We start from the raw sequence: 144,179 nt of genomic DNA on the forward strand, positions 1-144,179 counted from the left end.
AAGTATCCACTTCTCAGCCTGATCTTTACTCAGCATCACAGAGAACAGAAAAGTTGATATTATAATAACACAGTAAAAGATGGATTTGATGCTAAGAAAAGCAGTGAAGAATGGAAAATGTCCTGTAGATAGGCCAAAGGGCCGGCTGATGCTGTGTTGTCCAAACAACCGGTTGAACACAATTCTCATTTTTCATCATTTGTTTTGCCATAAAATATCTTCAGTGTAAACCTAGAAAAGAAAAAACCCAAACCTCTCAGTCACCACTCCTCTCTTGAGAGAGTCTCTTGCTCACCGTCTCTCTACTCATTTGTAAATATTTAGCATTCTAGTTCCTGGAAGAAGATTAGTCCTTGTCTTTCATAAACCTTCATGAGTTTCATGACAACCCCATGCGGTATGTGTTCTGAGTCAAAACATCACACCATATTTGGATGGAAGTGACCGGCTTGCTGCTTGTTTTAGTTTCAGATCTCCTAGTTTGCACCAAGGACATAAGGCCCATTCAGTTCCTGGATCCTCAAGAAGTGGACTCAGGCCTCTGTCCATTTATCTGTAGAGCTTCAGGGTGGAACAGAAGAGTGTGTGCATTACACAGAACCACAAGTGAGCCCCATATTTGCTGATTTTAAGTGAAAAGGGCATTTTGCACCTCAGAATACTTACAGAAAAATAATAGTTGGCCAAGTTGTAGGTTAAAACAATCCACTCATAAGACTGTTTCTCACTTTTTTAAAGATGATATGTTAATAAGTGTCTCATCACTGGTGTTCTTATTTTAAGAAAATGACACCACCATAATCAGCTAAGTTTTCTCTTTCATGTTAACTGTGGAATAATGTTAGCCAGACAAATGAAAACTCCATTTCTATGGGCAACAGTTTTAATCCTTCTAAACACTGAGATCAATGACTAGGTCTCCCATATAGTATTTGGAGTTATTACCCCAAGGAGATGATTTCTTACCTAACATCTTGTGTCTGAGTCACTCTCTTTGAGGAAATTTTACTTTGAACAGGATAGTTGTGACGCAAAATTCACTCACTGTGGTAAGTACCTCATAAGCTCCGATTCTGTCCTTCCTGCCGTGGTAGAACCTAAAGGTGAACAAGAAACTCAGAGTCCAGTAAGGAAGATTCACAAAATATGAATTCTAAGACACAAGTGATAAAGTCTGTCTTCAAAAGGGTGAGAGAAGGAAAAAAAAAAAAACCCTTGAGACAGGGGATAACAAGTGAGCAGGGTTTTACAGACAAGAAGGTGAGCATACAAAGGCTAAGGAGAGGAGAAGGCAAGAGGCTCAGGAAACAGGGTGCAGAGTGGGGAAAGCGTGAAGTGGGGTGGGGGCAGAGGGAGTCTGGGGAGGGCCTCATGGGCCGCCTTACTGAGTTTGTGCTTCTACAGGCCAGTGGCTCAAAGGCACTGTGCTGGGGCCAGTTTTATTCTGTGACAGAGTTTTCATTAGTCTGCAGTAGAATTGTGGAAAGTTATGTTATAATCACATATTAAATATATGTATATGCACATGTACATAATGCACATATAAGTTATATACATATATATACACATTTACTATGAACTGACATTTTCACATTTCATTATATTCAAATAAAAGGACTCATTTTATTCTGACACTATGTCATTCCTATATTCTTTTCTTTTTAAAGATTTATTTACTTATGCCACAAGAACTGGGGTGTAAGCCAGAGGTGCAGGAGGTGAGAGGATTCACCAGGGACAGAGACAGAGTATGGAGCAGAACAGGCAGATCTACTGAGATACACTGCTGAGGGGAGCAGAGGGTGAGACAGGAGAGGTCTGCTGTGCCATGTGGGTTGCTCCCTGGCTTCCTGGAGATGGAACTCATGCTACAGTGGCTGGGATAGCTTTATAGTGCTATCTTTAATCCCTGTGCCACCAGGGAGGCCCCATTCCTATGTTCTGGTATTAAAATGACCTGTCCACTTCTCCAAAGAAGACATACAGAAGGCCAGCTGCCACATGAAAAAATGTTTATTATCACTTATCATCAGGAAAATGCAAATCAAAACCAAAAATGAGATAGCACTTCATACCTATGAGAATGGCCCAGTTCCAAAAGTCCAAAAACAAGTTCTGGTGAAGATGTGGAGAAGAAGGAAAGTTGTGCACTGTGGTGGGAATGCAGACTGGTCCATTCCCTATGGAAACAGTATGGGGTTGTCTCAAAAGATTAAAAATGGATCTGCCGTACAACCCAGCAATTCCACTCCTAGGTATCTGCCCAAAAACACTAATTTGAGAGGAAACTTGTACTTCTATGTTTATTGCAGCATTATTTACAATAGCCAAGCTATGGAAACAATCTAAGTGCCCCAAAAGCATATGAGTGGGTCAGGAAGATGTGATTCACAAAGGAATACTACTCACTGATTGAAAAAGATAAACTCATGCCATTTGTGGTATGGTGGAGATAGAAATTACGATGCTAAACAAAATAAGACAGAAGGAGAAAGATAAATACTAGATTGTATCATTTATATGTGGACTATAGAGAAACTAAACAAAAGATCAGAGAAAGACAAACTGTTAAGTCAACACTTGAAAGATAACCATAGAACTAAGACATCCAGATGCGGGGTGGGAGAGGGAAAGATGAGAACAGGGTGGGGAGACAGCACAACGGACTGTGGTGGAGGACAGGCGGTTCATGGATGGTGGGAGAGCTATGGTAACTACACCTGAAGGGGGAGATCCTATCCTGTCAAAACACTAGCAAGGATGTGAAAGAATGGTACTTCCAAAAAATATTTTTAAATAAATAAATAAGATGGCCTATTGTAGGGTAAGGAAAAAGTATCAGGCTTTTCTGCCCTCCCGCCATCAGGATAGATGAGGGAACCCTGCGGTCCTGAATGCATGCCTGATCGCGGGCACCTGAAGTGGGTACACCTGGGCTGAGAGACTGAGTTTATAAGGGCGGCGTCATGGGGACACCAGCAGAAGCTGAGAGAAGAAGAAGAGAAACACCAGAGAGAGCCCAGATAGAGTGAGGATTTGCTGGGGGCTGGGAGTACTGCCAGCCTCCCGGCCCCCCAGCACCCCTGCCTGCCATGTGCCTGGTAAATCCCAATGAAAACCTGCAAAAAAGCCACTGAGGACTCTGACTCCTCCTTTACCTGGTCTGCTGGATCATAGAAAACCTGCTCTGTGGTCTTCCTGCCTCTACACCTATCATTCATCAAATGATGGTGACAATAAAAAGTTGGCAATTCTACATTGAGCCCTGTAGGGTAAGGTAAAAGGTATCAGGCTTTTCTGCCTTCCCACCATTAGGATAGATGACGGAACCCTGTGGTCCTGAATGCATGCCTAATGGCGGGCACCTGGAGTAGGGTGTGGGCATAGGTAGATGGGATTCACCTGGGCTGAGGCTGGGCTTTTAAGGGTGGCGTCACGGGGACGCCAGCAGAAGCCAAAAGAGAAGCAGAGAAAGAAGCAGCAGAAGCCAAGAGAGAAGCAAGAGAAGCAGAAGCCGAGAGAAGGCCGGAGAGCCCAGAGTGAAGACCTGAAGGCTGCAGGCCTCCCAGCCCCGAGGCACCCCCGCCTGCCATGTACCTGGTAATCCCAATAAAAACCTGCAAAACCACTGAGGACTGTGACTCCTCCTTTACCCGGTCTGCTGGATCATAGAAAACCTGCTCCGTGCTCCTTCCTGACCATACAACCCCTTCAAGTTTTGCTCAAAAATTCATAGTTGCAAGGATTCCACAATTCTGGGAGTCACTGAAAAGAAGAACTAGAGGATCAGATGGTCCTTTCTGAAAGCTCAGGCTAGCATTGGAATGCAGGGTGGGTGGGGGCTGGCAGGATGGAGACAACTTAGGCTCAAGAACAGAGTTCATGAGGGCCCTGACTCTTAAGGTCCATTTCTGAGTATATTTCAGCACAAAAAGTACAGTTTGCAACAATGTAACAACTGCAGGTGCCCCATCAGGCAGGGCAATCCTAATAGTGGGAGGGCAGAAAAGCCTGAAAACTATTTACCCTGCAACACCAACACACCAATGAAATACACTAGCCACACACATATCACACAAACACACCAATCACACACATACCACACACACAATAACCACATATGACACCATACAATCACACACCGACAAACTTATTTCACCTACTATTCCCCTGTCTCACTCTGGCTCTAGCCACTGGCCACCCCACTGACCAGGAATGTTCCTGCCTCAGGGCCTTTGCATTGACTGTTCCTTTTATGTTCCTCTGTGTAGCTTCATCACTCATTTCTTGACTTCCTTTTAGTCATTGTCAAACCTTTTCCGGGCAGGTTTTCCCTGACCACATTTCCCTCCCACATTACATTCCCAACATCCCCACTCTTTTCTAGTTTCTGATAACACTTAACCCATCTTATACTTATATAATTAACTTATTATATTTGTTTTCTGTCTCCCTCAATGAGAATGTAAGTTCCATTACAGGACTGTTCTCCTACTTCATACAGTGCTATGTCCGGAGTGCCTAAAAACAGGGAAAGCAAACAGTGGTCCCTGGGCCAAGCTCAGCCCAGCAAGCCAAAGAACAATTTTTACCTTTCAAAATATAACCCAAAAACCCTACCATGATTAGCCTTTTGGAGAGAAAAGTTGCTTCAAGAATTGTGAACGCTGCCTCCTGGATAACAGAGCCTGAAACATTTACGATATGACCCTTTTCAAAATTTCTGCCTAAAACAATGCCCACCACACAGTAGCTGCAGAGCAAAGGACAAATGAGTGAACTGACCAATGACTATCCCTTTACTTTCAATTGAAAGAACTCAAAAAGGAATTTATGTGCTCCGGAGGAATTTGGTTTTCAGAGTTATGACTCCACTAGAGATAATGCAGAGTTTTTTTGTTTGTTTTTTTTTTTAAAGAGTAGGTAGAAGAGGAAAGAGAAGGTATAAGGGACAAAATAAAAGGAAGACTAAAAAGAGCATCTTGTAAAGGGAAATATGTAGAAGGGGAAGGGAAAGGAAAGTGAGAACAGAGTTTGGGACTGAGGCATCATAAATGTGTGACGTAGATATTAATGTCCCTCCCAGAGACCAGAAGAGCGACCTGAGCCAAAGAAGGTATCTACTCTGTTGGGTCTAAAGACATTCATTGACCAACTTACATGTGCAAGGCCCTTGACTAGGCTCAGTGAGGAGAATTCAGATATGATCATACAAATACCAGACGATTGGAGCTTATGGACTTCAGCAGTGGGTGTCAAACTTCAGAATCCTCTGGAGAGTCTGTAAAAACACAGATGTGGTGTCTACTCACAGAGTTTCTGATTTAAATTTGAATTCAAAATTCAAATGGGGGGGCCTCCCTAGTGCCCTAGAAGTTAAGTCTCAGTGCTATCACCACTACAGCCTGAGTTCAATCCCAGCCAGGGAGCTAACCCACACATGGCACAGCAGACCTCTCCTGTCTTAACCACTGCTCCCCTCAGCAGTGTATTTCAGCAAATTCACCTATTCTGCTCCCCACTCTGTCCCTGGTGAGTCTTCTCACCCATGCACCTCTGGCCTACACTCCAGTTCTTTCATGCAAACAAAACAAAACAAGAACATGAACAAAATTCAATATGAATTTTAACAAGTTCCCAAATGCTGCTGCTGCTTGTACCACATTTTGAGAACTGCTATGCTAGTGTCTCCTCATCAGAGAAGTCTTCCTCGGTGTTTTTATCCAAGTAGCATGCCCCCCTCTCCTTACTCGCAGCTCCCTGCTTTCTACTCCATTCTTTTTTTTAAAGATTGATTGATTGATTGATTGATTGATTTATACAAGAATTGGGGTACAGGCCAGATGCGTGGGAGGGTGAGAGGATTCACCAGAGACAGAGTGGGGAACAGAACAGGCAGACTGATGAAATACACTGCTGAGGGGAGCAACGGGTGAGACAGGAGAGGTCTGCCCAGCCTTGTGGGACCCTGGCCAGCAGGCCAGGATGGAACCTGTGCTGCAGAGGCTGCCAGCTGCTTTACAGCGTGGCACTCAACCACCTGTGCCACCAGGGGAGGCCCTCTACTCCATTCTTATCCACAGCTCTGCTCACCACTGGAAATTTTAGGTATTTGTTTATTATTTCTCCCCACCCCCACCTTTAGGAATGTCATGACAACAGGGGACTTTGCTTTGATCTGTACTATTTCCCCAGAAACACACACAGTAGTTAGTAGATAAGTGTCAATGAGGCAGGCGCACAAACATGGAAGACAGTACAATACAAAGCACAGTAATCGTGCTATGAGTGAGAGGCAGACATAGGTAGGAATTTGTATTCATCCAGGGAATTAGGAAAGGCTCACTGGGATTCAGAGCATTTGATCTAGACCTAAAAGAATGAAGAAGATAGCAATAGAAGCTGAGAGAAGGCTGGGCAAACCGTCCAGACGTCGGCATCATCAGGAGATGTGTACTGGGACACGATGAGTAAATGGGTCCAGTAGAAGAATTATGTAATTGACAGGGCTTCCATGTGGGATTTGTCTAGAGGTTACCTTCCAAGGACTTCACAAATTTGTGGAGTTTCAAAGGAATCCATTTCTAGATCCTCAAATTCCATTGTATTCCTTCTTTAAAGCAATGTGTCTCTCTCTTATAGAGTCTTCGGTTATTTCAATAACAAGTAATTTATAAATGGGAAAAATAATACAACTGTCACATTTTTATTTTAATACATTGCTGCCATTAGCCTTCCTATTGAGTTTCCTGGTCCTGCTCACAGGACTGAGTGTTCCTTTGATGACAGATCCGAAAGCATTAATGGGTAGTGACATCAACTAGTGGGTTGCAATCAGCTTTAAATAAATGGATTTGGATAGAATAGAAAAGAAAATTACAGCATGTACTGCATTTGTGTTTCTTTCATCACCACCATTCCTCTGTCCCCTTGTCCCTTTTCCTGTCCCCTCCTGTTAACCTCAGAGCCCTTGCAGTGTTTATTGATGACCACTGTTTTTTTTTAAAAGATTTATTTATGCATACAAGAGCTGGGGTACAGGCCAGAGGTGGGGGGGGCGGTGAGAGGATTCGCCAGAGACAGAGTAGGGAGCAGAACAGGGAGACTGACTGAAATACACTGCTGAGGGGAGCAGCGGGCGAGACAGGAGAGGTCTGCTGCCCCATACGGGTGGCTCCCTGGCTGGCCGGGGATCGAACTCATGCTGCAGAGGCTACAGATAGCTTCACAGTGCTGTGCTTAACCCCTTGCGCCACCAGGCAGGCCCTCCACTGGTTTTTAAAAAATGTTTTATGTAATCAAATTGTCTTCTGTGTGAATGTCCAGTATTTGTTTTTATTGTTCTGACTTACTTTGCTACATGTAATTCTCTCAGACATTCTCCATTTATGTCACATTCTTAGAGCAGATAAAAATGATTTATAACAGACTCACTCTAGTACATATATTATATATACTACATACACTATATATTATACATTACATATATTACATATGTAAAATACATATAATCTCTATATCACATAGTTGTATATGTAAATAGAATGCTGCTGTTTTCCTATCTTTTTATCTAGGTGTATGTTCTTAGTCATCGTGTACACACAGACTTGAAGGGAAAAATGTTGCCAGGGAGTCCTCCGCAATTTCAGGTGTTACACTGTGTCTTAGCTAGGACTGCCATAAAAAGTACTACTCTCGTAGCTTAACTGACATTTTCACAACACTAGAGGCTGCAAGCCCAATATTAAGCCGTCACTGGGTTGGTTTCCCATGAGGTCTCTGACCTTGGCTTAAAGATGGCCGCTATCTTGCTGCACGTGGTCTTTCATCCCTAACACCCTGCGGTGTATGTGCACATTTACTCTTCTGGTCTGGACACAAGCCATATTAAATAAGAGCCCATCCTAATGGCCGCATTTTAACTTATTTACTTCAATGCACAAGTTTTAGGGGAGGCTCAGTTCAGCCCATCCACACTAGCTTTTCTTGTCTAGCAATCATTTCAAAATTACCCTCTTCTCACTTCACAGTGAAAGGCATTCTTTTCGTCCATGCCAAAAAACCTTTGAGGAGTGAACACCTTCCAGGCTCCAAAAAAAAAAAAAAAAAAAAAAAAGGAATGCTACAAAACACTGGTGTTGAGAAAGCCTGTAACTTTAGTTACAGGAACAGATTCATTTGCACACTACATGGCTCCCAATTTTCTGATTGTAGAGAGCCTGCTCCAGTTGTCACTTCACCTTTATTTTCCATTACCTTCCATCATCAAAAATCATTTATTCAGGCCTCCCTGGTGGTGCACAGGATTAAGCACAGCACTGTGAAGCTATCTGCAGTGCGGGTTCGATCCCCAGCCAGCCAGGGAGGTACACACATGGCACAGTGGACCTCTCCTGTCTTGCTCGCTGCTCCCCTAAGCAGTGTATTTCAGTCAGTCTGTCTGTTTGTTCCCCACTCTGTCTCTGGTGAATTCTCTCACCTCCCTGCACCTCTAGTCTGTACCCCAGTTCTTGTATGCATAAACAAATAAATCTTTTTTAAAAATCATTTATCCGACCTTCCACACACCCTTCAGGCTGACTTAAGTTTAAGAATTACTTTTTCTGTCAAATTTGCTCTTGAGTTTCCTATTAATCTGATTTAATCTGTAGTCAGACATTTAAAAGGGGATGAACAGGGCTTCCCTGGTGGTGCAAGGGGTTAAGATGCAACCTATGAAGCTATCCACAGCTACTGCAAAACGAGTTCGATCCCTGGCCAGGGAGATACCCACATGGCACAGCAGACCTTTCCTGACTCGCCCGCTGCTCCCCTCAGCAGTGTATTTTAGTCAGTCTGCCTGTTCTGTTCCCCACTCTGTCTCTGGTGAATCCTCTCACCCTCTGCACCCCACCCCACACACACACACCCCTCTGGCCTCTCCCCCAGTCCTTGTATGCATAAATAAATAAATCTTAAAAAAAATAAAAAGGGGATGAACAGAAATATGTTGATTTCACACTCTCCCATTTCCTTCTATAAAAGATTTGGGGAGATTTATAATTAAAATTACAATAAATGAGAATGAGGATAGTATTGATAGGAGCAGAAGATAAAGATGGGGAGATGATAAAGGAAAATAAACAAATCATAAGTTTCTGCATAGTTATTAAAGGGGAACTTTATATTATGTTCTAATAGGCCCATGAGTAGACAAAACAAAAGAGGAAATCAGTCAGTTAAATTTTTAAGAAAAAATTAGGGAGAGTGAAGCTTTTTCTGCCACTTGGATTTGATGATAATCTAAGACCCTGGATAATATAGTAAGCAGCTGTCTATAGATGATGGAGTATTTCCTGGAGCTGTTTCAGAATCCCCTTCTGTGAGCCAGGAATAACTTTACATTGAGTCAAGGCATGACATAGTATGAAAAAATGCATGGAGTCAAATAACCGGGTGAAGGTGTGTAACTTCTGATATTCCAGAATACTCTGGAGTTAGCAGAAGGTTGAGAAGACCATGTGTTTCCACTACACATTCTTTACAGGTCAACATATGGATTAAGGGTAGCAATCTGGAACATTTGGGGTGTTTTTGCCTACAAGTAACTGAAACTCCTATTCATCACCAGAGAGTAGGAATGGCTGATTCAGTGGCCACAATGTGTTTAGCTATGAGGACCTAGACCTTCAGCGAATCGCCTTACACCCACTTCACTGCCTCCAACAAATAGTGGAAATCAACCAGGGGTGATCTTTCCAAATAGTTATATTAGTTATAGTGCTGTTCAGCATAAAAATCATCTAATACAGAATTAGTCACTCTATCCAAATGTTTCTATTAATATAGGGTATAGGTTAAGAGGTCTAAACTGCCCAGAATGTGGTCATTTCTTCAGCGTTGGTGGTGATTTTGTCTGTGTCCAACCTCTCCCGACTCCCCTTCCACTCTCAACAACAGTATGAAAATGTTCACTTCCTTTGACCCAGTAACCCCTGCTTTGAGGGAAAGATTTGAGGAAACAATCCCTAGAGAGAGAACAATATTTGCTGCAGATGTTTTTTTTTTAATAGTAGATCTCCAAGTAGAAATTGCTAAATGCTAACAGTAGGGAATGGCCAAATTAATTATGCTTTAATCAATGCAATGTATGAAAAATAATAATTAGGAAAGCTGTGTCACAACATGTAAACTATTACATTATTATGCAAATTGAGAAAACGTGAATACAAAATGGTGCTTCTGTACTCCCAATACTTGCATAGAACATTTGCATAATAAAATTGATTGGACTACAAAAAAGAAAACCACTTGTATCTAGGTCATAGTCATATGTTGCCTTAAACATTTTTAACAAGCATTTGAATATCAGTACTCCACTGGTGGAAAGAGCATTGTGTTTGGAGTCCAAAGATCACGCTTTAGCCTTAGCTATGCCATTCATTAGCCTTGGAGACCTATGGCAATCATTTAAACACTTTCAGCCCCTGTGAAGGGGAGACCCTGGGGCATACCTTATAGGGCTGGGGTAATGACATCTTGAGCAGATACTTTGTAAATAACACAGGTAATGAATGAACTTGGCAGTGAATGAACTGGCAGTGAATGAACTTGCCCCCTAAGCCTCATGAGCAGGCAGGGAGGGTTGTCAGACCTCAACCCAGATATGCCTGTGAAAGGGTGGGAGGAGGCAGGGGGAAGACTCTCAGGCTGCAATGTGACTCTTGGCCGGGCCTATGGGGACTCTGGCAGTCACCCTATGGAGGAGCCAATTCCTGCAGAAGTAGGCTTCAACAGCACGCCCCTGGGCTTGGAAAGTGGGGACCACCCCCACTTTGGTGGTGGCTTCAGAAGGCCACCAGCTGGCCTTTCACTCAGCTATGCTTTCTGAGTCAGAGCTAAGTGGCATTTTCGTGGCTGCCAGTTTCTTCCTTTTCTCCTACTGATTCCACCTCTAATGTATTGACAACTTTTCTATTACCTCAGACACTCCATTTTTATGTAATTATCTACTAATTGCAGGCAAACCATCTTGCCAGGAAAATTTTTGCAGAGCACTGCTCAGCCTTGGCACCACTCAACACTCTCAGTGTCTCCAACCTCTAAGCTGGAGTGACAGGCATTTTCCCAGATTTCTTCCAGCCCCCTCTGTTCCTAACCTCACCTTTCTGTGTCCAGACTAATGACTATGACCTAGCAGCAATGTGACTGTTCATGTGATTATAAGTTAACCTGTACAAAACAAAGTTATTTCTGCTTATTTTTTTTTAAAGATTTATTTATTTATGCATACAAGAGCTGGGGTGCAGGCCAGAGGTGTGGAGAGGTAAGAAGATTCACCACACACAGAGTGGGGAGCAGAACAGGCAGATATTCTGAGATACACTGCTGAAGGGAGCAGCGGGCGAGACAGGAGAGGTCTGCCGTGCCATGTGGGTAGCTCCGTGCCCGGGGATTGAACTCGTGCTGCAGTGGCTGCTGATAGCTTCATTGTGCTGAGATTTAAACCCTTGCGCCACCATGGAGGCCCATAGTGCTGCTTATATAGAAAGAAATTAGACCTGGACCCTGATTTTTATGTTCATGGGATGTGAGCTTTGTAACCTAGTGGCATTTCAGGAAATGTGACTTAATGAGAAGAGGCTTGACAGGATCCCCCTTGGAGTTTTCTGCAACCCAGCAACATTTTATCTGGAAAGGCAGATAAACCATTCCCACCATCCCAAGTAGGTTTCCATGAGGCAGGTAGGTGATTTGAGAAATCATGCTCCAGAATATTCTTCAGCCAGTCATTCTGTTAGGGGGAAAAGGATGTCCTAAAGCTAATTCCATACAGGCTTTGTGGACTCTACCCCCACCCCAGGCCAAAGCCAAAGACACTGGGAACGCCAAATCCCATCACCACCAAAGAGAAGGTGGCTGGGACCTGAGGGTGGGGTTAAGCAGCCAGGTTAATATAAAGGCAGACACGTGGGTTTTGGGGGGTCCCCCATTTTGACTCTCTGCCAGCTCTCAGCGTCCAGCCAGCTCGAAGAGTGCTTTTTGGGTTTTCAGGTCGGCGGATCGGGTAGGACACATTAAAGACTTTATTTCCCTATTTTCTCCCTAAGTTGTACATTTTCCTTATTTCCTTTTCCCTTGTAAATAAACCTTTTATTAACCTTTTGTGTGTGCCTGTAGTGGAGTATTAATAAGTCCCTTGTAAGCGCGTGGGTGAGGACCCACAGCCACACAACCCCTTCAATATCGGGACTGCTGGGTAACAATTCCCTTTAGAATTCTCCTTGGTGCTTATTCCAGTTGTCCCTAAGTTGCATGCGATCTCTGCGTCAAAGTCCTCACTTTGGACAGAACTCCCACTTTCCCTGGGAACATTTAGCATCCTTCTGATTATGTCCCTAATGTACCTCTCCCACCTTAGGTTCACTTGTGGCTTCCAATGACCCCTTTGTTCTAGTGAGTTCCCTGGATCACTAATTGCTGTCAGAAGGTAATTTTTGCTTTTCATTTTTTTAAAGATTTATTTATTTATGATTACAAGAGCTGGGATACAAGGCAGAGGTCTGGGAGGTGAGAGGATTCACCAGAGACAGAGTGGGGAATAGAATAGGCCAAAGTACACTACTGAGGGGAGCAGTGGGCGAGACAGGAGAGGTCTGCTGTGCCATGTGGGTTGCTCCCTGGAGGGCCAGGGATCGAACTCGTGCTGCAGAGTCTTTGGATTGCTTTATAGTGCTGTGCTTAACCCCTTGTGCCACTAGGGAGGCCCAATTTTTGCTTTTTTAAATTTTTTTATTATTTTTATTTTTTAAATTAATATTTTATTTTATATACTTCTTATATCATTTTTCATTTTTGCACAATGTATGCATTTTCATTTTGGTTATATTCCCCATACAATTGCACCCCCCCTTTTTTGACTCTACTCCTTCCTCTCCCCAGCCCTCCCCCGCCCTGTAGTGTGTCTCTAGTTTATAGTTTCTTGTTGATTTTGATTTTTACTTTGTATTAATTAGTCTTTTTCCTGGTCCCTTATTTAGGTTTTCTAAATTCCTGCTATGAGTGAGAATGAGACCATCCAATATTTTTCTTTTTCTTTCTGACTTATTTCACGGAGCATGATCCCTTCTAGCTCCATCCATGTTGCTGCAAACTGCATGTGTTTATCTTTTTTGATTGCTGAATAATATTCCATTGTGTATATGTACCACATCTTGATCCAGTCATCTATTTTTTGGGCATTTGGGTTGTTTGCATAGCTTAGTTATTGTAAATAGTGCTGCTGTAAACATAGGGATGCAGGTGCCCTTTGGAATTAATGTTTCTGTGTCATTTGGGTAAATACCTAGGAGTGGAGTTTCTGGATCATATGGAAGCTCTATCTTTAGTAGGTTAAGAAATCTCCACACAGCTCTCCATAGTGGTTGGACCAGTATGCACTCCCACCAGCAATGCAAGAGAGTTCCTTTTTCTCCACAACCTCGCCAATATTTGTTGTTGCTAGTTTTTTTAATATGTGCCATTCTCAGTATTGTAAGATCACACTCCCAGACTTGAAACTATACTACAAAGCCATAATTATCAAAACTGCATGGTATTGGAACAAGAGCAGACACACGGACCAATGGAACTGAAAAGAAAATCCAGAAATAAACCCACAGATTTATGGTCAACTAATCTTTGCCAAAGGAGCAAAGAATATGCACTGGAGCAAAGAAAGTTTGTTCAATAAATGGTGATGGGAAAACTGGGTCACTACATGCAGAAGAATGAAGCTTGACTACTACCTTACACCATGCACAAAAACCAACTCAAAATGGATTAAAGTACTAGGCATAAGACCTGAAACCATAAAATACATAGAAGGAAATAGAGGCGAAACACTACATGACATGCATCTCAAAGACATCTGTATAGACACAAAGCAGTGATAGTGAAGGCAAAGATAAACAGCTGGGACTACATCAAATTAAAGAGCTTCTGCACAGCAAAAGTGACAATAACTAAAACAAAGAGAAACCCCACTGACTGGGAAAAAATTTTTGCACACAACTAATGATAAAGGACTGATCACAAAAATCTTCAAAGAGCTGATAAGACTCAACAAAAACAAAGAAAATAATCCAGTCAAAAAATGGGCAGAAGAGCTAAAAAGAAACTTCTCCAAAGAGGAAATGCAAATGGCCAACAGGCATATGAAAAATGTTCAACATTACTTGTAATCAGGGAAATGCAAATCAAAACTACAATGAAATACCATTTTATACCAGTGAGAATTTTTGCTTTTTAAATGGATGACTGTGTGTAGTTTCCAGCAGACAGGAAGCTTTGGGCTAGAGTCCCTTCCTGAGAGATGTGGAACAGGCATGATAATTAGAGAAGAATCTGGAAGGAAAAGTCCCAGGCCTTCTGTGGGAAACCACGTTAGCCCAAAGAGGACAAATCAGTCAGGTTCCCTTCAGTCCCACAGTGGCCTAAATTCATCACTCTCAAAAATGACATTAGCAGGGGGCCTCCCTGGTGGTGCAAGGGGTTAAGCACAGCACTGTGAAGCTATCTGCAACCTCTGCAGCACGAGTTCAATCCCCAGCCAGCCAGAGAGCTACCCACATGGTGCAGCAGACCTCTCTTGACTCGCCCACTGCTCCCTTCAGCAGTGTATTTCAGTCAATCTGCCTGTTCTGTTCCCCACTCTGTCTCTGGTGAATCATCTCACCCCTCACACCTCTGGCCTATACCCCAGCTCTTATATGCATAAAAAAATAAATCTTAAAAAAAAATAAAAGAATGACATTAGCAGATGACATTTTTCCTAACTTGAATGATACCAGACAGAAACGAGTAAGTGAAGCTGATGAAATCTGGATACCACTTTTGGTGTTACCAAAATGTGATAGGTCCCTCTTTGCAATACACACATTTCTGAAAGTCACCCCAGAAATAAAAATCAGAGGGCTTATGAGGACAATGGTTGAGGAGCAAAAACAGCCTAAAACTTCATCAATGGCATATAAAAAAGAGCAACGCAGGAACCAATAAAAATAGTAGCCCAGCTGAATACATGAAATGGTTGAGAAATGAGAAATACTACAACAACTATGGTACTTTACTTTGAATAAATCCTGAAGCTCTTTAATGGAAATGTGTCCCTATCTCCTTGCCCATCACCTCCCCGAGGGGAAGAAAACAAAAAAGAGGTAAGGTGAGAAAAATGTAAGGTAAAGGAAGAAAGAGAACAGAGGAAAAATGCCACATGGGCTCCGTGAAGATTAGAGAGGAGAGCAGAGGCCAAGCTGGCCTTCACAAAGATGGCTGCTGGTGAGTTAGTATGAAGGGATAGAAGGAGAATTATCTGTACTGGGACGGAAAACTGTAACCCCAGACGGGGTAGGTGGCTCATTATCCGGTCAGTGCTGGGCATGTGCCAGCTTTGTGCATTCCTGCACAGCTCAGTTCAACTAGGTGCAATTTTCTGTTCATTTGGTGTTTCTTGAAGACAAATTTTGCGTCAGCAAATGCAAAAAGGCATTATGCTGAGATTATTCATTAATTTAGGAACACATTTATATTTGGTAAACAAACATTAGGGCATTATTGTACTTACACACAATGAGAAAACAATAGACTTTTGCTCCTTTATTTTGACCCTTCCAACAATAACTTCTTATTTCGTCTCACACTGGAATCAATTCCCTTTTTGGCTCTTGCTACTCATTTTGTACTATCTTCACTGCTTTCCATAGTCAATCATGAATATACTTATTTTGGTATTTTGGTTGGTTCTTTCTGGCTTTGAAATTGCCTATTGAATGATTTTCAGGTGCTTATTAACTGTCAAAAGCCCCTCTAGGGTGAAGGGGTTCACCCCTCAGTTACCCAGCTCCATTTACCTGGGACCCTTTGCCATTTTTGAACAAAGGGCTCCTGTTCTTACCAAGGAACTTACATCTGAGGTCTCCAGAGCCCAAATGCAGTCCTTTCTAAACCCCTGCCTGAAACGCCCCTTCATCCTGCACACCTATGTTTGCTCCTTCACTTCTTCAGGCCTTTTCTGCAAAGGTATGTCCTTGAAGAGGACTTCTCCAATCTTTCTAAATAAAATTGCACTTTTTATACCCACCCACATCACTGTAAACTTGTATCCTATTTTTTTTCCTAATTGTTTTCTAATGTCTTCCAATGTTGACTAATGAATGAATGATCTCTACAGGTTATTAAGCATGAGCATGTGAAAATTCATTGTTGGAATAAGAAAGTTAAGCACATAACTTAAAGTTAAGAGCATATGATAGGGCCTCCTGGAGGCACAAGGAGTTAAGCACTGCACTATAAAGCAATCCACAGCCTCTGCAGCATGAGTTCCATCCCCGGCTGGCCAGGGAGCTACCCACATGGTGCAGCAGACCCCACTCTGTTTCTGGTGAATCCTCTCACCCCCTGCATATCTGGCCTGTGCCCTAGCTCTTGTATGCATAAATAAATAAATCTTTTTTTTTAAAAAGAGCATATGATAAGCCATAAATAAAAGTTTTTTACATTAACCTAATATCTTCCTATAAAATTATCTTGGGATGAGCATTACTTGGAACATAACACAAGCAATGTGTTATGTACTTTTATCACCATGAATGATAGAGTACTTAGTCTCACAAATAACTTTGGAGAGAAAATATAGAAAAAAAATATTATGAAAAGTCTGAAAATCAGTGATTGGAAGTGAAATTAAATATATTCATATGCTTTACAAACACTAAAAGCGTGAAAGATAATGACTTGGTTAGTTCATAATAAATATAAATAAATAATTTTACTTTAAAAAAAAAACAAGGGGAGAAGTCTGGTGAACACCACTTTAATCATTCATCAAAATTAACATCACAAGTAATGGGACAAAAACGACATCACAGGCCTCATGATATAATGCACATCAGTTCTCCAGTGCTCCTGCCAGATTGCACAACCTAATCTAATCCTGAGCAAGCTACAAAAGTATCTACCTGTTTGTTTTTAAACAAATGTCAATAACTAACGTGAGGGACAAAGAAAAGCTGAGGAACTATTTCAGATCAAAGAAGACTGAAGGGACAGAACAATTAGATGCACTGTATGATTTACATTACTTCCTAGATCATAACATATTTACTAGAAACAATTAGACAAAAATTTGAAGACAGATTATATATTTAAATATTAGGACCGTGTCAGTGTTAATGTCCTGACTATGAATGTGGTGCTTTGTTCTTAGGACACCTGTGCTCTAGTGTTGTTATGCAAATAGTAATAATAATATAACAGAGAGATTGAAAGAAATAAAGCACATGGCAAAATGTTAACAACTGGTGGACTTGGATGCATTCTTTTTTTTTTTTAAGATTTATTTCATTTATGCATACAAGTACTGGGGTCTAGGACAGAGGTGCCGGGCCAGCGGGATGGGAGTGAGAGGATTCACCAGAGACAGAGTGGGGAGCAGAACAGGCTGATCTACTGAAATACACTGTTGAGGGGAGCAGTGGGTGAGGCAGGAGAGGTCTGCTGTGCCACTTGGGCTAGCTCCCTGGCAGGGGGATCTAACTCCTGATGCAATAGCTGATGATAGCTTAATAACACTGAGACTTTAACTCTGCACCACCAGGGAGGCCCCCTTGGATGCAGTCTTTATCAACTTTCTCAAGGTTTGAAATCTTTCAAAATAAAGAACTTTTAAAAATGACCACCAATAATTAAAAACTCAAATAACGCAATTTAAAATGGGCAAAGAACTTGAATAGACATTTCTCCAAAGAGATGCAATTGGTCAGTAAACGTATGAGAAAATTCTCAAATCCCTAATCATTAAGGAAATAATTAAGGAAATGCAAATCAAAACCACAAAGAGATACCACTTCACACCCATTAGGATGTCTACTATTAAAACAAAACAAAACAGAAAATAACAAGTATTGGCAAGGAAATGGAGAAACTGGAAACTTTGTGGATTGTCCAGGGATATAAAATGGTGCTGCCACTATGGACAGCAGTATGGAGGTTCCTCAAAAAAAAATTTTTTTAGGGCCTCCCCAGTGGCGCAGCGGTTGAGCGCTGGGTTGCGAAGCTGCCCGCAGCCACTGCAGCGCCAGCTCGATCCCCGGCCGCCGGGTGAGGGTCCCACATGGCGCGCAGACCTCTCCTGCAGCCCGCTGCTCCCCTCAGCAGTGTACTTCATCAGTCTGCCTGCTCTGCTCTCTGCTCTGACTCTGGTGAATTCTCTCACCCTCCCGTGCTGCTTACTGTACCCAGTGCTTGTATAAATAAATAAATAAATATTTAAAAAAAATTTTTTTTTTAACTGAGTTACCCTATGATCCAGTAATTTGACTTTTAGGCATAGAATCCAAGAAATTGAAAGCAGACACTCCGACAGATCCCAAATGTCTCTTGAAGGATGACTGGACAAACAAAATGTGGTATACACACATAACGTTATTCAGCATTGCGAAGGAAGGAATGCTACAACATGAATCTTCAGGACATTATGCTAAGTGAGATAAGCCAATCCCCCAAAAGACAAATGTTTTATACACAGTACCTCAATGAGTCAAATTCATAGAAATAAAAGTAGAACACCTGGTTGCCAGGGCCTGAGAGGAAGGGGGAATGGGGAGTTATTGTTGAATGACTCTCAGTTTTGAAGATGAAAAGAGTTCTGGAGATGGATAGTGATGATGAGTTCACAACAATATGGACATACTAAATACCACTTAACTGTAAACATAAATGTAGGTAAGATGGCAAACATGCAACTTATATACATGTTTCCACAATTTTTTAAAATTTAAATAATGACCAAAGGAAGCAAAAACATTTAGCACGCATCACAATAAAAATTGATCTGGCAACAATCATTAAAGGAGTTACAATTAGAGAATAAAAGTTTAATGAGGAGGGCCTCCCCGGTGGTGCAGCAGTTGAGCGCTGGGTTGCGAAGCTGCCCGCAGGCTCTGCAGCGCCGGTTCGATCCCCGGCTGCTCCCCAGCCACACCAGAGGAGGGTCCCACATGGCGCGCAGACCTCTCCTGCCGCCCGCTGCTCCCCTCAGCAGTGTACCTTAGTCCTTCTGCCTGCTCTGCTCCCCGCTCTGGCTCTGGTGAATGCTCTCACCCTCCCGTGCTTCTGACTGTACCCAGTGCTTGTATAAATAAATAAATAAATAAATCTTTAAAAAAAAAAAAGTTTAATGAAGAACAGGATATTTCCATTTTCAGATTAACTACCCACAACATACATATTAATTATAAAGAACAATACATACTGGGCCTCCCTGGTGGCTCAGGAATTAAATTTCAGCACTATGAAACTATCAGCAGCCACTGAGGCATGAGTTCGATCCCTGGCCAGGGAGCTGACCCACATGGCACAGCAGACCTCTCCTGTCTCGCCAGCTGCTCCCCTCAGCAGCATATTTCAGTCAATCCTCCTGTTCTGCTCCCCACTCTGTCTCTGGTGAATCCTCTCACCCTCACCCCCATCTCTGGCCCACATTCCAGCTCTTGTATGCATAAAATAAATCTTTAAAAAAAAAGAGAGAGAGAAAGAATAATACAGTAACTTTACAGTGGAGAAATCTAGGTGCTGTGACTATCCCTGGTGACCAAAGTGAACACCACCATCAGCAGGGCCAAAGGACATCATATGCCTGAGAGAGACACGACATCATTTTCATGGTATTCCCACCAAAATTTATGCAAAAATCTGTTCTAATAAAGAAAATGTCAGATAACCCCAAATTGAGATAATTTATGAAATAACTGATCTGTACTCTTAAAAATATTAAGGTCATGAAAGATAAAGAATGATTGAGGAACATTTTCACATTAAAAAAGCTAAAAGGACATGACAACTGAAAGCCATTTATAATCTGGGATATTCTTTTGCTGTTACAGGACATTGTTTTGACATTTGGTGAACTCTAAGTAAGATCTGCAAGTTGTGTTAGAGTATTGCATCAACACTAATTTCCTAATTTTGGCAATAATATTGTGACTGTGTAAGAGAATGTTTCTATGTTTAGAAACATACACTAATGTTTGCAGAGGCAAAGTTTGTAACTTACCCTAAAAGGGTCTAGATAAAAATATGTGTACATGTGTGCATGCACGTGTGCAGAGAAGAGCGTGTGTGTGTGTGTGTGTGTGCGTGTAAAGAGAGAAAGCAAAACAGAGACATGGAGAGAGAGAAAAAGTATATGTCAAGATAAAATACTATCACAACACAACAAAAGGCAAGTGGACGCAGTCAGCTAATGCTGGAGGTCTGATAATAATGAACCCGCAAAGCATCTGGCAGAAAAGAGGACTTAGAAGGATTAAACTTTATCCTGACATTTTGGCACACTTCCAAACCAAACACTTTTTATCCAAATATCATTTGAAAATATAATAAATGGAGCACCAAATTCTGTTTGAGTGCCATTCTTTGTTCAGGGATGGTCATTTAATTTATGCTACTTATAGAAGAATTGAGCTTAAGTTGTTTAAAATAGCAATCACGTTATTCACACACTAGAGGAATTCCATTGAATTGAAATACTAACACATTGAGGTCTCAGTGGCATATACTAAACAAAGGGGAGAGTCAGATTAGAATGCCTGCCCCCTTCAGTAAACTAGCCAATAGAGTGATTTTCCCACTCAACTACCTGGATTTTATCTGAATCAACCAAAAGTGTGTTAAGCCAAAAGTGTGTTAAGCCAAAAGAGATGTTACTTTCACTTGTTATAAAAACAGCCTGTTTCCTAAATTTTTCTTCCTGCCTCATCTGGGTGACAACAGTCAATGAAAGAGTAGAAGTCTCAAAAGTACAAGGAGCAACTAAAAAAAAAACAACACACCAAACTGGGGTGTAATGTAATTGTGGGTGTATATGTTCCTGCAAATATCAAAAGTACTATTGACTTCTCAGACTGTTAACTTTTATTAATGTGTCTGAAGTATTGGTGTAGGCTCTGTGAACTTTGGGGAAAAAAATAGAACATATGAAGAGCCCCCCAAAGAGCGTATCTCTGGAGAAAAACCCATGTATCGAATCGAGGGATATACCTACTTATTACATACACTTTGAAAATGACCAGATCACAATATAAAGTTAAGAATTCTGTGATGAGGATGGTGATTGCACACTCGATGTATCTTGAAAGTATAAATTCTCAAGGAGTGACTGGCACATGGCCCACATTGTCCTCATAGGAGGCACAGTATAGATATCACGTCCCCTAAGCACGCACGGAGCAAATGTGCAGGGAGGGTAGAGCTATAAATAGGAAGGGACAGATAGTTTACAGTATATACTAGACTTTCTCAACCAAGACCATTGTGATGAAATCAGGGAACAGAAGCATTTGTAAATAGAGGATAAATATTCTGTATAAATAACAGCAAATATATCTTATCGTTAGAATTTGAGAAAGAACCCTCTCCTACAGAAAGACAAGAGGGTATAGAAGAAAAAAATAATAGCTTTGATTTCTGATACACTGGGATTCAAACCCTTGCTCCCTTGCAAACTATGAAAATGGCCATATTAGCTAACCTGTGCAAACCTCACTTCCCCAAACTTACTATAAACAACTAGCTGTGCAAAGATTACTAGTATAAAATTTGATGCTCTATTAAACATCTAACAGGAGCAGGCATTCCATAATCTGTGTCTATCACTGCCTTATGTGTATCTGTTAAACAGCCACCAAGTAACTGTTATGTCTGTTTCTCCAATGGATGCAAAAGGGATGATGTCTTCATGGTCTTGTACTTCATATTCCTAACACAGTGTCTGACTGATGGTAGGACCTTAGTAAATATAGTCATAAGAATCACAAAAATCAGAGATATAATGTTGGCTTAATGTAATAAGCACTAACTGTGTACCCAGCTGTCAGCTAGGAACATTTCATGTATCACTTTATTTAATCTACCAATCCTTTGATGGTAGGCATGAATATACGCACATGAGGGGAGACTGAGATTTAGAAATCTGTCCAAGTATATGGGCTGGTAAATGGAGTGAAGCCCAGACCTCAGATAGACTGGATCCAGGCGTTGCTCTGAACCAGCAGTGGAGAGCTGTTCTTGCTCCTGCAGTAGCCAAGGAAAATTCCATGAACCAATAGGAGTTCAAAAGCTGTCTGAGTACCAAAAAGGAAGAGAATGCATGAGAGGGGTGACAGCATTCCAGGCACAAGCAAGAGCTTCAGAGACCTCTAATGTGACAAAAGGTGGGACAGGGTTTGAAGGAGGAGAGCCTGAGGTGCAGGTAGGAAAGGCTAGGATTGCACAGGCTGGGAGTTTGGGGACTGACGTGTGCTGGTGAGCACAGAAGACTAAGAAGAGCCTCTGTACTGAGTTCCGGGCTGCGGGGATGGTCAGGACCAGAGCCCAGAAGCCCAGGGAAGGATGGTGTGAGTTGAAGCCACCTATCACCCCAGGTAGAGTCAGGAATGCTTCTGGGGTGCATTAGGGTCTAGGAGCATTTCAACTCAGGAAAAATCAAGAGATTTGGCAACAGACTGCAAGCAGTATAAGGCAGTCTAACAACAAGAGGAAAAATGTAGCAAAACAAAGACTGCTTAACAGTGGTCAAAGAGTGCGGTGCCTGGAGCTGGATAACTGGGTCTTGTGCAGGCTTCTGGTGGTGTGACCTTTAACAAAGTGATTTAAATCTCCTGGGTCTCTATGCCTCTCTTCTCTAAAATGGGGATGATCTTTGTCTCCTAAGATAAATATGATTGCAAAACAGACTAGTCCCTGTAGAAACTTGATAAATGTGATCTCCGAAGGCTAATGAATTTAAAGGAAAGATGAGATGTCGTAAGTAGAGAAAACCCTTTGGAAGTTGTTTCCTTGGCTTTTTCTTCAAACCTACTCATGCTCCTAAGTACTAGACAGAACTGGCTGTGTACTAGAATTATTCCAAGCTCGGTGTTTGGGCCTTAATTGTAGCTGGCAACAGGCAATGGGGATGCCCTGTTGACTCCTCTGACACCAAACATAAATCCAGTTCCCACTCCCCCAGCTCCTCTTCCCTGGCTTCATAAGACAGCACTGATTTTCCAATCTTGCAGGCACCCGATTTTAACATCCTTTCTCTCTGATAGCAAGTTCATATTCCTTCTACCACTGCAACATCTCTTCATCTCATTTTTCACCTTTTCTTTTCTTTCCCCTATTTTCTTCCCTTTTCAACAGGTCTCTGATGAATTCCCCATCTTTACTTTCAAATTAATGATCAACCGATTATTTAGAGTGCAACTTAAATCGCTTATCTCCCTTTGTTAAGCACTCTCAATAGTGTTTCTCTGTTGGTGAGAGTTCAAATTCTTAGGTTTAGTATTAAAATTTTTGCCTGGAACAGCCCTTTTCCACACGCCCAGCTGGGGAATGGTACCTTGAATCCACGCACAACTAACACCCCCAGCCTCCATTTTACAGCTTCCCTTTCCAGCTACCTGATGAAATTGCATCCTTTCCAGAACACCTGGTTTGATCCCTCGCTCTATCCCACACGAAGCTGTCCTTGGCAATTATGCCAGCATCCCTGTCCTTAAGTGGAAACCCCACTTAACACTGCATTTCGTTCCACACTCCTGACTTTGTCTTGGAGGGTGAGACCCTGTTTCAGGGCAAAGTTCCACATGAACACATCACTCAAAGTGGGAAGAGTAGAAGGTTGAGTTAATTGCCATGCTCCAGGCCCGGTGCCTTCCTGCTAAAGTCCCAACACCTACCCCCTCTTCCTCCCAGAGTCTGACCCTGCAAGCCTGCCCACCGGATGGGAGGCAGCACTGGGGTGGCTGTGTTCCCGAATCCAGAGCATTTCCGCGTCCTCTCCACGAATTAGCCCAGACCAGAGGACAATGGTGCAGAGCCTGGCGCTGCGCTCCCAACTCCCGGAGGGGCGTTCAGGGGAAACCGAGTTGGTTTCAGGAATCGCTGCCACCAGCGCCCACTGCCCTGAGGGAACTAGGGCGATGCTTCACGACCGCCTGGGGGATTCCTCGTCGCCCCTCGCCCTCCCCCTCTTGGTCATTGGACAGCCTCAGCGGCGCGCCCTGTGGACGGGGCGGGGCGCTCCGCATCTCCCCTCGGCTCTCCACCCCTATTTCCCGGGGTTAGAACGTCGGGAGGCGGGAGAGGTGGAGGGGCTGCCGAGGGGCGTCCGGTTACATCTCCGCCTTCCTCAGTTTCGGGCGGCCGAGCCGCGGGGTTTGCGGGACAGCAGCTGGGGACCATGTTGACCGCAATCCGCCGGAGCGGGGCAGCGTGGACGCGGGCTCTGCTGTTGCAGATGCTGCTGGCGGGGCCCGGGAGCTGTTTAAGCCGCCAGGGGCTCTTTCCCTTCGGCCCCGAAGTAGGGGACGTGGAGCTGGAGGCCGGGGACGACCAGGTCTCCCCTGCCCTAGAGCTGAGCGGGGCGCTCCAATTATTCGGCAAATCCGACATCTACTCGATCTACGTGAGTCCACCCGGGGAAGGAGGTGGGGACAGGCGGCGGGAGGGGATTAGGGGAGGGTGTGCGGGGCTGCGCGGGCGTCGGAAGGAAGGCCCGGGCGGGCCGGGGGCGCCGGAGGAGCCGGACGGACGTGGGCGTCGTGGGCGGGGACCCGGACCCGCTGGCCGCGGGTGCGCGGAGTGTCGCGCTGGGTCTGCAAGCCCGAGGGGCTCCGCGCTGGGTCTGCAAGCCCAAGTGCCCACCGCCAGGTCACTGTCGCCTGAGAAGCACTCGGGTCTGGGGAGTCCGCCCCGTCTGCGCGGTCGCGCGCGCGCGCGCCCTGCAGGACGCTGGGACCTGGGACCGCGGGCCACGGAGACCCGGAGACCGCGGGCAGAGGTTCCTCCCGGCCGCCACGGGCAACATCGCGCGTGGAGGTCGGTTCGCGTCCCGCCTTTGTCCCGTCCCGCCACTTTGGCTATGAGACCCGGCCCAGAGGGAGCCAGGCGGGTGCGCGCAACCTCTGCAGGCATGACCAGAGCCGGCGTGCAGTCGGCGTGCGGGTCCTGGGAATCCTGTGGGTGCCGGGGCTGGAAAAAGGCGGCCCATCCGCACGCTCCCCCGGGGGAATTTATCCGACAGACCCTGCATTCGTGTGTGTGGACTCCAGCTGTTTCCAGCAGTCGTTCTATCTCTGACTGAGCGCCTTTCAGTCCAGAGTTCAGGACCGGGGAAGCAAAGTGTCCCGGTGATCCAATTTCCTGTATCCGAACACTGTCACCAGTGGGGGGTGAAGGGGAGGGAGTGCGGCGAATGGGGAACGAGGCCAGGTGACCTTTAGCTCTCTGGAGCCTTCTCAGAACCAGGCTGACCGAAGGACGCTGTCAACTGGAAGTCCTTTCGTGCGCCGCCTTCCCGGCCCCGCACCATGTGGATTTCATATAAAGCTGTGCGCATTCCAGAAGTGGGGGCAGCTACACAAACAGCGGCTGGAGTCTGTCCTCGCGGTGAAATGGCTGAGCTAAGTAGTCTGGCTGGGGCAGACTGGCCTCGGACGACACCCACGTGGAGATTGTCTGCTCTGCCTAAAAAGAATGGGTCCTTAAAGTTTTGACCCACGGCGAGCCAGGCCCTTGTTGGTACACACACACACACACACACACACACACACACACACACACACACACCGCGCGCCTCTTGGACAGTCTGGTGAAGACTGAATTCTCCCCTTTTATTTAAGGTATATTTTTAAGGATTTATTTATTTATTCATACAAGAACTGGGGTACAGGCCAGAGGTGTGTGTGGGGGGCGGTGTGAGAAGACTTACCAGAGACAGAGTGGGGAGCAGAACAGGTAGACTGAGAGGAGCAGCTGGCGAGACTGGAGAGGTCTGCTGTGCCATGTAGGTAGCACCCTGGCCGGGATCGAACTCATGCTGCAGTGGCTGCGGACAGCTTCATAGGCTGCGTTCTAGCCCCTTGCGCCACCAGGGAGTCCCCTAAGGTGTTTTGTTTTTTTTTTTTTAATCGAAGTAACTTTGCATTGTAATGTTTTATTAGTTTCTGGTTGGGTGTGCCTCACTGTACATCAGCATGTGTCTGTACTACCTTAAGTTCAGTCAAAATTCAGTTCTATCTTTCACCACAGAATTGACCTCCTTCCCTCTGGTAACCACTAATTTGTCTAAAAGACCTTTTCTTAAAAGTATTTTAAAATATTTTTAAATGTATTAATTAAAATCCACAGGATTGGCAAGGAAGTAAATTATGCTGAAAGGCAGATAAAAATATTAAAGCAGAAATCTATGGAGTAATAAATGTGTTTATTTTTAACCACATTAACTAGCAAAGCACAGCAGTGGAGCCTATGGTAGGACAGCTAGTTACTGAAATTTCAAAATCATGAGGATTGTAAACAGTATTTGGAGATATCTGCAGTGATTACAGTGTGATATGAGGATATCTGTGAGTTCTACTAGTGGCAAATTTACTAGTACTTCTGTACTCTTGACTATATAAAAATGGAAGGAAATGCTAAATATCAATTAGGAATGACTGGAAATAAAAATGGATTTCTTTTTTCCAATTCTATTCATGAACTCCTATAGATTGATCATTGGACCTTGCGTTAAGAACCTCTGTTGAGTCTGGGGTCTCCTTCCTTCCCTCCTTTACTTATGGCATTGGACCAAATACAAAATATTCTAAAGACCTAGAAAATCTAGACCTAAAAATTATTCCTGACAAATGATACTTTATGTTCTATTTGGGTTTAATCTTCATTTCAAAGAGAAAGAATTCCAGAATTCCTCCTTGGATCTTAAATTTCTGCTATATGTTGGGTTCTCAGGAAGCCTTCTGAGATGGAAATTAGGAGGCAGGGTATTTCATTAAAGTGCACACTTCAGATCCACACCTATAGAGGGGAGATATAAGAAGAAGGGTTGAACAGAGGGAGAAGCTGAGCTGCAGGGCAGTCCCAACAAAGTTCTCAGCTGAGAGCTCTGAAGGTGGGGTGGCATTTCAGATTGGCCTCTGTGCCATGTGATTGGTCTTTGAGTAAGGGCTGCCCTGGAAGGAGGTGTGACTTTTGGTGAGGAAGTTTTTTCAGTGGAGGCAATCCTCAAAGAGAACTGACTGCTGAGCTTAACCAGCAAGGGCTGCATTCCTAGGAGCTGAAGGGGGAACCTGTCCACTACCTTAGGTGTATAAAAGCTCTTTTTTAAAAAGATTGATTTATTCATTTATGCATACAAGAACTGGGAGTGTAAATGCTCTTTTGAGGAGTGTATATGCTCACAGGACCCTGAGTGAGAATGTAAATTGTCAGGGAGTGTGAGCATGAACCAATTGTTTCTGTAATGTTCTGGGCACTAGACTAGGAAAATAAAAGGAAGAGCCACCAATTATAAAAACAAGTATTGGATGAGTATGTGTACATATGACAGGGACTTGATAGTTTTATTTTATCCTCAAAAAACTCTCTCCTTTTTTCAGATGAAGAAATAATAAGAACACAAAGTCATACCACCAGTTAAATGCTCAAGCTAGGATTCCAACACAAATTTGTGCCCGACTTACAATATTTTCAAGCATTAAGCCTAAAACATGGTAGTGGGTGAGAGTAGTGAGGGAAGACTTTACAGCGAGACACATCCAATTTTGGCAGGTTTAGGGTAAATGGAGAAGCCATTCTAGGTGGGAGATACTGTAAAGGCAAATGCATGAGGATGAGAAGAAGCTTGGCATGGGCTGGGATAAAAGCAATTCTTTTGGAATAGGAGGTTTCTGTCAGATAAGCAGTGGGGTGAGGAGACAGAATGCATCAGTTAGCTTTTGCCATGTAACAATCACAGAAACAGTGATATATAACAATAAATATTTATTGTGCATGTGTCTGAGTAATGAGTAGGCAGTGGGCCAATATAGAAATCTACTCAGTCATCTCACTGAGCAATCAGTCATTTCACATGAACTCTATTACCTTGTCCAGTAAGCCAAACTCCTTGGGTCGAAGTTCTTCAAAACCGTAACAAGGTTATACAAAACAACAAAAACCTTTTTTTTTTCTTTTGGCTGGAATTTTATCATCTCAGTTTCTTTATTGATGGTAACCTCATGCAGATCAGAGACTCTTATTGACCATGTAGACCAATAGAATAATGTCTAGAACAGAATTTTATTGCATATTAAATTTAAATTGCATATTAAATATTAAATTATGTCATGATATATAAAAATGGAGGAATGAATTAGTTGTTATTAAATTAAGTTCAGTTTATTTTGGAAATAAAAATCCTTCATGCTATAAAAGTGATAAAAGGATACACTTAGTAGCACAAAGAGTGTACACCTCTATCCTGACCTTCTCCCTGCCTCGAACCTTCTCCCTGCCTCCGCCCAGTTAGTCTCTCTAATTACCTCTCTTCTTTCCTTGCCTGCTTTCACTGCCACTTGCTTTTCCTTATTAGTGGACCTTATGAATATTTTCACACCCTCCCTTCATTATTTGTTCACACAAATACTTACCAAATACTTGGTAAGCATGCCAGGCACTATTTTAAGCACTCAGAATACACATTAAAAAAAAAAAATGCTGGGCCCTCCCTGGTGGCACAGGGGTTAAATACAGCACTATCAAGCTGTCCCCAGCCACAGCAGCATGAGTTCTAGCCCCATCCCTGGCTGACTAGGGAGCTACCCACATGGTGCTGCAGACCTCTCCTGTCTTACCTGCTGCTCCCCTCAGCAATGTATTTCAGCAGATCTACCTGTTCTGTTCCCCACTCTGACTCTGGTGAATCCTCTCACCCACACCACCCCCTATCCCACACCTCTGGCTTACACCCCAGTTCTTATATGCATAAATAAATAAATCTTAAAAAAATATTGTCCTCAGTGAGTTTATATTCTAAAGGGAGTGAGAACAAGAAACTATACATCAAGCATAATAAGTAAGTAAATTATATATTAGTAGATGATATACTATAAACATCAAGGATGTGGTGGCACAGTTGAATATACGAGTCTGGAATTTAGAAGAAAAGCCTGAACTTTGGCTGTAAGTTTGGGAATTATTGGCACATCGATGAGAAGAGAGAACTAAATGAAATCAACCAAGGGAATATGGAGATGCAAGGGAGGCTCCAACTGGTCAAGGAAAAGAGGAAAAGCCAGCAATGGAGACTAGAAGGGGGTGGCCAGTGAGGTTAAAGGAAAATCAAGTGAGAGTAGAATCATGGAGCCAAGTAAAGAAAGTATATCCAGGAAGAAAGAGTGAATCACACATTAAAGGCTGCTGATGGGCCAAAAAGATGAGGACTCTAGCAAGATGGTGGCAGAATGAAGATGCTTGGCTCGCCTCTTCCAAACACACATGGCAAAACTGATATAAAATAAAGTAAAAAAAAAAAAAACCCGTAAGAGGGTTTGACTACTCCCTTAGGGAAAAATTGACTACCACCCTACACAATAGGAACATCAACCCTATGGAAAGGGGTAGGAAAATCTTTAAGTGAACTCTATTGAGAGTGATAACAGGACAGTACAACTCACCAGAGGGAACAGTGACTGTGGTGCAGAGCCTCCTACAGCTATTGGGAACATACCAATATTGGGCTCCTAAGACCTGCTCCTACACTGGATAAGGGGGTGCATGAGCAGGCACCTAGGATGGAAGGTGCATTGCTGGAGAACTACAGAGGTGGGGGTACAAAGTGAATACTACTGGCTTGAGTCTGAGGCTCATAACAGAACAGCTAGCCTGAATTGGGTCAGGGCACCTGAACTTCACTGTAGAAGAGGCTACTGCTGAATCTCAGGTGGAGCTATTCAGAACACCTGCCAGCACACACCCCAGGCTGAGAGATCCAAGACACCTGTTATCCTCCACCTCCCACAAAGAAATGTTTTGCAAGAGTAAGTTCAGATGTCCTCAGTCTACTTGAGGTGATCCTTTGATGCCTGTTGCCCCAGTCCTTTTTTATACCTACTACCCCATGCTGGTACCCCTCCCCCAACTATTCCAGCAGGTGAAAAACAACAATTGAAAGTCTGTCCCTACTAAAACCCATACAAAATCAGAAATGAGGAGACAAAGGAACACAGTGCAAATGTCAGAACAAAAACAAATTTTCAAAAACCATGAAAGAGCCCTGAACACTGCAGAGCATGACAGAGGGAAATTCTGGCAATAATCCTGGCAATGCTGATGGAACTTTAAAAAAAAAAAAAATCAGGATGTAAAACAATAACATAATAAAGATAATGAAGGCATGAGGCAGCTAAGTTCAGAAATAGTGGAGTTATGAACCACAGTGTCTGACTTCAAAAATACAATTGAGGGCCTCAATAGCAGACAGACAGAAGCAATAGAGAGAATTAATGAGCTCAAAAACACAATGTTGAAGAACACAATAGAACAAGGTCAAGAAAATGAAAACGGTATAGGAGCTCTTTAGGACAACTTAAAGAGTAAGAATATCCATATCTTGGAGATCCCAAAAAGAGAAAGGCATACAAAACCTATTTAAAGGAACAATCACTGAAAACCATTCTGCTCTGAGAAATGATCCAGAAGTTGTGATCTAAGAAACCCAAAGAGCTCCAAACAAAAATCATACCAGATAGACAGACACCATGACACACAGACATAATAAGGCTATGGAGAACTAGTAACAAGGAGAGAATGTTAAAAATATCTAGAGAAAGAAAAGGGTAATCTTTGAGGGAACACCAATCAGATTGTCAGCAGATTTTTTTAGCAGAAACACTGCAAACATGAAGGGACTGAAAAGAGATATTTAAAATACTTAAAAAGACTTTCAATTCAAAACCCTTTACTTCGCATACTTAACAATCAAAATAGAAGAAGCTAAGGAGCTTCACTGAAAAGCAAAAACTAAAAGAATTATCAACACCAAGCCACATGAGAGATATCCTAAAGGGCTTATTATAAAGCAACAGAACAGTGACTATCAAGGCAACAGACACCTAAATTACTTAATACAAAGAAGGAGAAGTAGTGATGTGGCCCACTAAAGCCAGTCAGAGACCAGACAGTCCACCAGTAACATATACTAATATATACTAATCTCAGTAGAACATCATATACTAATAACATACTGATCTCAGTAGAACCTGAAGCAAAAAATAATGCAAGTAACACATAAAACAGTGGAAATGGAACTTAAACAAATCATAATAGGAAATCCTCAAAAAAAAAGACAAGATAAGCCAAGACAGCAAAATGTCAACAAGTATATATATCGAAATAATTACCTTAAACATAAGTGGCCTGAATTCATCAGTGAAAAGATATAGAGTGGTTGAGTGGATTTCAGAACAAAATCCAACCTTTTGCTGTTTACAGGTTAACTCACCTTACCAATAAAGACAAGCATGGACTTAGAGTTAAATGTTGGATGACAGTTATACAACAACAAAAATCAGAAACAGGGCCTCTCTGGTGGCGCAGCAGTTGAGCGCTGGGTTGCGAAGCTGCCCGCAGCCTCTGTAGCGCCGGTTCGATCCCCTGCTGCTCCCCAGCCACTGGAGGAGGGTCCTGCATGGCACGCAGACCTCTCCTGCCGCCCGCTGCTCCCCTCAGCAGTGTACTTCGGTCCTTCTGCCTGCTCTGCTCCCTGCTCTGGCTCTGGTGAATTCTCTCACCCTCCCACGCTTCTGACTGTACCCAGTGCTTGTATAAAAAAAAAAAAAAAAAAAAAATCAGAAACAGCTATGCTTATCTCTAGGTAATAAGAGATAAAGAAGTGCATTATATTATGATTAAGGGTGTAATACAAGGAGAAATAACACTTAAATATATATGCACCAAATGATGGAGCCCTGAGATATACAGGGCAGTAACAGAACCAACGAGAGATATTGATAACAACAATAATAATAATACTAGGGGACCTTAATACCCTACTTACAATAATGGGCAGATCAACAAGACAAGGAATAAATAAGGAAAGAACCACTTTTAAGCAAAGAGCTACACCAAATAGATAAATAGATCTAACATACTCCTGTAGAAAACCCTTCATCCAAAAGCTGCTGCATACAATTTCTCAATGGTACATGGAATATTTTCAAGATTAGAACATCTCTTGAGACACACATCAATTGTCAATAAAACCACAAAGTTTGAAATTATATCTAGTACCTTCTCTGACCACAACCCTGTAAAACTAGAAAAAAGAAAAAACAAGCAAAAAAGGTAAAACTATGAATACCTGGAGACTAAACAATATGCTGCTTAGTAGCAATTGGAAAAAGAGGAAAGCAAAGCAGAAATTAAGAAATACCTTGAGACAAATGAAAATGATAATACAAATCACCAGGTGGAAATGATAATACAAATAGTAAGGAGAACAACAATTGTAACACAGACGCATTAAAAAAAAAATAATAATAATACAGCAAAGGTCACTCAGTTGGTAACACTCACCACTCACATAAAACTTAAACTAGATTGCTTGTGAGAAAAGAGTTGGTTCTTAATTCCTAAGGGACAGGTCTCTTTAACATTTGGTCTCAGGTAAATTTCTTAAATTTTTTTTTCAATTATAAGTGTTTGTTAAATACACACAGAAAATATTATCACAGATACCTAGAGACACTTCACCTATATGTAAGAGTTGTTAGCATTTGCCATATTTGTTTCATCAGTTTCCCTCTGCTGATGTGTTTAAAGTAAATTACAGTTTTTATATTATTCATTAAATATCTTAGTATGAATCTTAAAAAAAAAGAGCATTTCCCTACATAACCAGCATACTATTCTTACATATAATAAAGTCAGTAATGATTTTCTATTACCAATTTATGTACAGTACAGTTCAGATTTGTCTAATGTAAAAATGACATTTAAAAATTACCAAAGCTGCCCTTTCTAGCTAGATGTATGCAGACTGGGATCCAAAGAACAACCAGTTACTACATTTGGCAGTTCTCTTAAGTCTGTTTTAATCCTGAACAAAACCCTCCCATTTTTGACTCATCAATTTAAGAACCACTGTCTATTATCCTGTAGAATGCTCCACTGTCTGCCTTGCACTATTTCTTCATGATGCAGATTGACTGGTTATTCTATTTTTGTATTTCCTGAAAAGTGGTCATCTTGAAAATATTCAAATTAAATTTTTTTTCTATTCAAAGCATGGAATTTTATGTTTAATTTGGGAATAGTTAATACAGGCAAATGGATTTTAAAAAAAAAGAAAAAAAAACCTTGTAAAAACCGGTTTCCTTCCTATCGTGGCCTCCAGCCCAGTAATTCCCTCCTCAGAACAATCACTGTTCATAAATTTCTTATCTCCTTGCAGAGATTCTCAAATATACAAACAAATGTAACTATACATCCCTCTTGATTTTTTAATCAAGCTTAATTAAAACAGCTTAATTGAGATATAATTTAATGGGGTTCTGATGAGATGTTGGGTTTCAACAAGTGGGGTCCTTGGGTTACCTCTGAGAAAAGTTTCATCAGTGCTCCCGTTTCAGTTTGCCAAGGAGAAGAAGGCATTTGCACAGACAGAGGCAGATGAAGGTTATATTCAGAAGGGCAGGTTTATTAAAAAAGAGATAAGAAAACACCTTATAGACACAGGTGGGCTGAGATCTGGGTTTGAAAGGGACAGATTTGTTGAAAGGGCTGCCTACATAGACACAGGCAGGCAGTCTTGGGGACCAGAGCTGCATTTTGCTAGGGCAGAAGTTGTTCTAATACAGTGTTTCTTTGCAGGGGAGAGGTTCATTTCCATTGTGGAAATTTATCTATTGTTGTATCAATCACTTCTAGGGTCTGATTGGGTTAAGCTGTCAGGACTGGAGATTGTCTAATGGCCTTCAATCTCTATGTCCCACCTCTGGTTCACACCTAAGAATTTTTCTGTAGCAGTCATTTGTAATGACTGACAATTCCCATATCCCCACTTTTGGGCTGCTCTGAGGATTTTTCATTTCTGTAGCTGGTTTTTACAAGTATATTCATCATTTCTATCCCCATCTCCAGTTTCTGGTCTTGTGCTGCCTCCATCCCAAATTTTCTACTCTAAGCCGCCATCATAATTCACATACCATAAAATTACTTGTTTGATTCAGAGAGTTTTGCAACCATTACCATTATCTAACTCTAGATTATTTTGATTGTTCCTAAACCACATACTCTTTAGCAGTCAATTCCCATTGTCCCTTCCTGCCCCCAATCCCTGGCAATCACTAATCACTAAAACAGGATTTGCCTGTTCTGGACATTTCACATAAATGGAATCATACAATATATGACCTTTTGTACTGGCCTCTTTCACTTGGCATAATGTTTTCAATATTCATCCATGTTTTAGCGTGCTTCATTCTTTCACAGCTGAATGTTTCGTTGTTGGATTTGTCTATTCATAAGTTAACAGACGTTCAGGTTGTTTCTCCTTTTGGACTATTGCGAACAAAGCTGCTAGGCATGCTTGCTTGCAAGTGTTTGTGTGGACATCTGCTTTCTTTTGACTCTCTTGGGTATTATACCTAGGAGTAGAATTGCTGGGACATATGGCAACTCTTTTTTAAGATTTTGAGAAACAATCAAACTGTTTTCCAAAGTGACCACACCATTTTATGTTCCTACCTACAATGTATACAGACTCCAGTTTCTCTACATCCTTGTCAACACTTCTGAATATCTGACTTTTTGATTCTAGCCATCCTGGTGGATGTGAAATGGTATCTCATTTTGTTCTTGAAGTGCATTTTCCTGATGGCTAATGATGTGAACATCTTTTCTTGTGCTTAATGGCCATTTGTATATCTTTGGAGAAATGTCTACTCAGATCCTTTGCTCTTTTTTTTTTTAATGATTATTTGCGTTGTTATTGTTGACAAATTAAACATTATTTAACAATGATACTTCATAAATAAAGTCAAACATGTCGTATTATATACCATCAGGACACAAGTGCTGTCTGGTTATTGCTCTGCTACTGCAGTATTAAGACAATGACAGCTGCATCATGTCTGTCAAGCTATGTTTTTCCCCTTATGAGAAATTAGCAAGCTGTGAGGTGATAATTTGCCTTTATGTTTCTGTCCCCTTGTCCACCAACCTTCCACCAAATGATTTTAGCATCTAGTAATGATCTTTGCTTGAACTGATGATTAAATTAAGGGTTGCCAAATAATAATTTTCTTTTGTTGTTTGCTTATTTTTATCATTCTTTCTGCATTTTAACTGGCATAATTCTGAAAAGAAGAGCTTTCCCTCATCAAGTAGGGCTTTGGAGTTACAATGACATATGTTTCATTCTGGAAAGGTGGATGAATGCTTAATGCTTTCCCTATAATTCCATATTAAAGATTGGTGTTCAAATTAAGGAACTGGCATAATTAAAATTAAGGGAATGCTGGTGATCCACGCGGCACAGGTAAACTGTTAATATCTCCATCCAAGGTGTTATTAAGGATGAGCATGCATCTCCCTAGAGACTGAGATTTAGTTTTCTCTCTTCCCTGATCTTTATCTTCTCTTCTGGAATGCGGAAGGACATAAGAAGTTAAAATTTAAAGACCCCCTCCCAACCATCTCTAATTGTTGTAAATTAATCCCAGGTAGAAATTTCCTGCAGAAGCAATGGGTAACTGATCCAGTCTCCTTAGACATTAACTAGATTAAGTTGAAGACAGTGACTCGCCACTTAATTATTATCCCTATGTTGTCCTTTGTTTTTATCTGCTTACCTTTTGTTTCTATTTCTAGTTTAAGCTGGAGCCATTTCTCAGGTTCTGTGGGGGTCAATGGAAAAAATTAGCAATTCAAACTCAAAAGTTGTATTACCACAGTTCTAACTAGGATTGTAGGCGAGGCATAAATTGAAACTCATTTTTCTTTCAAATGGAGAATGAAGATCACATAAATGCCTTCTTTACTAGGCTTAATGAGATAACTGGAGTAAAAAAAAAAGTGCTGTAAACTGTAAAATACCACGCAAATGTGTCAGACCCCATGTGCTTTCTGGGCTGGAGGCGGAAAGTCAGTCTCCACCTTGTTTTTGTGATGGATCAGGCAATTTCCTGAATTTCCATCAGTTTTCTTTTCCTCACTCCCTTAGCTTTTTTCTGGCTGTCCGATCTTTATCCATAAAGCCATTCCATGAAGATTTACAACTTTTTTGTCTTTGCTATTAATTTTTCCACACTAGGTAGCCAGATAAAACACAAACAGTAAGGCGGATTATGACTCTGGCAGATAGGGTTGCAAATCTTGGTTGTATCATTTGTGCACTGTGTGACCTTAAGCTAAATCCAATCTCATGTCATTTCCTCATCTCTTTCCTATATGTGAAAAAGAGAGATGTTTATATTAAAATTTTAAAGATTTATTTTCTAATTTATACAATAGATGAGGTACAGGCCAGAGGCATGGTAGGGTGAGAGGACTCACCAGAGACAGCGGGGAGAACAGGCAGACGGATCAAAAGCACTGCTGAGGGGAGCAGCAGGCGAGGAGAGGTCTGCTGTGCCATGTGGGTATCTCTGTGGCTGGCTGGGAATTGAATCCGCGGTGCAGAGGCTTCAGACAGCTTCACAGTGCTGTGCTCAACCCGCTGCGCCATTGTGGAGGCATATTAAATTTTTTTTAAATGCAAAGAGATTTAGTAATGGTTCTCAGATTTAGCAGTCAGTAAATGTCTGCTGTCTTTCCATTCTTTGCCCGAAATTATTTTACTGTAAGTTCCTATTTCCCCACCCTTGGAGGTTGCTTTTGCAACTCCAGGCGATTTTTTTGTCTTCTCAGTACGGCTTTTTGCATTTCTAAAATGACCCCATTTGTTTTTCATTTGTGCCTACCTCAAGTATTTTCTAACCACATCTGTTTTAGAGAAGCCCTCCATACCCCCCAACACACACACACACACACACACGCACACACACAGCTGCAGGCTGCTCTCTGCCCTGGGGACTGCTACTAGAGTCCCTTAAGTCTAAAAAGATGGCTGTTGTTTGACTTCTTCAGTGTGCATTTGAATATAAGGACTCTAACGTGTCATTTTAATTTATTGAATATCTGCCTTTAGATTTGCTCCATTGATTCAAGCTGTCTGTAAGTTTACTTTAAAGATGAACTAGAGACAGAGGAAGTGCTTTTAAAAATGGGAAACATCCCCCTTAGAGATGGTAGCTCTGTCCCTCCTCTTCTTCATGTCAGCAGGGTTGAAACAATTGCACATAAGTGGCTCCAGCTGTTAGTCATGTGGTGCCTGGCATTTTCACCCCGGGGTGTTTTGTGATATAATTGACATGCTTGGTTCTTCAAACAAAAGGCCATGTTCCTGGGAGCGGGGGCAGTGGACAGACACATTCTATAAAGGGGCGTGAAGTTGTACTTGTAACACATTGAGTCGAATTTAACTTTGTTAAAGGAACTCCTTTATGCCTGTGTGAATTGTAAGCAAGATTTCAGGGCAGAATTTACATGGGTCAATGCACAAATAGCCACTACCTTTCAACCCTTTTGACATGAAGAAGAGGAGGGACAGAGCAACCATCTCTAAGAGGGGATGTTTCCCATTTTTAAAAGCACTTCCTCTGTCTCTAGTTCATCTTTAAAGTAAACTTACCACTTAAAGAAGTGGTATATTTTTTATTCTACCAGGAACCTCAGCTGGGTAATATTTGGTTAGTTTGAGTTACCTTCAGACAACACTGTAATATTATTATGTTTTTTCAGCTCTGGCCATAATTGAGACAGGCTTTCTCAGGAATACATTTAATCTACAAAGGTTTTACTGTGTGATCTAGAGCAAGGCATGCAAGGGGCTAATTGCAAAGAGGTGCAGACATACAGAAGTGAGTGGTAACCCTGTTTGGGAGTTCAGGAAGACTTCATGGGGAGAAACGAGCCTTGCCACCGACACGAGCTGAGTAAGGGTCATTGAAGCAGAATGGACGTTAGGTGCAAAAGCATGCGTAGGTGAGACATGTTGTGAATTTAGAGAAGTGTAAGCAATTTAAAAGTTTTTTCCAGTGCCTGTATTTCTGCTGCATCCTTCTACTCACAAATATTCATATCAAAGCTAAAATCTCATTCCATCATCCATATTTTTACTGTGCCATATGGGTCAGCTCTCAGGCCCGGGATCGAAATCGTGCTACACACAGCTTCATAGTGCAGAAACTTAACCCCTTGTGCCACCAGAGAGGCCCCCATTACCAGTATTTTTTTTTAGAGATTTATTTATTTATTTATACAAGCACTGGATACAGTCAGCAGCACGGGAGGGTGAGAGAATTCACCAGAGCCAGGGTGGGGAGCAGAACAGGCAGACCGAAGAAATACACTGCTGAGGGGAGCAGCGGGCGGCAGTAGAGGTCTGTGCACCATGTGGGACCCTCACCAGGGACCGGGGGCCAGGGATCGAACCGGCGCTGCAGAGGCTGCAGTCAGCTTCACAGCCCAGTGCTCAACCGCTGTGCTGCTGGGGAGGCCCCCCCATCACCCATATTTTTAAACTAGCACAAAGATGCTGAACAGAAAGCAGTATTAGAGACTGCCTTGCAACCCTTACGTTTAACAATTGTTTCTTCTGGGCTCAGAGGACCGAAAAGAGTGCCTCTGGACTCTGTAGCTTTTGATTGACTTTAATAACTAATTCATTCACCAGCACCTTCTGTTCATTAACACAGTCTAGCGTACCCAGTGCAGCCAACTCTGCTAAAAATCACTACTAAGGGAGTGGCAGATATTTCAAGGAAGGGTGGGTTAGTCTGGGGAAGGGTGGAATTCAGACAATGAATGCATGTCCTCCTTACAAAAAGAGTATTAGTGTTGGTGTAAGTATAAAAGCCATTCACCCTTCTCTAAACTTTAACTTAATCATGTTCATTATCTCTTTAAATTTTTTTATTATGGAAAATACCAAACATATACAAAAATAAAATTTTTGTATAGTGCACACCCGTGACTCACCCAACTTTAACAATTACCAATTTATAGCTTGTCTTCTTTCTAGCCCCACCTATTCTTAATATCCACCCTCCACCCTCACTCAACTAGATTGGTTTAAAGCAAAACTCAAACATTTTACTCCATTGTAAATATTTCAGACTATATCTCTCAAAAGTGATTTTTTTAAATTAAAAAACCCTGCAAAATCATTATCACGTCCGAAAAAATTAATTATGATTCATCCAATATCCAAAATCCAAGTAAGTCCTCACTTAACATTGTGGATAGGTTCTTGGAACTACAATTGAAACAGGTTTAAGCAAATAACATGTAATGAAAACAGGTCCTCTAATAATGTCCTTTTTGCTTGAATCTGATTTTTTTTTTTTTTTGGTCAACATTATAACTAAATGATATTGAGTGAAACTATGTTATTCGAGAAACTGCAGTAGCTTCATAAAACATTTTATTTTGCTTTTCAGTTGATTGGTTTACATCAGGATCCAAAGACCACACATTGCATCTGGAAATAGGTTTCTTAGCACTTTTTAAATCTAAAGGTTCCCCTCACTTCTTTATTTCTCGAAATGTATTTATTAAAGAAACTGGGTAATTGTCCTTCAGAGTGTCCCTTATTCTGAAGTTTGCTGATCATGTTCCCGTGGTATCATTTCACATGTTCTTCAGTCCCCTGTATTTCCTGTGAGATGATAGTTAAAGATGGAGCCTTGCTGGGGTTCACATTATCAACTCATACTCTGTTTTACCCATCAGTATTGCTTTTCAGTGGGAGGAGCCACAGTAACACAATGTTATCATCTTTCATATTGTTACAGGGCAACCCCAATATAAAAAGGGTTGCCTGACTGTGGGTCCTCACCTGCACGTTTAAAGGGGACTTATTAATGCTAAACTGCAGACACACACAAAGGGTTGATAAAAGGTTTATTTACAAGGGAAGGGGAAATGAATAACTCAGGGAAAAAAAGAGGGAGATAAGTTCGTAAATGCATCCTACCCTTACAGCTGACCTGGAATCCCAATGACCCGCCGAACTGGCAAAAAGCCAAGCATGCTGTGTGGCCAAGAGAGCGGCCCCTGGCCACATGACCAGTTAAATACTCAGAGAGCCTAGTTGCTTAACTCCGCCCTCAGGTCCTCACAACCTTCCCTTTGGGGATCATGGGATTTGTAGTTCCCAGTGTCTTGATGGAGTGGGGATGGAGTCCACAAAGCCTATATGGATTTTGCTCAGGACATCCTTTCCCCATAACAATATGGCTCACCAAAGGAATTCTCAACCCTCCAGATGCTCTTTCTAAAACAATTTGGCTATGCAGGCCTTATTGGTATGAATCCCCCATCCTGCATTTCCTGGAGAAAGTCAGGAAGGTGGGAACTAACAGGAGCTGGACAGCAGATAAGCCCCGCAGCTACAGCAGTGACCAAGACATGTGTGGTCCTTCCCCACGTACTGGGGAGAGCAGCCAGAGCCAGCAGATGAGGTCATTACAAACTGTGGCTCATGCCTAGAAGGAAACCAATGGGAGGTGGAATTATAAATGGGTGGACAGAGAGTGAGGGAAGGGAGGAAGGGTAAGTAGGAGGAGCCTAGGCTGGATGGTTGGAGAAGGAGCTCTTGACCATGCTAATTCAACTGAGACCTGGAGGAGGAGAAAGAACAGTTATGTGAATGCATGAGGCAAGGAAGAGGGATGCTGGTGGTAGTGGGGATGGAGGAAATGCCATAGATGTTGGCGACAGAGCACATGGGACATGGGGTCAAAGAGAGAAAGGAGGCAAGGCAAACTACCAAGTTTTAGCAACAGGGTGAAGGCTGGTTATGGAGACAGCCCTGGGGAGCTGGCTGGGCAGCTGTGTGGGTCCTTCTAGAGTCCCCAGTCTAGTCCCTTTGGTCTTTTCTCCTATCTTCCCATGTGCCATCTAGTCCCTTCCCCTTGTGCTTCCTGCCTTTCTATTAAATTACTCGATGGCACTTTAAAATGATGGAGAAAGAATAAGACCAGTAGAAGCATCACTTAAATTAAAACTGGCACCCAAATGCAAGAAAATATTGTTCATCAAATTTTCCATTCACTGGTCTGTATCTGAAAAAAGAAGGCTTACAGGGGAGCTATTTAAAGCTAAGATGTTTCATATGAAACTTCTGTATATTCTGTTTATGACATTTATCTTTAATGTCATCATTCTTCATGATCACAGACAGTTGAGATGAATGTGTAGTAAAACTAAGAAAATAATTTCCAGTACTGATCATAATGAAGTTTACCCAGTCTTTATCCAAAGCATATGCAGTGGTTCGTGATACTTGTCTAAAACCTCAATTCCTAAAGCATTCCTTGTAAAAAATAGAACATTCCTTTGCCCAGATTTTAAATAATAAAGGAGACTGGGAGTGTTTTCAAAACTCATTGGACTGATTTAAATTTCACTGGAAAACAGCTTTTTAAAACGAAGTTGTCTGTATGTGGCCTCCGTGTGGATCACATCCCACAGCAGCTGGTAACTGCCAACTTCTGGTGGCTTGAGAAAGTGAGCTGTTTCCCACGCTCCCACACATAAACCCGAAGTTGGGCTGTTTGTGCTGGGAGATGTTTGAGGGTGAAACACCAGCTGAGCCAAGCTCTTTCCCTGCCTCGCTTCTCTGCGACCTCTTAGTGTATTCCAAAAGATCATTGCTGGTGCCAGGTGATAACTGAAAATATGTCACCTGAACAGTTAACAGCCCATGAGGTCTGGTAACGCTTTTATGGGAGGGTTTTGCTAGGACCTCATTTAACTCCCCAAACTCCTTCCTTTCTCTTCCCAAGCCCCATAGACTACACCACATCAGACCTTTTCACCAGGTTCTTGGCATGCCATGGGGCATCAGGCTTAAGTGCCTCTCCTTTTTCCCACCCCTGCATCCTGCCCCCCTCTACTAATGAGGTCTGAAATGACTGAAGGAGGAGGAGGTAGGAAATAAATGACCTAGAAAACCCAGGGCCCTTCTAATCAACTCCTGAACAATTGACAGTCTCTTTATTGCTTCTGGTGCTTTTTAAATCTGCAGCCTCTTAAAATACAAACTTTTGTAAAATGTCTCCCATTTGATTAGGGAATTTCTTTTTAATTCATGGATTCCTGAAGTAAAAAGAGCTCTACAGTGGTGTTCTATGTCGTCAGTGGATTTTGCACTAACAGGAAAGTGAGAGGGAGCCCCGGCCCCATCTTAGCATGGCTTTGTGGGAGGCCCAGAGCCCCACCTCGTGGATCTTGTCCCTTCTCCTTTCCCCAAGGGTTTTGGCTGGACGAGAATAGTAATATGTTTTTATAGGCAGTTATGACTGATTTCACAAAGGTTGTGCACACACAACCTTGGAGTTGTGTTTCTTGGGTTCAGATCTTAGGGCTACCACTTACTGGTTATCTTCCCCATCAGAAAAGTGTGGCTAATGAGTAGGACCTAGTTTTCTGGGGTTCTTTTGAGTATTAGCTGTTAATAAGATGCCTGTAACATGGCCAGCATCCAGTAAATGTTGGCTGTATTCTAACATAGCAAATTATTCAAAGTAACTAATAATACCATAGTGTCTAGCTCAAATTTACTTCTCAACACTTACTGGATCATCATCTATTTATGTCAGTCCTTCCCTATAGCCTGCTGGATTGTGACTTCCTTGAAGGCAGAGACTGTACTACCCATTTAGGGGCGGGGGGTGCACAGTTCTTAGTACAGCTCTGGTATAAAGAGTTCTTTGAGTCAATAAACAGAGACTTTCATAATGACTTGTGATTGAATGGTGATTTGCAAGGTACAAAGCACACATATATGAGAAGTCTCAGACTGAAGTTTAAGACCTTTGTCCAAGATCTGGTAAGTGGTAGATGCCAGAGTCAGGACCTGTGTTTCTTGCCTTCCACTGGACCTTCCTTTGTAGGAAAGAATACTGAGTCTTAAAGTTCAGGATTATGATGTACTGTAGGTACTGGGATGGTTGTTCTGTGAGTGGGACTCCATCCTCCCCAAAGAAGTTGCTTTATACTCATGTAACTACACTTGGTTTTGCACAGGTCACCACAAATGGCATCATTGCCATGAGTGAACCCCCAGCTGAAGAAGCCCATCCTGGACTCTTCCCACCAACCTTTGGAATGGTGGCTCCTTTCCTGGCTGACTTGGACACAACAGATGGCATCGGGAAGGTTTATTATCGAGAAGACTCATCCCCCTCCGTCACTCAATTAGCAGCCAAATATGTGCAGAAAGGGTTCCCAGAAGTCTCTTTCCATCCCACAAGTGTGGTGGTTGTCACTTGGGAATCTGTGTCTCCCTACCAAGGCCCCAGCAAGGACCCTGCCCTGGAAGGCAAGGTAAGCGCTCACCAGGGACAGGTGCACATGGCCTGACAGGTTGGTTGGCTGTGCACTCTCTTGTCGGTTATGCTCTACCCTGACGTCCATTGTGCCTACGTTACTAATAAAGACAGGACAGCCAAAGCAACATCTAGTAGGCTGGTTAGTGTAGGTTTGAAACTTCTAAGACCACTTAAATCTGTTTCAATAATGATTCGATGCAAAGAAAGCCTTTTCCTGAATGGCTACCTGGCAAACAGTATTGCACCCCCTCACTGCTCTTACTTTGGGTTGGTATCATGGGGGTTAGTTTCTAGCTAAAGAGGCAAGTTCCTAACGTGAAGAGACAGGTGAAAATAACCATGTAGTCATGAGGGATGTGAAGAAATGAAGACAAGGCCCACATTCTCATTGGGAAGATGAGCCATTTGCACCATGTGAGGGACTGAGGACCCAAAAATAATCAAAACCCAGATGTGGATGTCCCTGTGGCCTCAGTGGTCAGGAGAGACTGTAAGGCTGTGGAGAGCTTGGACTTCCTCTTGAAGGAAGGGGAATATTTGAGAAGATCAAGAAACCAGTTCTAAATCTGAGGTGACTCTTTTAGACATGGTTCAATTTCTCCTTGGAAAAATAATTTCACTCCACCATTATTTAATTTAGATAGAGTTAGGGGGAAGAGAGAAACTTTGAAAGGTTCAAAAGCACTTGGTTGGAATGCAGAATGTTCTAAACTGGTCATTCTCAAAGTGTGCACCACAGAACACTAGTCCTACAGGAGAGTCCTGGAGGAAAGATAGGCCATCCCTGGTCAAATTAGTTTGGGAAATGCTAAAGCCATATTTCCCTTTTGGTGACTCACTCTGGAAAGTCCTATGTTAAAGAAATCTTCTTAATTTTGTTTAACTGACGTCTCTAAACCTCTTAGCCATATCCTTCTTATGCATTATAGCCCACAGAACACACTTTGGAAATGTGTGCTGTGGGCCCACATGGCACATTTCGCTTTGCCACCTGTCTGGGTGCTGTACTTGAAAACTGCTTGAAACCTTCCATTTTTCAAGCACGTGTCGTTTTCACTGAAGTGATAATTGCCCAACCCTTGCATAGGACCCTGGTCTGGCTCTTGAGCCTGATCTCCCTGCCCCCTTTCTTCTCTGCACAGCCCTTCCAGCAGCTGTATCAAGTTATTTGCAATTCCCTGAGCATGCATTATTTTCTTCCTCGCAGTATCGTGCGCTTGCTGACCTCTGCTTGCGATGTCCTCTCTCTAACCCTCTCTACTTGTTCACTGGGATTCGGGTACCCTCCTCCAACCCTCCTTCCCCTTGTCCGGCCACCCTCCTATTGCTCCACAACTCTGTTATATAGAATCCATCCCCAGTTTTGCCATGTTTTGTTCATATATCAGTTTAACATTCTAGACCATAAATTATCAATGCAGGTACCATGTATTTTTAGTCTTCCTATCTACAGTACTCAGCCAGGCATGCAGGAAAGGTGCTGACATTTAAGAATTACCTGCTCTGTGCCCAGCCCTTCATGTCATCTCATGTAGTTTTCTGAACATTTCTTTGAAGTAGGTGCTAGTTTTATCTCCCGGTACAGATACAGAGACATAAGGAGCTTAAACAACATACCCAGTTTCGCACAACCAGTGAGGAGTAAGGCAGGCATCTGAATCCAGAGCTGTTTTCTCCCAAAACTCATGTTTTTTTTCTACTGTATGGTGCTTGGACTCAATGAATATTGGGTTGTCAGAAAAGTCATTTTTCATGTTTTCTATGCAAAAGTGCATCATGACTTTTCCAATAACCCAGTATATGCTCAAAGATGAATGTGGTTGAATATGTTTAATGGCCATGGAAACAAATTCTCAGGGTGAGGGTTTGCTAAATTGCTTGAGGTTTAGACTCCTGTCTGGAGGTACCATCTTTAATTTTTGGTTAGTCTTAGGGTCACGGTTATGCAGAAGGTATTCATTCATTAATAGGAGAATTTCATGTTAAGGTAGCCTCAGAGATTTTTAAGTGGAACTATCCTGGAAGAGTTGTCCTTGCTGTAAATGTACTTCTTTTAGAATCAGGTGAGAATATTGCGATCTCAGTACTTTTATTGTAATCTAGTGAAGAACACATTTTAAGATCCATAAATGTTTTCCTGAGTAACTGAATCTTCACTCACATTTACAGAGAAACACATTCCAGGCGGTTCTGGCCTCCTTTGATTCCAGGTCCTACGCCATTTTCCTCTATCCCGAAGATGGTCTGCAGTTCTCTACAACCTTCTCAAAGAAAGACAAGGAGCAAGTGCCTGCTATGGTTGCCTTCAGCCAGGGTTTAGTGGGACTCCTTTGGAAGAGCAACGGAGCTTTTTATATATTTGCTGATGACAGAGAATCAGTCGGAAATTTGGCCAAGTATGCTGTCTTTGTTCTTCAGTAGATTCTCCCTCAATAAGATTATCATTTTATTATTTTATTAAGGATAATGTAACAGGCATTATAGAACATTACCTAAAAATGCTCCCATGGATTTAATTGTGTATATAGTTTTTTTATTATGCAATGCTTTTTCTCTGAAGAACTCAAGGGAATATGCTCATAGAATGAACAGGTATTTTGTATTTTCTATATCACTCTCATCTGAAACAGCTTCTGCCATCTCCTCTTTAAGTATATAATTAGAAATAAAGGTTATTCAAACATATCTTTTGGAATGAACCCAAGGCTAAGAAAATCCTTGCCTTTCCTTCCCCACATGGACCTGGAGGGAAATTCTTACCAAAAAAACCATGCTCTCTTGGGCTATTTTGTAGAATTTTGCAAGAAGGGGGCAGGAGGGAACCAAGGCTGGTTTTTCTAAAATTAAATTCTTTTCTCTCCCATTACTCTTTAAAAAAATCGAAACAGAACTTCCCTCTCCCAATTTCATATTGTCAAATCGAGCATCAAAGATCTGTACCCTTTATTTCATCATACGCTGGTGAAAGTTTATGCGGATGGGCAAACCCTCTCTCATAGCCTATGCCTAATTACTGTGGTGTGAATAATCCTACCATGGCCAGTTCATGTCCTTTCACTCACAGGGAGAAGAAAAGATAAACCAGCGTACAGTATTCTCACGATACACATGCAGTAGACTTCAATAACTTTAACATAGGTACTGGTAAAATAATTTGGAAATGATAGGTTTTGAGCATTAATATAATTTATTAATTGTATATTTATATATTGTGTATTAACTGTATATTAATATAATTTATTAATTGTATATAGATAATGGTAAAGTAATTTGGATATAAGTTTTGAGAATTAATATAATTTATAATTGCATATTTATCCAATTTAATTTTTTGTGACTCACAATATTCCTAAAATCTGACAACCAGTAAACTCCTGTGTACTACCGCCTTTCCTTGAACCCTGGACACACGGATTGAAAAACATTCTGTTCCTACAGGACTTTCTTGATTCCTCATTTGCAATCCCACCCCTATTCCATCCCACCCAGTGTTCTCCACTGAGTCATCTATATCCCTTCTTTCATTGTGTAATCTGGTTTTATAAGTTTATAATTTTACATAATTTTGACAAACACTTCCGGTCAATGATAAGTAAGAATAGTAAAAATGGTGGAGCAAGAAGTAGAGATGAGGATTATTCTATTATATTTCATGACTATAAAATGCCTTTAGAATCTGAATCTCATTTGTTTTCCACTATATCCTTTGAGCACAAAAAGGTAAGCTGAGACCTGTCTAAGATTCTATAGCTAATGGAGAGATGGAATTTCTAATAAGCCACATCTGTGCTGTTTTCACTCACATTTCTGACACCAAATATGTGAGGTTTTAATGCGATGTCCTACAATTCAGTTCTTTTCTGACACTGAGTACTCAGATTAACTCAGTCTCCAGCTTCCTCTCCTCTCCTAGGAGGTAGGGGTTGAGCCTAAAAATTCCAACTAATCAAGCATGCCTTGATCTTTCTAGTGACCAGCCCCTATCCTGAGGCTCCTTCGGGCCTCCAGCCAATAGTCAACTCATTAGCATCAAAAAGACACTGTTATCACTCCAGAGATTATAAGGATTTTAGGATCTATGTGCCAGGAACAGAAGATAGAGATGAAATACAGTTCACCCTTCAATGATGGGTCATGGGTTCAACCAACAACTAACATCAGTTGGTTAACTCCACAGATGTAGAACTGAGGATATGGAGGGGTCAAGCATCCTTGGATTTTGGTATCCACAGGGGATCTGAAAACAGTTCCCTAAGGATGGTTTCAAATGATGACTCTAGTTAAGCTCTGAGGGAGTTAAACGTTCACCTAATGTTTCTTCCTATAACTTATCATGCATGCAAAAAGAGAAATGATGGAGAGAGAGAATAACAGAGAAAAATGAAGGACTCCATTCAACTATTTGCTCAAATAGTAGGGTGTATCATCAGTGATGAGTATAAATCAAATTTCAAGGCCTATGTCCCTGGAGTTCACCTCTCAAATGACTGAGGGCAAGCCTTGGCCCTGGGCAGTCTCTGCTCTGTGATGCCCAGACCTGACCATATCTGCTCTCCCACTCTCCAGCCCCAGCTGTGGGCAGAAGCAGATGATGGATTTCAGTTCCACACAGATCCTCAGGGCTCCTTTTGCTTGGTTAGTGGGGCTGTTTGTGGATTTGTTATAGGGCAGCCCTGATACAAAACGGGGTGCCTGACTGTGGGTCCTCACCCGCGCGCTTAAAAGGACTTATTAATGCTCTACTGCAGGCACACGCGAAAGGTTAATAAAAGGTTTATTTACAAGGAAGGGCAAATGAGGAAATGTACAGCTCAGGGAGAAAAATGGGAGACAAAGTTTTAAATGTGTCCTACCCGAGCTGCAGATCTGGAATCCCAAATGGCACTCTGAGAGCTGGCCGCGAGCCAGGAGCCGTGAAGCCAGGAGGCGAGCGACAGAGCGAGAGAGCCCAAGGCCCACATGTTTGGTTTTTATACCAGACCTGGCTGCTTAACTCCACCCTCAGGTCCCAGCCACCTTCCCTTTGGTGGTGACGGGATTTGTCTTTCCCAATGTCCTGATGGCTTTGGTCTGGAGTGGGGGTGGGGTCCACAAAGCCTATGGGGTTAGCACAGGACATCCTTTCCCCCTAACAGATTGATGGCCTGTTTCAAGAAACCTGTCCTTCCCCCTAGGAGCAGCAACTTTGGGCAGCAGGGCGTCTGGGTGTTTGAGATTGGGAGTCCCACCGCAGACAGTGTCGTGGTGCCCTCATATGTGAGCCTTGGACTGGATTACCGTGAAGAGTATGATGATGAAGATTATGACACGGCGACACGCCTGGGCCTGGAAGATGAGGCCACCACATCCTTCCCCTTTGAGGTTCGACAACGGGGAGACACTGACACATACAAGGCACCCAGTGTCCTCGCCCCACGCCGCCTGGATATCGAGGACCCCCCTGGACTTCCCACAGAGAGAACCAGGTCTTTCCAGTTGCCGGCGGAGAGGTTTTCCCAGCAGCACCCACAGGTCATAGATGTGGATGAAGTTGAGGAAACGGGAGTTGGTAAGGCTGTTTCTGTAGCTGTTGGCATGTTCTTGGACTCTTGGGTTTCCACACAGGAGTATTGTGGCAGGTTATTGGTTATGTGCATTGTGGCGTGATTTGTAAGGTTAGCCTGAGGGGAGTCGGAACACAGCCTCAGCACGTTGGCGGATAGGCCCAGTGCTTCAGATTCTCCACCTGGTCTTTTGGGGTTAGGGCAGAGATCGTGGAGATGGTTGAACTGTCTTCTTTCAAGTTTCCTATTTTTCTTTTGTCTGTTGTAAAGAGAAAAGTGCTTTAGAATTATTTTGAAAGTCAGATTTTCTTATTTGTGAGTGCTGAGATCAGAGGTCTATTCACCCACCTGAAAAAACATTTTAGAAGTTCTTTAGCTCTTTACGCAACTTATCTTGAACATTTGTTTCCTCCTGAGTTTGGAATGAGAATGGTTGATTATTTTTCCTCCCAGGTCCTACCAGTTTCAGAGTTAGTTTGTAAAAGTAAAAAATAAGTAGGTCGCTCCCCTTTAAAGATAGTTTTTAAAGATAGTTGTTTAGAAGTGCTGTATCTTTGATCAACCATATTATGTCAGATTTTCATTGCAATTTAAAGAAAACACCAATTTGAACCCTGCTGTGCTTTGATTTGTCTTACAAAACAGATTCAAACTAAACTGTTTATTATTTTTTGCTCCTCATAATTGATATAAAATTCACTAGGATTTCTATAAACAGGTTGATCCAAGTCTTTAAAGGATGTTTTCTATGACTCCTGCTTCTACTATGAAGTTATCAATTATGTGCATTGTGTGGTGTTTTGTAAGGTTAAGGTGGGGGGGATGGGCACAGCCTCAGGGCATTGGGGGAGGGGCACAGCCTCAGGATGATCTTTTGGGATTATGGCTGATCATGGAGATGGCTGAACTGTTCTTTTTCAAATTTCCTATTTTTCTTTTGTCTGTTTTATTAAAGAGAAAAATCCACTCCATTCCACATTATTTACTCACTTCTGTGTCTTCCTACTTGTTCTGATTTGTCTCATAGCAATACTTATAAATGTTTGTTCTTGTGAGGTATCCTAAGCATGGACAAGATCTGGTCACCAGGGGTAGTGTGTTAAGTACTTCTGATGCACAGCGATGAGAGGTTACCCTTTGGTGGCATGATGAGGACATGGGCTCATGTCTTGGGGTTTTGCTTGCACACACTGCATCCTGGATTTCCTGGGGGGTGCTGATGTCTGTAAGCATTTGGCATTCTGCTCTGATAGCTGGGTTTCAGAGTGTAGGCTGTGTTTACTTGCAGAGGTTGAGTTTTGAGGCATATCCTGTTTTCACCCCATCTAGGTATCTCATTTGTGAAGCTATCACTTTGAAATCAGACCATATCTAGCCCCTCCAGCCACCTTGAACTAATGGTGGTTTATTCTTTGGTACTGGCAAAAGCTTACAATTGAACCCCAGAGGTGTCTAAAACAGATACTTTTCTGTCATTCCATCCCAGTTACTTTGTTTTTATTAGCAAGATCATTTTTTCTGTAACCAGCAGTGCGTTGAGCTATTTGAATAGTCACCCACAGATACACAGACTGTAACACACCAACAGCTGGAACTTAAATAGTCAGTTACAATCACTTCTGTTTAACCCAGGATCCAAACACTATTGTAATGTACACTGGAAATGCCCTTCGGAGTATTGTAAGACCAATCAAGTCTACCAGGGGTTAAACTTTACTTTTATCTTCACTCATAACAGTTAATTACAAGTTGGGTCGTTATCCTCTCTGAAAGTTCTTTTTCTCTTCTGCTTTTGAACTTCACTCCAAATTAAATTTGCTCTGGATTATTAAGTTTAATGGACTAGTTAACGATTTTAATAAAATGAAACAAGGAGGTAGAAATTTAAAATAGGAGGAAATTCTTTTTGCTTTTTGGGTCATAGGCTTTTCAGCCAGGAATGACTGAGGAATTATTTCTAATCAGCTTTTGAGTAAAATTAGAGTTTCTGAGTTATCTCTTGGGGAGAAGAATAGGCAAAAAAAGCTTTAAGATAATATAAATTCATTAAAATGGCAAATTATATACATATATGTACATATACATATATATGCATATATATAAATCAAATAAAAATCTAGTAAAAGAACATTTTAAGGTCCTCCAAATGTGAAACTTATTCTGCTATGTACATTGGATGGACACCATATTAAGATTGATTTGGGATGGCAGTAACCTAATACTGATTCTGTGAATCTCCATACACTGAATTATAGCATTTTAAAGTAATTCACTCTTGTGATTTCTCAAACTCCGTTTAGATCCATTTGCCTTGATGGTTTGAGTAGTGGAGCCACCATATTAATTAAGTAGTTTCAAGCAATGAGGCCTATCCCCGAATTGCCCTAGCAGATGTGGATTCCTACAAGGTTTGAGGACACGGTGTGATAAAGCTTTGGGGCGCACAGCCCTGTGAGCGCTCACTGATGTGTGTATTTCTCTGAACAGTTTTCAGCTACAACACGGATTCCCGCCAGACTTGTGCCAACAACAGACACCAGTGCTCCGTGCATGCAGAGTGCAGGGATTTCACCTCAGGCTTCTGTTGCAGCTGTGTTACTGGCTATACGGGGAATGGCCGACAATGTGTTGCGGAAGGTATGTGGCTTTCCTGTGTCCTGTTCATGGGGGGAGAAGGCGGAGGAGTAGTGTGTTGTTGTTGTTGTTTTTAAGATTTATTTATTTATGCATACAAGAGCAGGGGCATAGGCCAGAGATGCGGGGTGTGAAAGGATTCACCAGAGACTGAATGGGGAACAGAACAGGCAAACTAACCAAAATACACTGCTGAGGGGAGCAGCGGGCGAGACAGGAGAGGTCTGCCTTGCCATGTGGGTTGCTCCCTGGCGGGCCTGGGATCGAACTCATGCAGTAGAGGCTTCGATTGCTTCATAGTGCGGTGTTCAACCCCTTGTGCCACTAGGGAGGCCTGAGTAGTGTGTCTTTTGAAATGTGGCCTTTACTCAGAGTTTTAAAAGTGGAGAGTGTTTTCAGTAGAACAATGATGTTTAATTTCTCATTCCCCACTCTTTCTCTTAACTTCTTTCATGGGTGTTGCTAGGGAATACCTATTTTTCTAATGAGGTGATGTCTCTTTCTTTCCTATGCTAATTTCTCCATCTTTGATATGACTGCCATAGGGAACCCATCTTCACAACTACCCCTGGCACAGAACTGATGCAACCTGGACCAGGATTTGTTAGTGCCGCCCATTTTCCTCAGTTTCTTTCAAACCTCTTTTTTGGTATTGCTCACAGTCAGACTGTCCTAATGGTTGCTCAAACCCAGTAGGGCCACAGAACTGGTGTTGGTCAAAACTTACAGTGGGTAGGGTCTATTCCAATCTCCTTTCCCCGTTGGTTTCCCTTTCCTTGCGCCTGTGAATCCCCAGCATGGTGATGGTGGAGTCCCAAGGGTACACCATGGTTCATTCTAGAGCACCCAATCCACTATGGGGTTAACTCCCAGATGGATTCAGCTGTGGAAGGACAAAGGTTCTGATCTCAGGCCTCCAAACACCAGTGTCATGTTATCAGATGATCAGAAATCTTCCTGCACAGGTCTCAGGCATCTGGATAACAATTTTCTCAGAGAATAAGGCGCTCAGAGCCTGAGATGTTACAGTGTGATATACATAGAAAGGGGAAGTTCCAGGTTCCCTGCCCCACCTAAGGAAGGGTGGTGCTGAGCAGGGAAGAGAGGCTAGAAAGAGTGGGCAGAAGGTATGAAGGAGATCAAGAATACCTGGAGGAGGTGAATGGAGCAGAGACATGTTAAGAAGCTGTGCTTGCTTCTTGGCCTAGGACTTGTACCAGGCACTTGGGGAACAAGGAATACTTGAAAAAGACATGGATGAGAGATCCATGGGGAGGCCGACAATGGCAGTCTTTATCTTGACTTGGGTTTTAATTTCGCTCTTTTCCTTCCAGACTTGCCAGACCCCTTCTGCCCCTTTCCTATGTGTTCCCCCCAGGAGGTGCCTTAGACTTGAGGCAAGCTTTTGGGCCTCAGTGGTCTGGCTTTTGGCCAACCCATTTTGGCTGGGCATTTAGCCATGAGGGGATGGGTAATTTTAGGTGTTTAATTGGAAACTATTTTAATTATATTCTTTCACTTTTCTCATACACTAATTGTATTCAAGTTCCTTTCCATTGAAGGTCTTATGCACTGGAGTATGTTTTGTCTTAATGCAGCAGATGGCAGGACCCATTTAGAGCATGCGGGTTTAGGGACCCTGGGGTGCCCCTCATTCTGCACTGTAATAAGATCATAAACTAGAATTAAACAAAAACAGCAAAACATACTGAACATTTGTCCCTTCAGATGCCAAGTCGCCTCTTTTGTCATAGGTTGTTTACTTCAATTGCTCTGCAAAATTTGACTAAAGAAAACTCAGAGTAATGTTTTGTTTTTCAGATTTGCCATAACTATAGTTAAATATTTCATTTTAATTTGCTAAAAAGTTTCCTTATGGGTCACAATTCGATAAAGTAAGTGTTGTTCACACTATCTTAAGCAATGAAAGAAAAAAAATTTTGTATTCTTTTCATGTTATTTTGGGGGAATGTTTTTAACTTCTAAAATGTGTTTTATATTTCCTTCTTAATCCTACAAATCCAGGGGTGGTGTGCTTTTTGCTTCCTTGTTTTAGGTTTGGCCTTTTTACTTCTCCCACCCTGGGAAAAGCTTCCAAAAGCTACAATGAGAGCTTATTCTTCAAGGGCAAGCTCATTAGCTCTCCGCATGCCAGATAGAGCTGGAAAGCTGAGCGGTTTGTGTTTGGCTGCTAGCTCAGATAAGACAAACTATTCAGCTATGTATTTTGACTTTACATACATGCCTGATAATAGTTTTGAGCTTTAAATATTTGTTGGATTATTGCAGATTTGAAATATTTTTCTAGCTCAACATGGGGGGGCGGGGGACATTTGTTTGGTTTACTTCATTTGGCTATCCTGTTTGTTTCTGTAATTGTCCTTAGGATGCATTTTTGGGGTATGAGTCTTCTAATTTGACAGCATTCCCCAGCGTAATGACACAATTTTTGTGCAGAAATACTCTGTGTCAAGTATGCTTTGACTTGTCAGTGACCCTGTTTAACAGCTTGAACTTACTGAGCACAGGTCTTTAGAACAGAGGTGATGGTGCCAGGTTAAAGTTAGGGTTATTCAACAAAGTTTTCTGTGAACTGATCATGTACAGAAACTTTGGTGGGGGCCAAATGAGGGATCTGGTTAAGGAAGTTCTGTCCCTAATAATTTATAATGCAGAAAGAGAATTAAAAGATGTGCAATCAGTAACTGCTAGAATTTAATTCTACCTCAAACTTGAATAGTCCAAGGTGACCTTTCTTTTACCTCTTCCTTTCTTTTTATTTTTAAAATAAACATTTTCAATTTAACAGTCCTTTAAAGTATGCTATTTGGTGTTTTTTAGTATATTCACTAAGTTGTGCATTGTTCCATCTATCTAATTTTAGAACATTTTCCTCTCTCCAGAAAGAAACCCTGTATCCATTAGCAGTTACTCCTTTCTCCTCAAGTGCTCCAGCCTGATAATAACTAATCTACTTTCTTCCAGTATTGGGTTTTCTTATTCTGGACATTGCATATAAATGGAATCATACAATATGTGATCTTATGTGTTTGGCTTCACTTTCTTAGCATAATGTTTTAAAGGTTCATCCATGTTTTAACCTGTATCAGTACTTCCTTCCTTTTTTCTGGCTGAATATCATTCCACAGCATGGATATACCACATTTTGTTTTACCATTCATCGATTGATGGACATTTGGGTGGTTTCCCATTTTGGCTATCATGGTTAATGCTGTAAGAACATTTGTGTACATGTTTTTGTGACAGCATGTTTTCTATCCTCTTTGGTATATACTTAAGAGTTGGAATTGTTAGGTCATATGATAACCTTTAGTTTTCTTATTTGAGTACAAGAAAAACTTAATTTCTTTATATCTTAACTTGCATATTATAAATATATGCAAATTATAAATATTATAGAAATATATAGTACAGAAAATGAAAGGTCACTGTTACTCTGAGTTAACCATCATTAACTGTTAGTAGGTTTGCATATGTCTTTTCAGATATTTCCCCCTAGGTATTTGCTAATACTTATTATTAGTGTATTTTTTTTAACAAAACAAAAGTGGTATCCTAATATACTATTTGGTATAAAAGTAGTATTCTAATAGGCTCTTTGGCAATTTATGAAGAAAGTTTTTAAATTTGACATAGTAGGTTTCATATCTTCCCAGTTGTGTAAACGAAACAATAAATAAACACCTCAGTTTGGTTCTACATCAGAGGGGGTGTGTGTGTGGTCTGTAATGTCCATTGTGCCCAAATCTGTTCCTGTGTGGGCTGGATATAGTACCAGGATTCCAGGGCTCAGACTGGCAATCATAACCCTGAGTAATAGAGATGTATCGATATTTATAGATCCAGAGATATTTATTAAGATGTACTGTAGATTGGACAACAAATGATCCAGGTAACTGGGACCATCCAATTTATCTCTGCTATCCCAATGAAATTATTAATTTTGTCCCTTTACTCTCAGAAGTAATCAATTATATCACTACCTGGTTCCAGATCACCTGTGATACTGTTCTTTTCCTGAGGTTATTTTATTTGCCCCAGAAGTTCCTTCACCCCATAGTGACCCCCAGTGGAATCGCCTCCATGTCATCCACCATCAGTCAGCCTGGAAGAAAGGCAGGAGTTGGGATTTCTAAAGTTCACTGTCTTCCAGGAAAAAACAACTACTTTTGCTTATCCCAATATCCCAGCACTGTTCTGACTGTGCTTTATAGGAACAGGGGTCCTACCACACATATTACTCTTTTTTGAATGATTGGCTTCTTTGTTTCTCGCTCAGGTACTCCTCAGAGAGTTAATGGCAAGGTGAAAGGAAGGATCTTTGTGGGGAACAGCCAGGTCCCCATTTTCTTTGAGAACACTGACCTGCATTCTTATGTGGTGATGAACCATGGGCGCTCCTACACAGCCATCAGCACCATTCCCGAGACCGTGGGGTATTCTCTGCTTCCTCTGGCCCCTGTTGGAGGCATCATTGGGTGGATGTTTGCAGTGGAACAGGACGGATTCAAGAATGGGTTCAGCATCACAGGTAATTTATATCCAATATTAACATTAAGGAAGCAGTGAGTCAAATCCTGGTCCCTACTACTGCCAGCACAATCTCAGAGACAGAGCCAACCCTGGTTTATGGCTTGAAATCAGCTTCTCTCCTTTGTGCATGACTCAGTTGGGCCACATGGATGTCCCAGCTCTATCCTCAGTGTCACTAACCACATTTCTACCAACCAAATGAAAGCATCTTCAGACTTTGTGACATGGAACCTAGGGTATGTATATGGCGGCTTCCCTGAAAGCAAAGTGACAGACTGACCTTGTTTTTCAGGGGGCGAGTTCACTCGCCAGGCCGAGGTGACTTTCGTGGGGCACCCAGACAAGCTGGTCATTAAGCAGCGGTTCAGCGGCATCGACGAGCACGGACATCTGACCATCGACACTGAGCTGGAAGGCCGTGTGCCACAGATAGCCTTTGGCTCCTCCGTGCACATCGAGCCCTACACCGAGCTCTACCACTACTCCCCCGGGGGTGAGCTGCAAGCCCACGTCTGGGCTCAGTGGGGCACTGGCCACAAGCTTCTGATTCACCCACCTCTGCAACAGCCCTGAGTTGGTGCAGACTCCTGGGGCCGACAGGGAAATACATGGGGCATTGCCTTACTAAAATCACCTTTCCCCCTAATGTGGACATAATTCACGAACATGGTAGAGAATGTAGTGCAAAAAAGGAAAATAAGCATGACATCATTGTAAAACCAGGATATTATTAAATTTAAATGTATTTCCTTTAACCTTTCCTTATATATTTCCCAATATATATATAAATCCCAACATATTATATAACCTCAAAATAAAGTAATACAATTTTATTATAAGTCCTGGGGAAACAATGTACAGCACGGATAGCACTTTTTTATCTTAAGTAATTTCAAATTTACAAAAAAGTTGAAAACAGCACAATTTTTTATGCCACTTACCCAGCTTCAGTTGTTAACATTTTGCCACATAATACTTAGTGTTTTTCCAAACAACAAGAACATTCTCTTAGATGACTACAGTATAGTGATCAAAATCAGGAAATTTAACATTGAAGCAATATATAATGTACAGCCAGGCATATCATTTTTATTTAAATAAAATTGCAATCCTAACACAGTATTATAGCTTCACTTTCCCATGGTTCCAAATCATGAATATTTTATAGTTTCATTGGTTTGGCTTTGGAAATACTTGAAATGCATTCTATTGTATGGCTAGTTAATTTAAGCCAGTCTATTTTCTAAAGCCAATTTTCCCTTCTCATATGAGTTGAAATGACTGTATTCATCATAAATCTTGACCAAATTTGTTACTCTCTTCTGAGACTCAATTCCTAGAAATAAAAAGGTAAAGTTGAACAATAGCAAGTTTTTAAAAGATGCTGATGAAATTGCCACCCAGAAAGCTTGTACCAATTACCAAGGCCATGTGGCACAACTGGGCTCTCTTGGGGGTGCCAAGAGAGGATGAATAGGAGGTAGAACCAGCAACAGGTCCAGGTCTGCAACCAGATGGTGTTCCTGGCAGCCCAGCACGTGGGAGCTGGACAGGAGGCAGTTTACACTAATCTTTTATTTATCCTCTGGCTTTTATTATGAACTACAGCAGAGCACACAAATATAAAGAGTCTTTTATCCTTTTTTTAAAATAGGAAGTTGAGAGTTTTATTGTGAGGGTGAAAGCAGGCTTTCTTATGAGTACAAAAGACTGTCTCTCTGTTGAGGTCTGCTCCATTCTGTAGTAACTTTTCAGAAATTGGCTACTGAAACTTCTTTAATGTCTTCTGTTTTACTGTCACAGACTGTTCGATTTCGGGTTTTCCATAGCAGTATTTATTGACTCCTAAGTGAGCTCACCTCTGTGAAGCAGTTGGCACTTGAGTTACTTGATCAATGCTCGGCAAGTGATAGTTTTTCTTAACTAGAGTGCTAGCCTAGTCCATTGCAAAAACTCTGCAGATATCTCATCCTCGCCCCTACTCACGTTATAAAAAAGAAACTGAGGCTGAAGACGTGAGTATCCCGCCTGTGGTCACACCTGTAGGAGTGACAGTGGGAGGGGTGAATTCAGGTGGCTCTCCTTCCTGGCCTGTGTTCTTTACACCATACCTTAATCTCTGGTTGGCTCAGGAATTTATAAAGACTTGATGAGAAAAAAACAGCAAATGCTACTAATGCAAAGAATGCCGGTGGTGTGGAAATCTTAGGCAGCAGAATGAGACCCAACACAGAAATAAATGGTCTTTTTTTATCTGTTTCAGCTTTTCTCACCTCCAGTGGTATTATGGACAGGGGTTACTGTTGATAGTTTTAAAGCCTTTGATTGGACTTTGCATCCTTAAGATCTCTCCTCTGCCTCCCAGTGATCACATCCTCCTCCACCCGGGAGTACACGGTCACAGAGCCCGAGAGAGGCGGTGCCTCCTCTTCAAATGTCCACACTTACCAGTGGCGCCAGACGATCAACTTCCAGGAGTGCCCCCATGATGACTCCCAGCCCACCCTGTCCCGCACCCAGCAGCTTACCGTGGACAGCGTGTTTGTCCTATACAACCAGGAGGAGAGGATCTTGCGCTACGCTCTGAGTAACTCCATCGGTCCTGTGAGGGGTAAGAGACGCAGCTCAGATTGGGCATCTGAATATGTGCCCGCATGCCTGCTCTGTGCTCTTGGACATACTGTACCTCTCTATACTCAGTATGAAGAAAATTATGCTAAAGTATCTCCTGAAACAAGCAAACAAAAATCTTGTTGTCCATTGAGACAACCTATTAAGGTAACCCACCTTAAAGAACTGACCTCCCAAAAAGCACAGCTAGCTTCAGCAAAGCATTTAAACCCTCTAATACTCAGCCAACACGCACTCAGGGCCCATGGAAATCTAAATAATATGATGAAGTTCAGGCATGGAGCCTGCAACCAATCGTGCCCTATGACCATGCACCACGCATGCTGACAGCTGGTCTGTCCATGCTCTGGCTGCAGCGAAGGAGCTGGCATTCTGGGAGCTAATGAGACAGCTCAGTGTCAGATTTCACCAGGTCTAAATCTTTAAATGCAGGAGCTCTGAGTATTTGGGTTCCATGTATGACGGTATTTCTCTTTTTCGGTTGTTTTTAGATCTCCCTCCATCCTCAGGCCTCTTCTCCAGCTAATCAAGTTTGCCCTTGCCTAGCTCCCTTAAAGTAGCAGTTGTCCTTTAACAACTGCCGCTGCAGGCATCAAGGGGAGGCACTTTGTTTCTTAGAAGACCAGATAGTAAACATCTTAAGGTCTGCCAGTTATAGTCTTTGTTTTTAAACTTCAGTCCTAGGCCTCCATGGTGGCACAAGGGGTTAAGCACAGTGCTGTGAAGCTGTTCGCAGCCTCTGCAGCACAAGTTCGATCCCCGGCCTGCCGGGGAGCTACCCACATGGCGCAGCAGACCTCTCCTGTCTCACCTGCTGTTCCCCTTAGGCAGTGTATTTCAGTCGATCTGCCTGTTCTGTTCCCCACTCTGCCTCTGGTGAATTCCCATACCTCTGCCCTGTACCCCAGTTCTTGTATACATAAATAAATAAATTTAAAAAAAGTAAATAAACGTCAGTCCTGCCATTGAGCACCAAAGCAGTCACAGACCATGTGCAAGGGAGTAGGGGTGGCTGCTTGTCAGTAAAACTATCTTTATAAAATAGGTGTGGTTAGGAGAGATGCCGTTTACTGATCCTGCCCCAGGTGACACAGGAGTCAGCTGGCTTGTCCTCTTGGTAATCGGCCCCGTTTTCTTTTTTGTGGAAGGAGGAAATGTATAAGAGTTAGAACACTCACTTGGTTTCACTGTCTCTGCTCACAGATGGCTCCCCTGATGCCCTTCAGAATCCTTGCTACATTGGCACCCATGGGTGTGACACCAATGCCGCCTGTCGCCCGGGCTCTGGGACACAGTTCACCTGCGAGTGCTCCATTGGCTTCCGAGGAGATGGGAGGACCTGCTACGGTACATCTTTCAGTTCTGATCTTTGGGAGTCTGGGGGGAGCAGGCTAGCTAGAAGGAAGTGTCTGTAAATCAAGAGCTGGGTGAGGCAGCTCTGTAGAAGCAGAGACATAAATACTGATGGACACACCACCCCAGTTACTTAGCCCACACTCGTGTTCCCAGGGTAGTGTTAGGGGTTCTGCCCCTTTCTTTCATCTGATTAGAAGCACTGATCATGCAGTAGAGCAGAATTTAGAAGGCCACACTCTACCTAAAGAACACACAGGTTGAGGACCTCCCCTGATGGCGCAGTGGTTGAGCGCTGGGCTGCAAAGCTGCCCGTGGCCTCTGCAGCTCTGGTCCGATCCCCAGCCACCGACAAGGGTCCCACATGGTGCACAGACCTCTCATGGCGTGCCCGCTGCTCCCCTCAGCAGTGTACTTCGTCAGTCTGCCTGTTCTGCTCCCCACTCTGGCTCTGGTGAATTCTCTCACCCAGTGCTTGTATAAATAAATAAATAAATCTTAAAAAAAAAAAAAAGAAAATGAAAAAAAAAAAAAAGAACACATGGGTTGAAAGGGAAACAAAAGTCAGCGCCATTTTTAACACTAAGAATTTAACGATAAACATAATGTTGCCTAGACACTGTCTTATTAGGTGCTATCCATTTCAACACCATTTCACTCAGTTCAACAGTTCTTAATGTGATAGAGTCTTTCATTTAAGTGTACAATTCAGCTGCATTAAGTCCACTCCCACTGTTGTACCATCATCTCCAGACCCCTTTTCATCTTGCAAGACTGAAACCCTACTCCTACTAAACAACAGCTCCCCATTATACTTCCTCCCATCCCTGGCAATCTCCATTGCACTTTCTATGTATAAATCTGACTCCTCTGGATCCCTCATATATGTGGAATCATACAGCATTTGTTCCCCTAGTTACACTTAGCATAATGTCCTCAAGTTTCATCCATGATCCAACATGAGTTTTCGAATTTCCTTCCCTTTTAGTGCTAATTGTATTCCATTGTATGCAGAGATGGCATCTTTTTATCCACTTACCCATCACTGGGTCCTTTGGTTGCTTCAATTCTTTGACTATTGTAAAGAATGCTGCTGTGAACATGGTGTGAAAATATTTGTTTGTGTTCCTGCTTTCAGCACTTTTGGGTATATCTACCCAGAAGTGGAATTACTGGATCATAAGATAATTCTGTTTGATTGTTTTTTGGGGGGGGGAAACTTCATACCATTTTCCACAGCAGCTACACCATTTTACATTCCCACCTATGGTGTGCAAGGGCTGTATTTTCTCCATATACTTATCAGGACTTATTTTCTGTTTTTTTGTGGGGTTTTTTTTGGGGGGTGGGGGGTGGTGATCATCCTGATGGGTGGGAGATTTATTGTTTTTATAAATGAGAAAACTGAGAATCATTACATTATCAGTGACAGATATTAGTGCTTGAGTCTGACTCAAGTATGTTTATTAACTTGCCTTCTCATTGCACTCATTTATTATTTATAGTTTCATTCCAAAAACTTTCATATAGACTTGATATTGATGTTTTTGTTACTAAGTTTCAATCCCCTACCAGGGGCAGTTAGTTGACTCCCGACTCAATGCAGAAACCATACATCAGAGGCCACTCATGCAAGAACATCGAGTGCTTCAACCAGTGCTCCTAAATCTGCAGCAGAGAGCCCACTGGTGAGCATAGGGAACACTAGAAGGTTTCTGTAGTAACGTGAGTGGTGTACATACACATATGTTTGACCAGAAAGATAAGCAGGCCCCTTAATTGACTGGGATATAAGAATCTGGTGAGTTTGACAGCTGTGGAATTTTGGAATGCTATCTTAGCACTGAAATCCAATGCCTTCAATTAATGATTGATTTAGTGTGCTGATTTAACTTGAAGGGTAACAGATCCTGCTGTCATGGTATTGTCCTTGCTCCAGAGTGAAACTTTATCTAGGGTATTCATTGGAAGGTCTGAAATAATGGAGAGCAAAGACTTGCAGAGAAGAGATTGTCCAATTGTTTAGCTAACTTGCTGGTAACTTTGGACATGTGGTAGAATTCAATCTGAGATTCACTTTCTTTGTAACGTACCATTGGGGAGGGGACATAGTTCTACTCACCTCTGATCATAAGAGTTCCCCAATATTTCCCCAAACAGCCCAGCAGTCTTGAATGACTGAATTGGTTCAGGCAGATTTGAAACAACATGTGTGTGTATGAGCAAAAGGCCTCCCAGGGCCACGCAGATGGTGATGGGTACCAGGCAGGGGTGGGAGCCCCTTATTTCTCTAGTGGAAGTATAGACCTCGTTAGTCTTTAAGTAGTCCTACTTCAATCCATAAGTCAACTGAATTTTAATGAAGCATGGAGATACCCAAACCTATTGCTTCTGATCTATAACCTTTGGCTAGTTCCATCCTTGGTGCCTGAGCTCTTCGTGGTGGGAGAGCTTACATCACTTCACAAGGCACAGCTGGCCATGCTTTCTGTAATCTGATGCTATTGTAGAAAACTCATAGCAGGAATTTAGAAAACCTAAATAAGGGACCAGGAAAAAGACTAATTATAATAAAGAAAAATTCAAAATCAACAAGCAACTATAAACCAGAGACACACTATGGGTAGGGGGGGCGGTGAGGAAAGGAGGGATTAGGGTCAAAATAAGGGGGGTGGAAATTGTATGGGAAGAATAACCAAAATGAAAATGCATACACTGTACAAAAATGAAAAATGATGTAAGAATTATATAAAATAAAATATACTAAAAAAAAAAAGAAAGAAAACCTCCACACATGATAGGTGATCATGTGTGGACTTGCTTTAGTTCTGTGGTTAATCCTTGTTTTGGCAAATTAGCACCATGGAATGGGGTATATTCCTAGTCAGACTATGTATTTTTCTGAATCACTAGCATGTGCCTCAAAATATTTATGCATAGAGATGCTAGGCAGTAGATACAAAATTGCATTCGGCAGATCACTTCATGTATTATTTTGACCTAGAATGTGCAGTAGAAGAGAGTGAAGGATGGGTCTTTGTAATTCAGAATATGTAAGCTATACATCCTCATTACTATAATGAGAGATGACATCTAAAACAAGGCTTGTGGGATACACACAACAGTTTAACACCGCAGGATAATTTGGAGATTTCCACTTGAATCACAGAACTCAGGTGCCTGGCAGAATGGCTTCCATGTATTTCTCAATTAAGAGTCTGTAAATACAGTTTTGGCTAATCTCTCATTGAATAATTTTGAGAACACACGAGATATTTAACAAATCAATCAAAAGACTTTCCTCAATGAAGCTGGCCCTTACAAAAGGGCCAAATTGGAGAAGTTCATGTTGAAACAAGGTAGTAAGTAGCCAGTCTGAAAAAAGTGAAAAAGGAAGCAGTAGGGCCTCCCTGGTGGCACAAGGGGTTAAGATGTAACCTATGAAGCTATCTGCAGCCTCCTCTGCAGCATAAGTTCAAACCCCGGCCAGAGAGCTCCCACATGGCACAGCAGACCTCTCCTGTCTCTCCCGCTGCTCCCCTCAGCAGTGTGTTTCAGTCGATCTGCCTGTTCTGTTCCCCACTCTGTCTCTGGTCAATCCTCTCACCACCCACACCTCTGGCCTTTACCCCAGTTCTTAGATGCATAAATAAATACATCTTTGAAAAAAAAAAAAAAACGAAGTAGTAAATGACAATAATCCAGGAGTTTCTTATTGGGTTAGAGAATGATTTATGTGAAAGGCAATCTCTCCCTAGAGCAGGGGTCGACCAGATATTGAATAATAGGAATGGAAATCATTAAGGATCTATTGTGCTATTTTATGAGCGACAATTATCACCAATTCTTTCTTTACACTAAAGAAAGGATTAAAATCCTAGCCGCAGTTTACATAAGGGAGGATTAAAATTTGACATTAGGAAGAATTTCCTAATGGAGAAATTGTTAGGGTCTTGCTCTACAGGAAGGTGTGGTCCAGCTTCCATAGTACATGTAGACCTGCATGGAGGTACAGGTTGTGCTCAGTCAGGGACCATTCCCTCCCTCACCCCACAGGCCCCAGATCCTATTTACCAGTGGTCCTCCAGGTAGGGCATGACGATCAGGCACTCTCCAAATCACCTAAGAAATTGTTTTAAAACCCAGTGCTTCCCTTTCCATAAACCTTTCCGGGTGACTGGGTGGGAGGACTGGAGTTTGGAAAATATCCCTGGTGATTCTCTTCTTCCCCTTTGATTGGAAGCTGTTGCTCTGTGCTGTTGCGCTTTGGCAGTTGTGTCTCAGCCTGGGAGCCCTGCAGTCTGTACAGTGTGTCCAGACATCTGTGCTGGGAGTGTCCTCTGAGGGTTGTACAGAGACAGTGGAAGCCAGAATAATCTCTTTCTCCCATGTGGTGGGAGCCACAGCTGGAGGATGGAGCTGTGAGGTCCACGCTTGCTCAATACCCCTCCCTTCGGCCCACTTCTAGCTCCAGGTCACAGAAGGAGCTGCTTTGGGAGTGATTTATTCTGTAACTTCCCAGCTGTGCTCACTCAGTCCCCTTGTTGGAGGGCTTCACAGCAGCATACATTGCAGTATAATTTTTAAAAATCTGACTGCCATTTGTTTAGAGGTTTTGTCTTGATATAAGTCAAACTAGGGGGTTGATGTAGCAAAATTATTTCCTGGATAATGTCCAATTAGCATTTGTCTCAAGAACGAAGAGACACCAGTATAGACATCTCGGGTAGACATGTGACATTTTAGTCTCTCAGGTGTGAAAGAGCTTGAGGGGTGTGGGTGTTGAGGGAGAAGGAAGGGGAATTGTATAGTCTTTCTTAGCCATTACTGAAGTTTTTCTCACATACTTCTCAGAGTTGTAGAAATGTACAGTTGTAGAACTGTATATTCTCTGAGCAAGAGGTTTGTATAGGTAGGGACTTTGTGATTGTATTCATTTCAGTCATTAGCGGACAGGTGTATCGAGGCTAATGACTGGTCACTCAGTTTCTCGTAAGGGTCAACCAGCCTTACTGTAACAGTAGCTAGAGACTGGCTCCTGATGCCCAGTGGCCACCTGAGTGCCATGTTCCTAGAACCGGCTAAATCTATTCCCGTGGCTGGTATTGAAAGGTGAATCCTTAGAAAATATAATAATAGCTGCCTTTCTTGAGCATGCTAGGTGTTGCCTGTGTTCATTTTCTGTTTTCTTAGAAGAACCCCTCAAAATGAGTGTTATGCTTACTTACCAATGAAAAACCGAGGCCAAGTGGTTAGATAACTTGCCCCAAAATCACAGAAGCTGGTGAGTAGAGGAGATGGGATTTGAAGCTAGCTACGTTCACTTCCAAAGCATCTGCTTTTTGCTCCACACATCCCATGTGATGGCTGTAGTATTCTCACATGAAAAGACACCTCCCACTGTGAGTTCATTTACAGTCTTAGGAGTTCATGGCTTTGCTTTTATTTCATTAAACTTCAGTTAAGGGCCTCCCCAGTGGCACAGCAGGTTGAACACAGTGCTGTGAAGCTGTCCACATGCAGCCTCTGAATCGCCGGTTCATTTCCCGCTGGCCAGGGAGCACCCACATGGTGCGGCAGACCTCTCCTGTTTTGCCCGCTGCTCCCCTCAGCAGTGCTTTCGGTCTGTCCACCTGTTCTGCTCCCCGCTCTTTCTCTGGTGAATCCTCTCACCCTCCTGCACCTCTGACCTGTACCCCAGCTCTTGTATAAATAAATAAATAAATATTTTAAAAATAAATAAACTTCAGTTGACATTCAAAACTTTAAATATTTGAACTCAAACTGTAATTGGAGAAAGGTACTATTTTTGAACAGGTATTGAAATATGCTCTGCAGGTTTAGGAATCTTTAGGGACACTTGTCTACACTTCTTTCTAGTATGAATTTGCCAATGTGATGTTAGTGCACCTCACTTAGCAACTAAGTCCAGGGGAGGCGAGGGATGCACCCAGTCACTTAAGAGAAATAAACTTTTTTTTTTTTTTTTTTTTTGCTTTGGGATCAAGTTATGTGTGGAAAAAAGAAGCCAACTTAATGGCATTTTTATAATATAGAAACATTTGTTTCAAAATTGATCTACTCACAGACAAAAATGCTCTATTTTTCTTATTTTATCACTTAATATGTTTTATTAAGTGATGTTTGGAGAGGTTTAAAAAGAGTGCTTTTTTTAAACTGTGTTGTAGATATTGATGAATGTTCAGAACAACCTTCAGTGTGTGGGAGCCACGCCATCTGCAATAACCACCCAGGAACATTCCGCTGCGAGTGTGTGGAGGGCTATCAGTTTTCAGAGGAGGGAACATGTGTGGGTAAGTTTTGACAGTCATTTTTCAGAAGTTATTCACATAGTGTATGTTAGCACCTGCATAACAGATACTGCCCCAGGTAATTACACTGGCTGTGATGGAAGGTGCCTGGTTTTGGAGTTGGACAGATCATTTACCAAGATGAATCAGACTTCGTTCCTTCCCACCAACTACCTGGAGAGTCATGGGTACCAGGAATAAGCAAATCTATTCCCTACACTAATAATGCCATCACCTCGGGGCCTCCCCAGTGGCGCAGCGGGTTGAGCACAGCACTGTGAAGCTGTCTGCAGCCTCTGCAGCACAGGTTCGATTCCCAGCCGGCCAGGGAGATTCCCACATGGCGGGACAGACCTCTCCTGTCTCGCCCGCTGCTCCCCTTAGCAGTGCTTTTGGCCTCACTGCCTGTTCTGCTCCCCACTCTGTCTCTGGTGAATCTTCTCACGTTCCCGCGCCTCTGGCCTGTACCCCAGCTGTTGTATAAATAAAAAATAAATCTTTAAAAAAATAATAATAATAATGCCATCACCTCACCAGTTACCTTTTATATTATATCCCCTTCTTATCAAACTCCCTTTAATTCCTTTCAGTGTTCTTTTAGAAACTATTAAAACAATGAGACGTGTTTCTTCTTATAATTAGTAGCCTTGGGATTCTCGTGCATGGATCACATTATAGGCACCTGTGTCATTATCTGCCTTCGGTTGAATTCTTCCTGATTTACATGTAAAATTTCGTTGTGCACCATTCCGTTCATGGATTTCAATTTTACGAGTCATACGTGGTTGCATAACTTCTTAGCTTTATCAAAGTAAGTGAAATGAGGGTCTTCATTGGGCCAACTATACTTGTGGTGGTGGTGGTGGTGATGGTGATGATGGCCCAACCCCAAACAGGCAGATTGTTGAAATTATTCCACTTTTTCCTATTGCTGCACTTGGACCTGTTGGTGCCAAGAGTTTTAATTTCAAAAATTCTTGGAGATTTCCAGGTCTGGAGGGCAACTTGCCAAATGGGTCAGCTGAACCCAACATGTCTTCCTAATTGAAAATAGATTCTTCTTTGCATCAATGAACCATGGCCTTGCTTCTTTCTTTCTGTTTACTAACCCTAACATGCTTTCAGTTTATTTTATCTTGAATCTCAGATGAGGCTGCCGGAATCCCAGGGTGAGTGGTGTCTTGAGGGCGGGAGGGAACAGGCAGTTCTCATATTTTGAGCATGACCCAAACATCTGTGAATTTAGAGAAGCCAGTTCCTTTTGCAGAGTTGAAATTTCAGCTCTGTTAAAGTTACTTCTAGCTTTGTTTTTTCAATAGAGAATAACAATTTCTGTGCAGTTGGCCTGACTTCCTTCTCTGCTTTTTGAGGTGAAGGAAATGCAAATGTTTATTTTTAATGGCAGCACCATTTGCATTTCAGCTCAAATTTGGATGGTGGAACCTTTACTCAGTGGGACAGATTTGTGTGATGGATACAACCATTCCTGGTATCCCACTTCCTGGAAGGGCAGGTGGTATGCGAGACAGGTGGTGTGCAAATGTCTACACCTAGATATTTGATTTTCAAGAAGACACTTAACCTCATTGAACCTCAGTTCCTTATGTGTAAAATGAAGGGATTAGATGGATCATGGATTAACTGTGTCCCGTGGGGCCCTTGGAGATAACACAGCTGCTGCTAAGGAGTTTACAAAGGTGCATGTGTAGACTTTGTCCCCTGCCTCTAACCTCTAGTCTTTCATTTTCTACATATCAAATTTTGTGAAGAATTTTGTTTGAATAGTGAATCCAACTGCTCAGAAACCAGTGTGAAGATCATTAAGAATCAGCTTCCTGATTCATCCTTTTAATCGACTCCTTTGAGACTCACTGTGTGGGATGATGGCTTGCTGGGTAAAACCAAGTCTGCCTAAGCCCATTTAAATGACTAACTTGGGGCCTCCCTGGTGATGCAAGGGGTTAAGCGTCAGCACTATGAAGCAGTCTGCAGCCACTGCAGCATGAGTTCGATCCCCAGCCAGGGAGCAACCCATATGGGACAGCAGACTTCTCCTGCCTTACCTACTGCTCTCCTCAGCAGTGTATTTCAGTCAGTCTGCCTATTCTGCCCCCCACTCTCTCTGGTGAATCCTCTCACCCCCACACCTTTGGCCTGCACCCCAGCTCTTGTATTCATAAATAAATAAATATTAAAAATAAATAAATAAATAACCAACTCTGGAAAATTTAGTGGTCAGTTTCACCTCTCTCAGAATTCCCTATTAAAGCAGTACCCTGATTTTGAAGCCTGGTTTGGGAAGGTTTCTCTGAGTCAGAGCTAGGAAGGATAAGAAAAGAATCTTGACAGGTGAGGAGACCAACTCTGTGTTCTGCCCACCATGAGGCTGGGACCCACATGGCACATGGAGGCTGGCCAGAGGCAGTTGTCTTCTCACAAGGATTGGATTCATTATAGGAAAGGCTGCTTTATGGACTTCCATAAATGGGATTTTCTGGAAATTGGTGAATTCTCTTTTCCAAGCTTTCAGGTAATCGGAATGTGTAAAGTATATTTATAAGGAAGAAGATGGGCCTTATCTTTCCCTAAATCACCTTTCTGTAAAGACATTCCCTCCATCATAGGGTGGACATGCCCTATGATACTGGCCAGGTGTGGGAAGCTTGGGGAAGTTGGAGGTCCCATTGATTACTCACACTGTCACCTTTTTTGGCATGCCCTTGGCAGACTGGAATAAGGCCAGTTTTAGGCAAAAGGCTAAGTGTCCTATTTTCCTTCCCTTGCCTGCCATATTGTTAGAAAAAAATTATTTTAAAGCATTTGTTGTTGTTATCTTAGTCTCAGAACGTAAAGAAACTTGAGGCCGTGTGAAACCACACTCCTTGGAGCTCTTCACACTCTACCCTTCTTCTTTGCTCAGTTTCTCCTTCCCTCACATTTCTCCCTACCCACCACCCCCATTGCATCATTTCCGGCCCCAGCCAGCCTACAAGTGAATCTCAGGGCCCGCCTCCCTGATCTGCTCATTTCAGGTGAGGGCATAGTCCTTTTCCAAGGTTCTCTTCAGGAATGAAGGAACTGGAAAAGGGAAACCCCAACTTAGAATTTAATTGTAAAATTATTTTTGAATTCCCATCAGAGCCCAAAATGTTCTCTTCCATTCCATCCTGAGGGATAGGGTCAGAGCTGTCAGGAAATTGTCACTCTGCAAGGCTAGGAGCCTTTAATGAAAATGAAATCAGTTACCCAGTATCTCCTTGCGGTGTTAGGATCCCTCCAGGCTGCTAGGGCAGCAACTTCTCTTTTGTAAGGATGGGTCAGTGGCTGTCCTGGTTTTAAATGACTCTTCTTGGAATGAGCACAATCGGTAAGACACTTAGAAATTCTATTTGTACAAGAATTGGAGAAAATCTATGCAGGCTATGGTGAGCAGAGTGGCCACTGTGAACTGTAGGAAATATTTGCCTTTTAGTTGACGTGAAACATGTGCTGAACAATGCTTTGTTTAGTTTAGAAATAAAAAAGAGTAAGCTGCCTGGAGTTGTAAAGCTGACTTTTAAAACCTCTATAAAAAGAAAGTTTCTTTAGCATGAAAAATGGCCTTACATACAGGGAAAGCTGGCTTTGGGGACCCTGATGTGGAGAGTGGCCTGAGACACTAGGGTGAAACTGAAATTGCAGCCAGGCTGGGTGACCAGCTGTGGAGTCAGTCTATTTAGAACAGTCAGAGGCAGAATCCAGGTGGGAAGAAACAGGAGGATAGCCAGGGGGACAAGGAGCGGAAACCTAGAAAGATACCAGGAGGTCTGGGGTCCAAGCATAGTGCACCCCGGCCCCCACCACATACAGTGTGGAGGGAGCTTGGCTGGGCGCTGGAATGCTCAGGGGACTCTCTTCCAAACACTGGGCACCCACTTTCTCTTTAAAGCTGTTGCGGACCAGCGCCCCATCAACTACTGCACAAGTGGACTCCATGACTGTGACATACCCCAGCGTGCCCAGTGTATCTACACCGGAGGCTCCTCCTACACCTGCTCCTGTTTGCCGGGCTTCTCTGGGGATGGCCGAGCCTGCCGCGGTGCGTAGTTGCTCTGAAGTTTCTTTCTGTTTAACCTGAAAAAATTCCCCTGTTAATTAGTTACCCCTGAATTTAAGAGAAAAGCATTCTCTCAACTCTGTTGGGGGAATAGGCTGTATTTCTTATCTCTCTAGTAATTTGAACATTGCATTTTCTTTGGGGGACTAGTCTTAACTGGGAGAAACACTTGGTTCCCCATACTATTATTTTATTCTATGTGACTTGCTCATTTAGGTGACAATTAGACCCCTATTATCTGCAGGAGCTGGGAGATTATTTGCCTTTCATTAAACGACAATCTTTGCTTACATGGCGCTTACTATGGAGCGTTTGATTAAGAGATACAGATATATATATATATATATATATATATATATATATATATATAAAATCATCACTTGGTCTGCACTATATATATCTATATCAGATATAGATATATATAGTCATCAACATATATAATGTTCTGCTTCAAAAAAAAGTGAGGTCCCTTATTGAATAAAGACTGCAAGGGCAGAGAGTAACTCACTCCACAGAATTCTTGCAGACCTGAGATCAACCAGAGTTACTCTTAAAGATAACTTTAGTAAGATAACTGTGAACATAGCACCCCAGTCCCTTGATTTACAAAATTACTTAACATCATATCATAGGGTATTTTTGAAAGGTCCAAGCTTTTTGAAGATAAATTATAATTTCTGAGATTTTTTTTTCTCCATTGTTGAACATATGGATTTTCTCTTGTCACTGCAAAGCAGTTAATAATCAGACTCCAAATTCTCAGACATATTCAAAGCCTCAGTTATTGCAAGAAGGATCATTTTATAATGCAAAAGAATTCTCTGTTTTCTTTTTGCAAGCTTAATTGTTCATGAACACATCATCAAAGTGAAATATAGCTGTAATGCACTAGATAGAAATCAGGAAGTCAGGGGGTTGGTAATTAATGTTTAGTGAGTTCTCAGTCACTCTTCCAAGATCAGAAACAGGGTCCCACATCGAGCAAGTAGTTTAAATTACTCTCTAAACTGTGAAGTCCAGCAGTAACCTCACTGTCCCGGGGTGTGCTGGCTATTTTGCAGATGTGGATGAATGCCAGTCAAGCCGATGTCACCCCGATGCTGTCTGCTACAATACCCCAGGCTCCTTCACGTGCCAGTGCAAACCTGGTTATCAGGGAGATGGCTTCCATTGTGTGCCTGGAGGTAAGATGTCTGGGGCACATTTGGAGTTGGTAGGCCATTGTGAGTGCTAAGTGCATGGCCTTGGGATGGGGGGCTGGTGGGCGGGGGAATGGGAGGCTCTGTAGAGTGCCCGAGGGGTTGATGATGTGGGAGGTCAGAATGTGAGCTGCAGGAGAGAGCCCTGCAGGCTGTGCACTAGTCCCGGGGTGCCACACACAAACATAACTCAACTCAACTGGTCCGTGCTTGTCCGAGTACTCCAGAGAGACAGAACTAACTGGACACACACACACACACACACACACACACACACACATGCACACACACAAAGATATAAAGAATTGGTTGCTCATACAGTTATAAAGGTGAGTCTGTATTCTCCAGAAAAGCAGAACTAGTAGGATGTGCATGTGTGTGTATAGAGATGTATGTGTAAATACATATGTACGTATGCATGCATGTGTATATATACATATGTGTGTAGATACATATATATGAGATTTATTATAAGGAATTGGCTCACACAATTATCAAGGCTGACAAGTCCTACATTCTCCACTTAACACATAGGAGACCCAGGAGAGTCAATGGAAAGAAAAAATCTCAGATGAGGAAGGAAGGATTCTCTCTTACTGGGGGAAGGGTCACCTTTTTGTTGTATTCTGAACTTCCACTGATTGGATGAGCCTCACTCCCATTAAGAAAGGCAATCTGCTTTAATCAGTATATGGAGTTAAGGTTAGTTTCATCTAAAATTCCCTCACACAGGGCCTCCCTGGTGGCGCAAGGGGTTAGGCACTGCACTGTGAAGCTGTCCGCAGCCTCTGCAGCACAGGTTTGATCCCCAGCCAGGGAGATACCCACATGGCACAACAGACCTCTCTTGTCTCTCCCGCTGCTTCCCTCAGCAGTGTTTTCAGTCAATCTGCCTGTTCTGCTCCCCACTCTGTCTCTGGTGAATTCTCTCACCCTCCTGCACCTTTGGCCTGTACCCCGGTTCTTGTATGCATAAATAAATAAATCTTTAAAAAAATAAAAATAAAATTCCCTCACAGAAACATCCAGAATAATATTTGACCAAGTATCTGTGGCCCCATCAAGCTGACACATAAAATTAACCATCACACATTCCTAGAAATCATGTGTAATAGAGTAGGTAATAGAGCTAGGGTGGGTATGGGGAGAGAGGGGTGAAAGGACAAGAATTAGAGGAATGTGCAGGCTGATGACTGCACTAATTGTCCAGATTGCTATTATACAAGCACTGACTTAGTAGCATATTGTTAGATCATAAGGTTAATAACAGTTCTAAATCAATACCTGAAATTAGTTTGGGTACTTATTAAGTACTCAAAAAATGCTGTTGAATGAATGAGTATAACTGGCTGCCATTTGTGTGGAAGCTACTAGAGCTATCTTTACCTACACTATCTCATGTTGTGTATGTAACTATCTTTTTACATAGAAGGTGCTAAAACTTAAAAAGATAAAGATACAAAGTCCTATAGGTACTAGAACTGCAACTCAAACCAAGGACTGTCTGATAGACTCCAACCTGGATTCAGCCCTTTAAAACACCAGTCATGAGATTAAGAGAGTTTGACATCTAGGACTGGAGTTAGCCTGTTAATGCTACTTATTTTTAATTACTGGTGTCATTGTTGGCCACTATATATATTTATGCCACCATAAATATTTCAGTAAGAAGTAAGAGGAGGGTTTCCCTGGTGGCGCAAGGGGTTAGCACAGTGCTGTGAAGCTGTCCACAGCCTCTGAAGCGTGAGTTCTATTCCCAGCCTGCCAGGGAGCTGCCCACATGGCACAGCAGGCCTCTTCTGTCTCTCCTGCTCCTCCCCTCAGCATTGTATTTCAGTCAATCTGCCTGTTCTGTTCCCTGCACTGTCTCTGGTGAATCCTCTCATCCCCTGCACCTCTGGCCTGTACCCCAGTTCTTGTATGCATAGATGAATAAATCTTAAAAAAAAAAAAAAGAGGTAAGAGGAAATTTGCATTCCACCACTTTTTAAAGCAATTAATAACTGTTTCAATGTTCCCTTCACTGGCCTGTGAGTGCCTTGTGGAGAAGGGCCACATGCATTTTATCATTGTGTCCCCAGTATCCAGAGGAGTATGTGGCCCATAGTAGGGCCCACAGCTACTTGTATTATTGAGGAAATAGATTTATGAATGAACGGGTTTTTACTCCTACCCACCATATATAAAAATATTTATCTACACTCTCAGCAGGACTGCATATGCCCAGTTTTTAGGATAGTTATCCATCTAAATGGAGAAAAAATAACAGATTAAGGTTTTGATATATGATACTCTGTTTTCTTGTGCTTAGAACAGGGGTTAGCAAACTACATCTCACAGGCCAAATCTGGCCCACCACCCATTTTTGTAGGTCAAGTTTTATTGGAACACAATGGCACTCCCTAGGTTAAGGTTCACAGTCTATAGTTTATATAGCTGCTTTCATTCCACAAAGGCAGAGGTCAGTAGTTGTAGCAGAGACTCTCAAGCTCGCAAAACGTAAAATATATACCTCCTGGCCTGTGACAGAAAAAGTTTGCCCACCCCCAGCCTAGATGAATCCAGCCTGGTCCAACATTTTGTTGCTGAATTCATGGGTAAGTCCTGTAGTGCTGCCCATAGATTTGAATAAGCAAATAATAATAATAAAAAAAAAAGTTCATGGTAATTTGAGTTAAGATATTCAGCAGCTATTAAAAATGACTGCTTATTATTTTGCGTCTCACTTCATATCTCTAGTTCAAAAAGAAGCAACGTTTCATTTTTGGTGGTTTTTTCTTAACCTGACTCCTTGACCCCTCTGTAAGACTCTGTTGACTAAACAGAAACAAATTCAGACCTGTAGGCTGAGTTATGAAGATGAGACAAGGATAAAACCAGTAAGAGTTATGTAGTTAATCCTGTTCCCTTAAGAAATTCAACATGTAGTTATATGCCCCAGAGAAAGTGTGCACTAGAATTATATAAGATTGCTCACTGAGCATTATTTGTAACAAAAAATTCTGAAGGACCATCCATAGGAGGAAAATTTCTGAAGGACCATCTGTACAAATGGACAGGTGTATTTTGTACAATTCATACAGTGGAGTAATACACAGTTAAAATGAGTGAACTAGAGTTAATGAATGAATCTCAAAAACGTGCTGAGTAGGGCCTTCCCTAGTGGCTCAGGTGGTTGAGCGCCGCTCTGTGAAGCTGTCTGTGGCCTCTGCAGCGCCGGTTTGATCCCAGCCGTCCAGCGAGGGTCCCACATGGTGCAGCAGACCTCTTCTGTAGCACCCGCTGCTCCCCTCAGCAGTGTATTTCGTCAGTCTGCCTGTTCTGTTCCCTGCTGTCTCTGGTGAATCCTCTCACCCTCCTGTGCATCTGGCCTGTACCCCCACTCTTTTGTAAATAAATAAATAAATCTTAAAAAAAAAATGCTGAGCAAAAAAAAAAAAAGTTACAGCAGGATATTTGCAGGCTGCTGCCATTTAAAATATAACCGTATATAAAAATTAGCCTACATATTTGCATACATATGTAAGAAAATTATAAATGCATGCATGGGAATGAGAAACAAAAACTTCAGCATAAAGATTACCTCTGGGGTGGCAGAGAGGGTGTGGGTGCTGGGGAGGACCACACAAGGGCTGCATTGTATTTCTATTATCTTCTTTATCAGCTGGATAAACTATAAAATAGGAACACAGTTTTTCATCATATTTTTTTAAATTTTGTATGACTAAACTACCTAGCAGCAAGGGGCCCTAGAAATTCTTTAATTCGTGTCCTTTGTTTTATAAATAAAGATCATGAGACTTGGGTCATTTCTTACTTTTAGAATAAGGTTTCTTGAACTCTTCCTATAAAGGAATTTTCTGTAGCAACTTTTCTCAAAATTGAGTAAGACCCTTTTTAAAAGAAAAACATTTGTAAAGCCTTCAGTGTTGGTTTAGGTTATTTTTATTATAGATAAATCTAGGTATCACCTTTTCTAACACTAAAAGCAAAACACATTCACAAATTAAATACAAACAAAATTAGAAACAATGCATTTCTGGGGCCTCTCTGGTGGCGCAAGGGGTTAAGATGCAACCTATGAAGTTATCAGCAGCCACTGCAGCAGGACTTCGATCCCCAACCAGGGAGCAACCCACATGGCGCAGCAGACCTTTTCTGTCTCACCCGCTGCTCCCTTCAGCAGTGTATTTCAGTCAGTCGCCTGTTCTGTTCCCTGTTCTGTGTCTTGTCAATCCTCTCACTGCACCCCCCCACACCTCTGGCCTGTACCCCAGTCCTTGTGTACATAAAAGAAAAGAAACAATGCATTTCCACTCAACCTTAATTTTATGTACCAGATTGTGGTTTGTCTGATATGAAACTGCTATTCTTGCAGTGTCCTCCCTCAACTCAGTGGGCTCCCTGTCCATCTCTATTGGATAATTCCAGACAGCCTGCAGAGAATCTGTGATATTTCTTAACTAAAAGACAAACAAGAATGAAATCCTCCCTTGACCCTGTTCGCCTTTCTCACCGACATCTCATTTTCTTCCTCCCTTTTATAGTTTTACTCATAAGGGTTATCTGGCTTTGCGCCTTCTATGTTCTCTTCTCCATCTTTTTCTCCCCCCCTTACCTTTTTATTGTAAAATAAAACAGATACAAGAAGTCATTGAGAACAAATGTATGATGCAAGGAATCATTCTAAGGTGAACCCCTCTGTAACTATGACCCAAGTCAAAAGGTAGAACTTTAACAGAGCAAACTCCCTACCCCTGCCAGTCCAGGTGCTTTGTTCCAGTTACAACAACCTCCTACCTTTTCCCAAAAGTAATCACCAACTTGACTTTTATAATATCAAATTGCATTTCTTTATAGTTTATCACACGTGCATTCCTAGACACTGTCGGTTCAGCTTTGCTCACTTGTGTGCCTATAAGTCCTTCTTTCATTCATTCTTTCCCTTGCAGCTTTTCTATTGAAGAACCTAAGACTTTTGACCTGTTGAGTTTTCCCTTGGTCTTTGGAGATACTGCAATCATGTGGCTTAGGTTTTGAACAGGAGTTAGGGGGGAATAAAAGTGAAGAGAAGGTGGTCACTTTCCCTGCAGTGCCCAGTGACCACCACCTCCATGCCTTGCAGATGGCATATGGTCTCATTTCCAAATCCACTTAGTCACTGCCAAACCTTGTGACTGCTCCATCCCTTTTTATTCTGGAAGTCCTCATTAACCAAACCCCAGGGAGTATCAGGTTACCTGCCCTCACCAAATCCTGAATTTCTGGACTTCCTATCCTTCCTACACTCAAGCCTGAAAACCTCCAGCCTTAAGTCAGTCAACCCTATACACAGGCCTCTGTCCCAATCCCTCAGCTCTTCAGATTAGGGACACCTTGGTGTCAGGTAAACCCTTGACTGAGGAGGATTGGGCAGAGCCCCTCTCTGCTCCAGGAGTAGCTTGTGCAGACTGTTATTTTGACAGGCCCATTATCTCTCAGGGCCATCCTACTTAGCTCTGATCTCTACCACAGGCCAGGCACCTGACTCCTGCAGATTTCAGTAAATGTTGGTGACATAATGCATAAATGACTTGAGGAACTGTGGGTTCCTGGTCTTAGAAATATAACAAATAAGGTGATTTTTAAAAGCTTACGCTAGTCCAGAAGAGGATGGATGCAGGGAGGTGTTCCAGGAGACAGGCACAAGCAAAATTCTAAGGTGCTGTTTCGCACAATGAGAGGATGTGGGCCGGTGAGAAGGCACAGGGACGGGAAGTGAGTTCTCTCTTTTCTGCTGTTTTGTGACCTTTCTGCTTTCCCTTCCCTTATCCCTTTCTGGTTGCTAGTTCATGTCCCCTCCCTAGGCATTCTCCTTCCTCGCCAGTCCTGTATGGATTGGAGCAAATTGTGCAGGAGTCTGTATAAATAGTGCCCCCCAAACTAGTACCTTCACCCCATAAAATAGAGCAGAAGCTACAGGTTATTTGTTTGAATTCACACAAGCAACAAATTTAGTTAGGCAAAGGAATGGAATGCAAATCAAAAGATAAAAAATTGTGCTTCCTTCTTATTTCCCTTTCTAGTTTGTTTTTCTCTCATTCTCTTTGTCTCCAACCTCAAAAAAAGTTACCCTAGGACTTCCTACTGTTCCAGAGAAGTAGCAGATCTTGAATGTTTCCTGCTCAGAGCAGATCAAACTAGATAAGTAAAAAGAAGCTTACCTAAGTTATCATTTTATCAACCAGAAACAAGGTCAGGAAATAGGTCTTTAGACTCTATCCCCTCCATTCCCACCAGGCTTTTAATGGAAAATTCCCCTTGGGGGTTCTCAGCAGGGGGTTCCCACTGCTATTAGGCTGAGAAGTCATCCCAGGAAACCCGGTGACTGTCCTAGCTTCTCATAACACACTTGAAATACAATTTCCTGAGTTACAATTGATGTTTTTCCTTTTTTTTTTTTTTTTTTTTTGGTTCAAGATACTGCACTGAAGAGTTTCACAGCAAATTCTAGATCACACTTGAGATTTCACATGTTGGCTAAACGCCCTGTCAGCAGAAACCCCTGTCAGCTATGTAAATGAAGCAACCCCTACTCCCTGTAACATTTGGTTTGGTTAACATTGTACAGAACACCAGGCCTATTGCCTAATTGGAAAGAGCAGTGTATATGAGTGTTGATGCAAAGAAAATGAGTCCGTGGGCCACAGAGAATTCCCAATTCACAGGGAATATGAGCCTGCATCTATCCCTGTTGATACAACATGTTCAGTGTGTGTGAGCTGTCCTGAGACTGGGCATGTGGGTGCAGAGGCAGGGCACTAGGAAGCCAAAGATCCAGGTTCTAACTTGAACTGATCTACTTACTAGTGGTGTAGGAGAACCCCTCAGCCAATCTGAGCTTCAGTGTCTCATTTGTTATAAAAAGCAGAATTGCGTATTGCACAGGATTACAGGAGCAATTAAATGAAATGTATGGATGAATGGAGACATACTATTTGGGAATCCTTTAAGATATTTAGGAAGTAAACAACTTCTACATTCAAGGAAGAATGAATACTAGTATTTTTATTCTCAACCAGATGGCTTATTTGTATCTTTCTTTGGCTCTTCCTACATCAAATATGTTTTGTTTTATATTAGCCAGGTTCAACAAACACTTTTCTGGCATGCTAACTGCTTATAATAAAGGAAGCAACTACCTTAAACAGGCTAACGTGAGAATTGGCAAATAGGCAAAAGGCACTTTGAACAGTTATGGGCAACACGCGCACTAAAGTCACTGTAAAGTCCTGGTATAGACAGTCACAAATGAACATCTGAGCATTAAATTTGAAATTCCACCTGTACTCATTATTTGTCACTTTCCATTTGTCAGAATAAGACTGAGATTAGTTATCGCTGCTACTGCTGTTCTATTGCTGAGGGGAGTACAACTTATTCAGCTTTGTTGACCCACCTGACATAACGCCAGTGGTAGAATTAGAATCAAGAAATATTTTTGACCAGAAATTCTGTGAAATTGATCATTTATCATCCTACACTTTTATTATACCATGCCTAATTAAATATTATTTAGTAACTCATATTAATATAATAACCAGCATATAAATTTTTTCCAAAATGTCATTGCCCTCCAGCAGGGGTTGGTGACTGTAGTCCCCCCGACCAAATATGGCCCACTGTCTGCTATTATAAATAAAGTTTTATTGGAACACTCATTTATATATTAAGCTTTGTTGCTTTCATGCCACAACCACAGGATGGAGCAGCTGCGACAGAGACCATATGGCCCACAAAGTAGAAAATATTTATTCTTTGTCCCATCACAGGAAGAGTGGGGTAGAACCCTGCCCTGGACCTATACACTCACAATCTTCCAGATATCACCAAAAACACTCTCCAAGCCTTATGGAGAGGATCTCTTCTGTGTATCTGTTGTATCCTGGGATCTGATGTCAACACACTTACTTGCAGGATTATAACCATGTTCCCTTTCCTCCAGACAGTGAACTCCTTGGTGGCTGCCCTGTGTGTCATTCCCAAGGGTATCCCCATTCCAGCCTAGTAGTTGCTTTCTGAGTCAAGGTTAAGGAGATGAATCATATGCTGCCTAATCACAGCCTAGAATCTGCTCAGGAAGACATAAGACAAGGAACAGCCCCTTAGCATCTTCACATCAGTGTGATGAGAGCTACAGCATAGGATAGCCCAAGTGCCCTGGAAGCTCATGGAGGGGCACTGGTCCCAGCCATGGAGGGCCCAGGGCTTCTTGAAGGAAGTATATGCCTGAGCTGGTTTTGAAGGATTAATTGGGATATGAACAGCACGTAAAAGGCCTGGAAGAGAGAAGTAGCGACATGGTTCAGTTTGACTGAAGTGTAACTCCCAGCAGTCAGTGTTGTTCCCACATTGTCAGGGCATTGCTTTGTGTGAAAATACCACAGAGGTGTGTCAATGCTAGTGTGGCCCCCATGATGGCTGGGCTCAATTAACATTGACCTGTACAATAGAATATTATTTAGCCATGAAAAGGAATGAAGTACTATGGACATGCTACAACATGGATGAAACATGATTTATAATAACCAAGAGCTGGAAACAACCTAAATGCCCTTCAACAAGATGATTAGATAAAGATGTAATATGCATACATAATAGAATATTACTCAGCTATAAAAAAAAAAAGATTAAATCCTGCCATTTGTAACAACATGGATGGATCTAGAGGGTATTATGCTAAGTGAAATAAGACAGACAGAGAAAGACAAACTGTATGATTTCACTCAGGGGGGGTTATAGAGAAACCAAATAAATAGCTGAACTAAGTAAAATGAAAATGAATTTTTAGACTGTAAGACCAATTAGCAGTTACCAGAAAAGAAGAAGAGAGGAATGTGGGTAAATTGAGTAAAATGGGTCACCTGTATGGTGAAGGATAGAATTGGACTTTTAGAAGTGAACTTAATGTAATCTATATAGATGCTGATGCTTAATGATGCACAGCTGAGACCTATATAATGTCTTAACACTGCATCCAACGTTACTTCAATAAGAATTTTGTAAAACTAAATTAAAAAAAGAAAGCAGGCAGACACACGAGGTTACATGCTGCCTGTTATATGATTCCATTTATATGAAATGTCCATAAGAGGTAAAGCCAAAGAGACAGATGCATACCGGGGGTTGCCAGGGCTGGTAGAGGGGAAGTGAAGAGCACTGCTTAATAGATATGGGGTTTCCTTTTGGGGAAAATGTGTTGGAATTAGATAGAGGTGCTGGTCACACAGTGTTGTGACTACCAAATGCCACGGAAATACACATTTTAAAAACGGTTCCCTTTTTATGTCAATTTTGCCTCTATTTTTCCAAACTGGGGGAAAAGGGCCTAGGAGAGAAAAGAAAATGTAAATATAATCTTCTTGAAAATTAAATCCATTAAATAATGATGTTTCACATTTTTAAAGATTAATTACAGAAAACCCAGTGACCAACAGCAGCTCTTGTGCTTCCGAGTCAGGTAGGGACTTCCGCAGCCACAGCCACCCAACACCGACTGCCCATACAGCTGACTGTCTCTCCCTTGCTTGTCTCTCTGTAGAAGTGGAGAAAACCCGATGCCAGCATGAGCGAGAACACATCCTTGGGGCGCCAGGAGCGGCAGATCCACAGCGGCCCCTGCGGCCAGGGCTGTTTGTCCCCGAGTGTGACGAGCACGGGCACTATGTGCCCACCCAGTGCCACAGCAGCACTGGCTACTGCTGGTGCGTGGATCGTGATGGCCGCGAGGTGGAGGGCACCAGGACCAGGCCCGGCATGAGGCCCCCCTGTAAGTTGGAGGGCACTGACCTTGGAGACTTGTGCCTAGGACCAGAACTCCCAGCGCTCATGAACAACGCTGTGGGGCCTTTGCTGAGGATGCAGTTGGGGCTTTCACCTGCCCTGCCTGCTGAGCCCTCCATTCATGGAACCCCATTCCCTCCCTCCGTTCCTTTCTCTGCTCTGTACCCATCTTTTTTACCTCCCTTGTCATTCACCCCACTCTGCTCATTCTCTCTTTTCAAAATGCCCTTTGATTGAGGTATTTCTGCTCCTCGTGCTCAGATATAAAATGGGCTTTGTGAGTAACTGTGCAGTTTGTGGTGCTATGAGAGCAATGTGACCTGGTGTGTGTGTGTGTGTGTGTGTGTGTGTGTGTGTGTGTGTGTGTGTGTGCGTGTGCATGCATGCACGCACGCGTTCCTGCATGTGCATTCTGACTGCACACAAGCCTCATTCATTGACATCTGCCTCCCAGGTCTGAGCACAGTGGCTCCCCCAGTTCACCTAGGACCCTCAGTTCCTACTGCCGTGATTCCCCTGCCACCTGGAACCCACTTGCTCTTTGCCCAGACTGGCAAGATAGAGCATCTCCCCTTGGAGGGAAGCACCATGAAGAAGACAGAAGCCAAGACATTGCTCCACGTCCCGGTGAGTGTGGCCTTCTTGCACTCAGTGACAACTTCTGCTTTAGTGTCACAGTGAGACCAGGGACCAGGGCTCGACCCCTGACTCAGGAGCCTCTTCATTCTATGTGACCCGGGTGTCCATCTCTGATGGGGCTACTGTGTTCCTGAGTTGCCCATTTGGCACAAGGGGGACAGAGAACAGAATGTCATTTTGGTATCAGATCCCTTTGGTGGTAAGTTTCATACCTTGTCTGAATGTGTCTGCTGGGTGTGATCTTGTCATGCCTGCTAGAATAGGAAAGAGACTCACCTTTTAGCAGCCCCTCAACCCAAGACCCTCATACCTGCCTGGAGGCAGCAAAAGTTTTGACTTAGAGCTTTTCAAAGCTTCAAAGATGCATTTAGTGAGTTTGGAATTTTTGTCCATTAGATGGAAATTGGACACTTCTGAAAAATAATTGTTTTTTCTGCCATCCCCAACTCTGCCAGAAGCCAAGGGTGAGAGCTGGACTGCACCTTCTCTATCATTTTTACTGTTTCAGTTATCTTTCAAGTGTACAGGTCATGGTATCAAATACATTCAACTCCCTCCTCCCCAGCCCTTGACAACCACCATTCTACTTTCTATTTCTATAATTTTTTTTTTCTATTGTCAACTAAGTGGAGCCAGAAAGTAATTGCTCTTTGGTGACTGACTTCCTTCACTTAGCATGATGTCTTCAGTTTCAGATTTTCTTCCATATTATAGGATGTGTCAGAATTCTCTTCCTTTTTAGACTGCAATATACTCCATCATCTGTACACATCGCATTTTTACTCATTAATTCATCCATCAAGGACTCATGGGTTGCATCTACTTTTGGGCTATTGTGAATAATGCTGCTATGAACACGGGTGCACACCTGTCTAAGTTCCTGCTTTCACTCCTTTTCTATGTAGATCAGATATAGAATTGCTAAATCATATGGTAACTATTTTTAATATTTTGAGAAACCACCGTACTGTTTTCCTTAGTGATTGCACCATTTTACATTCCCACCAACAGCGCACAAGGATTCTAATTTCTCCATATCCTTGCCACCACTTGTTATTTTCTGTCTCATGTCCGTCTTAATGAGTGGCACCTCATTGTGGTTTTGGTTTGCAATTCTCTAATGATTAGTGATGTTAGCATCTTCCTATGTGCTGAAGGACCACTTATATATCTTTTTTGGGAAAATAACATTTCCTGCTAAATACTCATCCATTGTATATTTTTTAATTTAGTTGAGTTGTTATTTAGTTGTAGGGGTTCTTTATATTTTTAGATAGAATACTTATCAGATATATGATTTCTCTCCTTCCGATTGCCTTTTCACTCTGTTGAATGTGTCCTTCTATGCACAAAAGTATTTTATTTTGCTAAATCTCACTTTATCTATAGTTGCTTTTGATGTCATGTCCAAAAACCATTTTCAAATCCAGTGTTATGAAGTTCTCCTTATGTTTTTTTCTAAGAGTTTTATGACTTTAGCTTTTCCATTTTGGTCTCTGATTTTGGGGGGAGGAGGAGTTTATTTTTGTATATAGCAAAAGGTAAAGATCCCTTTTGACCTGACCTCTCGAGTGGAAATGTCTGCTGTTAACCTTGACTTTCCCAGTTAAAAATCCTTGTCCTCCACTTTTATGCACTTTGCATTTACCTATACTTTTTAGTAGCCTTCCCCCATCCCCTGCCAAAAAAAGAAAAGCCTGCTGAGATTTTGATAAAGATGGCATTGAATATAACTTTGTTTAGGGATAACTGATATATTAGTAGTGTTAAATATAATCCATCAAACTAATTTATCTCTTCATCTATTTGAATTTTCTTTAATTTTACTCTACAATGTTTTGTATTCAATGTAGAATCTTGTACTTTTAAGAGTACTCACAAATACTTTGTTTTTACATTTTTATAAGCACTATTGTTTTAAATTTTCTTTTTTGCTGGCTGTAGAAATATAATTTTATATTAACCTTGTAACCTGCAACATTGATAAGTTCAATTATTAGTTATAATAGTTTCATAGGTTCCTCAGGATTTTATATATAATCAGTCATACCATCTTAGTTTAGAGTGGTTTTATCTCTTCCTTTCTATTATTTATGTCTTTTATTTCTTATGCTCTTTAGGTTGGCAAAGATTTCTTAGACAATATACAAAATGAATTAGCCATAAGGGAAAAAATAATAAATTGGACTTAATAAAAATTACAAACTTTTGCTCTTCAAACATATCATTAAGTGAAAAGGCAAGCTAGCTACTGAGAATAAATATACATAAACATACACACATGCACACACATTTATATATGACAAAAGATTTTTCCTGCACTATTAAGTGTCTCATAACTCAATAATAAAAACTTTGAAATGAGCCAATGACTGAAAATACTTCATTAAAAAGATAGCACTGCCAGTAATAAGCACATGATGGATTCCCACCATATTAGTCACCCAGATGCTAGTGGGTGAACCACTCTCAACTCTGTTCTGCACTTCCAGGATAAAGTCATCATTGGACTGGCCTTCGACTGTGTGGATAAGATGGTTTACTGGACTGATATCAGTGAGCCTTCCATTGGGAGAGCCAGCCTGCATGGTGGAGAGCCAAGCACGATCATTCGACAAGGTAGCCAAATAAATGTCTTCATTTTTTTTTTTTCTTTCTTGCAGCCCAAGTGGCTCTTCGGAGAGAGTATCATTGCTTACAAGGTGTGGTGATATGGGAGGGACTGAGTTTCAAACTCCACCCTTTCTAGCCTCCTCTGAAGAGTCCTCCAAAAACGCATTTAATCATGAACGCCTCAGCTGGGATTTTTGCTAGCCCTTGAGGAATAAAATCAAAACTGGGTACTTGTCCGTGCCTTTTTCTCAAAGCTTATGTAGCCAGTCTTAATGAACAATAAAGGCCAATAAAGGCCAAACTCACCATCCAATTTGGATATACATTTCTCCTGCTAGGCCTAGAGTCATTTCTCAGAGTGCTTGCTCTCCTGTATATGTCCATTAGAGTTTTCCCAAAGGCAACAGGCAGATGAATGATAAAGTTGGGAGGGTCATAAACATATTTCCAAATATTATCCCTCATGGTTGAGTCTATTCCGAAGATAGTTTTCAGGTTAAAGAGTTTTCATATCAACCTATAACATCGTGGTGGGGGATGGGTCCTCTTTTCTACCTCACCCCCACTGGCACAGAGGAGCACATCAAATCTGGACAAACTTTTACAGATAGTTCTATTTTTTTTGTTGTTGTATTACTGATGATAAAGTGCATTATGCTTTGGCACAGCTTACTCCTGACTATTTAACTTAAATTCCTTAATTTATGAATGCCGGTGTAAGCCGAGAACTCTATGCATTGCTTCAATGCCTACCTTCCATCAGTGAAGACTGTTTTATGTAGGTATGTTTTAACCAGGTTAAAGACCATTACAATAAAAATCCAAGACCTATAAAAATTCCCCTGTACTGAAAAGTTCAGTTAGTACATGTTGCTAAATCATTGACTCATCAGCTGACTTGAGAATATTTTCACGCGTAAGACATTATCATGCTGATATTTGCTGTGTAAAATCATTCTTGCTTCCTCTGCAAAACATTCAAATCAGGGTTCCACCTTTAAAATATGACCCTCATTTGGCATTTCCTTTTACTGGAGGCTGAATGCAGCTTTTGAATTTGCCAATTTAATGTTTTTCTAACCATTGATATTCCAGAATGTTCTCTGTGCTCTCCTGAGACATATTTTTTTCCTTCCTTGGCTCCTTCAGAAGAGATGATGCAGCAGGAATTAAGCTGGGTTGAGTTAAATATGTCTGCCTTTGGACTTACACCCTGAATCCTTTCTGGAAGAAGATGTACTGTTTAAAGTCTGCTAGTTTTCATAATTTGGCTTAGTGAATAGAAGTTTGATAATGTTTTTGCATCTTATCTTTATTAAAAATGTTGTTGCTATTATCTATGATTTCACTTCAAAACCCAGTGGAAGGGAGGAGAGGTCATTGTTTGCTATTTCCTGTTTTATTTTTTATTTATGTATTTATTTTTTTTGTAGCTGATAATCATCCAAGAGAACTTTAAGCACAGTAAGAGTCCAGGCAAAAGTCCACTGTGAAAAGCACAGAATTAAACCAGAATGTGGTTTCTGTAGAAGAAAAATTAGAAAGAAGCTTCCACTGCAATCACCATGGACCATGATTATGCACCTCCAGGGAGTGAAGTGGCAGTGGGTGTCTCCCAACCCCCACCCCCATTTCATCCAGTCCGAATCCTGGGCTTTTCTTTCTTCCTTTGACCTTTTTCTTTTCTTCCTTTCCATACCTTTTTTTGGCATTTGTAGCCCATTAAGAATTATTTTCCTGTTTGGAAAAGGAGGCTTGGTGGATCTCGGGTTTAAAGACAGGGCCAAGCCTTCTTATAAGGACACACCATCACACAGTGTTCTCCAGGGTTCCTCTGGGTTGTAAAGACTCACAAAAAAGCCTCCTCCCTTCATCCCTCTTTTCTCTCTTTCTCTCTCTCTGTTTGTTTTTCCCTGGCTCAAAGTCATTCACACAGGATGTGCTCATTTCAAATATACCCCAAAAAGATTTTTTCTGGCTTTGTCTGAAAGTCAAAACGGAACTTTGGAGGTCAGTATTGCTGTCCCTTTGCCTCTGGGGATGTGGGAAATATTTTAATATTTCATAACTCTCTACTTTGAGTTGGAATCATAAAGACCTTGTTCAACTGCTGTTTGTAATGCTTAATAAACCTCTTCCAGTGAGGTCCTCTCAGGGGATCTTGGCTTTTCCAGCATCCACAGTCACAATTATGTTGGGAATCTAACCTCAGGAATCCACATATGATACAATGTAATCTGAATGACAAAATAACATAAGGTTGGGATTATTTCCTGATACCTGGGATTGCTCATATGGGGTAGTTTCAACCTCCACTTCTCCTTCCTGCTATCACTTCCCATCATACTAAATGACCCTTGATTCTCAGATCAGTAGATGGGGAGAGAATCCTTTGTGACAACGGTAAAACTCAGAGCGTCGATTTTAGTTTCATCAGGAAACCACTGCAATCTCTTTTGATGAGGTTAAATGGGTATCAATAGGGATGGATGATATCGAAGGTTCACCTGGTTGCCTTGTGTCGGTATCTAGCTTGAAGATCAATAATCAATCACTTTCACCCCTTCTCTGTACACAAAATACTTGTATAAAAGTAATAGCAGCCATGACTTCTTGAATACATTAAGTCTCTGAAATGACCTTTTATCCATCAGTAACTAACAAATAAGTTAAATTTCTTTGTTCCATTTCCCATCTTAGTATCTTCCTATGCCTCCCCTTGGCCTGTGGGATAAGATCTAAGCTCATTAACATGGACATCCATATTTCTTCTCTGGCCAGTCCCTGAGGTCTGTCGTCAGACAAAATTACATAAGCCATGCCCAGTCTTCCTTTATGTCTATGTGCTGGTCGTACTATCTGGAATATTCTTATCTAAGATCTTTGCCTGGCAGACTCACGGGTCCTTCAGGAACCAGCTTCATGAGGTGTCACCTCCTCGGAAATCCTCCTCAAAGGTTGAATGCAGAGTCCCTACTATGCTCCCACAGAACCAGAACTCAGTCTTAATTGTGCATGGCTGTGGGATCCTGAAGGCAGGGCCACAGCTTGGTATCATATGAGCCTGGTTCTCAATGTCATGCACAGGGTAGATGTCTATTAAGCATCTTTTAATCTATCATTTTGAGTGTCATTTACCTTATAAACAAGCATTTCACCTTTCCATTTGTTTTCTCGAATCTAATCAGCTTAAGAAAACCAGAAGTATTCTCTGTTTGCATCTAGATCTTGGAAGCCCAGAAGGCATTGCCCTTGACCATCTTGGCCGCAACATATTCTGGACAGATTCTCGTATGAATCGAATAGAAGTGGCAAAGCTGGATGGCACCCAGCGCCGGGTGCTGTTTGAGACAGATTTGGTGAATCCCAGAGGCATCGTAACAGACTCCATAGGAGGGTAACTTTATGTAAATCTGTGTGTACATCTATTCTTTGGCACCTGCCCATTCGAATATTTTCAAAAGTTAGACTCTCATTCCAGCATCACCTTCCTAAAATATGTGAGAACAGAGTGAACGAGTCTACAGTTGTTGGTGAAATGCCAGAACGTATATTCCGATCCCTTGTGGTCATGGACTCAATACTATATTCTACTTTCAAATCTTTTATCAAGACACTGTAAGCTAACAGGTCAGAAATTGGGTGTTTGCATTTGGGTTGAATGTGGGTCAACTCCCAAGTTGTATCAACCCCAGAAGGATATCCAGGTAGCATAAAAACCCTGGAAGAGTATCAGGGTGGTGTACATGTACCCCTGGGGCTCAGTCCAAGGGCTGACCCAGTGTGAGCATTTTAGAGACAAGATCTTCCTGGAGGGCTTTGTCAATACTTCAGTGCTTTCCTCTGTCTTTCCCCTTACTGCCAGTTCTAAATCTTAAACACCAGCTTCTCAATTCCTTGACACCTCGATGCCTTCTTTTTGAGATAGCATCCCTTGTTCTGTGGCCAACTGGCCACCTTCCCCTGGGCCTTGACCCTGCCCTGCACACTGACAACCCTGGAATTTCCATGTGCTTATGTCAGATACGATGTTTCGTTGTGTCTTTTTGAGATGTACGCTGTACATGAGTAACAGAATAATCCAATTCTGGTGAAAAACCAAAGTGTTTTGGCAAAGGAAAATGTATTTTATCATATCCAGATCCTCTTAACCATTCTGCGTTTTACTGTCTGCTAGAGTCTTCATCATAAGTTCTTTTCAGTGTTTATCTTTTTTAAATAAATGTTGCTTCGGGTGTCTTCATTATTTCTCTTCCTTTTTCCCCTCGTTTTCCTCCTCCAGGAACCTTTATTGGACAGACTGGAATAGAGATAGCCCCAAAATCGAAACTTCCTACATGGACGGTACCAACCGGCGGATTCTTGTGCAGGATGACCTTGGCTTGCCCAATGGACTGACCTTCGATGCCTACTTATCTCAGCTCTGCTGGGTGGATGCAGGTGATGAATGTTCCAGGGCACTGCTGGGGTTGGAGCAATGCCTTAATTATTCCCAAACAATTTTTGTTACCCACTGTGAGCTAGCCCACCATATGCCAGGAACACCAAGAGTGTCTGTTTTGGAGAAGACAGCATGAGAAGATTGGTTCTCTTCTGTTTGTAAAAATAGCTGAATATCTTTGCTTTGAACTCTATTGCCTCTTTAATCTTGACACTGTCCAGGGTGACTTGTCAATCTTCTAAGTCAGCGCTCAGCAAACTACAGCCCATGGACCAAATCCAACCTGACACCTGTTTGGGGATAGCCCAGGAGCGATAAATGGTTTTGACCTTTTTTAATGATATATTTTAAAAGATTACATCAATCACTATGTAATAGCCCAGATTTTGCCTCTTGGCCCACAAAGAATTACCATTTGGCCCCTTAAGAAAAAGCCAATCCCTAGAACGTGCCGTCATTCTGGTTATTTCTTAGCAATTCATAGCTTACATTCCTTAGCTCCTGCTTGTTCCCAAGGGCTGAGGCAGGCCTTGGAGCCAGGAAAGTAATGTAATGCAGTCTTGATATGGGTCTCATTGGGAACATTGGGGGTGTCCATGGGGTAAGAGACATGGATAGGATGCTCAGTCAGGGAGGAAGTTCAGGGATGCCTCTGTTCTCTGCTGAGTTTTTGCTCCATTCCAGACACTGTGTCAGGTGTCTTGGAAATGCAGGGAATGCATCTCACACTTGGGGGGGAGTAGGGTGTACACAATTAAATGAAAACACAAGAGCCAGGTTAGTCACAATGCGGATGTTGGTGGGAGGCTGTGCACAGCTGTGCACCAGAGGTGCGGTTTAGCGGTTCTGGAGAGCTCTGATTTCAGGGAGAGGCTCTTGGGGGGACTTGAGCAAGAGCTGGAGCATGGTGTATTTCCTACTAAGTCCCCAGATGCTCCAGGAAGGGGGAAGATAAGGCGTGCGTCCTCTGCTCCAGCTCACCTCCTCCATCAGGCTAGGTGAGGTGCCTGCATGGAGCAGGCATTGGCTAAGGAGAGAACAAGAGGATCAAGAGATGACTTCCCAGTTTTTAAGAACGAGTCTCATGTGACCTCTAGAATTTGTTGTTGTGATGCTGAATTTCTCTCACCCTTGCCCTCGTTCCTCTTGTGTTTGGACACAAAGGGGCCATTACTTGTCTGAACAATGCGTGGCTTGTCTGTGTTCCACACAGGCACCAATCGGGTGGAATGCCTGAAGCCCGGTCAGTCCAGCAGACGCAGGGTTCTTGAAGGGCTCCAGTATCCTTTTGCCGTGACGAGCTATGGGAAGAATCTGTATTACACAGACTGGAAGACGTAAGTCGACTGACGGCTGGGGCACCAGAGACCCGCCTCTGCCCCCCTCTGTGTCTTGGAGGCCAAGCTCTTTCCCTTTGGCCTCTTGGCTTGACCTTCCAGCCTCCAGAGATGCTCTCTGCACCTCATCCTTCTGCTGGTCCAGAGCTAGGAAACAAGGGTGAAGAAGAGGGAGGGGCAAGCCTTTAAGGGGAGCTGGAAGTATCTTTTGTCATCTGAACCATCCTGAATGGGCAGCTTCAAGTCTGTGGCTCTGGATTTCTGAGCCTGTCTATTCTTTCCCCAGGAGTTGCTCCAGGGTCACTCGACTCGTGGGCTCCATGCCCCTACTTCATTATAGTTCTGCAACTTGCATATTACCACTGCCCCTTCTTAAACACCCTGTCCTGCAAGGAGGGGTTAAACCAAGCAAGCATGGGGGCGGGGGTGTTGGAACATCTGTAGAAAAAGCAGATTTCCCAGCTTGGAATTTAGAGCAGGAGAGGAGAGCTCCCTGGTCTTTGGTCTTTTCTAAAAAACCAGAGCAATGCAGGCTCCATCTGTCACAGGAGGCCTGGGGAGGCCTGGGGAGCAAGGCCAGTTTATTTGTTTACCCACAAAACTACAAAAGAAACTGCCCTGCAGACAAAAGCTCACCGCTCAGTTGTGTTTTAACCTTTTGCCCTCTAATGTTCCGTAGGAATTCTGTGATCGCTGTAGATCTTGCTATTTCCAAAGAGATGGATTCCTTCCACCCCCACAAGCAGACCCGGCTGTATGGTGTCACCACTGCCCTGTCCCAGTGTCCCCAAGGTAACTCACTGTGCTCGACTGTTCAGGGGCTGGTGGGGGTGGGTTGGGGACAGAGTGAGGCTCAGAGCCCACACTGTTCCTGCGACCTTATGGCCACAATAGTCCTGACAAGGTGTAGTACACGTCCTTCAAGGGCTTCATTATTTAGTGGGTGGGCAGATAAGTCAATAGAAAAACATTAAGGGAATGAAGTGGAAAGTGAACAAGGGTGAGAAAAAGTGTGGAATCTTGGCTGGTCTAGAGGAATTTCGGGGTTCCCAGTGGCAACATCTGTATTAGGATCTCTGCTACTTTATTTTTATTTATTTATTTTTAAAGATTTATTTTTTTTATTTATGCATACAAGAACTGGGGTGGTGGACAGAGATGTAGGGGGAGAGGAAATGAGAGGCAGGGTCCCTGCTGTCATTGTCCCCATTTTATAAATAAGGAAACTGAAGCCAGTTGCCTGAAGTCCCACAGTTCATAGAGGCACAGCTGGGAGTGAGTCTGAACTGCCTGGTTCCAGCATCTGTCCTATTCTGTCTCTCCAGCCCCCCGCCCCATGCCACCCCTCTTTCCTTCCTGGCTTTTCTCCAGTTAACTGTAGAGCTCAGTGGGCAAGGTAACTAGAGAGTAACTTGTACTTTAAAATTTCAACTCCATGTTGTAGTCAGAGCTGATAAATCTGCATAGCACCAAATCAGGACTTCTGATTTCTGCCCAGCTGGCAGAAGTCCTTACACATGAGCAGCCAGTAGACTGCCTGACACAGCCTCCAGGATGTCCACAAGCTCAGTGTCACAACAACCAGAAAGGGGGCCAATACGAGGGCCACTGTCTTTGATGGCTGTTAAGTCAGCTTGGAGAGCAGCCTGTTGAGCTGGCTTCTGCCTCTTCTAGGTCACAACTACTGCTCGGTGAACAATGGCGGCTGCACCCACCTCTGCTTGGCCACTCCAGGAAGCAGGACCTGTCGCTGCCCTGACAACACCCTGGGAGTTGACTGTATTGAGCGGCAGTGAAGACAAAAGTGCCTCTTTCCCTCTCCAAGTATTTCACAGCAACATCCTACTTGAAAGGGTCCAGACTGAAAGCTGTCTGACTTGGTGGCTGAGTGGCCACCAGGCCCAGGTCCAACTCAGCCTGCGCCCTGACAACATTCCCTCAGAGTTCCCCAAAACATACCCTGGGCTTCTGAAACAGAAAGTTTCGATCCCTAAGTCCGAGCCTTAGACAAGCTCTTCTACCCCCAGTGAAGCTGCCCTCTGCCAGTCACTACTCTGGAAACATTCCCTAACCTTAGCCCCCAGGGGTTAGCTGAGCCTCCCCAGGCCTGAGCATGCCCCTTCTCTGTGAGCTCAGCCTTACTCTGAGACACCCCTGCCCGGGGCCCGCACTGTCGGCTCCTCACACAACAGCCAGGGCCACTTCAGCAAGGCTGCAAGTGAAGGAGGGAGTTAGCCCTCCCATACTTTTTCTCTTGGTGCTCTCATTTCCCCTTTTATGCTCCCACCTTGTGACCCCCCGCGTTCTGTGCCACCTGCATCCTGCCCACATCAGAGTGAGCAGACCTGCCTTTAGATCGAAGCCCACCCTGTCTTAGGGAAAATGGGTATTTGGTGAATGACAATGAGCAGATAAATTATTGGCATTTCACCAGTAGCCTTTGATAATCAAAAGCTTAAGTCAAAGGAGTGTTCCTTGGTTGCAATTTCAATGTCTAGAGTCAAATGTTTGAGGATGGGGATTCTATGATGTGCCTTATATTACGCCAAAGATTACCAAATTATTCCTGTTTGCCCAAAGCACTTGGATCTCAGCATCTGGTCTCTTGGGCAGCACAGCCCCATGCTCGCACTGATGTCCACTCTCCTCGTGGGGACCCATTTGAGGCACAGCCTGGGGCTGGTACCCTTGATGACACCCTCTCAGCCCCCCCACCTCTGGTGTCCATTCATCAGAGCTAATCTACAGTCAACATGAGCTTGCCTCTCCTTGGTCTCTCCCTCTATTCATGGCCCTTGCTGACTGTGTTCTCATCCAAAGGCACAGTCCAGGAGGGCCAAATTGAATATCTATATTATGATCCAGGCCCTTTATTACTCACTGGTATAATGAAAGTGACCATTGCCAAAGTTCATCCATACGTTTCTGTGATTTGTTTAGAAAACATCTCTGGACCGTAGGAATAGCTAACATTTTTTTTTTATCAACTGATTCTCACAGTAGAAATGCTGGTTTGAAAGCTAAGCATAAGGAGTTTGAGTTGGTAAGGTAAGGAAGCAGAGAAGACTCCGTGAGAAATATCGCAAGGAGAATGCTCACCAGCAGGAATGGAAAACCCAAGAGGCATGGATGGAGGAGGGTATTTCACAATAGCGATAAGAAAAGCTTATCTCCAAAGAGATGCTTATGCTTGAGCACATGGAAGAATTAGTGAGATTTTTCTCCTTAGCAAAGAGATTCCTCCCCTTCAAACCCCAATAACAGCCCAGCACTCACCAGCTGCTGCCTTAGTCCTCATCTGATTCTGCGCACATTGGAACCTGAATTGGGAGAGAGACTTCCTTGAATAATTGTTTATTTTGAGAGGCAAATATATCCCTGAGAATCACAAGATTTGGGGAACATGTGAGTCTTTTATATAGTCCAACCCCATAAATTAGTTTCACTTTCTTTTTACAGTTATCATTTCATATCAAGCCCTCTATATCAAATGTTCATCATGATTTAGTATAATTTTATAACTATTTTATTCATTTTACTAGGTTCACTCTCAAGTTTTTTAAATGGTAAATTCTTAAACTGTGGAAACCACTAAAGGTGCTTGTTAACTGCTGCCCAGATGTAGACAAGTATTGGATGATTTCTTGAGTTTACAGCTGTATAAATATTAGTACAGAAAATAAAAAAAAAAACCTCATTTTGTTAAAAAAAGATCTTCCACTATCTTGTTTGAATGAAGAGCTGTACTGCTGGGAGGCTGATTCACAATGGAAAGTCAGCCATTTAATAATCTGCAAAACCTGTGGAACCCGAATATGGCCAACGGGTGGTCTGTTTCCCAAGCAAGTTCACGAAAGATTTGGAGATTATAGGTGACTTAAAAATTAATTCCATCATAGACCCCAAATTACTCTTTTGGATATTTTTTTTATTTTTTAGAAAAATGTGTCTGAGCCGCAGGCAGACCTGATGGAGGTCTGAAGATGAGGCGTGTTCCTGCCCCTAGTCATCTCCAAAGGGAACAAAGACACTTTGCACTAGCCATGAAGTGAGACCCCCACTCTGGTCTAAGCTGCCACCAATGGGCAGTGCTTCCCATACAGGCCCTTGGTGGGATGACAATGGGTTTCTGGCCTGTTTAGAATGAAGAGGGCTCAGAATGTTCTGGAATAAGGTGCCTAGAGCTGTTATTGTAGGGAAGATAATTGATGTGTGAAACAGCAACTGAATTGCAAAACAGTGCCAGCGGTGAAATTGTTACAGCCTGACCATGAGAATTTTTTGGGGGGTGGGGGAGCTGGGGTCTTGCCAAAGAAAGGGGACAACTTATGTTAGGGGTACAACTCCAAGTGTTTTATTCAGGTCATAAAGTTTAATTGCCTAGAGGTGATATCAGAGATGAAGGGGGAGCAGGGAGCTCCAGGAATCCATCTCTCCACCAAAACAATGACTGAAGTGGCAGGAGCTGTCTCAGTAAACCATTTTGGCACTTTCAGTCTAGTAAAACACTTGCGGCACCCTGGGCTTTATGAAGTGACTGGCTAATTTTGGTTAATTTTAACTTTCTCCTAGCAGTGGCTTCAACTCCCCACCCACTTCCAACCCAGGGTGGTCAACTGTGGGGACAGCAGCCCACTCTCCAGATGGGTGGGTAAGAAGGATCTTATTCTCCGGAGAGTGGGGTTGTGGGTTCTGATTGTTGATGTCAGCTTTTGTTCATTGAGGAAACAGAACAGAGGTGAAAATCTTCATGACACTGGATTCAGTAATGGTTTCATCGGTATGACACCCAAAGCTCAAGCAACAAAAAGAAAAATGGATGAATTGGTCTTCATCAAAATTAAAAACTTTGGTGCATCCAAGCATACCTTCAAGAGAGTAAAAAGTCAGCCAACCCATTTAAGGGGAGAAAATGTTTCAAAGACAAAGCAAATGTAAGAGTGAACATGGTCTTTCAGCAGATACTGGAATGAGATTTGGAGACCATTGGCTCAGGTTTGACACTTGGCTCCCGGCCCCAACCGCACAGAACTCTTACTGCCCAGCTGTGACTTTGAAGTCCAGCGCTGGCTGCTTCCCTTACTCCTGCTCCCTCATCTCCTCCTCCATCTTCCTCCTCTTCTCCTTCCTCTTCATTTTACAAGGACAGGTTTATTAGAAAAAGGAGAAAGAAAAAAGAGAGATACCTGCATTGACACAGATGGGCATTCTTAGAAGAGCGGTTACCCCCTCTTCCTGAGCCCAGATGTGGGGCACTGCTTAAAGCTGCAGTGCAAAGGATCAGAGTCCCTAACTACAGGGAAGGGCCTCGACAAGGATAAACAGCACATAATTAAAAGATGGAAAGGCTGGAAAAAAGGTGCTTTGAATGACATCCTTCTTGCTTTTGAACCATGCAGCTGGGGATAAATAGCCCAGATTACAGCCTGAGAGCACTCCAGCTCCTGGGCTTCAAGGTTTTACTCTGTGGCAGTTGTTCCCAAAGGCAGTTCCATAGGAGACCACTAGAGGGCAGGAAAAACCCATTAATGCCTCTTGGGGTTGGTGGGCAGGAGTTGGAGGCTACCCAGGCCTGGAGTGTTCAGACTTTGCTATCATCCCGCTCAAGAATTTTCTTAACGGGCCTCCCCGGTGGCGCAGCGGTTGAGCACTGGGTTGCGAAGCTGCCCGCGGCCTCTGCGGTGCTGGTTCGATCCCCGGCTGCTCCCCGGCCACCGGAGGAGGGTCCCACATGGCGCGCAGACCTCTCCTGCCGCCCGCTGCTCCCCTCAGCAGTGTACTTCGGTCCTTCTGCCTGCTCTGCTCCCCGCTCTGGCTCTGGTGAATTCTCTCACCCTCCCGTGCTTCTGACTGTACCCAGTGCATGTATAAACAAACAAATAAATGAATAAAATACATGCCTCTAAAAAAAAAAAAAAGAATTTTCTTAACAAGTTGGTGAACTGTGTAACCTGGTACTAAAGGGAGTCTAAATGGAGGAAAACGGAAGTTGTAGGAAATTGAGGAATAGAAATTGAAAAAAAAATAACAGGTTAACTAAAAAGAGATGTAGAACAACAAGGGCTTCATAATTATTACAAATAAAATATCCCACCCAACACTTAGTAAACTGACTCTTTGGGGGCACCTAGTGCCTGTTAAAGGATCGTTCTTCTTATGCTATGTCATGACATACCTATTATTCTAAATCATAAAATGAATAAAAATAAAAATGATTTTGAAACTTAATAAATAAAGAAATGTTACAGTTTCCCAAATGTGTTAAAGCCTCTTAATTTTAATGCAGATTTCCCCCAACTAACAGCACTTTTCCTCCCAAAGTCGTTTTACTTGATAAACATTTGCAGACACCTGTGGCCCTCCAGCCTGAGCGCTGCGTGCACGCTGTCAGTGCAGAAGTGTGTTCATTTCATCAGGGCCAGATTCTGAGTGTATCTAGGAGGAGAATGATAGACAATGCTGGAAAATGCAGGCTTTGTCACAAAATATGGCCCTCACCCAACAAATGTGTGTCCAGTTGCTTAGCAGATAATAATGCAACATTCTGCTTAATCATTGTTCAAACATTAAGAACTTTAACAGAGAAGGGAGAGCACTCTGTGGGGATGATGGAGTAAGAAGCTTTCCTTCATTGACTGATAATGGGAAAATAGTATTCCCTCCTGGGAAATCTTAGAAGTAGATTTTTTTAAAGATTTATTTTATTTATACAAGAGCCGGGATACAGTCCAGATGCACGGGAGGGTGAGAGGATTCACCAGAGACACAGTGGGGAACAGAACAGGCAGACTGACGAAATATACCGCTGAGGGGAGCAGTGGGCGAGACAGGTCTGCTGCGCCATGTGGGTTGCTCCAAGGCCGGCGGGGATCAAACGGGCACTGCAGAGGCTACAGACAGCTTCACAGCGCTGCGCTCAACCGCCTGCACCACCAGGGAGGCCCCTTGGAAGTAGATTTTCACACCCATTAGGAAGCTGAGGCCCACGTGAAGTAACCTGGTAAAAGTCTGACAGTGAGATCAGCAGGGTCCAACTCCAGGTCTGGTTTGCTCCGGAGACCCTGCTCAGTACCTCCTCCCACCCAACTTTTGATGAGATATTTTATAATGTTTTTTGTGTTGAGAATTGCATAATTTTTTTAATTAATTAACATTGTAGAAGTTTATTTTTACTTTATTATTTCCTTGTGTTTAACACATTTACATTTAGAAAACTGGAAGGCAACATGGCGGCGAGGAGACGCTGCGAGTAAGATCTCCCATTAAAAAAAGTTAATAGGGAGGAAAAGCGGCAGGTCCCAGTGAGAAGTGGGACACGGAAGATAAACGGACGACTCCAGCAAACTGCCCGAAGAAGAAAGTTGCCATAAAAGAGGACCAGAAGGGAGGAAAGCGCAGAACCCTGCTCCCCTCCCCCGCCCACAGAGGCGGCACTCTCCGACCGGCAGAGAGGAGGAAAACAACACACTAAAACGGCCAACAAGAACAAACGACGCAGCAAGCGGGACTGGGAGTGGAAAGGAACTATTGCAGCCACCACACCCTGTGAACGGGAGCTGTGGAGAACCCCGCAGGATCCGCCGCGGAGGTGAGCTCCGGGCGCCATTGAAGAGAGCCCCGCCCAGGAGGAGACCAGCACCAGCACACAGCCCCGGCCGCCCGGTAAGCCTGCGCGGAAAGCGGTGCGCTGGAAAAACAGACGCGGAGCGGGATTGCGCGGGGAAAGCGGCGCGGATTGCGCGGATCGGATCGCAGCTGCCCAGGTCCCCGCGCCTGCGACCTAGGCTTGCGGGGAGACGACCTAGGCTTGCGGGGAGACGCGCGGAGGCCCTCCCGGAGTGAGCAGGAACCAGGCGCCCAGGCAGGGGAGCGGGATTCAAAAGGCGCCATTCCCGCGCCACTGATCTGGGCTACAGCCCACGTCCTGGACCTGAGGGCTTTGGAACTGAGACCCGGGGCACGAAATTAGGGGCGTGGGTTCCCCACAACGGTGGGGCACAAGGCAGACACAGCACCCCAAAGCCGTTGAGGTGTACCCTACCATCCCTGCTCTGCTCCCTGTCCCACTGGGTGGAAAATCAGCTCCCCAAGGGCTCTAGGAGAGATCTCTGGCGCCACCTAGCGACTTGAAGCCAGCACAGGCTCCTGAAGGAGCTAGTGGCCAGCTGGGGAGTTAGCCCACGCCGGGCCCCTTCCGAACAAGTAGTCTGAGCCCACAGGGAGAGCGAGCACCCACAGCCGGGCAGACCAAGTGCGCAGAAGAGTGTGCCTGAGACCGGATGCGCAGGGAGTGTGTCCCACATCACCATTATAGAATAGGGACATTTCTTCAGTAAAGACTACCTGCAGAAGGCTTCCTCAGGAGCCAGAGGTGAGCGGGGGAAGTTCGCCCACGCCAGACCCCCTCTGGCCTGCAGTCCAAGCCCAGAGGGGGAGCAGGAACCCACCGCCGGGGCAGACCAGGCGCACAGGGGAGTGTGTCCCCACATCGGCATTTTAGAACAGGGACCTTTCTCCAGTAAAGACTGCTTGAAACTGACAGATGACTCCTGGAGGAACCAGAGGGGAGCAGAGAAGCCCACCCAAGATGCCGGCCAGTCCCAACTACACAGTGTCCCAACGCATACGGCAAATTAGAAAACAGACAGTAGGGAGAAGAACCACACGCAACCTAGCAACTCTCCAGAGAAAAAGCACACCACAAAAAGAAAACCAGCCCCCAGATGGCAACGACAGTAACTTGGAAGAACTTCTGAGCCTTCCAGAAAGAGAATTTAAAATTGCCGTGATTAAAAAACTGACAGAAGTCATAAAGGAAAACAATGATAAGGGAAAAATAATCAACAATCAGAAGAATGAAATTGAGTCCCTGAAGAGGGAAGTAAAAGAAATGCAGGAGATCAAAGAATTAATGGAAGAACTAAAGAATTCTGGGAAAAGCAATGAAAGCAGAATTGATGAAATGGAAGAACGAATAAGTACTCTTGAAGACACAGAAATAAAAAGAACCAAAACAGAAAAGGAAAGAGAAGTACGAAGGAAAAAGAATGAAGAAAGACTTCGGGAACTATCTGACTCCATGAGGAAAGGAAATATAAGAGTTATAGGAATACCAGAAGGAGAGGAGAGAGAAGTAGGAACAGAGAAAATATTCAAAGAGATAATTGAAGAGAACTTCCCAAATGTGAAGGAGGAGCTGAAAATTGATATACAAGAAGCAAGAAGAACACCAAACTTCCATGACGAAAGGAAAAATACAGCAAGACACATAATAGTAAAGCTCCCAAGAATCCAGGACAAGGAAAAAATAATGAAGCTGGCAAGAGGGAAGAAACAGATAACATTCAAAGGAAAGCCAATCAGGCTGACATCAGACTTCTCCGAAGAAACACTACGGGCAAGGAGAGAGTGGAGGGACATAGTCAACAGACTCCAAGAAAACAGATGCCAACCAAGAATACTCTATCCCGCAAAGCTCTCCTTCCTCTTTGAAGAAAGAATATGGACTTTCCCAGACAAACAGAAACTCCGGAATTTCATTGCAACTAAACCCCCACTCCAAAAAATACTACAAGGAGTCCTAAAGCCAGAACCTCAGAGGGACGAATAACAATGAAAGAAGGCCAAAAAAAAAAAAAAAGTTATTAAAAGAATAAATAAATAAAATCTAAGGAAAGACAAACACAATGGCAAATACAGATGTTAACATATCAATATTAACTCTAAATGTAAATGGACTAAACTCTTCAATAAAAAGACACAGAGTTGCAGCCTGGATTAAGAAACAAAACCCAACCTTTTGCTGTCTCCAGGAAACACATTTAGCTACAAAAGATAAAAATAGGCTCAAAGTTAAAGGATGGAAAACAATCCTACAAGCAAATGGACCAAAAAAGAAAGCAGGAACAGCTATACTTATATCAGATAAAACAGATTTCAAACTCAAAAAGATAAAAAGAGACCCCAATGGTCACTACATTATGATCAAGGGGACAATACTTCAAGAAGAAATAACACTCATTAACATATACTCACCAAACGAAGGAGCACCAAAATATATTAGACAACTGTTGTCCTCTCTGAAAACAGACATCAGAGAAAACACATACGTAGTGGGAGACTTCAACACACCACTATCAACAATGGATAGATCAACAAGACAAAAAATAAGTAAAGAAACCAAAGCTCTAAGGACCTAGAGCAATTGGGTTTAACAGACATCTATAGAACACTAAACCCCCAAAAAAACGGAGTACACATTTTTCTCAAGCGCACACGGATCATTCTCCAGGATCGATCACATACTGGGGCACAAGACAAACATCAACAGATACACCAAGATTGAAATCATATCAACCATCTTTTCTGACCATGAAGGCATCAAACTAGAAATAATCCATAAAAAGAAGGCAAGGAACTTTCCTACCTCATGGAGATTAAAAACCACACTACTGGAAGACCACTGGACTAATGAGGAGATGAAAGAAGAAATTAAAAAATTTTTTGAATTGAACGACAAGGAGGACACCAATATCCTAAATGTATGGGATGCAGCAAAAGCAGTAATAAGAGGAAAATATATAGCAATAGAAGCTCACATCAAGAAACAAGAAAGAACTCAAAGAAACAACCTAATCTCGAAGCTCAAAGATCTAGAAAAAGAACAACAAAAAAACCCCAAAACAGTAGAAGAAAAGAAATAATAAAAACCAAAGCAGAAATAAATGAAATTGAAACTAAAAAAACAATCCAAAAGATCAATGAAACAAAGAGCTGGTTCTTTGAAAAAATCAATAAAATAGACAAACCCCTAGCCAGGCTCACAAAGGAAAAAAGGGAGAAAGCACAAATAAACAGGATCATCAATGAAAGAGGAGAAATCACAACGGACACAGCAGAAATTAAAAGAATAATCAGTAACTACTATGAACAGTTATATGGAAACAAGTTTAACAATCTAGAGGAGATGGACAAATTCCTACAACTCTACAATCACCCAAAGCTAGATAAAGAAGAAATAGAACACCTAAACAGACCAATTACAATTAGCGAAATTGAAATGGTAATCAAAAACCTCCCCAAAAACAAAAGCCCAGGACCTGATGGATTTACAAATGAATTCTACCAAACATTCAGAGACGAATTAGTGCCTATCCTTCACAAACTCTTCCAAAAAATTGAGAAGGAAGGGACAATACCAAACACGTTCTATGAAGCCAACATTACACTAATACCAAAACCGAACAAGGACAACACAAAAAAGGAAAACTACAGGCCAATCTCCCTAATGAACACTGATGCAAAAATCCTCAATAAAATTTTAGCCATCAGAATCCAACAATGTATCCATAAGATAATTCACCACGACCAAGTAGGATTCATTCCAGGGACACAAGGATGGTTTAACATCCGAAAATCAATCAACGTTATCCAACACATCAACAAAAAGAAATATAAAAACCATATGATAATATCAATAGATGCTGAGAAAGCTTTCGACAAAGTGCAACACCCATTCATGATAAAAGCCCTTGAAATTCTTGGGATACAAGGAACATACCTTAACATCATAAAGGCCATCTATGACAAGCCAACAGCCAGTATCATTCTCAATGGTGAAAAGCTGAAAGCAATTCCATTAAGATCTGGAACAAGACAAGGATGTCCACTCTCACCACTGCTTTTCAATATAATACTGGAAGTCCTAGCCAGGGCAATAAGACAAGAGAAAGACATCCAAGGAATCCAAATAGGAAAAGAAGAAGTCAAACTATCACTATTTGCAGACAATATGATATTATACATAGAGAACCCCAAAAACTCCACAGAAAAGCTAATTCAACTCATCAATCAGTTCAGTAAAGTGGCAGGATACAAAATCAACACGCAAAAGTCAGTAGCCTTCCTATACACAAACAATAAATCTGAAGAAGAAGAAATCAAAAAAACCATCGCTTTCGTTATTGAAACAAAAAAAATCAAATATTTGGGAATAAATCTAACAAAAGAGGTAAAGGACCTATACAAAGAAAACTATAAAACACTGTTAAAAGAAATAGAAGAAGACACAAAGAAATGGAGAGATATCCCCTGCTCATGGATTGGAAGAATAAACATTATTAAAATGGCCATCCTTCCAAAAGCAATATACAGATTCAATGCTATTCCAATCAAAATTTCAATGTCATTCTTCAAAGAAATAGAACAATTATTGATGAAATTCATATGGAATCACAAAAAACCCCGAATAGCCAAAGCTCTCCTGAAAAAAAAAGAAGGGAATGGAGGCATCACACTCCCAGACTTCAAACTCTACTACAAAGCCATAATCATCAAAACTGCATGGTATTGGAACAAGAACAGACATACAGACCAATGGAATCGAATAGAAAATCCAGAAATAAACCCACAGATTTATGGTCAACTAATCTTTGACAAAGGAGCAAAGACTATGCATTGGAGCAAAGAAAGTTTGTTCAATAAATGGTGCTGGGAAAACTGGGTCGCTACATGCAAAAGAATGAAGCTTGACCACTACCTCACACCATACACAAAAATCAACTCAAAATGGATTAAAGAACTAGACATAAGACCTGAAACCATAAAATATATAGAAGGAAATATAGGCGAAACACTACGTGATTTGCACATCAAAGACATCTTTACAGACACATCACCCAAAGCAGTGATAGTGAAGGCGAAGATAAACAGCTGGGACTACATCAAATTAAGAGCTTCTGCACAGCAAAAGAGACAATAACAAAAACAAAGAGAAACCCCACCAACTGGGAGAACATTTTTGCACCCAACACTAATGATAAAGGACTGATCACAAAAATCTGCAAAGAGCTGATGAGACTCAACAACAACAAAGAAAATAATCCAGTCAAAAAATGGGCAGAAGAGCTAAAAAGAAACTTCTCTGAAGAGGAAATGCAAATGGCCAACAGGCATATGAAAAAATGTTCAACATCACTTGTCATCAGGGAAATGCAAATCAAAACTACCATGAGATACCATCTTACACCAGTGAGAATGGCACATATTAAAAAAACTAGCAACAACAAATGTTGGCGAGGGTGTGGAGAAAAAGGAACTCTTCTGCACTGTTGGTGGGAGTGCAAACTGGTCCAACCTCTGTGGAAAGCTGTGTGGAGATTTCTGGACCTACTAAACATAGAGCTTCCATATGATCCAGCAATTCCACTCCTAGGAATTTACCCAAAGGACACAGAAACATCAATTCCAAAGAACACCTGCACCCCTATGTTTATAGCAGCACTGTTTACAATAGCTAAGCTTTGGAAACAACCCAAATGCCCAAAAATAGATGACTGGATCAAGAAGATGTGGTACATATACACCATGGAATATTACTCAGCATTCAAAAAAGATAAACACATGCAATTTGCAGCAACATGGATGGCGCTGGAAGGGATCATGCTCAGCGAAATAAGCCAAAAAGAAAAAGAAAATACCGGATGGTCTCACTCATAGCAGGAATCTAGAAAACTTAAATAAGGGACCAGGAAAATGAATAACTATAAGAAAGTGAAAATCAAAATGAACAAAAAACTATGAACCAGAGACACTTTTAGGGGGGCAGGGGCGGGAGGGGAGGGATTGGGGTCAGAATGGGGGCGCTGCAATTGTATGGGGAATATAACAATAAAATTTATTATCAAAAAAAAAAAAAAAAGAATTGGAACACAATAAAAAAAAAAAAAAAAAAAAACTGGAAAATAAAAATAAGGCACAAGAAAAAAGAAATCACTAGACATCTCATATAGTAATCATCTCATTAATATATCAATATCTTATTCCAGAAATGTAAATATACTCATACAATTACGTTGCATATATTTTCAATCCAAATATATCCATACATACATATATCCACAGATATGCATATATCCATGTATATTCATCAAAAATGGAGTCCTGATAAATATACCTTTTGGTAAATTTGTTTTCCATGTAAATAAATATGCGTATGACTCACTTTTATCAATATAAAGATAACATTTATTAAATGCATTATGTATATTTAGAAATTGTGCATATAGGTTTTTATTTTATTTCCTCCCCCTTTTTTTAAAGATATATTTATTTATGCATACGAGAGCTGGGGTGTAGGCCACAGGTACAGGGTTGTGGAAGGGATAAGAGGATTCACCAGAGATAGAGTAAGGGGCAGAACAGGTAGATTGACTGAAATGCACTGCTAATGGGAGCAGCAAGTGAAACAGGAGTGGTCTGCTGCTGCGCCGTATGTGGGTTAGCTGCCTGGCTGGGATCTAACTCAGGCTGTATGGTGATAGTGCTGAGACTTAATCCCTAGGCCACAAAGGAGGCCCTAATTATTTTTTTAATTGGGACAATTTAATTGATTTATAGAGGTCTTATAAACTTTAAAGTTAATTAACTTTTGATACAGCAAATAATAAATCCCAGGGATTTTTGCATTTGGGGGGTTTCTTTAACATACAAAAAAAATTTGAATCTATTTGTAGTTAACACCTGCTTATTCTACATGCTTTTCAAAGCAGCTTGAACTGGAATAAAAGTCCCTGTCTGTCCCAGCTCCACCCTATGGCAAAGGGTGTTTTCCAAGAGGGCCTCAACACCACTGCCCATCCCACATATACTTACAATGTTGTGTTGATGTGATGTTGACATTCCATTTAGCAAGAAGTAGGTGCTATATTATCTTTGAATCTAGGGGAAGCTGGTACGTCAGAGGAACTACCAGTTAGGTGATTTCTGAGATGAGGCCATGCAAGGTGAAATGGTTTTCACCTGCTCCTCAGGATTCTGTCGCTAGGATCGCAGCCTCCATGGAGGAAGCCAGACCACAAGGAGAGGCCACATGTAAGGTGTCTTAGCTGGAGGTCCCTGACAAGGTCCCAGCCCACAGCAGGCATCACCAGCAGACCCATGGGTAAGTAGAACTCCCAGGCACCTCCAGCCCACAACAGTCTGATGGCCACCCTATGAGCACAGCTGGGTAGATCCTAGCCAACCCCTAGGACCAAGAGATAATAATCAGATGATTGTTGCTTCCAGCCCTATGGTTGGAGATTATTCATTACACAGCGAAGGATAGCTGGCATTTGTTAGGAGTGATTGATGGTAAAAGCCCGTGTTAGCACTGGGTAATGCCCCTGTTGATTTTTTTAAAGGTTTATTTATTTATGCATACAAGAACTGGGGTATAGGCCAGATGTGTGGAGGGAGAGAGGGTTCATCAGAGATAGAGTAGGGAGCAGAACGTGGATCTACTGAAATACACCGCTGAGGGGAGCAGTGGGGAGAGAGGAGAGGTCTGCTGCAGCCATGCTGGCCAGGATAGCTTCATAGTGCTGAGACTTAACCCCTGCGCCACCAGGGAGGCCCGCCCTTGTTGATTTAGATGTAACTGCATTGTTAGCAGTTTTCTTGTCCTTACTCTGTTTCTTATTTGGAAAATGTGAATACATAAAGCAAGCCGAGTCCCTCTCTCGAGGAAGCTCTTCACAGCCTCAGGACCTGTACCCCTCGATCCTGCCTGGAGGTATACACAATGGGTAAGTCACCCGTGACCTCCCCTCTCTTGAGAAACAACTTCAGTTCCATCCACTCAACAGGAAAAACGAGAAGAGAAAAAGCCTGGTCTGTAGTCTGTCATGGAATACATTTTACAAACGATTACATTTGAAATTGCCCATTGCCACGTTTATTCTGGCCCATTGGGAAGCAGTCTGATTTGTGTAGGGAACACCTTTGTGGTATTGAGATACAAGGAGTGACTTTCGGAGAGGAAAAAGGAGAGTCCGACGTTTGCGATAAATAGCATTTGGTGTATTTGGAGGTTCAGCGAGATTCAGGTTTGAACAATTCACAGTGAGCATTGCTTTGCCCACCCTTTGGTTACAGACAACTGGTGATGAGCTACTTGGGGGTTCCCAGGCTCAGGATGTGCTCTTTCCCGCAGTCCATCCAGGAGATGCCTGTTGCAGGTGTGGGGGGAACGTGTGAGTCTTGGGTCTGCCTTCATTTCTCCATCTCCATTTTTTCTGTTGAAAAATTTGGTTATCTCAATAAAAAATTACAATTTTTTAAATAACTTACTTCCCTTGTCAGAAAAATAAGGAAAAAATAGAGATTTCTAGAATGATAAAAAAAAGAAATAAATCACATTTCATAGCCATTTTGGCATTACATTTGTAGCGGCGGGAAGGGACAGAGCAGGCTCTCTAGAATTCGAGCAGATGGATAAAGGAGAGTCCTGGAGCCCTGGCTGGCTTTTACAGGCTTATATTGGGATTTACCAGGTACATGGCAGGCAGGGGTCTCGGGGGGCCAAGAGGCTGGCAGGCCTCCCAGTTTCTGGCAAGTCCTCACTCTTACTGGGCTCTCCAGCGTTCTCTCATGCCCTGTGCTCCTCTTTCGCTCTGCTGTTCTGCTGGCAACCGCGTGATGCCTCCCTCATAAGCCCAGTCTCTCAGCCCAGGTGTACCCACTTACCTATGCCCACACCCTACTCCAGGTGCCCGCCATCAGGCATGCATTCAGAACCGCAGATAAATCATCAATCCTAATGGCGGGAGAGCAGAAAAGCCTGGTACTTTTTTACCTTACAACTTAGAATAAAAAGTGAAAGTTCCAGTCCCATATAAAAGAACACAGTAAACTGTTATCCCTTATAATGTACATTGTATAGCACTTTAACTCACAAGATGCTTTCACTTTAGGTATGCCTGTGGGGAATGCACGGTAAATATTGCTCTCCCAGTTCCTGGGTGATCAAACTGAGGTTTGGGTAGGTAGAGTTTGTCACTGGTTGAATGTCTCACAGTAAATTTCAGGTATGGAATTCAATCTGACCTTTCTCTAATGTCAAAGCCCATTCTGTTTCTATATGCCACGCCATCTTGCCTGAATGTGCAGGCATATCCTGTGCATTAATTGAGCATCTACTTTGTGCCTAATGTTGGACTAGAAGCAGGATGCAGTGATAAACAGGGGAATTGGGAAGTGCATGCTTGAGGTGATTCTTGAAGGGAAGGAGTTCACCAAGCAAATAAAAGAGAGTGCACTCTAGACACACAAAGTACTGGAGAAGCTCTCCAAGGACTCTTGGTCGGCTATCAACAATGGGCCGCTTTTTAAGAGAAGGCTTGGTGTAATGCAACCATCCCAAACTGGGTAGGTTCATCACCGGTTCAAGCAGCCATGTTGGTGTTTTAGACATTTTCACGTTCTCCACTGTACTCTGCCATACTCTGCTGTACTCCTCCATACTCCTCCTTGCTCCACACTGCGCCACTCCACTCCACATCATCCTCTGCCACCCTGGTCTTAAATGCCCAGTCTCTTGGCTCAGATGCGCCCACCTATGCATGCCCACACCCTACTCCAGGTGTCTGCCATCAGGCATGCATTTAACCTAATGGCGGGAGGGCCAAAAAGCCTAATACTTTTTACTTACCCTACACCTGAGGCCCCACCTGAGTGTCAGTTATGAATTAGATCCTGCCCTTGCTGCAGGAAAATGAGAAGACAGGACAGGCCCATCACTCTGGCCCACAAGTACTGGGATCCGGTTTCATCTCTCATGCTGCCCTCTGCTGGAGGGCACAGCTCTGAGATGCTCTCAGCATGGGCTAGTGGCCTTCTGGGGTTCACATCCTCCTTTCCTGATGCTTAAGCCCATGTATAACATGGCTCCTGCCCCAATAGTTCAGAAGATACATACCCACAAGCCTACAACAGAAGTTACAGTGGGTTTTGAAATGTGTATTCCTCCCATTACTACCAATGGTCCTAGAGCTGTTTTGAAGACAGAAAATAGTCACCCAGAGTCTGTCTTGATTCCATAGATATAAGCTGAAATCTATAAAGAAGCACAGTTTCATGGAAGGAAAAATAAAATGTATTCATTTTCTTAAGCCATTGAAAATCTTGGAATACATTAACCAATTGGACTGGATTTATATACATCATTAGATAATCCCTTAAAGTAAAATCTCCCCTCGGATTTTCAAATGCATGCCCCATCTGTGACAAGCCTCGGGCACAAGTATAAATAGGAAGTTATTTCCACCAGGGGGATAAATCATTCCAATTTTCAAATAAGTTATTTCATGATATTACAGAACATTTGGAAGAGAGACACAAGAAAAAAGCTACCGCTAACCTCCATAGGCTAAAATAATGATCTGCAGGGGTAAACATGGTCTTGGTGTATTTCATAAAGTTGTCTTTAAGCAAATGATCTTTTGAGGAATAAAATACCGAAAAGTGTGCAGATCCTAAGAGTACAGTTGTAGGGTAAAGAAAATGTCAGGCTTTTCTGCCCTTCCGCCATCAGGATAGATGATGGATCCTTGTCCTGAATGCATGTCTGATGGCGGGCACCTGGAGTAGGGTGTGGGCATAGGCAGATGGGATTCAGCTGAGCTAAGACTGTGCTTTTAAGGGCGGCGTCACTGGGACGCCAGCAAAAGCTGAGAAAGAAGCCGAAGAGAAGCAAAGAAGCTAAGAAGCCGAGAAAGCAGCAACAGAAGCCGAAGAGAAGCCGAGATCACCAGAGAGCCCAGATAGAGTGAGGATTTGCTGGGGGCTGGGAGGACTGCCAGCCTCCCAGCCCCCCAGCCTGCCACGTACCCACTGAACCCCAATAAAAACCTGCAAAACCACTGAGGACTCTGATTGCTCCTTTACCCAGTCTGCATGGGATCAGAAAACCTGCACTGTGCCCAGTCCGGCCTTTACAACAGTTCAATCATTTCCTCCAAAGTGAACACAACTATAGAGTCACGTTTTACAATGAACAAGAATTTTTTGGGGGGTGAATGAAAAAATTTTTTTTTCATTCATGTGCTAACAATGAAGGGGCTTTTCAGTGTGATTACTAACAAGAGCAGTGGTAAAGCTGGGCCTGCCAGGCCTGCATGCTTCAGGCAAACCAGATGAATTGCACCCCTAGGGGAAAAGGTGGTGCTGAGGAGGCACAGAGGGGCCTGGGGAAAGGAATGCTTACCTAGCTAGCTGTACCTGGGATGCTTTGTGATTTATTTTTAAAATTTACACAAATTTTGCCTTGAACTCAGCAGTATAACCATTTTCACACATAAAGCACCTTATCTATCTGTTACGGGTTGAATTCTGTGACCTCAAAAGGATACGTTAACGTCCTAACCCCAAGTACTTCAGAATAAAACCTTACCCAGGCAGGTCTTTATTGAGGCAATTACATTCAGGTGAAGTCATAAGAGGGCCCTTAATAAGTTCAGGTTTCTTATAAAAGAGAGAAATTTGGACACAGAGACAGACACAAACAGGGAGAATGCCATGTAAAATGGAAGGAATTTGAACTATGTTACAAGGCATAGATGGCCAGCAACACCCCAGAAGCTAGGAACAGTATAGGGTAAGGTAAAAGTAGCAGGCTTTTCTGCCCTCCCGCCAGTAGGATAGATGAGGGAAACCTGCGGTCCTAAATGCATGCCTGATGGCGGGCACCTGAAGTGGGTACACCTGGGCTGAGAGACTGAGTTTATAAGGGCGGCGTCATGGGGACACAGACAAGCAGAGAGAATGCGAGAGAACGCTGGAGAGCCCAGAAAGAGTGAAGACTTGCTGGGGGCTGGGAGGCCCCCACTGAGGGCTCCAGGACTCATTCCTCCTTTACTCGGTCTGCTGGATCAGAAAACCTGCACTGTGTCATTCCTGCCCTTACAAACAGGTTCCCTCTCATGGTCCTCAGAAGCTCCTGCTGATGCCTTGATCTTGGATTTCTGGCTCCCAGAACTGTGAGAACATGCATTTCTGTTGTCTAAGTCTGTGGTCTTTTGTTAGGGTAGCTGTAGTGGAGGAAGACACAGAGCAGGATCTCTATGATCCGAGCAGACAGGTAAAGGAGAGTTCTGGAGCCCTCAGTGGCTTTTTCAGGCTTTTATTGAGCTTTTTACAAAGCGGGGGGAAAAGGGGAGCATGGGGGGAGGCGCCTGGAGGCTGGCAGGCCTCCCAGCCCCCCAGTGAGTCTTCACTCTTTCTGTGCTCTCTGGCATTCTCTTGTGGTCTCTGCGTCTCTACTTCTCTTTGCTGCTCTGCTGGTTCTGTTACTCTTTCTCATTCTGCTCTACTGGTGTCCCCGTGATGCTGCCCTATAAGCTCAGTCTCTCAGCCCAGGTGCGCCTACCTATGCATGCCCACACCCCACTCCAGATACCAGCCATCAGGCATGCATGTAGGACCGCAGAGATCCATCATTGATGCTAATGGCGGGAGGGCGGAAAAGCCTGATAATTTTTCACTTACCCTACAGTAGCCCTAGGAAGCTAATGCATGTGTGATAGTCACTTAAACACATGCAATGTGCTCTACTTCAGTTCTTACCAACATGAGATTTTCCTGGGAATAAAAGAGCACATGGGCTTTAGAAAGGAAACCAACATGAGCAGCAAATGTGTAAGACTCCAATCCAGGAAACTCCACAGCCTTTGCTTACTCAGAATTCAGAAGCTCCCGTGAGTTAGGCAGTTAGGCAGCTGGTTTAGTAAGCTGATTAGTGAGTCAGCTGGTTTTACATGGGAGCTGGGACCTCAGAACCTCCAGTCAGATATCAGTAGTTTATGGCTTCCCACACATGATTCCAATGTGCAGGAAAGGGAGTACCATTGGGAAAAATTCTGGGGAAAAAAAAAAAACTACAAAACCTGATGGGATTTTGATAGGGACTATGTCAATCAGTAGATCAACTGCAGGAGGGAGGGTTATCATCTTAGTAACACTGAGGTCTCTGATCCATCAACATGACTATCTCTCCATTTATTTAGGAAAAGCTACAGTTCTTTTTTTTTTTTTTTAAAGATTTTTTTTAATAGAGGCATTTTTTTTTATTTATTTGTTTGTTTTGTTTATACATGCACTGGGTACAGTCAGAAGCGCGGGAGGGTGAGAGAATTCACCAGAGCCAGAGCGGGGAGCAGAGCAGGCAGAAGGACCGAAGTACACTGCTGAGGGGAGCAGCGGGCGGCAGGAGAGGTCTGCGCGCCATGTGGGACCCTCCTCCGGTGGCCAGGGAGCAGCCGGGGATTGAACCGGCGCCGCAGAGGCCGCGGGCAGCTTCGCAACCCAGCGCTCTACTGCTGCGTCACCGGGGAGGCCCAAAAGCTACAGTTCTTGAGCAACTATTATACTCTGGCCCTTAGCGAAAATATGTGTGAAAAGATATTTTATTGATGTGGCATCTGAGCCAAAAGAGGTCAAGAAATCCATGAATTCAACACAGCTGGGATGCTGGAAATCCTAGCTCATCAGCCTGATATTATTTCTACCTCACTCTGTTGCCCCTTATCACTAATAGTTAAGGGTGTTTCATTGGATTAATCAGTCACTTAAAAAGAGAGATGAGGGAAAAAAAAAGAGAGATGAGGAATTGATAACAAAGTGGAGATGGGGTAATCCACAGTAACCTGTTAATATATCCAAAATGTAGAGATAAGTCAGCAGAAAAGCTGCAGAACACTGCACCATACACTACTTTTTTTAAAGATTTATTTATGCGTATAAGAACTGGGGTACAGGCCAGAGGTGCAAGGGGTGAGAAGATTCACCAGAGACAGAGTGGGGAACAAACAGGCAGACTGAAGTATACTGCTGAGGGGAGCAACAGGCAAGTCAGGAGAGGTCAGCTGCGCCATGTGGGTATCTCCCTGGCCGGGGATCGAACTCATGCTACAGTGACTGTGGATAGCTTTATAGGTTGCGTCTTAACCCCTTGCACCACCAGGGAGGCCCCGTACAAACTACTTTTATACAACCAAAAACATGTCTGTTAGTGGTTAGGGAATATCTGGAAGGAGACACAAGAGATTCTTAACAGTGGTGCTTCCTGGCAAGAATGACTGGTGGCTGCTGAGAAGGATATTAACTTTTATCACATACTGTCCACTCCTCGCATAACCCAGAATGAGTGGCTTAAACAACAGACATGTGTGTCATGACTGTTTCACTACCAGCATGCATGTAGAGGCAGAAATGACACAGTGCAGGTTTTCTGATCCAGCAGACTGGGTAAAGGAGGTGTCCTGGAGCCCTCAGTGGCTTTTCAGGCTTTTATTGGGATTTACCAGGTACATGACAGGGAGGGGTGCTGGGGGACTGGGAGGCCTGCCAGCCCCCCAGCAAGTCTTCACTCTGGGCTCTCCGGCCTTCTCTCACGTTCTCTCTGCTCTTCTCATGGCTCTGCTTCTCTCTTGGCTTCTCTGCCCCTGCTGCTTCTCTTCTCTCGACTTCTGCTGGCGTCCCCATGACGTCGCCTTATAAACTCAGTCTCTCAGCCCAGTGTACCCACTTCAGGTGCCCGCCATCAGGCATGCATTCAGGACCGCAGGGTTCCCTCATCTATCCTAAGGGCGTGAGGGCAGAAAAGCCTGATACTTTTTACCTTACCCTACAATCCACCCACTCAGGGTTTTCTGCCAGACAGTCTATATGTTTCTCTTGGCAATAGAACACTGCAGCCATGGCCCCAAGGGGGCTGGGAGGCTGGCAGTCCTTCCAGCCCCCAGCAAATCCTCACTCTATCTGGGCTCTCCGGCGTTCTCTGGTGGGCTCTGCAGCTCTGCTGCTTCTTCTCTCGGCTTCTGTTTGTTCTTGGCTTCTGCTGGCGTCTCTGTGACGCCGCCCTTATAAACTCAGTCTCTCAGCCCAGGTGCACCCACTTCAGGTGCCCGCCATCAGGCATGCATTCAGGACCACAGGGTTCCCTCATTTATCCTAATGGCAGGAGGGCAGAAAAGCCTGATACTTTTACCTTACCCTACATGCATTACCCCTAGTATTTAAAGAATTTCTAGTCAAGAGAGAGAGATGAGGACAGGTTTTCCCCATATTGCTGATTACAGAACCTTAAAAATGGGAAGTTCCTTAGTTCCCTTTCACAACTGCTGTGACTGTGGAGTAATTCTGTCCTTCCGAGGGTCACTGGAACGTGCCGCACCATTCAAGGGAGGGAGAGGCAGATGCACACACCCACATTCCTGAGAAAACCAGCCTGTATCTGTCATGCCCAGAGTCCATGCGTATAGCCATAGCTGCTGCTGCTGCCCTCAAGATTAGACTGCAGGTTGTCCCTGTGAGGTGCGCAGGCCACTCACCCCATCTCCAGCGCTGTTTCACCCATGGCTGCTGTGGGCCTTGCAGCAGTTCCTGTTTGGGGGTGAAAGAACAAAGAGGAAGCTGTGGCTGTGAATGTGAGAGTGAGGTTTACAGCTGGCCACCTGCCCTTGGGCCTCTGGGGATGGACTGCTCTTTGGCACTCCTGAAAAAGTGCACTGCATTGAAATGACCTCAGTGGCACAGAGGATGTAACTTGGGGTCCCCGGATACCATGAAGTAGGTGAGACCTTGTTGTGCAACCAGGTCAGGCAGGTTCATTGTTGATTTGGGCAGACAAAAGAGAATCTTAGAGCACTCAACAGATTTGACAGGCCATTAATGCTGAACCAGGGGGCCAGACACATGGGCAGACCGGCAGGCAGGGAGGGAGCAACTGCATCTCCCAGCCCCTGCAATCCCTGTGATCTCTCTGGCTTCTCTCCTCTTTCTGCAAACTCTCCCTCAATCTCCTCTTGGCCTAGGTGTCTGCCTTTATATACGTGCACTCTCCATGCTCAATGGCTTCTCAGCATGGGTGCCTCATGCTCACACTCCTACACATTTTTTGCAATAACGCATTGTCACATATGAGCAATGAAACCTATGAGGAAAGCAAAGCCACAGGTGGCACCCATGGGGGCTGGCTTCAGGAGGTGACAAGGAGGCTGAGTAACTCCATTTTCCCTACAGAATTTCTCTCTGATGTTCCTCCTGCCATCTGTCATCACCCCCTACCAAAAAGCCTCCGCACCCCACTCTTCCCTCCACCAGGCATATTTCTCCCTGCATTAAAATGACCTATTTATTTTTCTACTTCCCAGAATGGTCTGTGAATTTTTTGAAGGCTAGAACTCTTTCTCATCTTGGCTTCCTGATACCTAGAATCATGCAGGGTACATAGCAGGTACCCCTTAAATATCAAATGGGTGGACAGAACGACCAATGGAGTTAATGCAATAGAAGGTGACATAGTCCTACCCAAAATAAATGTTCTTCCAGCCTGGGTGTGGCCCCACACATCAACCTGCTGCCCAGGGAGTATGGGCTGGGAGAGGCCTGTATCCATACACACACAGATATCCCCACCCTGGAGACACTAAATCTCTATCCTTATTGGCCTCCTTGGGCGCCTGAGTGGAAAGAACAGATTCAAGAGCAGTAAGGTCACTTACTGAGATAATTGCAAGATAATTGCAGAACACATGTCTGATAACTGGTATCTGAAAGTTTACCAAAAAAAATCTTAAAATTCAACAAATGGCCTAATTAAAAGGAATAGCAGAATATCTGAATAGATCCTTCACCCAAGAAGATATACAATAGCAAATAGCACCTGAGAGATGCTTATCATCATAGATAATTAGGAAATTATAAATTAAAACAATGATGAGTTTCTATAGCACATCTATTAGAATGACCAAATCCAGAACAATGACAACACCAAATGCTGGTGAGGATGTGGACCAATAGAAAGTCTTCTTTACTATCCTAGGAATGCAAAAATGATTCAGCCACTTTGGAAGACAGCTTGGTAGTTTCATACAAATTAAACATACTCTTACCATAGCATCTGGTAATCATGCTCCTTGGTATTTACCCAGAGGAGTTTGAAATTTAAGTCTACTTAAAAATCTACAAGCAGGGCCTCCCTGGTGGCGCAAGGGGTTAAGCACAGCACTATGAAGCTATCTGCAGCCTCTGCAGCACAAGTTCGATCCCTGGCCAGCCAGGGAGATACCCACATGGCACAGCAGACCTCTCCTGTCTTGCCTGCTGCTCTCCTCAGCAGGGTTTTCAGTCAATCTGCCTGTTCTGCTCCCCCACTCTGTCTCTGGTGAATCTACTCACCCTTCCACACCTCTGGCTTGTACCCCAGTTCTTGTGTGCATAAATAAATAAATCTTTAAAAATAAACCTACAGGGCCTCCCCGGTAGCGCAGCGGTTGAGCGCTGGGTTGCAAAGCTGCCCGCAGCCTCTGCTGCACAAGTTTAATACCAGGCATCTGGGCAAGGGTCCCATATGGCACGCAGAACTCTCCTGCCGTCCACTGCTCCCCTCAGCAGTGTACTTCGTCGTTCTGGCTGTTCTACTCTCTGCTCTGGCTCTGGTGAATTCTCTCACCCTCTCGCGCTTCTGACTGTACCCAGTGCTTGTACAAATAAATAAATAAATCTAAAAAAAAAAAAAAACCTACATACATGTTTAGAGTAGCTTTATTCATAATAGTCAAAACCTCAGTAGATGAATGGACAAGTAAACAGTGATCCATCCAGACCACGGCCTAGCAGTCAGCACCAAAAAGACATGAGCTAGTAAGTCTTGGAAAGACATGGAGGCGTTTTAAGTGCACATTACTCTGTGAAAGAAGCCAGTCTGAAAAGGCTGCATACAGTATGATTCCCACTACATGATGTTCTGGAAAAGGAAAAACTATGGAGATAGTAAAAATTTCCCTGGTTTCAAAGGGAAAAGAGAAGAAGGGAGAGATGGATCATATCACGGGTGATACTACAATGGGGGATAACTGTGGTTGGTTAGACACTGGACAAAACCTATAGCAAGCATAACACCAAGAGTGAACCCTATACTATGCACTTTGGTAAGAATAAAATATATCAACATTGACTCATGCATTGTAACAATATACCACACTAATGTGAGAGGCTAATAGGGAAAACGGGGTGTGTGCGAGGGAGTCTATGGGAGCTATCTACTTTCTGTTCAACTTTTTTTGTAAACAAAACAACTTAAAAAGATCTATTTTCATAAAAAATGAGCAAAGGAGCAGACATTGCCAGATAATTATTTGCTATGTGGTAGGGGAGAGTGGGTGTCACGAGAACTTCTCATTGGCATCATATATTTACAGATGAAGGGTCTTCTCTGTGCCAGGGACTGCCCTAGGGATAGGGCACAGAGGTTCAAGATCAAACATTTTTATATATAAAGCACCTTAACCATATGCTATAGGTTGAATTCTGTGACTTCAAAAGAGTATGTTGACGTCCTAACCCCAAGAACTTGAAAATGGGACCTTACTTGGATATAAGGTCTCTACTGAAGTAGTTAAGTTTGGGTGAGGCCATTAGGTTCCCCTTAATCCAGTAAGATCAGGTGTCTTTATAGAAAAGGGAAAATTGGGGTCCTCCCTCGTGGCTCAGGGGGTTAAAGCACAGCACTGTGAAACTATCCGCAGCCTCTGCAGCATGAATTCAATTTCAATTCCCGGCCAGCCAGGGAGCTACCCACATGGTGCAGCAGACCTCTCCTGACTGGCCTGCTGCTCCCCTCAGCAGTGTTTTTCAGCCAGTCTGCCTGTTCTGCTCTCTGCTCTGTTTCTGGTGAATCCTTTCACACACACACACACCCCACCCCGTGCCTCTGGCCTGTACCCCAGTTCTTGTATGCATAAATAAATAAATCTTTTTTTTTTTTAAAAAATTACCAACTAACTCTCTAGCAAACCAGGTGGCTATTTACAGCAGTGCAGCTTCAGCTTTGACTTGAAGACATCCCCTTTCTTCTGGAAGGACAGGGGGCAGAGGGGGTTCCAGTGAGGCTCTCCATGAGTGAGCTCCGGGAATAAGCAACAAGTCAAGGCTGGGCTCAGCTCTGTGACCTCACTCTGCTCAGTGCACAGATCCCTGAAGAGCTAAATACAAGACCAACTGAAGCTTTTTGCCTTTGGGCAGTGGGATAGGACTGGAGAGGCCAGAGGCTGAGAACTGCTGTCTTTTTAATATAAACCTTTTTCCTCGAGCTGAATTCTAAAACTATGCACCTACAGCTGTCCTGAAATGTTTAACACAAGATGAAATAAACACAAATCAAAGGATTTTTTTTTTTTTTCCAGGACTAGAGTTGAAAGTGCTCGAGTTATCTTTGAAGGCATGCACTGTGCTGGTTCAGAGGCCCCTGTTCTAGGCATGGGACAACAGCCCATGTGTTAAAACCCAGGGCTGCCAGTACAAGGGGCGGCTTAAGCAACAGAATTTTGTCCTTTCACACCTCTGGAATCTAGAGGTGTGAGATCAAGGGGAGGGCTGGAGCCTCCTCCAGGCTGTGACAAGGATCAGCCACAGGCCTCCCTCCTCACCTTAGAGAGGCCGCCTCCAGATTGGTGACCTGCTCTCTCTCTAGGAAGGCCTGCATTCACATTTCCTTCTTCCCTAAGGGCACTGGTCATACTGGATTAGCGCCTACCTGATGACCTCACTTTACCTTCATTGCCTCTGTAAAGACCATATCTCAGAAAGTATAAGCGAGGGAGCAGCCACTGCCAGCTAATTATTTGATGTGTGGCAGGGCAGGGGTGCCACAAGAACTCCTCATTGGCATCATAGGTTTATGGATAAAGGGTCTTCTCTGTGCCAGGCACGGCCCTGAGGGTGGGGCACAGAGGTACAAACTCGGTAATATAACCATTTTTACATATAAAGCACCTCAACCTTATGTTATAGGTTGAATTCTATAACCTCAAAAGACTGTGCACTGAGGGTAATGACTTCAATAGGTGAATTTAGGACAATGCAATGCAACTCCTGCCAGAGCATCCGACAGCCACTGGTAGAAGTTCTTACAGTGAGGAAAATGCCAGGTCCCCAGTGTCCTGGGGGATGCAAAGAATACAGAGGAAATTTAGGCCAGCAGAGTTCCTGGCAAACAGGCTCAGGAAGTGCTGGCTCTGTTTCCTGCCACTCTCTCTTTCTGCCACTGCTGTGGCTTCCACCTGGTCCCACATGACCCTGTCTTAACCCCATGGGTTGGAAAGTCCACACGCCTGCTTTAATCAGCAATGGCTGGGCCAGGGAATGAAGCAGGAGAATTAAATGCAACAAAATATGGCTCCCAGGGCACTGGGTTCCATGGTGTATAGCTGAAAAATTGACTAGCATGGTCAGCACCCCTGAAAACACTGTCTCCTTGTGGCAGCTCTGAGGAGCCTGGAAATTGGTTTGGCCACAGTAAATAATTTGTTGGAGGTGGTTGACTGAATTGTGAACTGGAGTATTTGATTGCACGACTTAAGTGGTTATGTGATTGGAATGGGTGCTAGTGTCACTGTCGGGACACATACCTGCATTATAGAGTCCACTTTACCCTTGTAGGACTAAGTGCAGGTTTCTGAGAGACCCCAGTCCCTGCATCAGAGGTATAGAGGGTGCTGGCTGCAGCAGGTCCAGGCCTTACACAGATGTGGAAGGATCGGCCTTCCCAGGCCTGTCAAGAGCTGCTTTGAGGACCCAGGGCCTCTGCCGTGAGCACTGTTGACTGCTGTGCCATGTCTCTACAACAGGGTATTACCAAATGCAAAGCACACAGGCCCAGGTCCAGCTGTACCTGCCCAGCGCAGTGGGAGGCCAGGGCAGTGCTGGCAGGCTCCTGAATCACACCTTCTTTATCACCAAATAGAGTAAATAAATGTAACAAAAGACTTATGAGAAAGCCCAGGGTAACCCAGGCCGGGGTGGAGAACTTTATTTCTGTGACTGGGCCTGGTGAGGGAACAGCCTGGCTCCTGCCTATACACCAAGGGGGTTGTTTTACTGAACAGATTCCATGTCCCTAAAAATAAACAGAGGGGGGTGATCATCTGCCCAGAGTAAGTCAATATATGTTATTTTAGGGCAAATAATTTTATTCAAATATTATATACCTCACCTTTTCCAAAAAGAAATTGAGAATACCTTACAGAAAATGAGTATTTTGTGGGTAAGGAGTTCTGTGCCCTGGAATGCGTCGTTGAAAGACTTTGTGGCTATTTTCTTATTTGGTTCTCTTGACCCTGACCTGAAAGGGAATATGGAAAATGAACCAAAATCAAGAAGTGGGGACCATGCTATGGTGAAAGATAAAATTGGGCTTGAAGCAGTGAATTTAATGCAGTAATACACATATTGAGTCTCAGTGATAGACACCTGAAACTTGTATTATGGTACAATGCAATGTTACTTCAATTTAAAAATATAGTAAGTATGGAAATGAAACAAAATAGTCACAAGAAAAGCAAACTGTCCCAGAGAGGACTTGATGTTCCTGAGGAGTTGGGAAGGAAGGGGCTGTCCTGGGCATCAGTTTCCAGCAGACACCTTGACTGGAAGGGGCACCAGTGAGGGGAGCAGCCCAGTCATTGAACTGCTGCCTTCGAAGGTCAGAAACTGGCCCTCTTTTTAGGGTTCATATGTTAGCAGTGTTTTTACCTGGGTTTTATGATTATGTAGCTATGAGTTTTGTCCTTTAATATTTGATTTCCTAAGCTCTTCCCACAGTGGATAGGCCCTGTGACACAAATGAGGAATAATTAATTCCACTGTTTCAAAAAGCTTGAACTTGCTGGCCATATGTTTAATTTTTATAGAACTCACTTGAGCATCTGGAATTTAAGCAAAAATGAAACTAGCCTCCCCAAGAGAGTTCATTATTAACAAGTCCTTTGAAAAAGTAAAAGACCACCAACTTATGCAATAAGAATTTTAGAGGGCCTTAATTAGTGATTAGACTCCTTTTGCATATTATTTTGATTACTGCTCAAAGATCCACCCAGTGTTTATGTATTATTGACAAACCTTCATGGCAACTAAATTCCCAATAAAGTGTGTTGTTTGCTTTATAGACATATAAGAAGGCACCCACATGCCTAGCTGTGCTGAGCAGAAGGAACCTAACCCTGTAATTCAATTCTCTGTGGGCTTATTGGACACACATAATGGGGAGTCTGTACTGGCATCAAACTTACCCCTAAGCCAGGAATGCCACATTTCATGGAAGCTACTCATGAAACTGGGCCATAAGGATCACATGGCTTCTACCAGTACTGAGAAAATCCATCACCAGATCAATTTTTCTTCTCCAGAATTGATTTCCAGTGAGTCAGTTAGTCTAGCAACCATGCATTGTTACATATGATTGGAGCTTTAGAGAATGGTAAAAGGAATACAGTTCTGCAGTCAGAAGATGCCAGTTCGAGCCCTGGCTTTACTTCTCTACTGGCTGCGTCACTGCATCTTTCTTTTTTAAATTCAGGTACCATTGGTTTACAACATTTGTAAGTTTCAAGAGTAGAGCTTCACACGATGCATGTATATACCACACCACACCAATCATGGGCTGCCATTCACCACCATCCAATTAACCCCTCTACCTATTCCCCTGGCCCAGTGTCCCTGCCCCCCTGGCGACCACCATTCTGTTATCAGTCTAAGGGTTAGTTTTTGTTTTGTTTGTTAACTTTGTTTCTTTATATTCCACATGAATGAACTCATATGGAATTGTTCTTTCTGACTTGTTTTGCTTGGTATAATCCACTCCGGTTTCATCCCAGTTGTCTCAAATAGCAAAATTTCATCTTTTTTATATAAATGAGTCACAATCCATTGTGTGTATATACCCTGTTTTCTATCCATTCATTCATTGATGGCCACTAAGGTTGTTTCATGTCTTTGTTGTTGTGAATGGTGTTGCAATGAACATGGCAGGGGAGGGGGGAGGGTGGTTGCTATATACCTTTTCGAATTCATGTTTTCACAGTGTTTGGAATTCATCTTTCTGAGTCTCAGCCTCCTTCTCTGTAAACATCGAGCGATAGCCCTACTGGGCCTTCCCAAGGAAAGGCAGAGTGCCAGGCCTACGGTGTATCCTCAAGGAAAGTCCACTCATGACCCTCACACACAAGGTTATTGCAAAAGAGCTGACACATCCTTATCTTTTTGCTTTCTTCCTGAGGTTTTGTCTCTAAGTCCTCTATCTGGAAACTTCCCTCTAGGAGGAGCTAGTGACACACGTATTCAAAATGCAGACAGTCCAAGAAGAATACAGGGGGTTGCATAGATATAAAAGAACAAGCCCATTTTGCTGATTGCTGGCCCCTGGGTCATAGAATGACCAGATTATCCACTAAAATGGAGGGACCAAACCCAGTTAAAGAGAAGGAGCCTGGAGTGTGGGTATCAGTCTTAACCTGGTCATAAAAGGCACAGAATCCTCAGTGTGGTCATGTTGCAATGAAATCTTGTGTGACTTAATACAGACCCTTCCCCCAAAGGAAACATCACAAAAGACTTCTCCACAGACAGAAAATGAGACCAAATCTAGTAACACTTAGGGGGAAATCCATCCCACAAACTCCCCTCAGTACACTGATTCACATACCAAGCTGGCCCTAACCCACAGGGCAACCCTGGGTCTGAGGCGAGACACAGGGAAGGTCACATGTTCAACACCATCTTCGGCCACATCCGTGACCTCTCTCAGTCAACGCAGACACTGATTTTTGTAAGCATACCTTGCCCTCCCATACCTCTCCTGCCCAGAGACCGCATGCCTTAGATTTTACCCATGGAACACTGTGGAAACATGGTTTATCCCCCAGACATTTGCACTTTGTGAGGCCTTGGAAAGCTCAACATTTCCTGAAGGAGGTTTTCCTTTTGAGGAGAAGTTGTGAGAGGAGAGGGTACGTTTTCCTAACCTGGATAGGTCTCTATCTTAGAGTGGCCTCTTTCTTTGAATAGCCGAGCTGGCTCCAACAGTTGTGTTCGTCTGTGGATGGCTGTGATGCTTCACCATTTACTACCGTGGGAAGCAGAGAACAGATTGCGCATGGGATGGAAGAGAGCTGGAAGGTACTGTAAATCAGGTGGGAAAGTTTGGAGCCTGGCAAAGTTAGTAAAGGCAGGGAGAGCAGGTACCCAGAGGTCATAGGACCAGCAGGAAATGACCTTCATTAAGTGCTGACAGTAGGACCAGGGACTTGTTGCTTGTAGCCCATGTGGAGTAGGACAAATGGCATAGTGAGGAGACTCCACTGCAAATTCTCCTCTTGCTCATCTCCAGCTGTGTGTCTCTGGGGAATTATTTAACCTCTCTGGGCCTCATTTCACTCATCCTGAAAATACTTTTAATGATATCTACTTTAGAGGGTTGTTGAGGTTTGGAAAGGGCCAGTTACATTGAAGGCATTTTATAAATAGTACCCATCATGTTGATCAGATATAATACTTACAGCAAGTCTGGGAGGTTTATTCCCTACTGGGAATAAAGTCAGTGGTTCTCAAGCTTCAGTCTGATTCATAATTACCAAGAGTCTGTTAAAGCTTCTGGGCTCCACCCTCAAGAAGTTCTGATGTGGTAGCTGTGGGGGGAGGGGGTCTGAGAACATGTTTCCAGCAAGTTCCAGCAGACTCTGATGCTGCAGTTCTGAGGCTATACCTTGACAACTGTGTGAACTTAAACAACTAACTAGAGGAGTGAGAATCCTGAGGTCCAGAGTGTTTGCTCCTTGCCCAGTGGCAGCAGAGCCTCCAGACTCTCGTCCGGGCCAATGTCAGGAGACAGGAGAACAAAGTGCCCAGGCACCAGGGAGATGCCTGGCATCCATGTCAGGACACCAAAGGCAGACGCCAGACATAGCCCCAGGGTGGAGCCAAGGTTCTAGAGAGAGGAATGAGCTGGACAGAGAGCAAAGCTGCACTACTGGAGGAAGGGACTAGCTTCAGTGTGGACCTGAGCCACACAGCCCAAGCGTGTGGTCTCAGAGTGTGTCTGTGAGGGGAGTAAGTGTGTGAGTGGGAGTGAGGGTCAGTGTATCAATATATGAGCCCAGAAAATATTGCATAACTGATGTTGTGGATGGGAGATGAGTATTAGTGAGTGTGTGTCTGTGTAGGTGAGCACTTGAGTAGGAGTGTTTGAGTGTGTGGGGGCATGATTTTTGTGTGAGAGTATGTATATGAGGGTGTTACTATGTGTGTGTGAGTGTAAGAGCATGAGTCTGAGTTTGTGTGAGGGGGTGTGTTAGTCTGCTGGGGCCATCATAACAAAGAATCACAGACTGAGTGGTTTGAGCAACAGAAATTAAGTTTCTCACAGGTCTGAAGGCTGGAAGTTGGAGATCAGGGTGTTAGCTAAGATGTCTCTCCTTAGCTTGTTGATGGTCACCTTCTCCCTGTGCCCCAACATGGCCTTCCCCTTGTGTCAGTGTCCTCATCTCCTCTCCCTATAAGGAAACACTTATAGTGCATTTAGGGCCCAAGCTAAAGGAACCCACTTAGACTTTATTGCCGTTTTATTTTATTTTTTTCAAGAAACATTTTCATGCAAAGACTATTTTTTTAATTTATTTTAATTTTTTTTAAATTTATTTATTTATGCATACAAGAGCCGGGGTACTGGCCAGAGATGTGGGGGGTGATGAGAGGATTCACCAGAGACAGAGTGGGGAACAGAACAGGCAGACTGACTGAAATACACTGCTGAGCAGAGCAGCGGGCGAGTCAGGAAAGGTCTGCTGCGCCATGTGGGTTGCTCCCTGGCCAGCCAGGGATTGAATTTATGCTGCAGAGGCTGCGGATTGCTTCATAGTGCGGTGCTTAGCCCCTTGCACCACCAGGGAGGCCCCTTAATTGTCATTTTAAAGGTCCTGTCTCCAAATACAGTCACACTCTGAGGCATAGGGGTTTAGGTCTTCAATACAGAGGTATTCAGAAGACACAATGCAGTCTGTGACCATGTGTGTGTGCTTATGTGCACACATGTGTGTCTTAGAGCAAGCCTGGCAGCTGCAGAGGATACCCTGATTAGTTGCCTTGAGGATACCCTGATTAGGAAATCTGACTTTCCTTTCTGCCTCAGCCTGGGGTTGAGAGTTTGGGGGTTGCTGAGGAGTTCTGACTAGTAACATGGCACTTCAGGTCTCAGAGCTCACAGTGAATTCCTCCCAATTTCCTGTCACATGCTTCTCCATTCAAGCAATGCTTTCCGGGACCCTCTCGTGTGGCAATGCCTTCTCTGATGTTCCCTGGGGCAGAAGACAAGCAGTATGAGAAATGCAACCTCCTTCCATTTCTGCTTCCACCAGCCTCCTTTATTTGAACTCTGTTCGTTCAACTCTCCTCCTGTGTTATCATCCTTTGTGTATCCCCAAGGCCAGATTCCCCTTTTATTTTTTAAAGCTAGAAAAGACATTTTTGAGATTCTTTCTAGTTAGTTAAGCTTGTTCTTTCATAGTGAAAGAGCTGTTTGTGGGCTTGAAGGCGGATGTGGCAATAGTTAATTTCAGGCCTTATGAAAGCCGGGTTTTCTATTCGGAATGGATTATTACCTAATAGGCTGTTCTTTATAGGAACTGAACAAAGACTCGCTGACACAATCTCAACTGTTGGCTATTCTCAGGCAGCTGGACAATTATTTTGCTTTGGGGTGCAGCAGGCACAAAAGAAGGGGCCTGGGTACACATGGGCTTTTATTTGAACTGGACATGTCCTGAATGACTAGCCCTCAATAAAGGGTCTGTAGGGAGCTCTGGGGCTGCAGGATTCTCACCGGGGTGGATACAAAGGCTGCAGGCCAGTAAATGCCACTTGGCAGCCAGTGTGGGGCCTGCCTAGCCCAGGGCCCACTCCATAGTGAGCACTCACTAATTGTTTATTGACCAAATGATTGAAAAATATGATTTAAAGGGAGGAAAAATGTTCCATTCAGAAAAGAGAGGGCCAGAAAAGATGGAAAGATTGTATAACTGACTTCCTACTGGATTGAGGACTGTGGTGGCAACACTGCCTTTGAGAAAAGTATTTAGTCAGGAGACATGTCAGTTGTCCTTCTACCTATTAAGCACCCACTGTATGCAGAACACAGAGAGGCAAAATAAGGTTCACAAGAATTTCAATTTCCTGCTTATGTGTTATATGGAAAAAAAACACAATTATGGGACCTTCATGGTAGCTTAGAGGGTTAAGTCTCAGCGCTATCACCTCTGTGGCCTGAGTTCGATCCCTGGCTTGAGTTTGATCCCCAGCCATGAAGCTACCCACACGGTGGAGCAGACCTCTCCTGTCTTGCCTGCTGCTCAGTGTATTTCAGTAGATCTGCCTGTTTTGCTCCCCACTCTGTCTCTGGTGAATCTTCTTACTCCCTGTACCTCTGGCCTATACCCCAGTTCTTCTATGCATAAATAAATAAAATAAAGATAAATATTTTAAATAAAATACATAATTGCAACTATAGACCTATATTAGTTAAAGTTCTCCAGAGAAACAGAATCAGTAGGAGATAATTTTTTTCAGCTTTATTGAGATATAATGGACACATAACATTGAGTCAGTTTGTGTTATACAACGTACTGATTTGAGAAAGTGATTTATTATGAGTGGAGATTGAGACATCCCACAACTTGCCACCTGCAGCCTGGAGGCCGAGGAAAGCTAGTGGTGTCCTTCCAGTTCAAACCCAAAGGCCTGAGAACCAGAAGTGCTGATGTCCAAAAGCAGGAGAAGCTGGAAGTTTCAGTTTGAGAAGAGAATTTGCCCTTCTGCCACCCTTTGTCTATTCAGGCCCTCAACAGATTGGGTGATGCCCACCCACATTGGTGAAGGTGGATCTTCTTTACTCAGGGTGCTGTTTTAAATGCTAATTTCTTTCTCAAACACCCTCACAAACATGCCCAGAGTAATCTTTCCCCATCTATGTGTCTGACCCTTAGCCCTGCCCAGTTGACACATAAAATGAGCCATCAAAAGGCATAAGGGAAAAGGCTAAAAGAGAAATTGAAAAATATAGTGGTCATTGATTGTATTGAGGTTATGGGATTATGGCTAAATTAATTTTTTCAATGCTTTTTTATTAATTTTTAACATCAAGATGGGTTTTTAAAATATGTTAAACCTCTGCTGTTGTGATTACCAGGCTGGGGTGGGGATCTTCCTGGGTCCCTAATCTCAGTCTGATATGGTAAGGGAATATCAGGAATGGAGAGAGGAGATGCCAGCAGGGACCATCTGAGTCTTGTGGCAGAGATGGTCTCTTTGCTTTTGTTGTTGTTGTTGTTGTTTTTAAAGATTTATTTATGCATACAAGAACTGAGGTACAGGCCAGCGGTACAGAGGGTGAGAGGATTCACCAGAGACAGAGTGGGGAACAGAACAGGTAGATTGACTGAAACACACTGCTGAGGGGAGCAGCGGGCGAGACAGGGGAGGTCTGCGGACCAGGGATGGAACTCATGCTGCAGTGGCTGCAGATAGCTTCATAGTGCTTTGCTTAACCCCTTGCGCCACCAGGGAGGGATGGCCTCTTTGTGGGGCCATAGATACCCATGAAGTTCTCTACTCCTTTTGCTCTGATAATCTGAAAATTTGACTCTTTAAAAATTCCTCTCTCTCATACTGTCCCACTTTATTCATCACATTTATTAAGCAACTTTCTATGAACAATGAGCTACATAAGACCCTGATCTTATAAGTAGGTAGATATTTAAACAAACACAAAAGCTGGTTCATATAATATTTCTATTCTTAATTTTTTTTCAGGAACCACCAATTTTATTTTTTAGAAAACCACTGTTTTTTTTTAATTAAATTTTATTTTTATATTCCCCATACAATTGCAACTCCCTTATTTTGACCCCAATCCCTCCCCTCCCCGCCCCCTATCCCCTATAAAGTGTCTCTGGTTCATAGTTTTTTGTTGATTTTGATTTTCACTTTCTTATAGTTATTCATTATCCTGGTCCCTTATTTAAGTTTTCTAGATTCCTGCTATGAGTGAGACCATCCGGTATTTTTCTTTTTCTTTCTGGCTTATTTCGTGAGCATGATCCCTTCCAGCGCCATACATGTTGCTGCAAATTGCATGTGTTTATCTTTTTTGAATGCTGAGTAATATTCCATGGTGTATATGTACCACATCTTCTTGATCCAGTCATCTATTTTTGGGCATTTGGGTTGTTTCCAAAGCTTAGCTATTGTAAATAGTGCTGCTATAAACATAGGGGTGCAGGTGTTCTTTGGAATTGATGTTTCTGTGTCCTTTGGGTAAATACCTAGGAGTGGAATTGCTGGATCATATGGAAGCTCTATGTTTAGTAGGTCCAGAAATCTCCACACAGCTCTCCATAGTGGTTGGACCAGTTTGCACTCCCACCAACAGTGCAGAAGAGTTCCTTTTTCTCCACACCCTCGCCAACATTTGGAAAACCACTGTTTTTGTAGACAATACCAATTAACATTCCCACCAATTTACATTGGTGCTATTTTACATTTCCGCTAACAGAGTACCAAGGTTCCCTTTCCTCTGCATCCTCGCCAACACAGTGGTTGTTTCTTGTGATTGTAGCCATTGTCACAGGTATGAGATCATATGTAATTGTTTTTGATTTGCATCTCCTAATAATAAGAGACGATGATCATCTTCTCATGTACCTATTGGCCATCTGATGTCTTCTTGGGAGAAATGTCTGTTGGGATCCACTGCTCATTTTAAATTGGGTTCTTTGGGTTTTGTTGTTGTTGAGTTTTTATATGATTTGGATATTAGTCCCTGTCTGATATGATTTAGGAATGAAATAGGAACAACGATATGTTGTTGGAGCTGGAGGCATCAAGGGAGACAGGCTTCTTGGAGAACATGACACATTTGAGATGAGTCACTTCCTTTTAAGAAAAGTTAAAAGACAACAACAAAGCCTTTCTGAGAAGAGGAAGGATCTATGCCAGAAAGTCATGGAGGATTCATAGTCCTGGAGGGTAACGTGCTGTTTATAGGAAAGGGCTATGAGGTCCTCAACCTTGAGCCAAGGGTGCAAGAGAGGAGGGCACATAATGTAGACTTAGTGAGGGCCTGAGACTTGGTGAGGTGGTGAGACTTGGCAGGGCCTGTTCTGCCCTGCAGGGGAGACCATGGACTGCCTGGGTCTTAAAACAAAATGTGGAGAACATGGTACAAGTGGCTGGTGGTCAGGAGAAAGTTAAGAAAGCCAGGTCAAAGGTCAGAAAAGCAGCAAGTAGACCAGTAGCGATGGGGTGACAAATGTCTGCTCTAAGGACTGGAACACTGCCTTCCTAAGGGGTGGGGTGGGAAGTCTATGGGCCCAGGCCATCATGAGCCCACATCAGGATATCCCTTTTTGTTCCCTCATGGACATCTCTGTGTCTGCAGCTGACACTGTCCTCACAGGGTCCCCTGGGCTGTCCTCATACCAGGGTGGCTGAAATGCACCCTGCATGGCTCAGTGGCAGGCTTACTTCTGCTGAGTTTCTTTGGAGAGCACTCTCTCTTCTGACTCATAGGGCACTGACTCAACACTCTGCCATCCTGGCTTTGAACTTGATTTGTATAATTTGAACCAGTGTCACATCTTACAGTACAGACTAAGCTCTTTGTGAGACAGACATGATTTAAACCCTTTTTGTACCTTACAGGAGCCATCACAGTGCTGCCTGCATAGTAGGAGTCAATAGATAATCAATTGATTGTCAAGCTGCCATTTGGGAGGCTTATCAAAAGCCCCTGTCACTGTCTCCCATGTCATTGGGTGTGCAGGAGTGAGGGCAGGCCTGCATATGAAGTCAGAAGCCTCAGTGGTCAACTCACAGCTTCACACTTAACCTCTGGATTTTCATTTCCTCAGCAATGAAATGGCAAAGGCTAATCCATGGTAAACTCTTTGTCACTTTTTTTTTTTTTTTGACAGTATCACCGCCTTTCCAATATGGACCTGTTCATGTACAATCATGAAAGTGAAGTTGTTACAAATCTCCTCTTTTTTACATTTACAGTAGACTTAGAAAAAATGTTGAAAACCTCCAGACTGGGTGGTTCCTTGAAAGGCAAACTTCCAAGATTCAAGCAACTCCCTGGTTCCAGGATGACAGACTGGATAGTTCTAGGTTGTACACTGCTCATTTCTAGACATGCTGGAGCAGGATCTGGGTTACAGCCCAGGTCAAGTCCATGGTCACTGACTATAGAGAAGCAGTTGCTGCAAAATTTTCCGAGGAAACCCAAGTGAGGGTTTGGTTTCCACTTAGATTGAGTAACTTCCTTCCAGAGCACTCAGCTCCTTCAACAAAACATTCTCTTTCAACATAGACTACCCAATAATGCACAAGCTTGTGATTGTACATTTGATGTAAATCTATAAATGTCCCTTCAGGAGGAAGTTGGACCTGCGTTTACTCACTCTGGTGGGGATGTTTACATGAGTTTGATTGTCTACCTTAATAATCACAAGAGTCTGGGCTAGATTGAAGCCAAAGTTCATGGGCAATGTGGAGGCAAGGGACAGTCAAGGATAAGTTAGATTTAAACTGAATAGTGTTGCATCAAGTCACACAGGATAATTTCACTGGTAGCCACCTAAAAATAATTTAAACCCACAACTAAAGTGAGCCTTTATTACCTGAAACTTCCCTTTCAAAGTTTTGTCTCCTCTGCAAAATACCTGAGTCACTCCCCTCTGCACAGAGTCACCACCCCTCAACTATGCACCTCAAAACCTAACCAGATTCTGAGTAGAACCAGGAAACAGTTCCAGTGAGCTAAGCCAGTTGACGGCCTCCAAGAGACCTAAATTCACAGGTTCACTTTCCTCTGACCTATTCTTAGTCTTGTTTCCACTAATTGGGTTGTTGTTCCACTAATCTGGTTGTTTCTAGACTTTCCAACTCTTTCTCCTTTTTGTGGACACCTTGGCCTAGATATCCCAACCGGTACTTGTTGGTCATCACTTCACTTTTGCCAAATTTTCTCTTCCAGGTTGTTTCTCTCTCTCTTAACCCCCTCACACCCACCCCATTTATAGATACATATGTATATCCATAAATAACTCCCAACATTGGCTTTTTCTATCCCTGAAGGAACAACTGTGGTCAAAGATAGTCCATTGACTCTATCTGCCTCAAAACAGTACAGTTCCTGTCCTCTCTTTGGGGGTGGCTGTCACAGGGGCTCATGGGAGCAGCTTTATCCCCAACAGAGTTGCTTCTCAGCATAGTGGGTGGTTAGTGTGATTAGGTAGGGTGCTTCGCTGTGACATACGTGCCTATGGGGGCCTGGGGAGGGAGAAGGGATGAGGGGAGGGGAAGTTAAATATAAATACACCTCCCAACTCAGCGACTCTCTTCCATATGGGACTTAGAGTAATAGAGACTAAAAGACAAGCTAGATGCTCCTTACTAGAGAAAGAGATAATATAATGTGATAGATGTGTACTTTATTCATTTGTTCAACAAATATGTTTTAAGAACCTATTGTTGGCCTACTGACTTGGCTCTATTCCAATTGCTGTGGATACAGCTGTGATTAAAACAAAGTCCTTGGGCCTCCCCTGTGGCACAGCGGGTTGAGCACAGCGCTGTGAAGCTGTCCACAGCCTCTGCAGCATGGGTTCAATTCCCAGCCGACCAGAGAGATACCCACATGGCACGGCAGACCTCTACTGTTGTGCCTGCTGATTCCCTCATCAGTGTATTTCGGTCTGTCTGCCAGTTCTGTTCCCCACTATGTCTCTGGTGAATCCTCTCACACTCCTGTGCCTCTGGTCTGTACCCCAGTTCTTGTATAAAAATAAAATCTTTTAAAAAAATATATATATATAAAACAAAGTCCTTGCCTTATGGTACATTTATTTTAGTGAGTGCTAACAAACAATAAATATAACCCACATGTTATATAACACAATAAATATAACATACATACACACCATAAGAAGAGTCAGGATATAATAATTTGCAATATCAGAGATAATAATTTACAAATGTTAGTGTGAATAGAACTTAAAAAACATAGTCTATAGTTTGGAAGGTGAATAAAATGGAAAAATATAAGACAAAACAATAGATGAGCTTTGCCTGGATGGATGATAGTTTGCCAGGAGCTGAGGTAGGTTATCTCAACTGATTAGACTTGAGATCTAAAAAGAATGGGAAGGGAGATTTTGTTGCCAAGCACAAAGAAACAAATACACTGCCCCCTCCCCGTGCACTCTGAGGCCAGGACTGTCTGGGAGGCTCTGTGCTTCTCCCTCTGCCCCATGAGGCTGTCTTGGAGCGGCACAGCCCACTGGCCTGCCAGGCAGCAGCAGGGCAGAGCGACGCAGCGGGAGGAAGTGGGCAAATATGAGGTAGCCTGTGACCACCTCCCTGTGATCACACAGCTCTGATTCAAACCTACTTGATACCTACTTCATCACCTACCAGATACATGACCTTTGGGAAAATTGATTCATCCTGCTAAAGCTCAGTTTCCTCATCTGTGAAATGGGAATGATAACCACTTCAGAGGGTGGTTGTGCAGATTCTGGCAGCTGATGCTCATAAAACATTTATCACAGGGCCTGGATCACAGCGCATCCTTGGAAATTCTTAGTTATTAACATTCTTCTCTTTTGCTCCCCCCCAAAAAAATTGCCAGACAAGTTTAGTTCCAGAACATCAACCTGCACATTTGGAACACAGCCAATATCCTATGGGCAGGGTGCCAGTAACCTCTGCCAAAAGATGCTCTCAATTTCTAAACACAGCAAATCTGACCCTTCACCATCAGCTCCCATGATCAGGGCTAGAGATTAGAGATCACTCTAGGCCAAACTCCACCTGGGTGTGTTCTCTTGCAAGACCCGAATGAAACCCCACACTGCCCTATTGATCTCTCCAGGAAGCTATTGCTTTGCTCCTGTTTGTTTTTCAATGCACTGTGCCCAGACAAATTGCTTTTTCTAGAAATCTGAATCACATAAGTGATTGGGTCAAAATACCAGGAAAATGGTGTGTGTATGTGTGCAATGTGTGTGTGGGGGGGAGAGGGTTGAGGTAGCACACATTTGTGCAAGTATGTGCCTGCATGCGTGTGTGTGTGTGTGTGTGTGTGTGTGTCTGCCTGTGTGTGTCTGTGGCATCCCGTTCCCATTCTAGGGGTTGCTGAGTCCCTGTCTCTGGTTTTCATTTTGTGGCACCTGCACTCAGCTCTCTGATCAGGTCAATATTTTAGCCAGTGTGCCTGATATTGACAAGATAGCTTTGGCAGGAATTACAAGCACCACTTATCAGATGGCACCACTTTGCAGCAAGGTGATAATTATAGGACAGCCCAGTGTTTCACTGGGACAAAGGGTGGAGCAGCTCTTTGTGTTTGAGATTACAGAGCTGTCAGAACTGCTCCACCCCTGCGTGGTGGGAACAGAGAAGGGCCCCCTGGGAGGAAGGAGTGGGACACACAGCTGGGAGTTGTCCCAGCCTGCTGCATTTCTACCCTCAGAAGCACAATTACACAAGTGTAACACTTGAGGTTGGCCCCTTGGAGGCTGCAGAAGATGCTAGATGATAAACTCCTGAGGGTCAGGGACTGTGTCTGATTCATCCTGTTCTCCCAGAAACTGGCACAGGACCTGGCTCAAAGTAGCTTTCAGTAAATGTTTGGAAATTGGAGCCAAGGAATTTGATGAAAACTTAAAAAACAAGTAGTTATCACATCTTTTTTGCCATGCAGCCAGCAAAGCAAATCCCCAGTCTTATCCACCTAACAGTGCTGCCACTTCATGGACTTCTGATATCCTCTTTCCCTTTAGAGATACACACTGCAGGGTCTCCCTGGGTGTTACTCACAGAACATTCTTGCCAGCTTAACACTCTATTCCCTTTTGCATTTGTGTAGCATTTATGCATCTGCAAAATGCCTCTGATGATTCATTCTTTGTCTCAGTATCCAAAACAAGATCACAGGGGCCTCTCCAGTCTGGGCTGCAGGCTCCAGGGATGAGAACCAAGATGAGGGAAGGAAGAGTAGAGAAAGGGGTCAAGTCTCTCCTGCTCCCTGGGGTTGATTCCTTCCCTCACCTGCTGGGTCTGACCCCAGATGCTTAAAAAAAAAAATCATAAAACAGATGTTCCTTCTGCCCTCTGGCATTTGGCATGTGGTCTTCCTGATCATTCCAAGCCATCTTGTTCTTCCAAGCGGCTGCTGACAAACTGCAATCCATTTTAGGCAGACATGAGTCACATGAACCTGGAGTGCTGAGCTTCATGTCCCTGGCAAGCTTTTCAAACTGAGTTTAAGGCTGGCTCCCTTATGTTGTTCACTGTGAACACCGCTTTTTAATTTTTTTAAAAAAATATTTATTTATTTATGCATACAAGAGCTGAGGTACAGGCCAGAGGTGCAGGAAGTGAAAGGATTCACCAGAGACAGAGTGGGGAGCAGAACAGGCAGATCCACTGAAATACACTGCTGAAGGGAGCAGTGGATGAGGCAGAAGATGCCTGCTGTGCCATGTGGGTAGCACCCTGGCTGGGGATCGAACTCATATCATAGTGGCTGGGCATAGCTTGATAGCGTGGAGACTTTAATCCCTGCACCACCAGGGAGGCCCCACACCTTTTTTTTTTTTTTAGAAAAAGCATTTGTCTTTGCTACCAGAATCATACATTGTATGCACAAATATATGCTCACTCATGGAGAATTTCCTCAAAAATATCCCCAGCCTTCTTAGCCACTTGGGAGCCAAAAGAGAGTGCTCTGTTCTCTCTCATTATTCTCTCTCTCTCTCTCTCTCTCTCTCTCAACTAAACCTAACAGAAAATGTTTGGAGCCCTTTTCCTGTCTTCCACTGTCTTACATACAATGGCAACAGATTTAATATTATTCCTGCTTGTCCTTAGTAACTCCATCTCAGTTCTGAAAAGAATGGACTGAAAAGAAAGTATCCCAAATCAGATCTGGAAGATCAGCCTCATCACAAAAAAAGAGGACAGGTTTTCACTTTATGTCCATTCAGGTCCTACTTGGAGAAGGGGCCAGAGAGACATCCTCATTGCCAGGTAGCAAAAGAAAAATTAGAAGTCAAAAATATAGAGGTTTGGTGATGAATGAAGACTATTTTCTGTTTTCCTGGGTTCTGGAACCTGAGCTGTCAAAGAGTAGTGGCAGAATGTGGAATTGAAACTGGGATGTGTTTGCCTTGAAATACTGCTCTGCCCTGACCATCTGTGTTTCTTCAGCAAAATCCAGAACCTCTCTGGGCTATTGCAAGTGGGAGATGACGTAGTTGAATAATTAAGTCCCTGGCTGCATTTCAGGGTGACTGAGTTCAAACCCTGGCTCTGGGTTAGCTTCTTGAGCAACTTCGGACAAATTCCCTCATATACCACGGCCTCAGTTACCTCAATAAAGTGAGAATAATAATTGTACCTACTTATAAAGTTGTTCTGAGAATTAAACAACTACTTTTATGTAAATCTCATAAAATAATGCCAGGGACTATGGCAATCACCCAGAAAAAGGAGGGGAAAAGTAGCTAATACTATTGACAAGATGGAGCTAATAATGTCTAACTTTTAAGAAAGTTATGAGGAAAACTAGGAGAGCTAACATTTCAGTATCTGGTGTCTACTAGGTCCTCAGTGATGCGTCCATCTCTTCCTCTCCTCATCTTAATATACCTGGAGCATTTACTTATGAGCATATACAGAAGCTTTGAAGGAGGGAAAAGAAGGAAACACAAATGTGGTGAGGATGGGTGAATGCACACAGGGGTAGAAATGCCACTACTGGACCTCCCTGGTGGCTCATTTAAGCACAGCACTGTGCAGCTATCTGCAGCCTCTGCAGCATGAATTCAATCCCCGGCCAGCCAGGGAGAAACCCACATGGCACAGCAGACCTCTCCTGTCTCACCTGCTGCTCCCCTCAGTAGTGTTTTCAGTCAGTCTATCTGTTCTGCTCCCCACTCTGTTTCTGGTGAATCCTCTCACCCCCCCCCAACCCCCGCACCTCTGGCCTGTACCCCAGTTCTAGTATGCATAAATAAATAAATCTTTTAAAAGAAAAGAAATGCCACTACCTTCACAGCAGCCTCCAAATGGGAGAGGAAGTGTGCTGGCCCTCGTCTTCTCTATCATGTCCATCCCTCCAGCCTTGCAGCTCAGTGGAACAGTCCCTTGTGGGACATTGGATTGGATTCTCTCTCTTCGAAGAACCTTTCTGCGTAGGGTGGTGAAAAGGTGTTCTGAGACCCATATCCAAAGTAAGTGTGTGTGGCAGTATCCTCACATTAAGAAATTCTCAAACTTGGGCCTCCCCAGTGGCGCAGCAGTTGAGCGCTGGGTTGCAAAGTTGCCCACAGCCTTTACAGTGCCAGTTCGATCCCCGGCCACCGGGTGAGGTCCCACATGGCGCGACAGACCTCTCCTGCTCCCCGCTGCTCCCCTCAGCAGTGTACTTCGTCAGTCTGCCTGCTCTGCTCTCTGCTCTGACTCTGGTGAATTCTCTCACCCTCCCGCGCTTCCGACTGTACGCAGTGCTTGTATAAATAAATAAATCTTTAAAAAAAAAAAAAAAGAAAAAGAAATTCTCAAACACCAGCAGGGCATTCGAGAATTCACCTCTATTCTGACATTGTTTCACTACTGATAGTATCAGAGTCCACAGAGTAAGCACTCAGGTCACCCAAGACCAGCCTCTTTAACTTCAGGTGCCAGTCACAAGCCTCCTAAAATAACTGTGACTTTAGTTCCTCTTTCTTGGTGCAGAGTGGCATCACCAGACAATAGCCACGAGGACCAAACAATGTCCAATTGGCATAAAGAAGAATAAAAAATGTGCATGAAAATTTTCTCACTCTTTTTCTGTCTACATAGACACCTGTGACATATTGTTGAAGCATTTGCAGCACGAGTTCGATCTTTGATTTTCGGCAGTTCAAGGAGAAACCCACATGGTGAAGTAGACCTCTCCTGTCTCGCCCACTGCTCCCCTTAGCAGTGTATTTCAGTCAGTCTGCATGTTCTGTTTCCAGCTATGTCTCTGGTGAATCCTCTCACCACCACCTCCCCTGCATCTCTGACCTGTACCCCACCTCTTGTATGCACAAATGAATCTTTTTAAAACAAAATAAATAAGGGCCTCCCAGGTGGCGCAGCAGTTGAGCGCTGGGTTGCAAAGCTGCCCGCGGCTGCAGCGCCGGTTCGATCCCCAGCTGCTCCCCGGCCACCAGAGGAGGGTCCCACATGGTGCGCAGACCTCTCCTGCCGCCCGCTGCTCCCCTCAGCAGTGTACTTCGGTCCTTCTGCCTGCTCTGCTCCCCCCTCTGACTCTGGTGAATTCTCTCACCCTCCCGCGCTTCTGACTGTACCCAGTGCATGTATAAACAAAACAAACAAACTAAATAAATAAAAAACATGCCTCTATTAAAAAAATAAATAAATAAATAAATAAAACAAAATAAATAAAAGCCCACTGCAGGATACATAAAACTGAGTTATCATTATGTTAGCATGGAACTTCAAGACAACCTGGCATCAACAATTCTTTTAGGTATTTTTTCACCTATAGAGACTTTCAACTGATAAAACTTGTCAGGCGGAAGGTGCTAGAAGGTCATGCTCCTGGCACGCCCAGTTGATGGTTTTCTATCTAACCTTTCAGTTCCTGTTTCTTTGTGTGAGGGAGAAACCACAAGACTTGGCACATCTATGGGAGCAGTAAACTGAGATCTACACATGTCTGATTTAAATCCTTGATCATGAAGCCAGTTTTCCCTACACAGGTGATAATTTTCTTAGCACTAGGTTTACAGCATCTGTAATACATCATTTCCCCCCAAAAGAAATAATTGCTGGCTGAAGTTGTCTTCATAACCACCAGAACTCTTATTAGTGTTTTATATATACCATATACATACAAGTGTACATATTGATATATATACATACACCTGCATATACATACATGTACCCATATATATATATATATATATATATATACACACACACATATATATGCACACATAAATACAAACATACTCTATTTATCCGCATATGTGTATACAGGTAGCGAAAATACTGGCACGTGACTTCTAAACTATATATTCTGTTGAGACTACTAACCTCAACACTTCAGATCATCTTTATTTTCCTGCCAGAGGAAGAGATAACAAACTGCTTAGATTCTCGAGTTTAATTGAAGGATACACTTGCCCCTCCCCCATCGCCCCCTAAGCTATTTTCAGGCAAGAGTGTTACAACATTATAGCAAGAACCCAATTACTAAGTTGCTCTTCTTCTCATCTGTCAGCATTGCTGTACGTGACAGAAAGGAGAAAGACCTTTCAAAATAGATGAGAGGCCAGTGATCTCTGGCACCAAGAACGTACTGAAACATTAGAAAAGGAATGAATGTGGTGAGCTGCACGGCATTCTTGGGAATACTTGTGTCCTTTTCACTGTTCTTGCTTCCCTGTTTAAATTACAGAGGAATGGCAGCCTTTGAATGGGACAAGCTGCAGAATTTGATACTAGAAATTTCCAATAATTGTATTGTTAGACGTGGCCTTGAGGGACCTTAGTTTTATCTTTTTGGCTGACGTGGAGTACATGTTATACCATCAACAAAACCCCAAGATGTTTTTAACTAGTAAAATGAAAGACTCAGTATTGGTGTTATAGGACAGGGAGAGGGGCAGCCCAAACCCCGCAAACCTGCCTATTCTAAATGGGTTCGGCCATCCGCCGCATCAACACAAAACACATGAGAGTAATGGGAAGGATCTTTAATAAAACTAGGAAACAATACAGGAAAGGCAAAGAGTCTAGTTTCTAAATGAAGCACCCAAAGTTACCCGTCCCCTTGTGGGTAAAAGTCCATCCAAATGGGACTGGCCCAGAACAAGGCCCCAAAGCCTGCTACAAGTCTAAAGCATCTTCCAGTGGGGACCCACAGCAAAGGGTCACAAACAACCAGACAAGCCCGGAAGGAAAAGAGCAAAATCAACATCAAGATAAAAGCTGCCATTGTCACCTCCCCACGGGTCTCACCCACATCTGCGTCACCCAGTCCACTACCAAAAGACAAGCGCAGTTTCTTCACGTGTCTCCTGGCTCCATGCGCCTCCTCCAGGTCTCCTTGCTCCATCCTGCTTCCTTCCTCAGTCTCTTCTGCAGCTTCTCCTCTTCCTGCTCAGCTCCACCCTCCCTTGGGTGGGGCAGGGAACCTCCCCCTTTCCTGGGGACCACCCTGTTACATTGGCATGACTTTCGTGGGCATTCTCTGGGCTGTTCTGTCCAGAGCAGGCATTACTAATGCAGCTACCAGGAGGTTCTGTTCTAGCAGACAGCTCGATGCCTTCCTTTCCCACCAAGTCAATGCTCAGGGCTGGCGCAAGAGCAAAAGACCAGTACAGTTGCACAGGTCCCGCACTCAGAAACACCTGTGCTTGGTTTAATGATCTGCTGTTGCTGTCTTGAAATCCTCAGTTTCTGAGTAAAGAGTCCCTGCGTTTTCATTTTGCCCTGGGCCTCACAAATTATGCAGCCAGCCCACCAGCACACTCATACTACTCTGCAGCCACACGCAGCTTGTTTGTGCAAATGTTCAGCAATTCTCTAGACCCTCTCCCTTGGATCCTATTTGGCCCCAGGTTCTAAGCAGCTTCCAAGCCTGAGCTCTTCCATGCTTTGACTTAGCCTGCCCTGACTCTTGGACTTGAACTCTGAACCTGGTTTTCCTAGTTTGACACTTAAAGCTTAAATGCTCCAGAGATGGCAAGTTCTGTTAACCTCCTGGTTTTTCCCACTGTGATGACTTGGTGTTGATTCTCTGCCCAACCCAGCTCTACTCCCCAGACTCCTTACCTAGATATCCCCTAACCCTAAGGGATCAGTCAGTTGATTCTATTTATAGAGAAGTATTTTGGGCTTTTGTTAAAAATTCTCTATATTGAGCTAAAAATCTACTTCCCTATAATGCTTCTGTGTTACCTGGGAGATGTGCTAGATTGTAGGTTATAGAGTCAGCAAGTCAACTAATGCAAGAATAGACTTACTGAAATTAAGTATGAAGCATGTTTGTTATATATGACAATATTAAATACTTCTTCCCCTTGACTGAACATCAGAATGATTTTTTCAATTATTGGTCACATCCCTACACAACCAGTCCAGCCTCAGACTCCCAGGTAAATACCCTCCATCAGACCATCCCACAACATCCAGTCTCCTGCTCATCTGTCTCCCAGTTCTCCATGCTCCCATTCAGATGGGTCTGCTTCTGCCTCCTTATCACACCCTCTTCTCTAACCCAATGAGTCCCCCCATGTTGTCATCAAGGTTGGCATATCATTGCATGGTGACAAAAGTCTTGCTAAATGTCTTCTTTCCCTGGGTTCTGTCTTCATACCTCTCACACTGCTAGCATCACTTGTGCCCCATGCCCTGATTTTCCCAACTCTGGAACAGCAACGCTTATGTTGACTAATGCTCTGACTGTGCATCCTGAAGCTGCAGTCCTTCCCTTCCCCACCTCCCAGACAGAACTGCAGTCATCTGTCGTGATCTTCCCACACCTACTCTGGTAACTCTTGGACACCTTTAGAGCACAACCATTCAACTGCACACACTAGGGGTGTGTATGAGTGTGTATGTGTGTGTGTAATATAAAGATCATTGCACTCTTATCAAGAGTGTTCATTTCCTGATGAAGAATTAGCCTCAGACATGAATGCAAGGCTGACATTTGCATTCTGATATCAACTTTAATTCAGTACGCTACAGGCTAAGGTGGCAGCATCTCCAAACTGCATGGTCTTGTATCTAAACCCAGGCCCTGGGTTAACCTCATTTTACACAGCAATGGCCATTAGCCTAGTGACTCTCAGCCTGGTAGCCCATCAGAATCATTTAGAGAGCTCTCTTTTCCATGTGTATTCATCTCAGACACTAATTAGAGGTTCTACAAGAGACACCCTGGAATCTGGATATTTCTAATGCTCTCCAGGTTGAAACAACTTTGGGATGCACTGCCTCAAGAGCTAGTCACTATCTCCCAGACATAAGCCTCTTAAATGGGCCTTAAGTGGGCTTCCAGTAGGTAGGCATTATTATCCAAATTCCGGCTACTCCAGTAGCTGGAAGGCTCTGGGGATTATATGAGTTGTCCAAGAGATAGAATGGTGCTAAGATGGCATCTTGGCCCCCTGGAGCCTGCTCTTTCCACTGTCCATGGTACTGTTCATATGTATGTGGTGGCAGAATCTATGAGCCCTGAGTATGTGTTTGCTGTACCACACCCTACACCAAAACCCCTGGAACCTACTTGAGCATGCAGGCCACTTGCAGACACTACCGACTTGTAGCCAGCTCTAGACATCCCTCCCCCTAACGCGGCCCCACCACACTCCCTACCTCTGCACTCTTGTGGTCTTTGTGCAGAGCTGTCAGAGAGCAGTTGGGTGGTCATTTGTCCCCCAGTCCACTCTGGGCCCCTGGAGGTGGTTGCAGTACTGCGGGGTACACACTTTAATGAGAAGTGGACATACTGAGGTTGGACTCTCAGTTTGAACACTGGATTCATTTGTGCGGGCTGCTCTGTGTAGTACCACAGACAGGGTGACTTAAAACAACACATTGCCTCGTAAACAACATGTTGTCTCATAGGTCTGAAGGTCAGAAGTCTTGTAACTAGGAGACCAGATCTCAGGCCTCCTGTCACCACCAAATGCCAATAAAATAGAGACAGGAATTGAATCTTTTTTTTTTAATATTTTATTTTATATAATACTTTCATCATTTTTCATCTTTGTACAATGTATGCATTTTCATTTTGGTTATATTCCCCATACTATTGCACCCCCCCTTATTTTGACTCTAGTTCTTCCTCTCCCTGCCCCTCCCTAATCCCCCACCCCCCATAGTGTGTCTCTAGTTTATAGTTGCTTGTTGATTTTGATTATTACTTTGCATTGATTAGTCTTTTTCCTGGTCCCTTATTTAGGTTTTCTAAATTCCTGCAATGAGTGAGACTATCCGGTATTTTTCTTTTTCTTTCTGGCTTATTTCGCTGAGCATGATCCCTTCCAGCGCCATCCATGTTGCTGCAAACTGCATGTGTTTATCTTTTTTGATTGCTGAGTAATATTCCATTGTGTATACATACCACATCTTCTTGATCCAGTCATCTCTTTTTGGGCATTTGGGTTGCTTCCATAGCTTAGCTATTGCAGGAATTGAATCTTTAAGGTACATTTTTATCAGACAGCTGGCAATCTGGAAGATGGGGGAGTTAACATCCTAAAAAATTGCGTTAACATTTCCAGCTGGCGGGCCTCCCCGGTGGCGCAGCGGTTGAGCGCTGGGTTGCGAAGCTGCCCGCGGCCTCTGCGGCGCCGGTTCGATCCCCGGCTGCTCCCTGGCCACCGGAGGAGGGTCCCACATGGTGCGCAGACCTCTCCTGCCGCCCGCTGCTCCCCTCAGCAGTGTACTTTGGTCCTTCTGCCTGTTCTGTTCCCCGCTCTGGCTCTGGTGAATCCTCTCACCCTCTCGCGCTTCTGACTGTACCCAGTGCATGTATAAACCAAAACAAACAAACAAATAATAAATAAATAAACAAATAAATAAGACATGCCTCTAGGGAAAAAAAAAAAAACATTTCCAGCTGGCTTTTTATAGTGAATCGAGGAGAGACAGTTGTTCAGCAGTAAGCAGTCCTTCACTTGTGACATCCAGACCCCAGAGCTCCTCCTCACTCTCCTGGACACCAGGCCTCAAGCGCCTCCCAGTGCGCTGGGTCTGATCTTCTAACAACACTGGCTCCCCTCACCTCCAGGTGTGTCCTTGCACTGGAAAATTAACTCAGATCAGACAGGCCATAAATGATGTACCATGCTGTAGGGTAAGGTAAAAGGTATCAGGCTTTTCTGCCCTCCCGCCATTAGGATAGATGACGGAATCCTGCGGTCCTGAATGCATGCCTGATGGCGGGCACCTGGAGTAGGGTGTGAGCATAGATAGATGGGATTCGACTGGGCTTTTAAGGGTGGTGTCACGGGGACGCCAGCAGAAGCTGAAAGAGAAACAGAGAAGCAGCAGAAGCCGAGAGAGAAGCAGAGAATGCCGGAGAGCCCAGATAGAGTGAGGACTTACTGGGGGTTGGGAGGCCTGCCAGCCTCCTAGCCCCCCAGCGCCCCTGCCTGCCATGTACCTGGTAATCTAAATAAAAAACCTGCAAAAGCCACTGAGGATTCTGACTCCTCCTTTACCCGGTCTGCTGAATTAGATAACCTGCACTGTGTGTCCATTCCTGACCTTACACGTGCATAGTGTCTTACCTGATCTTCTCCCCTCCCTAGCCCATATCCGTCTGAAATCAAATTGTTGGCAGGACTGAAGGAGAATCTGTTGCAGGCCTCTCCCCAGCTTCTGGTGGTCTGGTTGGCAATCTTCGGCAGCCCTTGGCTTATGGCAGCATCACTCCAATTTCTGCCTTTATCTTCACATGGTGTCCCCCCTGTGGGCAGGCCTATGCCCAAATTTGCCTTTTGTTCTCAGGACACCAGTCAAACTGGATCAGGGCCCACCCTAATGACTTCATGTTACTTGATTACTTCTGTAAAGACCCTGTCTCCAAGTAAGATCACATTTTGAGGTACTGGGGGTTAAGAAACCAACAAAATATTTTTTTCTTTGGTCTGCGGGGGAGTGGGGGGTGCGTGGAGGGGCAGACACACACGTCAACCTACAGTAGCCAGTAACTGGCTTCGTGGTTTTGAGCAAGTAACTGAGACTCACAAAATCTGTTTCTTCACCTGTAAAATTGGAATTCAAAAAATACCAAAACACAGGCTTTTTTCTTAGTATTATCAGATTGGGTGAGGTACTGAAATTTTATTTTAAAGCAGGGCACAGAGCAGAGATGCTTGTTGCTAAGATCTGGCTTAAAAGAGCCAGATCCATGCTATGTGATATAAGAGTGTCTGTCTACCGTAGATGGTGACCTTCTAAACTATCAGACCATCAGAAACTAAGGCAGATTCTCAGAAACCACATATCACACAGACCTCGTGATTTCAAATTTATACTCCAGTGCAAGGGCATACCAGCGCTGACATCATGACAGCCGTTTCTGATGTTGCTAAATAAGCCTTATGGTTTTGTTCAGTTAACAGCATGCTCCTCAAACTTCCTGTCAGGTCCATTAAAAGCACAGAGCTCTCCCCAGAGAGTCAGTTGCATTGCTCTGGATGGGACTGAGGGATCTGAGCCACCTTGGGCAAGTCTGGGAACAGCATTGCCCTCCTCACAGCAGCACTGACTCCTAGCCTTGGCTTTTTCCTGCTTCCTACTGGCCAGCTTTAAGTCAGTCACTGCAGGTGGTGTGGGAGGGAGAGGGGCTGCTAGAGGGACTCAGTTTTCTCAACTTGAACCTGTAACTGACTTTGAGTTGAGATTCCAAAGTCCTTTCCAGCTCCAAAATGCCATCTCTTTGCTTGTGGGTTCAGATTTGTCAACATTATGAAAAGTTCCTTGAACTACCTCAAAAATCATTTTTCCATGTGCCTTCCCAGAAGCTGGAGGAGCTAAACGTTCTGTTCTGAGTGTCCAGCAAAGTTAACCTGCTGACAGATTGGATTAAAATGTGGAGAAGATTAGCTGACTGGCGAGCCAGCATAGGAACAGAGAAACTTTTGCACAGTCTTCTCCCTCTAAAGCTGGGGAGAGTTGATCTTGTCCTGCCCTCCAGGGTAAATTGCAGACCAGCTGATTGTGTTGGTTTTAGGCTCACCTTATAACACAGCCACTCTAGATGGTTGGTTATTTAAACACCCTTGGCAGACTCAGTGTCCTATGATGAGCAAATTGTTCTGTTGATTTTGTTTCTTTTCATCAGCTTGAGGAAGAGAGAGCCTCCTGCACTGCTGATGGATATGCAAAATGGTGCAGCTGCTTTGGGAAACAGTTTTACAGTTCCTTAACATGTTAAACATAGGACCACATGACCCCAACTTTGGCTGAGCAACTCTACTCATTGAGGTACTGGGGGTTAAGATACCAACATAATC

General features: G+C 43.3%; 1 protein-coding gene across 1 annotated transcript; it reads left to right on the plus strand.

The window, feature by feature from the left end:
* The first annotated feature begins 24,118 nt into the window (after positions 1–24,118).
* NID1 (nidogen 1) lies at positions 24,119–96,127 on the plus strand. The gene is made up of 20 exons (XM_037510385.2): positions 24,119–24,466; positions 42,958–43,257; positions 45,432–45,658; positions 48,437–48,810; positions 51,293–51,442; positions 55,740–55,991; positions 56,286–56,486; positions 58,359–58,604; positions 59,828–59,971; positions 66,166–66,291; positions 70,217–70,366; positions 71,446–71,568; positions 81,164–81,391; positions 81,860–82,032; positions 84,537–84,663; positions 87,883–88,054; positions 88,940–89,097; positions 90,312–90,435; positions 91,115–91,227; positions 92,110–96,127. Exons 1-20 carry the CDS (start codon positions 24,242–24,244, stop codon positions 92,229–92,231), a joined length of 3,735 nt encoding a protein of 1,244 aa, XP_037366282.1. The 5' UTR covers positions 24,119–24,241; the 3' UTR covers positions 92,232–96,127.
* Positions 96,128–144,179: the final 48,052 nt, after the last annotated feature.

This window comes from Talpa occidentalis, unplaced genomic scaffold, assembly GCF_014898055.3.
Source record: "Talpa occidentalis isolate TD23 unplaced genomic scaffold, MPIMG_talOcc4v2.1 talOcc4.14, whole genome shotgun sequence".
Lineage (NCBI taxonomy): Eukaryota > Metazoa > Chordata > Mammalia > Eulipotyphla > Talpidae > Talpa > Talpa occidentalis.

Excerpts from the sequence above, each read along its gene's own strand:
- NID1 (XM_037510385.2), top strand. The coding sequence starts at position 24,242 with ATGTTGACCGCAATCCGCCGGAGCGGGGCAGCGTGGACGCGGGCTCTG. Across the intron at positions 51,443-55,739 it reads CCGACAATGTGTTGCGGAAG|GTACTCCTCAGAGAGTTAAT; the intron begins GTATGTGGCTTT and ends TTTCTCGCTCAG. Across the intron at positions 91,228-92,109 it reads CCTGTCCCAGTGTCCCCAAG|GTCACAACTACTGCTCGGTG; the intron begins GTAACTCACTGT and ends TGCCTCTTCTAG.